Genomic DNA, 144,179 nt, shown 5'->3' with positions numbered 1-144,179 from the left:
GAGAAAAGGGAATATTAAGTTAGTGCTCTGTGCTTTACCCATTTTACCCCTTGAAATAGTTTGGTATCTAGCGCCTCCTTCTTGAATGCAACTGGAATTTGTTTACTTGACTTGAGTATTCAAGAGACCTTTTCTTCCATGTCCAAGTTTTCAGACTCTTTAGAGAATCCCCAGGACACTTTGGGACATAAGGATGGATTCCTTCTCTTCAACATATAAGCTAAGCCTCCCTTTAAATTTTCCAGTCCAAGAACAGCTGTTCTAATTACTTTAAAATCAAGAAAAGAAAAAAGAATGCAGAAGAAGTTTCGCTTAGTGAAAAAATAAATATTTTCTTTCCTAAGGGAAGACATTTTGTCCAGATACCTTTATTTCAGCCAAAGAGTGCTTTAGCGTGTCTATTCAATTTTTCTGGTGTGTTATCCTCTTATTTTTTTAAAAATATTTTTAGGCATAAGCAAAAAGAATAAATGTATCCTTTCCTTAAGTTAATGTAATCAAGTATTAGAATCTGTTATTTGGCACAAAACTGAAATGTGGGTGTAAAATTTGGTGTATTCTTAACAACTAGACCAGAGAGTAGTAACTTCTTATGTCAACAGACAGATAGTAAACTTTTAGGCTTTTCAGGGATATCATCTTGCAACTATTCAACCCTGATGTTATACCATGAAAAGAGCAATAGACCATGCTTACTAGCATTATGTCTGTGTTCTAATAAAACTTAATTTACAGCAATAGGTGGTAGCTGGATTTGGCCCACAGATCATAGTTTTCTGACCCCTAAACTTGACCAAAATATTTGAAAAAAATTAAATAATTTGATAAATTTATAATGATAAAAATGTTCATATTTTTGGGAAAAAGTAGTAATTGTTTATATTTATAATGTTTATTGGTGTATTTGATGTACTATATTTATTATTTCATTTTTATAACTTATAGATCTGAGAATTATTTAAACTTGTAATCAGTGAAATTATTTGCTTATTAGATCACCCCTTTTTTAGCCTGTTTAAAGAGTCAGATGGTTTTGTATTTTTACTGTGTTTTATCCTAATTTTTTTTATTGACTTCATTATAAGAAGTATTCTTGTGAGGAGTATGTCAGCAGTTATTGTGGCTTCCATTTGATCTCTATATCATGTTTTAATGACCCTGGTGTAATCTTAGAACAATAAAAAACTGTGCATAATGCCCACTTCAATCATCAACACTTCATCAGAAAGGAAATGTTTGTACATGTTCCAATGGCACACCCAGAACAAGCAGAGGACAGAAAACCACAAGGGTTTTCATTTCTTGTTTCTTCCCATTAAAATTCTCTGAGCTGATGATCAAAAACAAAAATTATGATGGCAATGTGGTTTAAGAAATTCACAGCCATCATGTGTTTTGAAATTTTGAGACATTGGCCCACCAAGACAGTGATAAATAATGGTTCTTTTACCAGGGGACCATATATACAATTTAATGATCTTTCTACACTTGCCCTAATTATGTCCTCACAAAATTTGAAAAATGAATTTTGGTTGAAAATATATTCTGTGGAATCAAGAAAAGACTAAGTCAGAAGAAATATAAATGGACTATTGGAAACTGAATCCAGTTTCACCCCAGACTTTTCTAATGATTTATTTACCCTTGTTCTCTTAAAGGATTTAGCTCAGCAATAGAATTTTTGACCTCATACCAAAGAACATGGCTTTAAAAAGTAAGACTATTAATCCTCCATCTGAACTTTAGGGGAAGATTTTTTCTTCAGGATATTTAATATTTCTTTGAAATAACGTAACCAAGAATGAGAGAAAGCATAATATTTTATAAGCTAAATGGACCTCTAAAATTGATGTAAAATGCCTAAGAAAATTTGAAATCTGCTGGAGATTCTTCATTTTTTTTCTCTTTAGCCTGACCTCTTGAAAAACTATTGTTAGTTTGGAAAAAAATATCATTTGATGTAGAATCTAACATTCTGCTTCATGTTGAGATTCTATAACATGAAAATTAGACCATATATGCATAAAAATGCAACATCTCAAAAGATACATCTTAGCAAACCCAAATTAAACGTGAATATTTTAAGTTGAGCTATAATTTTAGAAGTTATAATGTCTCAGTATATTCAACATTTGTAAAAATAAATCCTTCTGTACTCACTGTAAAGTAGCTGCAGTTTCCTCTGGCAAATCACACTTAAAGGGATTCCCTAATTGACTGATACCTAAGATTTTGTTTTAGACATCCTATCTTGGCCAATGTCTTCTTCAACTTGACCTGTCTGCAAAACTCTTGGAAACCCAAGCCAAAGTTTTATAGCCAGAACAAAATACTGCTCTCATGAGCACCAGGAATTACCAGCAGTGTTGTTGCAGTTTAATAAATTTTGAGAAAGTCAGCCTAGATTTAAGTTTGGCTTATTTTTCCCCTAAGCTATAGTTTTCTATCTCTTGTTTTTTCTCTTTTCTAAAGAAATCATGTATAGAAAAAGAAATGTTATTAAAATGTTATCGTTCATTTATTTAACAAACATTTTCTGAGCACTACTTTGTGTCAGACATTGTTCTAAGTTCAGAGAAACCAGATACAAAGGAGCACAAAAAGTTATTACTTTCATGGAGCAATTTTTGATTCTGGAATCTTCACCAATGTCCATTTTGGTTTTGATTTGTTTTTAAGAAAACACATAACATTTGTTTAAGCCAGAAGCTATTATAAGTGCTTCATTTAGAGTAAATCATTTAACCTTCAGAATACCCTTGTAATATTGAATAGATACATAGATGGATAGATCCCCGTTTTTTCAGAGAATTAGAAAACAAAGCGATCAAGTCAATTTTTCTAAGATCACATAGCCAGAAAATGGCGCCGACAAGACTGAGACCAGGAAGACTGACTCCAGAGACTTTGTACCTAATGATCATGTTCTATGTCTGCTTCATGATTATCAGCAGAGACAGATACTTCTCAATATATTTTGTCAATTGTTTTTACACATCCTCTCATCTTTATTCAGATGTTGATATTGTCCTTATAAATGTCTAATGAAAATTAATATAATATTTAAAGGAATTTGTTAACAGTATTAACTTCGGAATCATACAGACCTGAGTTTGAGTTCAGCCACTGCACATTAAACCTTTGTCATCGTGGGCAAAATAGTCTCTCTAACACTCCCTTTCCCCATCTACAGGAATAATGCTAGGTCTGCTTGAAGGGTTGTGGTTAGGGTCAAGTGGGATAAGAGATGTGAGCTTCTAGCTCAGTGTCTAGCACCTAGGGAGTGTTCACTATGTTTGGTTTCTTACTATAAATATTAAATGACCTCAAATATTTGATAGAGTAAAAAATTTACTATAGAAGGCATGAGGCATTGGAAATCTTTGGCATAACACAGATATTGGGGTGTCAGAGAGTGTGGGACTTTAGCCAGTCAGAGCCTAGCATGGAGATTCAGACCCATCAATGGCAAGCTTTGTAAATTTCAAAACTGTGCATTGATGGAGGGAACCCTTATATCACTAAAATCTAGGACAGGCTTTCTGGGCCATTGCTGTCTAGCTTCTGGCTCCTGATTGGACCACAGCTGTGATAGACAAGTCATGAACTGATAACCTTGGTGTATGTGTTTCAAGGTGTGCTGACTACTCTTCCTTTAACAAGGAGCTCTGTCCATCTACATGTGTGTTTATAAAGCACTTGCACTGCTTTGTTGAATGCTATGACGGTATTTAGAGTGATACTATTTGCGGTACACCTATACAGTATTAATGCATATGCATCTCTAAGTGATTATGACATAGCAATTTATGATAACTTGAATTTAGGTATTTGATGAAGAGGGAAAAGTATGCTGACAATTCCTTTGGGGCTCAACAGCGTTTCAGTTATCTCAGTGGTCATTTAAAGATCATTGCTTGAAAAATTAGTTTCCAGGTCTTAAGAGTTTCCTCAAGTACAAGCCCCAGATATTCTTCTCCAGAGTCCTTCTTTATGCAGACAGTAATCTGGATGAAGCTTTTTGGATCCCCTCCACATGGGTAGACTGCCTATCTCTTCTGGCACATTTAGAGAAATGAGTGGATTTAAACTTCTCAATCTTATTCCCACTCCCATTTTTTCCCCCATCCACAAAAATGTGTGATTAAAAGAAATGATTGGGGTATGACAAACTCATTTTCAATTCACACAGAATTGTGGGTGCATTAAATTCAGTAAAACAGGAAAGAAAGTTTGGAAGAGAGATTGGTCCTGTTTCATGGTCTTCGAATGAGCCTGGCCCCCATCATCATTTTCGTGTACTTGGTAGGAAAATGTACAGTTTATGATCTCCTGACTGTAAAAGCTCTAAGGCCAACCTCCTCTACTTTTACCTCCCATACAGTAGATACTCACATTGAATGAAGTGAAGAGAGTGTCTACATCTGAGTTTTACAGAAACTACATTAATTTGGCTCACGGATGGAAGAGAGTGAGAGAGGGGCTGATACATGTACGTAGTAACATGACACAGCTCTCCATTATTTGGGGGAGTTTCATAGCAGGCTACTTTCACTTGAGACTTCGGAGCTATAGAGCATGAATAAAATGGATGCCTACATTTTAAATCACCCCCTCCTTATTAACCTTTAATGCCTTGCAAAACTTTAGTTTTCAAGATAACTAAGCTGGTTAAGTGTTAGCGGCCGTATGAAATTATTTGCGCCTTTATTCCTATTTTAATATGAAAAAATTTTGTCACATAAGGAAGACAAATCACTTTCCCAAGCACACAGAATCAATCAATGGCTAGTGTTGGTCCCACAAATCTTGATCTTTTCCATCTGCTGCTTCTTTCAAGTTGCCTGTCCCATTTCCCCCCTTCTCTCTTTGAAATTAAAATTAAGAATGCTCTTTACACAGACCTGTGCTGATGCTCAGCAATTAACAGCAATGATAAGACTTCTCAAATCCTTTTTTTGAAGTGGAAATGATACCAATAACATCTAAATGAATAAACATCATTTCAAATGCATGGGTGTTTTAAGAATGTTCTGACACGAATGCAAAGACCTAGGGAGCTATAATTGAGCTGAGAGAATGACTAGGTTTGCAGCTGTCTTTAAAACCGTTCAACAGAGAATCTCAGGAATTAAAGGAACTGTGCTGCTGGAACAGAAGCTAAAATGGATTCTAAAAGTCCTCAAAAAGCTAAAGGTAAGTGTGGAGACACAAAGGAGATAATGATACTTGGAGGCTCCGTATATTGGGAATGTCCTCATCTGTCTCTGATGTACTGAAAAAAACTGGTGGTTTTTAGGTTAGCATCTTCAGTTCCTAACTATATAGATGAGCTTATAGGAGAAGGTGGGGATATACAGGATAGGGGGACAGGGAAGAAAGGAGAATAGACTCATTTCCGGGGGATGGAAGGAGAGGGTAGATGGCGAAATGTGTTTCATTCACTCTCCTTTCATTATGGACCTAAACTGTAAATCTTGGAATGTCGTTGCATAGAGATCCTTTCAAATTACTTCATGCATTTTTTACATTATTATCTCCTTTTATCAGCCAGTCTAAAAAATGGGTATGTGTGTGTATACACGCATGTACATGTAGGTATGCATATATATGTATACATGCATATAGATGCCTACTACTTATTGGTGCTTACCTATAGGTGTCTCTACACACAGATCTATACACATATTTGTAAATATAGCTGTCTTGAGTACCGCTCTGATTCAACCATGTGTGACATCAGAAAACAGCAAAGACACAATCCCTGCCTTCATGAAGCTTATAGTCTGATGAAAGACAGGCAATAAAGAAATACTAAAATTTTATTAATGTGTCAACAAGAAAAAATACAGACAGTTCAATTCTTCTTAATATCTAGTTAATCTACCACATAAATATGATAAATATGCATAAATCTATTGAGCCTTTGCTAATAATTTTTAAGCTATTGAACTGTTATAAAAGTAATTCAGATTCTTCATGGCACTCAGTAATAAGTGAAATATTAATTTAACTATCAAAAACAAAGTCATATATAAGCTAAAAGAAACATGGACATTGATAAAGTGTGGATGGCAGAGTCTGCAATCTTATAAAGCATTTAAGATATCAGAAAGAGAAATATCAATATATGTGCTTACCTGAATTTTGTGGGTTTTTTTAAAATTAATTTTTAATGTATCAGTTATACATATACATATATCCTTTCTTTTTTGGATTTCCTTCTCATTTACGTTACCACGGTGTATTAAGTAGAGTTTCCTGTGCTATACAGTAGGTTCTCATTAGTTATCTATTTTATACATAGTATCAATAGTGTATATAGTCAATCCCAATCTCCCAAATCCTCCCACCTCCCCTTTCCCCCTTGGTATCCATACATTTGTTCTCTATGTCTGTGTCTCTATTTCTGCTTTGCAAATAAGATCATCTATACCATTTTTCTACATTCCACATATATGCATTAATATACGATATTTGTTTTTTCTCTTTCTGACTTACTTCACTCTGTATGACAGACTCTAGGTCCATCCACATCTCTACAAATGATCCAATTTAATTCCTTTTTATGATTGAGTAATATTCCATTGTGTATATGTACCACATCTTCTTTATCCATTCATCTGTTGATGGACATTTAGGTTGCTTCCACATCCTGGCTATTGTAAATAGTGATGCAATGAACATTGGGGTGCATGTGTCCTTTTGAATTATGGTTTTCTCTGAGTATATGCCCAGGAGTGGGATTGCTGGGTCATATATGAATGTGAAATGTTTATTAATTAAAAAAGGAAAGTAAAAAATTGTTTAAGTCTTTATAAGCATATAATAGACCAAATGCTCATGTTTTTAATAGATTTAGAGCTCAGGCAAATAAATAAGAAGCCCCCAGTATTTGAAATGTTTAACTGATATAGAAATGAAAAGGCAAATTTTTTCTAAAAAGTAAAAAACAATGAATACTTATAAAAGATATTCAAACTCACTAAAACTCAAGAATGTGCATTTTTAAATGTAATAAGTATATTTTACATAATAATTATCTATAATTTAACAAATATAAATAATAATATTTGATAATATTATGAGAAAACCCAAACCTTAAAAAGAGTGTAAACTGCTACAACTTGTTTGGGAAAAAAATGGCACTTGTATCCAGAATCTTGAAACATTTTTACCTTGCCACTACTTGGTAATCTTTTGCAAGAAATAATCTATAGCATAATATAAGAAATATTATATATATATAAGAAAATAAATAAATATAAAGATTTTTGATGCAACACAATGTGGAGCATAAAAAAGTAAGAAAACAATCTACTCATTTCTATTTTTATATAATGTTTATCAGCTTCAGGTAGTCAGACAAATTTGAACTAGAATCTTGACCTACTGCAAATTACATAAACTTCCAGAACTGACATCGTCCTTAAAATGGAAATAAAAATAGTATCTAACTCATGGAACTGGTTGTAAACATTGAATGAAACAATGAAAGTTAAGTTATTAGCACAGTGCATGGCAAGAGATCAATTACAAAAAATATATTTTTCTTTAAAATTCACAAACACAAGCGTAATTAAACAAGTATGGCACATAGATAAGAGCAGTATGCAATCTTTACAACTATGATTTTAAAGAAAATTGAAATAGGATTATAGTACCCATAGTATTTCATAATTTAATAAATGCTATACATAGACTGAAACTTTTTATCAAAATGTGAAACTTTGCTGCAATAAATTGGTATAATAATAAGATTTGTTTCTCTTTCCAAACTTTCTTTAAGCTTTCTAGATTTTCTATTATGATTTGATTATTTTACAGTGGAAGAAAACAAACTTTATTAATACACTCACAAAAGCAAATCTAATTAGAGTTGTTTAGGTGTCCTCATGGACTAAACTAATGTAATTTGTTCTCATTTGAGATCAACAACAATTTAATTGCATCTTACTATATAGGCCATGTTAAAATTTATGTTCAATGAAAATGACATTCTGCCCTTAGCACTGATCCAAGAGCTTTCATTAATTATATGTCTTTAAAAAGGCAAATGGAGTCATCTCTCAGCCACAAGAAAATAAACTTAAATATGGTAGCAGCAGTATTTTTTTTTCACTTTTTTATGATGGGAAGAATTAAATGATAAATTGTAGCTTCACCTTTTACTAGATCTGTAAGTTATCAAACTAAGGAATAAAAATTACATTTATTATTATATCTTTTTTATCAGAACATTTTTTCCCTTTTCACATTAATCATAATATAATAGATGGAAGGGCAAGATGGCGGAAGAGTAAGACGCGGAGATCACCTTCCTTCCCACAGATACAGTAGAAATACATCTACACGTGGAACTGCTCCTACAGAACACCCACTGAACGCTGGCAGAAGACGTCAGACCTCCCAAAAGGCAAGAAAATCCCCACGCACTTGGGTAGGGCAGAAGAAAAAAGAAATAACAGAGACGAAAGAATAGGGACGGGACCTGCACCAGTGGGAGGGAGCCGTGAAGGAGGAAAGGTTTCCACGCACTAGGAACCCCTTCGTGGGCTGAGACTGCAGGTGGCGGAGGGGGAAGCTTCAGAGCCACGGAGGAGAGCGCAGCCACAGGGGTGCGGAGGGCAAAGCGGAGAGATTCCCGCACAGAGGCTCGGCGCCGAGCAGCACTCACCAGCCGGAGAGGCTTCTCTGCTCACCCGCCGGGGCGGGCGGGGCTGGGAGCTGAGGCTCGGGCTTCGGTCGGATCGCAGGGAGAGGGCTGGGGTTGGCGGCGTGAACACAGCCTGAAGGGGTTAGCGCGCCACAGCTGGCCAGGAGGGAGTCTGGGAAAAAATCTGCAGCTGCCGAAGAGGCAAGAGACTTTTTCTTACCTCTTTGTTTCCTGGTGTGCGAGGAGAGGGGATTCAGAGCGCCGCCTAAATGAACTCCAGAGACTGGCGTGAGCCGCGGCTATCAGCGCGGAGCCCAGAGGCGGGCGCGAGCCGTGGCTATCAGCGCGGACTCCAGAGACGGGCAGGAGACTCTAGGGCTGCTGCTGCCGCCACCAAGAGGCCTGTGTGAGAGCACAGGTCGCTCTCCACACCGCCCCTCCCGGGAGCCTGTGCAGCCCGCCACTGCCAGGGTCCCGTGATCTGGGGACAACGTCCCCGGGAGAACGCACAGCGCGCCTCGGGCTGGTGCAACGTCACGCCGGCCTCTGCCGCCGCAGGCTCGCCCCGCCTCCTCCGTACCCCTCCCTCCCTCCCGCCAGCCTGAGTGAGCCAGAGCCCCCGAAGCAGCTGCTCCTTTAACCCCGTCCTGTGTGAGCGAAGAACAGACGCCCTCAGGCGACCTACACACAGAGGCGGGTCCAAATCCAAAGCTGAACCCTGGGAGCTGTGCAACAAAGAAGAGAAAGGGAAATTTCTCCCAGCAGCCTCAGAAGCAGCGGATTAAAACTCCACAAACAACTTGATGTACCCTGCATCTGTGGAATACTTGAAGAGACAACGAATCATCCCAAATTCAGGAGGTGGACTTTGGGAGCAACAATATATATATTTCTTTCCCTTTTCCTCCTTCTGTGAGTGTGTATGTGTATGCTTCTGTGTGTGATTTTGTCTGTATAGCTTTGCTTTAACCACTTGTGCCAGGGTTCTGTCCGTCCGTTTTTTTTTTTCTTAATAATACTTTTTTATTTTTTATTTTATTTAATTTTATTTTAATTATTTTATTTTATTTTATTTTATTTTATTTTATCTTCTTTCTTTCTTTCTTTCTTCTTTTTCTCCCTTTTATTCTGAGCCGTGTGGATGACAGGCTCTTGGTGCTCCAGCCAGGCGTCAGGGCTGTGCCTCTGAGGTGGGAGAGCCAAGTTCAGGACACTGGTCCACAAGAGACCTCCCAGGCTCCCGTGGTCGGGGGACAACTTCCACGGGAGAATGCACGGCGTGCCTCAGGCTGCTGCAACGTCACGCCGGCCTCTGCCGCCGCAGGCTCGCCCCGCCTCCATGCCCCTCCCTCCCCCCCGTCCTGAGTGAGCCAGAGCCCCCGAAGCAGCTGCTCCTTTAACCCCGTCCTGTCTGGGCAGGGAACAGACGCCCTCAGGCTACCTACATGCAGAGGCGGGTCCAAATCCAAAGCTGAACCCTGGGAACTGTACGAACAGAGAAGAGAAAGGGATATCTCTCCCAGCAGCCTCAGAAGCAGCGGATTAAAGCTCCACAAACAACTTGATGTGCCTGCATCTGTTGAATACCGGAATAGACAACGAGTCATCCCAAATTCAGGAGGTGGATGATATAACAATTGTAAATATTTATGCACCCAACATAGGAGCACCTCAATACATAAGGCAAATACTAACAGCCATAAAAGGGGAAATCAACAGTAACACAATCATAGTAGGGGACTTTAACACCCCACTTTCACCAATGGACAGATCATCCAAAATGAACATAAATAAGGAAACACAAGCTTTAAATGATACATTTAACAAGATGGACTTATTGATATTTATAGGACATTCCACCCAAAAACAACAGAATACACATGTCTCTCAAGTGCTCATGGAACATTCTCCAGGATAGATCATATCTTGGGTCACAAATCAAGCCTTGGTAAATTTAAGAAAATTGAAATCATATCAAGTATCTTTTCTGACCACAATGCTATGAGACTAGATATCAATTACAGGAAAAGATCTGTAAAAAATACAAACACATGGAGGCTACACAATACACTACTTAATAACGAAGTGATCACTGAAGAAATCAAAGGGGAAATCAAAAAATACCTAGAAACAAATGACAATGGAGACACGACGACCCAAAACCTATGGGATGCAGCAAAAGCAGTTCTAAGAGGGAAGTTTATAGCAATACAAGCCTACATCAAGAAACAGGAAACAACTCGAATAAACAACCTAACCTTGCACCTAAAGCAATTAGAGAAAGAAGAGCAAAAAAACCCCAAAGCTAGCAGAAGGAAAGAAATCATAAAGATCAGATCAGAAATAAATGAAAAAGAAATGAAGGAAACAATAGCAAAAATCAATGAAACTAAAAGCTGGTTCTTCGAGAAGATAAACAAAATTGATAAACCATTAGCCAGACTCATCAAGAGAAAAAGGGAGAAGACTCAAATCAATAGAATTAGAAATGAAAAAGGAGAAGTAACCACTGACACTGCAGAAATACAAAGGATCATGAGAGAATACTACAAGCAACTCTATGCCAATAAAATGGACAACCTGGAAGAAATGGACAGATTCTTAGAAATGCACAAACTGCCGAGACTGAACCAGGAAGAAATAGAAAATATGAACAGACCAATCACAAGCACTGAAATTGAAACTGTGATTAAAAATCTTCCAACAAACAAAAGCCCAGGACCAGATGGCTTCACAGGCGAATTCTATCAAACATTTAGAGAAGAGCTAACACCTATCCTTCTCAAACTCTTCCAAAATATTGCAGAGGGAGGAACACTCCCAAACTCATTCTACGAGGCCACCATCACCCTGACACCAAAACCAGACAAAGATGTCACAAAGAAAGAAAACTACAGGCCAATATCACTGATGAACATAGATGCAAAAATCCTCAACAAAATACTAGCAAACAGAATCCAACAGCACATTAAAAGGATTATACACCATGATCAAGTGGGGTTTATTCCAGGGATGCAAGGATTCTTCAGTATACGCAAATCAATCAACGTGATATATCATATTATCAAATTGAAGGAGAAAAACCATATGATCATCTCAAAAGATGCAGAGAAAGCTTTCGACAAAATCCAACACCCATTTATGATAAAAGCCCTGCAGAAAGTAGGCATAGAGGGAACTTTCCTCAACATAATAACAAACCCACAGCCAACATTGTCCTCAAACCCAAAGCCAACATTGTCCTCAATGGTGAAAAACTGAAACCATTTCCACTAAGATCAGGAACAAAACAAGGTTGCCCACTCTCACCACTATTATTCAACATAGTTTTGGAAGTTTTAGCCACAGCAATCAGAGAAGAAAAAGAAGTAAAAGGAATCCAAATAGGCAAAGAAGAAGTAAAGCTGTCACTGTTTGCAGATGACATGATACTATGCATAGAGAATCCTAAAGAGGCTACCAGAAAACTACTAAAGCTAATCAATGAATTTGGTAAAGTAGCAGGATACAAAATTAATGCACAGAAATCTCTTGCATTCCTATACACTAATGATGAAAAATCTGAAAGAAAAATTAAGGAAACACTCCCATTTACCATTGCAACAAAAAGAATAAAATACCTAAGAATAAACCTATCTAAGGAGACAAAAGTCTTGTATGCAGAAAACTATAAGACACTGATGAAAGAAATTAAAGATGATACAAACAGATGGAGAGATATACCATGTTCTTGGATTGGAAGAATCAACTTTGTGAAAATGACTCTACTACCCAAAGCAATCTACAGATTCAATGCAATCCCTATCAAACTACCAATGGCATTTTCCACAGAACTAGAATAAAAAAATTCACAACTTGTATGGAGACACAAAAGACCTCGAATAGCCAAAGCAATGTTGAGAAAAAAAACGGACCTGGAGGAATTACGCTCCTGGATTTCAGAACATACTACAAAGCTACAGTAATCAAGACAGTTTGGTACTGGCACAAAAACAGAAATATAGGTCAAAGGAACAGGATAGAAAGCCCAGATGTAAACTCATGCACATATGGTCACCTTATTTCTGATGAAGGAGACAAGATTATATAATGGAGAAAAGACAGCCTCTTCAATAAGTGGTGCTGGGAAACCTGGACAGCTCCATGTAAACGAATGAAATTAGAACACTCCGCAACACCATACACAAAAATAAACATAAAATGGATTAAAGACCTAAATGTAAGGGCAGCACTATAAAACTCTTAGTGGAAAACATAGGCAGAACACTCTATGAAATAAATCACAGCAAGATCCTTTTTGACTCACCTCCTAGAGAAATGGAAATAAAAAACAAAAATAAAAAAATGGGACCTAATAAAACTTGAAGGCTTTTACACAGCAAAGGAAACCATAAACAAGATGAAAAGACAACCCTCAGAATGGGAGAAAATATTTGCAAATGAAGAAACTGACAAAGGATTAATCTCCAAAATTTACAAGCAGCTCATGCTCGTATCAAAAAAACAAACAACCCAATCCAAAAATGGGCAGAAGACCTAAATAGACATTTCTCCAAAGAAGATATACAGTTTGCCAAAAAACACATGAAAAGATGCTCAACATCACTAATCATTAGAGAAATGCAAATCAAAACTGCGATGAGGTATCACCTCACACCAGTCAGAATGGCCATCATCAAAAATTCTAGAAACAATAAATGCTGGAGAAGTTGTGGAGAAAACGGAACCCTCTTGCACTGTTGGTGGGAATGTAAATTGATACAGCCACTATAGATAACAGTATGGAGGTTCCTTAAAAAAAAAAACTAAAAATAGAACTACAATACGACCAAGCAATCCCACTACTGGGCATATACCCTGAGAAAACCACAATTCAAAAAGAGTCATGTACCACAATGTTTATTGCAGCTCTATTTACAATAGCCAGGACATGGAAGCAACCTAAGTGTCCATCGACAGATGAATCAATAAAGAAGATGTGGCACATATATACAATGGAATATTAGCCATAAAAAGAAATGAAAATGAGTTATATGTAGTGAGGTGGATGGAGTTAGAGTCTGTCATACAGAGTGAAGTAAGTCAGAAAAACAAATACCGTATGCTAACACATATATATGGAATCTAAAAAAAAAAAAAAAGTTCTGAAGAACCTAAGGGCAGGACAGGGATAAAGATGCAGATGTAGAGAATGGACTTGTGGACATGGGGAGGGGGAAGAATAAGCTGGGATGTAGTGAGAGAGTGGCATGGCCATATATACACTACCAGATGTAAAATACATAGCTAGTGGGAAGAAGCCACAGAGCACAGGGAGATCAGCTCGGTGCTTTGTGACCACCTAGAGGGGTGGGCTAGGGAGGGTGGGAGGGAGACGCAAGAGGGAAGAGATATGGGGATATACGTATATGTATAACCGATTCACTTTGTTATAAAGCAGAAACTAACACACCATTGTAAAGCAATTATACTCCAATTAAGACATTAACAGTAAATAAATAAATAAAAATAAAGATGAGTTTCAAAAAAAACCCATGAAACTGTAATATTTGTCTTATTCTGTCTTCTATAGTGCCTAACGCATGGTGACCTCAGATGAGAAAGGCAAATGTTTATTCCAACTCTTTGGAGACTTTTGCCTCGTAAATATATATATTTGCGTATCAAAGAAAAGTTGAACAACATATATCATTTAGATTTAATGTATGAAAGAATTTTAATTTTCTTTTCTTTTCTAATCAGTATCTTCTTTTGCTAACCATCCCACTTCGGGGAACTTGGGGATTGTATTGCAATTTGACTTTAACATATTATGATTTTATTTTGTACAATAGTGGGATAAACTTGCCTTTAATATGTTTCAAAAATTAATGTGCCATATGTAATCTTAAGTCTGGGAAAAGCCTTTCCAAACTTGAAAGGAAAATCCTTAGAGAGCATGATTGACTGGGCTACATTTTGACCAGAAATTTGTAAAAGTAGAATTTAAAAATTACCCTGGAAGAGTTATCTGCATATGTATGATAAACAAAAGTTAATCTAAATTTAAAAAATCTTTTTTTAAGTAAATAAGGAAAAGACCAATATACCACAAGAAAAATGACAATGATCAAAACAATCAAACGATGATTAACTAAATAAAATTCAACCTCACTGTCAAAGATGGGAACAATTCAACATGGAGTAAAATATTTGTTTTCATCTATCAGTCAAATATTAAAAAATGAATCATTAGCATTCCCAAGGACAGAGATATTGACACATTATAAACACATGCAGGCACACTTAATAATACTGTAATGATTTCAAGAAAAAACATTCAGAAATGTACACTTTAAACTCATTACTGTGTTTGCCTTTAAGAGATGAGGCAGAGACAGAAGTAAGATTTCATCAAAGCAGACTTTACACTTGTATGTGATGTGTTAATTTTGTTCTTGCTTTTTGCTCTGTTCAATTTTGAGAAGATATTCTTTTCCAGTACTCAGGTGATTAAAATTGACATGATAAAAGCCATGCAAAAATTTTCATTCTTTATGATGGCATTTGTAACTCAGAACTTAGTAATAAAATGTACCTGCCAGTCACAGCATCCTAAAACAGAGAGAGACACATGCACCAGTAGTAAAAGTTGACAAACCTTTGGGAGCCAGCCAGGTACCTGGACAGTGTCCAGGGATGCCCCAGCTTCAGCTTCATTTTGGATTTACTCAACTGTAGGTTGAGATTGCATTCGTTCAGATGAAAAGCACAATGGTGGGCGTCCAGGTGTCAATCAAAACTTAAGAGTCAACCAGGAAGACTGCCATCTCTGCACAGCCATTGCAAAGACCCAAGTCAGGGGAGGAAGAGGAGCCACCTTGATGCAGAGTAGCAAAGATCCTGAGAATAATGGCAGGATAATTCTATATGAGGTTTGGGCTAGTAGGCAAAACTAGAGAAGGAGGCTGAAGACCAGTCCTGTGGTCTAGGACACAGGCATTCAGAGAAATGAAAAGTTGAGACCCACAGACAACTCAGGCAGCTTGGAATTGTCCCTGGGTTACTTGAGTACCGGTGTCATTAGAGCAAGATGATCTGGGGAGCAAATTCAGGGGGATGGCTTTAGTACTGGGCCAGTCCATCACAGGTCTAAGTGGGTCATTTATTCTTTCCTCCATTAGACAGTAAGACACTTGAGTGTGACAGATGGAGAACCTCATGGACAAATCCAAGAGGGACCAGAGAAGTAAGCAGAGACCGGAGAAATATGTAATATCTGGTTATGTCTGGGTTCTTTTTATTTATGAAAACAATATGTGTGCACCACTTCAGAAAAGAACAAATAAAAAGCGAATTTTCATCCTCCTCCTTCCCTGTCCCACGTCTGATGGGTAGTAAACCCTTTCATTTACTTTCTGATTTAAATCTTGTTATGGTTACTATGCCTAATTCCAGATCTTTCAATTTTGTCTTGATTTGTTGATTTCTAAATCCTGGGACACATAAGTGTCTTTTTGCTAAGAAAAATGAGGAATGTAGCTTATGATAGCCCTACACAACTTCCTGCATGATTTCTGTTATGTTATTTTTTAATTCTTCTACTGGCTAATTTTTATAAATGTATTTAATAATCTTGAATTGCTACTCCTTTTTTTTAATCAATTTTGAGCTTAGGGAGTGAGTCTCTATAATTTAACATGTGTTAAACAGTCTTAGTAACTACATAACAAACAAACCCACCCACAATCCAAAAGGCTTAAGATAAAACGTTTAACTTCTCACCCACATCACAGTTTCTCACACATTTTCTCACCCCAAGTTCCAGACTGATGGAACACCAGCATTTTGAAATTTGCTAGTTGACCTGACAGAGGAAAGGGAGCTTTGCAGAGCTTCCAACTGGTAATTAAATGCTCTGGCCCAGAGGTAATGTTTGTCACTGTGTTCAGAACTCACAGGCCCAAATTGCTAAAACTTAGAATTCATATTTTTACAGTCTTCTTAGATCTCACAAATACACACAGGAATCTTCAGTTGACTTTTACAGCAACAACAAAATGAGATGAAACTACACATTATAGGAACTATGTTTTGTTCTGTTTTTATTGGAGTATGATTGCTTTACAATGTTGTGTTAGTTTCTGCTGTGCAATGAAGTAAATCAGCTATATGTATACATATATACCCATATCCCCTCCCTCTTGGACCTCCTTCCTCCCCACCAATCCCACCCATCTAGGTCATCACAGAGCACCGAGCTGAGTTCCCTGTGTTATACAGCAGGTTCCTACTAGCTATCCATTTTACACATGGGAGTGTATTTATGTCAAACCTAATCTCCCAATTCATCCCATCCTCCCCTTCCCCCCCTCCCATGTCCACACATCCATTCTCTATGTCTGCATCTCTATTCCTGCCCTGCAAATATTTCATCTGTACCATTTTTCTAGATTCCATATATATGCGTTAATATACAATATTTGTTTTTCTCTTTCTGACTTACTTCACTCTGTATGACAATCTCTAGGTGCATCCACGTCTCTACAAATGACACAATTTCATTCCTTTTTATGGCTGAGTAATATTCCATTGTATATATGTACCACATCTTCTTTATCCATTCATCTGTTGATGGACATTTAGGTTGTTTCCGTGTCTTGGCTATTGTAAATAGTGCTGCAATGAACATTGGGGTACATGTGACTTTTTGAATTATGGTTTTCTCTGGGTATATGCCCAGTAGTGGGATTGCTGGGTCATACGGTACCCAGCATTTTTATTTTTTTAAGGAACCGCCATACTGTTCTCCATAGTGGCTGTATCAGTTTACATTCCCACCAACAGTGCAAGAGAGTTCCCTTTTCTCTACACCCTCTCCAGCATTTACTGTTTGTAGATTTTGTAATGCTGGCTATTCTGAAGGTGTGAGGTGGTACCTCATTGTAGTTCTGATTTTCATTTCTCTAATAATTAGTGATGTTGAGCATCTTTTCATGTGCCTCTTGACCATCTGTATGTCTTCTTTGCAGAAATGTCTATTTAGGTATTCTGCCCATTTTTTGATTAGGTTATTTGTTTTTATGATATTGAGCTGCATGAGCTATTTGTATATTTTGGAGATTAATCCTTTGGCCGTTGTTTTGTTTGCAAATATTTTCTCCCTTCCTGAGGGTTGTCTTTTCATCTTGTTTATGGTTTTCTTTGCTGTGCAAGGAACTATGTTTTTAAACTATATAACTCTCTAGGTAAAAATATATAGATGTAACTCACTTTTTAAAAAAATGTTATTGGAGTATAGTTGATTTACAACGTTGTGTTAGTTTAGGTGTAACTCACTTTTTAAAACCAAATAATATTCTATAGCTTTGCTATCCAAAATAATACTAGCCACAGGTAGCTATTTAAATTTAGATTTTAATAAATTAAAATGAAATAAACTTTAAAATATAGTTCCTTAGTCATACTAGAAACATTTCAATTGATCAAGAGCCCACTATGTCTAGTGTATATCATACTGATGGTGCAGTTATAGAACATTTCCATCATTGCAGAAAGTTTTATTGGTCAATTTTAATCTATTGTGTGAACACACAATAATCCATTCAACCATCTCCCTCTTAATTAATTAGTAGATTGTATCCCGTACCATGCCACTATGAAAAATGCCGAATATACCTACTTGCTCATAATAGCACATATGTTATTTGATTTCTATTTGATAGAATCCCAAAACAAGACTACTGGACAAAAAAAAAGTAGGTACATTTTAAATGTTAATAGATACTGTGGATTTTTTGTTCTAAAAATATCATTGCAATTTATCTTTCTGCCAGCAGTATATCAGAGGACTACTTTATCGATGCTTTTTAAGCTCTAAGCAATATAATTCTCTTCATTTTTTTTTTTCAGGCTGGTGGACAAAATATAGGCTTTTCATTGATATTTTAATTTGCATTTCCCTTATCTCTAGTGAGGATGAGAATCTTTTCATATGTGTAATGGTAATTTGCATTTTCTCTACCAAGGAGTTTTCTATTCATAGCCTTTGTCTACTTTGCTATTGATTTATTAGTCTAGTTTCTTATCAACTGGCTGAACTGGTTTTTTAAAAAAATATATTAACTCATTTTTGCCATATGTGCTTACTTTTTCACTTTGTTTACTGTTCTTCTGTAAACTTTTTGAGTGTTTATGAAGTTAAATTGTCTTTTCATCAATGGCATTTGTATCTTTTTATCTAGCTTTTAACACCTCCACCTGCTGGAATTTGGCAACACTGTCCCCCACTTCACAAACTTTTCCTGAAATGTCACCATTGTCTACTTGACAAAGACAGTAAACATAACTCAGTCTTTATGTGACTGACTTTCTTTGCTGCACTGACCACTCCCTTCCTTTTTATACTTCTTCCTCTTTTCTTTTTTCCTAAACCAGTCTTTCTTCATTTTCCTTCTATGTCCTGGCCACCCCACTTCTCAGTCCCATTTCCAAACATTCTCATTCCATGTGTTTCCTTCTTGGTAGCATTCCTTAGATAATCTTTGTCAGTCTTATTGCTTGATAACCTTCTACATATTATTGATTTCTAAGGTGATAACTGTATCTAACTTTTCTCCTGGAATTCTTAACCACCTATTGCCTGATTTGCCTGAACCTGGAAACTAATGTTTCAAAAACAGAACTGCTCATTTTATACCTTTACCTCTAATCTATTCCCTGTCTTAATAATCCAGTCATCTATGGCAGAAACTTGCAAGTCTTTTTTCCATTTCTATTACTTTTTATTCAAACATGTCTATATTGCATGTCTTACCAATTATACATAGTTATTCAGATATCTCCCCTTTGCTATTACCCATTGCTTCTGCCTTTGTTCAGGCCCTGATAATTTTTCTTCTGATTACACCAATATCTTTCAATAGTCTTCCTATCTTCAATTTTGTTTCTTTCCAGTTTTCTTTCTACACCACCTGTAGAATGATGGAAAGTAATTTGCCCATGAAAAAATACCTAATATTATTAAACCAATAGGAAATTGCAAACTTAAACTAAAATTGGTACCACTACATGTCTATTAGAACAGCCAAAATTAAAAAGACTGATGATATCAAATGTCAGTGAGAATGTGGAGGAACAAAGAACCTCATAGAGCAAGAATGTCAAATGGTATAACCTCTTTGGAAAACAGGCTGTTTCTTTTCATATGTTTAATATTTTTATTGAGATAATATACACATACCATAAATTCATCCGTTTCAAATACACTGCTGAATGGTTTTAATACATTCAGAGTAGTGCAATTATCACCATGATCTAATTTAAAACACTTTCATTTCCCCAAACAGAAACCCCATACACATTTGCATTCCTTCCCCATTACCTCCCCTTCCTCCTCAGCCCATGTCTCAGGTTCAAGTCTTTAATCCATTTTGAGTTGATTTTTGTCAGTGGTGTAAGATAGAGGTCTAGTTTCATTCTTTTCCATGTAAATATACAGATTTCCCAGCACCATTTATTGAAGAGACTATCCTTTCCCAAACTTGGCTCCTTTATTATAAATTAATTGACCATATATGCATGGGATTATTCTGGGGTCTCTATTCTGTCCTATTGACTTGTGTGTCTGCTTTTATGTTGATATCATATTGTTTTGATTACTATAGCTTTGTAATATAGTTTGAAATCATGAAGTTGTGATGTTTCTAGCTTTGTTCTCCTTTCTCAAGAGCACTTTTGAGAGTTCTTTTGTGGTTCTCTACAAATTTTACGATAGTTTTTTTCTATTCTGGGAAAAATCCCATTGGAATTTTGATAGGGATTGCACTGAATCTGTAGATTGCTTTGCACAGTATAGACATTTTAACAACATTAATTATTCCAATCCATGAACACAGAATACCTTTCCTTTATTTGTGTCTTCTTCAATTTCTTTCATTAATGTGTTATAATTTTCAGTGTACGGGTCTTTCACCTCCTTGGTTAAATTTATTACTAAGTATTTTATTCTTTTTGCTACAATTATAAATGGAATTGTTTTCTTAATTTCTCTTTCTGATAGTTTGTTGTTAGTGTACAGAAACACAATTGATTTTTGTTTTAGATTGATTTTGTATCCTGCAACTTTACTGACCTTGTTTGTTAGTTCTAGGTTTTCTGGTAGTGTCTTTGGGGGTTTCTATATATAATATTATGTCACCTGCAAAAAAAGGCAATTTTATTTTTTCCTTTCTGATTTTGATGACTTTTATTTCTTTTTCTTGTCTAATTTCTCTGGCTAGGACTTCCACTACTATGGTTTATAAAAGTGCTAAGAGTAGGCATCCTTGTCTTATTCCTGATCTTAGAGGAAAAGCTTTCAGCTTTTCACCATTAAGTATGATGTTATCTGTAGGCTTGTCATATATGGTCTTTATTATGTTGTGTTATGTTCCCTTTAAACTCACTTTGTTGAGAGTTTTTATCATGAAAAGATGTTAAATTTTGTCAAGGGCTTTTTCAGCATTATTGAGATGATCATATGATTTTTATCCTTTATTTTGTTTAGGTAGTGTATCATATTAATTGATTGGTGGATGTTGAACTATTCTTGCATCCCTGGAATAAATCCTACTTGATCAAGGTGTATAATCCTTTTAATGTGCTGCTCAGTTCACTTTGCTTATATTTAATTTAAAAATTTTGCATCTATGTTCGTCAGGTATATGGGCCTGTAGTTCTCTTTTCTTGCAGTTTCCTCTTCTAAATTTGTATCTGGGTAATGCTGGTCATGTAAAATGAGTTTTTGTTTCCTCCTCTTCTACATTTTGGAAGAGTTTGAGAAGGATTGGCATTAGTTCTTCTTTAGATGTTTGGTAAAATTCACCCATGAAGCCATCTGGTCCTGGACTTTATTGGGAGACTTTTGATTACTGATTCAATCTCCTTATCGTTATTTGTATCTTCAGGTTTTCCATTGTTCCATTATTTTGTCTTGTTAAATTGTATGCTCCTAGGAATTTATCCATTTCTTCTAGGATGTCCTATTTCTTGGAATATATTGGGTGGGCCAAAAGGTTCGTTCAGTTTTTTCCATAAGATGGCTCCAGTAGCACTTAGTTGTCTTTAACTTCATTCAAAACAATTTTGTTAGATTGTCTGTTACAGCTGTCATATCAGCATGCATTTAAAAAAAGACTTATCAAAATTGACGAATTTTTGTGTAGCCATTTTAATATTGAAGATGGAAGAAAAAAAGCAACATTTTTGGTATATTATGCTTTATTATTTCAAGAAAGGTAAAAACGCAACTGAAACGCAAAAAATATTTGTGCAGTATATGGAGAAGGTGCTGTGACTGATCGAATGTGTCAAAAGTGGTTTGTGAAGTTTAGTGCTGGAGATTTCTCGCTGGACGATGCTCCACGGTCGAATAGACCAGTTGAAGTTGATGGCGATCAAATAAGAATAATAATTGAGAACAGTCAACATTATACCACATGGGAGATAGCTGACATACTCAAAATATCCAAATCAAGCATTGAAAATCTCTTGCACCAGCTTGGTTATGTGAATCACTTTGATGTTTGGGTTCCACATAATTTAAACGAAAAAACCCTTCTTGACCATATTTCTGCATGCGATTCTCTACTGAAACGTAATGAAAATGTGCCGTTTTTAAAACGAATTGTGATGGGTGATGAAAAGTGGATGCTGTACAATAATGTGGAATGGAAGAGATCATGGGGCAAGCAAAATGAACCACCACCAACCACACCAAAGGTCGGTCTTCATCCAAGGAAGGTGATGTTGTGTATATGGTGGGATTGGAAGGGAGTCCTCTATTATGAGCTCCTTCCAAAAAACTGAACGATTAATTCCAACAAGTACTGCTCCCAGTTAGACCAACTGAAAGTGGCACTTGACGAAAAGCATCCAGAATTAGGCAACAGAAAACGCATAATCTTCCATCAGGATAAAATACTGCATGTTTCTTTGATGACCAGGCAAAAACTGTTACATCTTGGCTGGGAAGTTCTGATTCATCCGCCTTATTCACCAGATATTGCACCTTTGGATTTCCATTTATTTTGGTCTTTACAAAATTCTCTTAATAGAAAAAATTTCAATTCCCTGGAAGACTGTAAAAGGCACCTGGAACAGTTTTTTGCTCAAAAAGATAAAAAGTTTGGGAAGATGGAATTATGAAGTTGACTGAAAAATGGCAGAAGGTAGTGGAACAAAAGGATGAATACGTTGTTTAATAAAGTTTTTGGTGAAAATGAAAAGTATGTCTTTTATTTTTACTTAAAAAACTGAAGGCACTTTTTGGCCCACCCAATAATTGTTCATAGTAGTCTCATGATCCTTTGTGTTGTATCAGTTGTAATTTCTCTTTCATTTCCAATTTTTTTTTTCCCTCGGTTAGTCTAGACATCAATTCAGTGTGTCCACTGGAGGGCATGAGTTCAGGAGTTTCTCATGTCACCATTTTGGACCTTAGCATATTAAGCATAGTTATCTTAAATTCCAGCTCTGCTTGTTCCAAAATTTCTGCCATTTCTGAACCTGGTTCTGATGCTTACTTTGTATTTCTATATTGTGTTTTTAGGTTTTTCTCCTTTTGCATGCCTAATTTTTTTTTGTTGAAAGCTAGACTTGATGTAATGGGTAAGTGGAACTGAAGTACAAAGACCTTAAGTGTGCGATTTTATGTTTATCTAGTTAGTAATTAGGCTGTGCTCATTGTTTGCTGTAGGTCTGTACCAGAGTCTATTTCCTGTAATGTCCTTGTGTCTGTCTCCCTTGTTGTTTTTGTGTTTCCCTAGAGAGAGTCTTAAATAAAGTCCAAGGTGTGCAGGGGATTTTTTCAGCTGTAGTATCCTGTTATTATACTTGAGGCTTATAGATGTGGTAAGGTATGGGGGAAAGGTAAGCATTCTCTAGTTCTATGAATAGTTCTCAGTCTTTTGGTGAGCCTGTGACCCTGGACAGTGTCACTCACAAGCAAGTCTCAGTTTCACTCCCCTTAGGTGAGACTAGAATGCTAGGGGACACTGGAGTTGGGTATGTCCCTTCCCCTCAGATTGTTAGGCTCTCATAAAACCAAGTTTGTTAAGTTCTAGTAAAATAGCCTTTGTTGAGGAAAAACTTATGTTGAGGACAGACTAGTCTGGTGGCATCTCAAAATCATTATTTTTTTCTTCTTTCTGTCGGAAGCACATGGGGATTTTTCTTCAGTCTTTACCCTGACAACCTGTTGGAACACCTGAAGATAAAACTCACCAAAGCCTGGGCCCCCAGAAGGTTTTATATCTCAAGCTAGTCCATATTCATTCTCCAGCAATAGGTCAATTACCTTTTTTCAAACTGAAATATAGTTGATTTACAATATTGTGTTAGTTTTAGATGTACATCAAAGTGAGTCAGTTATACATACATACACATATATATGTATATATCTATATTCTTTTTTCTATTCTTTTCCATTATAGGTTATTACAAGATATTGAATATAGTTAGTTCCCTGTGCTATACAGTAAATCCTTATTATTTATCTATTTTATATATGGTAGTATGTATCTGTTAATCTCATACTCTTAATTTATCCCTCTCCCCTTCCTCTTTGGTAACTATAAGTTTTTTTTTCTCTGTCTGTGAGTTTGTTTCTGTTTTGTAAATAAGTTCATTTGTACTATTTTTTTAGATTCCATATATAAGTCATATCTTGTAATATTTGTCTTTCTCTGTTTGACTTACTTCACTTAGTATGATAAGCTCTAGGTCCATCCATGTTGCTGCAAATGACATTATTTCATTCTTTTCTTATGGCTGAGTAATATTCCATTGTATATGTGTACCACATCTTCTTTATCCTTTCATCTCTTGGTTGACACTTAAGTTGCTTCCATGTCTTGGCTATTGTAAAATACTCAAAAATGCTTTAATTGTTCCTTCTAGTTGCTGGCTCCAGTAATGGTTTCTGCTCCTGGTAAGCTGTAAATTTCTGTTTTTGCCTGCCTCTCCAGTTTTTTGGGTAGCACTTCATGTTTAGCTGTGGTCTCAATTCTCTGAGAGATGTAAGAGAAGAGTTATTGATTTTCATTTGTTCAGCTTTTTTCTTTTTTCTTTTTGCAGGAATGGGATGAATGACTTCCAAGCTCTTTACATGTGACACCAGAAACCAGAAGCCTGTCACTTTTCTTTATTTCTGTTTTTTGAAAAACAAAATTGTAAAACAATTACCCTAATGCTTATTTTTAACAAATGCTGAGTGTCTCCATTATGTTAGACACTGAGCTAAGAACTGGCGACTCAAATCTGAGTCCCTGTCCTCCAAAAACCTATGACTTAATGGTCAACCATGTCCAATGTTACCAAGGGGTCAAGTGAGGTAAGGACAGGGACAATATCCATTGGTTTTGGCAATGGAGACCAGTTTCAGTCAAGAATGGATGGCAGCCAGGCACAGTCTAGAGGCTCATAACTAAGTGGAAGGAGAAAGGTAGGAAGTAGATGAATGAGACTATTGAGTTGAAAGCAAGATGTTTTTAAGATCATGAAGATTAAGGAACTTTTAAATACTGATGGCATAAAATGAGTTATGATGGAAATATTGAAAATTAAGGGAAATGAGAGGATAATTGGAGCACTAAGACACTCAAAGATAGAAGAGAATGGGACTCAAAACACAGGTGGTAAAACTGGTTTCTGGCAGGAAAGAACAGAAGATCAATTGAGACACAAGCAGTTGTGTATTTTGGTTCAGAAACCAGTAGAGTTTCTTTCCAATAAATCTAATTTCTTTTCCTCATGAGAGACAGAATCTCTGTTAAAAAGGGAGTCTCTTCTACTAGAAAAGCAAGTATTTGCCAGAAAAGAGAGAGATGAAGAGAAAATGGTGGGTCAAATCTTTGAAAGTACAGACCTTTGAAATAGTTTTTATTACTGATGAGATTTGACTAAAAAACAGCAACAGAATATAGTGATATTGTCAAGTAGCAATAAGGCTCCCTTGGGTTAGCTACTATAATTGTATAAAAAGGCCAAGATATCTAGTTGTGGAGTTTTCTTCAAGCAAGAATGAAGCAGTTACCAGGATTCTTCCATGCATGCGCAAAAAAAATGTCATTGAGCAAATGAGTTTAGAATCTGAACAGGACAATAGTCAGAGATAGCCCAATCTCAGTAAGGAGGAAATGAAGTAGACAGAAGTAAGATGAACAGAAGTTCCAAAGTAGGGAAAGAACATGTACTTGGGTTGTAACTGAGTCTACAACTCAGCTGGACTCAGAAGGATCCCTGAGTTGTAATTTCAAAGATAAGACCAAGGATGCAGCTATGTGAACGCTGACCAAAAAAAAGAGGAGAGGGTTGTTGGAGATATGGACATAAATGTGCTCAGAAAATTGGAATAGTCAATCTTGTGGATGTTGGTTTTGCTTGGGACAATATTAACACTTGGAGTGTTATGAGGTTAAGAACAGGTGAAAAAGACTTCAAAAATTAGGAGAATAACCAGGAAGTGAATAGAAGTTAGTAAACAAGATGAATAGATAATTATAGTCTAATGCACTAGCCTCAGAACAGCTGGAATATTTCATGAGGGTGGAGTGAAATGTTCTGAAAAAAAGAACCATAAAAACAATGAGAAAGAGAGAGGTGAAGTAAATGCATAGGACATGGACCCCAGAACTGCTGAGTACAGTACTGTCTAAATAATGGATTTATTATTTGACATTTTATATACCTTGAAGATAGAGACGTAACTTTATCATTTTATGTAACATAGAAGATGTTTCCTAAATACTTTGTATTTATATGAAAACAAATATTGACCTAGGAAAATAGAAAACTAATTTCCCAAAGATCTATTCTTGCTGACCTCAACATTTCCTGCCACATTTGCAGGCCTTTCAATTATGTGAATCTTATTTGGGAAAAGCAAGGCACAGGTTTTCTCTACTCTGAGATTCTAAACTGAAATATGCAATTACATTGTCTTTCTTCACCTTCAAGATGCAGCCCAAAGAGCAGGGCAAAACAATTCACCTACTTTTTCTAATAACTTTCAACCAGACTATATTTTCTCTTACAACTTCTTTTTAGCCTTTGTCCTGAATCAGTGTTTTAGACGAGATCAGGCGCGTTCAGGGTGGTATGGCCGTAGACTGAATCAGTGTTTTAGGAAACCATTAATTCAATGTTTTTGTCCTTCAGCTTCAACCTGAAAATTCACTCTTAGAGGAAAGAAAAAAAAAGTGGTCTTGTGTCACATGACCCAAATGATCTGATCAAGGGGATGGGTGAAGTATGGCTGTTGGTAAAGAGTACCTTGGTTGTTTTAACTAACAAATTATAAGAGGATAAAGAGAGAAAGCTATAAAATGAGAGTCGGCAGACTTGACGTCAAGGTGTTTCCTGTGTCTTCCATGATGTAGCTAATTAGAAAGTCATTTAACTTCTTTGTGCTGCATTTCCTACAATTATCTGATCACAAAGGTCCCTTTATAAGTCTATCATAAAATATTTTGTTACGCTTTCTAGACCCTAAATAAACTCATGGCCTCTGTCTAATACAAGTGATGGCACCGCGTTCCCTACTTCAGCTTTGCAATACATTCTCTCATTTGCTTTATCACAGGACATCTTGGGTGTCCCAAATTCTGGCCCAAAGCACTCTACTTGGCAAAATTTAGGATAAGGGGGTTATAAGATTGCACCCAAACTAGATGAGTTAAATTTTGATCATTGCAAGCTAAAGGACTCTAAACTAAACAACTACCTCCTTTGACTAGAAAACGAGATACCCTCTCACTTCATCCCAGCTTAGTAGCATTGACATATATACACTACCAAATGTAAAATAGATAGCTAGTGGGAAGCAGCCGCATAGCACAGGGAGATCAGCTCTGTGCTTTATGACCACCTAGAGGGGTGGGATAGGGAGGATGGGAGGGAGACGCAAGAGGGAGGGGATATGGGGATATATGTATACATATAACTGATTCACTTTGTTATACAGCAGAACCTAACACACCATTGTAAAGCAATTATACTCCAATAGAGATGTTAAAAAAAAAAAGAAAGAAAGAAAATGAGATACCTTCTTGGGTTGTGAAATTGCCTTGATACAGTACTTGACACATGGTAAGTACTAGTTAAATATTAGTTTCCTTATTTCTGGGCCATATGTGCTTTGGCTAGAGCCTAATTATATGCCTGCTTTTAGCCAGGGTGAAACCCAGAGTTTCAAACTGAAATTGACTTAAGCTCAAGGCAAGACCAGAGAGGTTACCTGGCCCTGATCCTGTTCCTATAACTCTCTTTTTCACTAAGAGGTGGAGCTTGGTTTGAGATGAATGTGGGAGTGCCTTTCCCTCCTCTAGTAACAGTTCCCTAAAGTACAAATAGGAAAATTTAAACTGCTCCTTTTAAGCCTCAGCCTCAGCTCAATTTCATACCCAGTCTTCTTGTTTCCATCACGGAGGCTTAATTAGGCTGCTACTGACAACAGTACAGTTGTTGTATTAAAGAAAAAAGTATATATCATTTTGAGCCAAGTACAAATGACCAATGCACAGATATATACATTTCACACACACACACACACACACACACACACACACACACACACACACCCCTTCAGTGTCCTTGACAGCTCTGCCTGCCCCTCCTCTCCCAATTTGTCTTCTCTAATCAAACAGAAAAACAACACTATAAGAAAAGAAAAACACCCTAAGTTACCTTTTAAAGTCTCTAGAAGGGATTACCAAAAAAAAAAAAAAAAAAAATTAACCAGGTGCCAAAAAGGAAAATGAAGGCAACTAAAAGCTGATCAGGGGTCAAAGCAATTCAGTCTGCTGTAGGTCACTGACATAGAACAAAACCACATGCAACATGAAATGGTCTGTATATGTCCACACGGTAAAGCAAGGGCACCACAGTGTCCTAAGTACCGTGTTAATGCTTAAGAGCTTAACAGAGTTATTCCGCATAAAATAGGATTATCTTGTATCCATAAAAATTGTCATAATAAGTATGGAAATAGTACTTAGCTCTATAATTACTAAAGCACTAGAATGTAATAGAGATTTTCAATATATAGATTTTCCCACAATAATTTTATTTACATGAAGAAATATAATATAGACTCTTAGAAGGAGAAAAAAATGTGACAAAAATATAGAGAGTGAGCTCTGTGTGTGTACGTGTGTATATCATTATTTTACATTTCCATGCAATGAAATAAGTGAAGGTTAAAATAAGTTTTACTTTTGGGATGTATTGGAAGATACATTAGGAGAAAGGTAAGGGGACAGAGAAATAATTCCTGAATGACAGTCTTAAAAACATCACATTAGCCAGAATAAAAGACACATTTTCCTGAAAATTTTGTCTCAGAGTTACCCTGCATCAACTGCCCCGTTGTTATGGATGTACACTACCACAAAAAAAAAAACAACAAACAGTGTACTGATTTAACTTCAAAGAGAAGTTCACATCCTCTTACCGTATCTTCTTCCCGATATGTAGAATATACAAGAGTAATATTTTATTACTCATTTAACTATTGAGCTAACGCCTTAAATATATGGTTAGGTTACCTTTTTCTTGTCCTATAAATTTCTTTTTTATAGTTGGTAAAATAATAGTGAATATCCTAATAAATATTCATACTCAATTCTCCTATATAGTGTACTGTATTTACACAAACACATAAAATTATTTTCTCCCCAAAACTACTTTAAAATCCCTTTACATAAATATGAAAGTATTTAAATTCCTTTTTTTTAAGATTTGCATTTTTTAATTAGAATTTTTTTATATCTCTGTCCCATATAGGAAAATATGGGAAATTTCTGAAGACTCAATCCCATCATTAACACAGTTCTGGAATGCTAGAGGCTCTCTATAAATATAGGTAAACATAAATATAGATAAATACTAGTCTCATTCACAAGCAACACTACTCAAATTGTGAAAGTAAACATGGTCCTTTGGGCATTTCCTGTTTGATACAAACTAAAAATGAGATAAAATGTCACACTGTCAAAACCGACCATGGGTCTATATAAAATGTGATGCTTCCTTCTATTGGATCCAATGGAATACATTAAGGGAACCGAGTCGAATTATTTTCCATTTGAAAGTGTTAAGTGCATGAAAAATTCACCCAATAAAAGGAGGTGTTAGACACAGGGTACCAATAACTCTAGGTCTAATGGCTAGAAATTTTACTTAATGCCTACCAAAAATGAAATAAATGTTGCCTCTGACAAAGGTCTCATTCTCCATATATTAGCAGCTCTCTTACAGAACAAACAGGATGGAACTGGCCTGGGCCCAGCCTGGCTGAGCCCCATAGATGCCCATCTCATAAGAAAGGTAACATTCCAGTGGCACCACTGAGTTTGTGGATAGAGTCTGATCTCTGCAGTTTCTTCTCCTTGTACTTTATTCTGTTCTCTGGAATTCTTTTTGGATGAACGATACTTGTTCCTATTTTGAAATACTGTAGCTCTTAGATGTTTTTTCTCCAAACATCATCTAGGTTGGTTGCTATCTCTGTGACATAGCAAATCTCTCAGAATAACCCTTATGTGCACGGACCATGACTTTATGTAGAGACAGTACTCACTGGTGCTTAAAAGACATGCTCTAGAATCTGGCTGCAGGTTCAAATCCTGCCTTTTATCACTTACTGGCTGGGTCATCGTAAACAAGTTAATTAATTCGTCTGTGTCTAGGTATCCTTTTTTGTGAAATAAGAATAAGAGTACATTAGCTCAAAAATTTGTGACAAATAACATTTATAAAGTGTTTGAAGACTGCCTGGCACATAGTAGGCACTTAATACATATTAGCTGTTATTAATTTGCAGGTGTGATGTTGCGGCAGAAAGGGAGGGAGGGAGGAATTAATGTTCCCTCTTTGGCTTCTGCTATGTTTTCTGATTATCCTCTCCTCCCTGTGTACAGCCAATGCCTTCAGAAAACAGTCTAGTACAGAGGGCTTATAGATTCTTAGATTATTATGTGCTGGATAACTCAGATCTATATACAGTGATTTATTCCCAAATTCTCTGTCTTACAAATGCTTCACAGCACTTCAGAGACCCAGGCATTATGCGCTTACTTACACAGAAGCGATGCATGTCTTTTCAAACATGAGATCTTTGTTATCACTGGTAAGATACAAAGGGCTTAATAATTTCTTTCCATAGGGGATATTACATCATGCAGTTTGCCATTAAGAAAAGTTACATTTTACCTCTACATTTTTATTATCACTAAGATTTCCCCAGTCATCACTAAAGATTTCCCCCCGTTCCTTATACATCATTTTAAATAACATTTGGCAATAAAACTTTGGCAAAGGAACTTGTTCAATTCTTTTTTTCTCTTTTCCGAAACTGAAACAACATCCAGTTATTTTTCCATATGCTCACATGCTCAATTATTTCTGAATTTTTTTACTATAGAGAAACAGACCAAAAGTGTTAAGATTAAAGTGAATGAAACCACAAATGTAATGAAAAAGATAAACTTAGATTTCTTGATTAAATCCCAGGAGACACTAACAGATTTGTGGCATTTCTCTTGAATTTTATAGAATGAATTTTTTAAACTTAAAAAAATATTCAGCAACTCTATGTCAATAAAAATTTTTTTTAATTTAAAAAAATTTTAAAAATCCTTTCACAGAAAAAAATGGAAACAAAAAAACAACAACAAAAAAATGGAGAGCCTCGATAATTACATCTCCTCACAACATGATGTCATTGTTAAATGTGCATATATACATATATTTCCTTTGAATATTATAGCCAGAACAAGTTGATATTTTCTACTTTTAGATATAGTACCAGTTGACTCCCCTCCCCACATCTCTTGGGCATAAACCTACAGGTCCTTTGGCTTACAAACTCTCTAGCTGCAAAAAAAAAATTTTTTAATTAAAAAATAAAGTATTCTACTTTAATCAATAGGCAATAAATGAAAGAAATTGTCCACTTCAAAGAAACAGAGCAGGATAATACTAAATAAGCATATAAATCAAATAGTTCCCAGGAAGATCCCATTCTGAGATACTGGAGAAAACTAGAATTAGCTGATATTTATCTTTAATGATAAGCTTTTGACATTTCAGATAAGATGATGTGAGCTTTCATAATTTTCCTGGGAGTCATCAGGCTCAGACCTATTAAACACAGTAGGGAAATTTCATTTTCAGCCAACCCTTTCTCAGTACTTTTGAAGAATTCCACATTTTTCTTCTGGAGTTTTTATTCAATGGTTATTGCCAAAGCCCTTTGGTTGTTTAGCATCTGGCAGGAGAATCTTGAGAATCTGGTTATTTTAGTTATGTGGGTACTAGGGAAGGGAGGTAATTCTAGATATGCAAATCACATGATCTTGGACTTACAGATCACATCTAAACCTTTGCATATTTGAGTTTATTTGCCTTTGGCAAAACAAGTCCTCCTGTTGTTAAAAGGGAAAAGTACTGAAACATACCTTATGGGAAGGCAGCTAAAGTTGGTTGTATATCAAAACACTCATAAAACTAAAATTTGGTGGTATAAATGTAAATGAATTAAAAGCACATGCATGAAAATGCCCTTAAAATACACAAAGTTATACGAAATATGTATTGGTTTTTTCTTAGCCTGGCATGGTAGAAAATTAATTTAGGATCATTGGAACATTAAAAATGTGGCCAGGTTCACTGACTCTTCAGACATATGCTGAAAGAATGGCATGTTATTTCAAGAGCAGAATTCTTGTGACCTGAGAGTGTATCCATCCATTTCTTTTTATGGGTCCTCCAATTGTAAACAGCCTCTGGGAGACTTCAAAAATTATGCAAGAAGAATCAGGATCTAAGGCATTCTTGTTACAACTGAGACAGATAAAAAAAGAAAAATCTACCTCTCGATGATCCATGCCAAACCATATGTAGGTCTCTACTTATGATCCATTAAATTCATAAAAATGCTGCCACGGTTGGTAGATCATCAGCTTACAGCATGCACATTTTATTTGGAGTTTCTCTTGTTTCCACAAAACTCTGATATTTTTGTGCCATGCAAGTAGGTTATTGTTGATGAAAAGATTGCTAGAGTCACTCAAAGCTATATATTTTATATCGATCTTAATCTTTACTTCCCTTTTCCTAGCTAAGAGCCGTAGTCACATAGATGGTGTTGCCAATGGATGCAACTTTATAGAAAACCACAGACTAATTTCAAGATTCGCGTTTTCTATATGTGCATACATACAATCCCCCTGACTTCTGTGAGACACGCAGCTCTGCAAGAAAGATGTGCTAGGGGTACAGATGGCCAAAAGGCACATGCAAAGATGCTCATCACCACTAACTATTAGAGAAATTCAAATCAAAACTACAATGAGGGGGCTTCCCTGGTGGCGCGGTGGTTGAGAATCTGCCTGCCAATGCAGGGGACACGGGTTCGAGCCCTGGTCTGGGAAGATCCCACATGCCGCGGAGCAGCTGGGCCCGTGAGTCACAACTACTGAGCCTGCGCGTCTGGAGCCTGTGCTCCGCAACAAAGAGAGGCCACGATGGTGAGAGGCCCGCGCACCGCGATGAGGAGTGGCCCCGGCTCGCCGCAACTAGAGAAAGCCATCGCACAGAAACGAAGACCCAACACAGCCAAAAAATAAACAAATAAATGTAGTCATTAAAAAAAAAAAAAAAAAAAAAACTACAATGAGGTATCACTCCACACCATTTAATGGCCATCATTAAAAAGTCTACAAATAATAAATGCTGGAGAGGGTGTGGAGAAAAGGGAACCCTCCTACACTGTTGGTGGGAATGTAAATTGGTGCAGCCACTAAAGAGAACAGTATGGAGGTTCCTTAACAAACTAAAAATAGAGTTACCATATGATCCAGCAATCCTACTCCTGGGCATATATGCAGAGAAAAACATAATTTGAAAAGATACATGCACCCCAATGTTCATTGCAGCACTATTTACAATAGCCAAAACATGGAAGTAATCTAAATGTCCATCGACAGATGAATGGATAAAGAAGATATGGTATGTGTATATATATATATATATATATATATATATATATATATATATATATATATATATATATGAATATTACTTAGCAACAAAAAAGAATCAAATAATGCCATTTTCTGCAACATGGAAGGACCTAGAGATTATCATACTAAGTGAAGTAAGCCAGACAGAGAAACAAAAATGTCATATGATATCACTGGAATCTAAAAAAAGGATACAAATGAACCTATTTATAAAATGGATATAGACTCACAGACATAGAAAACAAACTTATGGCTACCAAAGGGGATGCAGGGAGAGGGATAAATTAGGAGTTTTGGATTAGAATATACATACCACTATATATAAAACGCATAACCTACAAGGACTTAATTTTAGCATAGGGAACTCTACTGAATATCTTGTAATAACCTATAATGGAAGAGAATTTTAAAAAGAATATATACATTTATATATATGTAAAAAAATAAAAATAAAGTAAAAATTATTCCAAAACAAAAAAAGATGTGCTATGGGTGACCTAGGTTTGCTAAGCACTCTCCCCTGTAGATTCGTCCACACCTCATTCCCTGAACTCTGTCCTCTCTCTGTCACCCGCCTCACAGCTTGCTCTTCCTGCCTGGTTCTTCCAGTATCTTTCCACCCTTCCACTCTCTAAAGCCCGTTTATCCTCCATGACTGCTTCAAAGCCTTCTGTTTCCATGAAGACATTCTAAGGATGGCAGCCTACACTGATTACTCCCTTGCCAAACTTGCATTATCTTATATTTTATTATTTTATATTTCTCCTCTCCACCCGTTTGTTTGATCTATGTGGACAAAGCCATCTCAACAACCCACTCATAAACGGGTAGAGGACAAGACGATGCTGGCCCTTGCCTTTCTCTCTTTTTCAGAGCACAGAATGGGGAGATGTACGGTGTTTCCGTAATTAAAAACTGCCTTACCTGCTGTTGGATCTTTGACATCAATTTTTGGTTTTTGGAAGCTGGACCCTCCTCTTCCACAGGTAGGTGAAAAAGTCCTGTAATAATAAAGTACACACTGAAGTATGCATTTCTGGGTATGAAAAGGAAGGTAAGGAGGTCCTTGATGATGCAAGACTGTCTCTGTCTAGATTCTTTGCTCCTGAGGAAAGAACGGCCGCTAGTGCAGTGGGGCTATTGTTTGAGGAAGTCAGGCCCGGCTCTCCTTGGACATCTTGACAGCGTTTGTGGTTGGACCGTTGCTTACAGTCTCTCCCTTCTCCTCATCTCCCTTCTCTCCCTCACTTAACCATTTACTATTAATGGTTTAAATATAGTATCTAGTTCATTAATTTGCATTTTCTAAGATGGTATAATGAAAAATAAATCAGTTACTTCCCAATCCAAAGCACTTCTCTGGTTACATTGTGAGTATTTACATAGGATTAGAGAACTTGACTCACTGCTTCATCTGATATATTTGCTCTTACAACTCTTTCATCTTATGTTACTCTTTCTGTTCTACGTGCTTTTGTATTTCCTTTTAATCTGGCTTTTTCTATTTGGATTATAATAATTTTGCTTTTATTTTCTATAGAGTTTTGGAAGATATATGTGCCCATTTCTAATTCAACCACACTTTAGATTCAAAACCTAACAACCAGTTAAGTTTTAAAGATAATAACGATTTTAAGATCATATCAGAGGCATGATCTGATATTTTCATCTATTTAAGATGAAAATTTAATCCACCTTTCCTCCCCACAATTTTCCCCACCTATTGACTAATCCCCTTCTTGGTCTTTTTTAATATATATAGAGTGTGATTCAATTTTAGATTGCTGAATTCTTGGTTTGACATAATATGCCATTGTCATTTTTGACATTTGTATGCACTGTTGTAAGTGATCGGGGTCAGTGATCAAAACTAGGTAAAGGTTACATTTCATCTTTTTGAGGTTTTTTAAATTTTATTTTAACCACTCAACCCACTTGTGCAGTAGAATGGATATGTTACAGAGAAGTAATTAACCTGTATCTAACAGATATCAAGTGGAATATGTCCAGCCATAGATTATCTAAAGCTAAGAGTCCCAGCTCTTGACACTCTGAGATCTTTAGTTTTTTAAAGTGTCAGATTTCTGATTTCTCCAATCAGAAATACCACCATCAGGATCTGTTTCTTCATTATAATCATCACAGATGTGCTTAATGATTAGATATGGGTTGCTAACTCCCACAGGCTCCCGTAACTTTTGGGCTTCCTCATCAAATGCCTATTTGTACAGCCCTAGAACTAGTCGTTTACATTTGGGAGATCTCAAGACTTCAATTTTCTTTTACTTTTTCAGTAATAAGAGTTTTCATTCAAATAAATTTTTATTTTTAAGACAATGAAAGGTGTGCTGTATTTCATAAGAAATCTTACAATATTTCATAGGAATATTTCATAAGGATATATTTCATAAGAAATTTTAAAATATTTCATAAGAAAAACTTCTTATGAAATATTTAACTTTATATATGTGCTGTACATAAATGACATTTTAAAAACATTTTCAACCTTTTTTATTGAGATAACATTTACATAAAATAATAGCACTCATCTTAAGCAGATGAGTTCTGACAAAGGTCAAAACATTCCCACCATCACAATCAGGATAGTACTCCAAAAGGTCTGCAGTCTATCCCACCTTCCTTTGAAGTCAGTCAACTACTGCTCTGCTTTCTGTCACTATAGATTAGTTTTGTCAGTTCTGGAATTTCATAAAAATAGAATAACATAGTAGTATGCACTCTTTTATGCCTGGCTTCTTGTATTCAATATGTTTTTGAGATCCATCTGGAATTTGTTTCCATTTTTTGCTGAGCAACATTCTGTTATATGGACATACAACAATTTGTGTAACAATTCACCTGTTGATAAGCACTGGGCTGTTTCCATTTGGGGTGATAATAAATAAAGCCACTAAACATTTATATGCAAGACTTTGTATCAACATACATTTCATTACATTAAAGTGAATTACTGGGTTCTCTGGTAACTCAGTGCTTAACTTTAAAAGAAACTTGCTAAATGTTCTCCGAAAGGGTCATACCATCGTACTTTCCTGCCAGCAATACGTGCAAGTTCTAATTGTTCCACTTGCTCAACAAGTTTTGTTTTTATTTAGTGGTGTTTTTATATTTCAGCCATGCTGGTGGGTATGTAATGGTATCTCATTATGACTTGATTTGCATTTTCTGTTGATTAATTATGTTGGGGAACTTTTCATATGTATTTTGGCCATTCGCATATCTTCTTTTGTGAAGCATATACTCAAATCATTTGCCCATTTTTATTGGGCTGCTTGAGTCCTTATTATTTTAAGGGTTCTTTATATAGTCTAGGTATAAATTCTTTGTCAAATATATGGATTGTACACATTTTCACCCAGTCTTCAGTTTGCTTTTTTACTTTTTTTTAATGGAGTCTTTTAAAGAGCATTAATTTTTAGTTTTCATGAAATCCAAGTTATTAAATTTTTCTCTAGAGCTAGTGCTTTTATCATGAAACATTGTCTACTCCAAGGGTGAGAAGTTTTCTTCTACATTTTTTATTACTTTTTTATTTATTTATTTATTTATTTTTGGCTGTGTTGGGTCTTCGTTTCTGTGCGACGGCTTTCTCTAGTTGCAGCAAGCGGGGGCCACTCTTCATCGCGGTGCGCAGGCCTCTCACTGTCGCGGCCTCTCTTGTTGAGGAGCACAGGCTCCAGACGCGCAGGCTCAGTAGTTGTGGCTCACGGGCCTAGTTGCTCCGCGGCATGTGGGATCCTCCCAGACCAGGGCTTGAACCTGTGTCCCCTGTATTGGCAGGTGGACTCTCAACCACTGCGCCACCAGGGAAGCTCTACATTTTTTATTACTTTTATCTTCACATAAAATATTTAATTTTCTGCCAGTGTTCCTTTTATTGTATTTTTAGATTTTTTGCAATTCTTTCCAATTGTTAAAGCTAGTATTCATCAAATACTTGTAATGTAGAGGGATTTAAAAATAAATGATCTTACATAAATTTCAAAACAATCCAAGTTAATTAAATATTATTTTTATTCTCACTTTAGAGAAGAGGAATGTGAAACACATTTAATAGGCCACAAACAGGCTGTTTTGTTTAGCCTAAAGTTCAAATTCAATCATGTATAAGCCAGAATGACTTCCCCATACCTCAATATATGAAAATTTCTTCCATTATTTTCCCTTTTAAATTGCAAATCTTTCTATAGAAATAATTGACAATCAATATATTTTTTCAACGTTGCCACAGTGTCTCAGTTGCCTGCTCTGGGTCCATTCATGTCCCTCAGTGCCAGGCTTACTTTTTGTTTATATATCGGCCTAGTTGTTCACATTGGGGGGAAACTAATCAGACATAACAAGTACACAGGTATGCTGACAGGGAAACAGTTTACAGACTATACACTTTATCAATCATACCCAATTGTCAAACAAACATTGTACATGTTCTTCAAGCAGTAGACTTAAAGCCAGCAGTGATACACATCATAAGTAGTTATACTCTGTGACAACTTCACTAGACAATTTATAACTAGAACTATAACTGACAATATAATACCAGAACATATTCAAATTTTAGAAACTTCATATAACTTTTAGAACACTTATATTAATGATATTTACCCATATAGTATAACCTAAGAATGTTTATCTTTATTATTTGACGTTTTCCGTGTAATTTAACATACCAAATAATCCTAATTTGTTTAGAAAAACTTTGTTCTCTTAACAGAGAGAAAACCAAACTCAGCCTTGCATCAGTTTACTATTAGTAGCAAAACTTATTCACCTAATTAAATTCGATCTAATCTTAATCAGTCTTAACAATGTACAAAATTCTTTTTTCAAAGTTCCTTTTCTTACAAACTTTTTATCACTTTCTTTTATCACTTACCTTTTATCACTTTCATTTCATCTGTATTAATTTGTCCCTTATTTTTTTCCCATCCAGAAACAACCAGGTTTAGGAATAAATTAATTCTTCTTTTATCCCTCAACAAAAATATTTTCATTTTTTATACCTTCTCTGGCCAACAACATATATCCTACTTGTTGTACACACTGAAATGGTTCCCTTATCATTCTTACGTATTACAGTTTTTAATCTTTAAAAGACCTTAACAAAACCAAGAAACAAGTAATTGAACTATTTGTTATGTCAGCATTTTCTGATTGGCAAACTTAAAAACATATTCCATAACCTCTAAAAGCATATATTTTTTTCCATAGCACAATTTCTCTTTAATGTGGTACAAGATGCATGCTGAATGAACCCAAACATCTTCTGAAGTTCTAGTAATTAACCCAAGGCAGAAGTCTCAGGCAAAGTGGGTTGTGTTTGTATTTCAAAGACATAATAAAAGTTAACTTCAAGTTTTCTCCTAGGCATATTTTTGTTCTCTCAGGGTCAGAATTCTGAAAACATTATTTTATCAAGCTAGACTTCTCTAACTGCATATGCAAAAAGAACCAATTTTGGAGTTTCAAAAGTGTTTCATCTTAACCAGTTTTCTCTGGAGTCTGAAGAATAGTGTTGCCATACATTATTTTTTAAAAATCATCTTTCTTTTTTTTAGTCATAGGTTCATAGCTAAAATTTTGTTAATGAATTGAACCTGAATTTCCCATTTTACAAAAAAACAAAGATACCAGTCACACAAATGGAATGTACATTCACACACCAGAAGACAAAACTGTCACAAACCCTCCAAGAGGATGATCGATATGGAGGCCCAAACAAACACTTCCCCAAAACAAACGGTCCTTGACATCAGACACACTCCAGAATCAATTGGCAGAATACCCAAATAGCACTTCATGCTCAAAAGAGAAGTTTGCCTGGGTGCACAACAGTGGACTTACTCAGTCTTGGATGCTTTTCAACTCTCCAGATGCATGTCTCCATTCCACCAAGGAAAAGTGTAAATTGGCAACCAGTGCTAAGCAGAGGAGAAACAGGGAGCATTCCCAAAACAAATGGTTTCAGCAGCTGTTAGGAAGTTCCCCCCAAAATCCCCCTCCTGGGGCCATCTAGCCACGAGCAGCAGGTGTCTCACAGCTATCCTGGTGCACTGTTATGGTGGCGGCCCCAGGGAGCCAGATATTGTGAGAATGCAGCAGCCCCGCTTTTGGGTGCCAGAAAACTGTTACTGAAAGTAGGGTCTGGCTGCCCACCTCTTAAAGGCCAATAAAGAGGCAAGGTTGGTATAAAAGAAAGTTTGCTTTATTTTGGAGGCTGGAAACAGGGGGAGGGGGTGACTCATTTCCCCCCACTGACAGTTAGTGGGCAAAAGCTTTTATAGATGGAGGGAGGGGGCTACGTGCAGAAACAGCACAGTCAGCTCTGACAGCCGTCTTGAAATCGGTCATGCAGTGGTCTAAGCAGTATCATCTTGATTGTTTTCAGTACAGTTAGTCTTTTGTTCCAGGGTTGGTTTGTTCTCATTTCTTTGAGGCCAGTTCTCAGAATTGTGGCAGCTTATGTCATGGCTATAGTCCAGTCATCATGTAGTTAACTTCTTCCACCTGGTAGGGGTTTCAGTATCTACAAGATAGCTCAAAGGTTATGGCTCAGAATATTATCTATAGCCCTTGACGAGGAAATAAAGGTCCTTGACTTTGCTTGATGACTAAACTATTATTATTTGGTCTCATTTGACTGTTTTCCTTTGCTTCTGCGTTTTCTCACTTCCCTGATTAAAGTTATTCTTTGACTAAAGTTTTTCTATAGACAAAAGGCAGGTGGAGGACATGGGGGATAGGACCATAGGGTTTGGCTCTGTTTCACCACTAAATATGAGGTCTCATGTAGTTATGTTTTTCTTGTTCAAATACAATAAAATCACACTCTTTTATTATATTCAGACTTAAGTTATCAATATAAAGTGTGTTCTTCCCTTGTGAGATTTTCACATACCTCATAAGTGTGTAAATACAGGTTTTCATCTACCTCGATAGTTGAGAGGCAAATGGAGGTCCATGGCTCCTAGTCAAATTTCCATTTTCCTTGTAGTTCTACCTTTCTGAGATAACATCATTTCTTGACCCAATTGCCTGATTACTGGTATTCTAAATCAGTTCAGTCTGTGAAGGCTAAAATTTTCATTAAATATTTCTTCAGAAATTTCCCTACATTATAAGCCCCAGCAATATTTTTTACTTGCTGAGTTGAAACATACAAATTTGCAGTCCGCTCCCTCACAGATGGACTGCTTAGTGCCCAGTTGTTTTCTGGAAATTACTATCTGTGAAGGGTTATATGAGGAAGATGAGGTAATGTGAGGAAGCAAGTTCTAGTTGTCTTGAAACACGAAAAGATCAGGGTAGAAGGACAGCTGCTCACACCTTAAGTATCTGAGTTTAAACAATGTCCAGTGTTTCCCAGGCATCTTCTGTTGCATGAAGCAAAGCTCTAGTAAAATTTTCTCAATCCAGCTCTAACTATGTAAGTATCTATGTAGGAGGATCAACAATGCAGGCTCCGGAAATAAGTTGTTAACTATTGCTGTTTGGTGGTAATGGAATATCTGTTTTGTGCAGTTTTGATTCTTTGTAAGTATTTTAGTGAGAGTTTAAAAGAACCACCACTGGGGTTACTCATCACACACCATTTTAAAGCAGAATTTCCTTAAGCTATTTCTTCTCATTCTTAAAACTCTTTTACTTTATTTTGTATTTTTATATTTATCTCACATTTCTCAATTCTTTCAGTTTGAAACACATATCTAGCTAGTTTTCAGCTGATTCTAAATTTCACATTTTATTTAGACAATTTTTATTTTAATTTTATCATAATCTCATTTTTGGATTCTACTTCTAGCTTAGCATAATTCTTTTTCTTTTATCTACAATTAAATATCACTTTTCATTTTTGAAGGCCACTATAATTTCTAGTTTTAATTTTTTTCAATGAAAATGGAATCCATATTTTCTTTATTCCTTATTTTTTTTCTTTAATAAATGAGAGAAGCATCTGGAAATACCACTAAAAAGTGTATGACATTTTCCAAATAATTTATGTAGATACTTCACATAAAGAGTCTAGCTTTGTTCCCCACATCTTCTTAAGTCACTAGGGGCCACACATAGTGACTTCCTTCCAAACAATATAGTATGATTTAGGGGAAAATAATAATTTTAAAGTAGAGAAATTTGACAAACACTACCTCAGCCAGGTGATCAAGGTTAATATCAACAGTGATAACACATGGTGATGGTATGCACCCTTGCTATATGATGGAAATAGCACTTTATTTCTTCCTCCCAGTATTCCATATCCCCAGTCTTATCATGGGAAAAACATCAGACAAATTCCATTAGAAGGATATTGCACAAAATATGTAACCAGTACTCCTCAAAATTGTCAGTATCATGAAACAAGTTAACTGTGTGAAACTGTCACAGACAAGAGGCACTTAAGGAGACATGATACTAAATGTAATGTGGTCTCCTGGATGGGATCATGGAACAGAAAGAAAAACATTAGGTAAAACCAAGGAAATCTGAATAAACCATGAGTTTTAGTTAATAATAATATATTGATATTGGTTCATTAACTATGACAAATGTACTAATGTTAATAATAGAAGAAACTGGATGTGGAGTATATGTGAACTCTTATGTTTGCATTTTTTCTGTAAATCTAAAACTGTGTAAAATAAAAAGGTTTTAAATAAAAGTATATGACATCAATTACATAAATAGATAGGAGTCTTATGGTATCAAAAATATATCTGGACACAAAGTAGGCTCCAAATAAATGATTGTCAATTGATTTCAATTCAATGAAACAAATACTTAACCTGTGCTTCAAAAGACCTGTCTGATAGGATACATCCCACACAGAACTCTGCTGTCTATGGGGGTGACATGACTTATAGTTAAACTATAGGCTAGTTCTATAGGCATTCTAAATTCCAACAGAGAATTTGATTATATTTACACTGATGTTGCAGGCACATTACTAAATCTTTATTGGCCACAGAAGTTTCCAGAGACAAATGGAGAAAATTAAACCAAAAATCTTTCTGATTTATGGTTTCAAATATTTATCATATATCACAGCTGATGGCAGAATTAAGGTTATCTACCCAGTTACCACTCTCATTAACACTGTAGAGTTTGATCCCTAGTCACCGTTACCTTCTCCTGACCTATGACCTATGACAGTTATGCTACAAGGTTTCATACAGCACTATTCATGATGATTGCTATAATCTAGTTCTCTCAATTCTTTGTTTATATTAATCTCTATGTATATTTATAGGTATTAATCTCTGTTTATATTAAATTTTTATAACAAATGATAGAAGTTTTTCTTTAGGACATTGTAAAAAGTGGCATAAAGTTTTATAAATTAAATTTTCCCCATTCTTTTCTCTCTGCTTATGACAATTACATTTTACAATTTCAGCTTTGACCATTTTCCCTTGACAATTACATTCAGTGATGGCGGTTAATGGTTGCCCAAGTTAGAAACAAGAAAGTTGACTCCCAAAAAGTTAAAGTGAAATGGATTTTGTGGTTTAATGTTTATTATATTTGTATTTAATATTCAATTGATGTTTAATATATTAATATTAAATTAATGCATTCAATAATTTCATATTAAATTAACACATAAAACTAGGAACCATTCTCTTAACAAATAACATTTTTTCTATTTTTCTTGTGGCCCTACATTTATTGCTAAAATAAATCTAGTTTATTGAACCTTAATTTAGAATGAAACACAATGTATATTTAACACTTTTACATAGTCCATATAATTCATGATCCTTTTGGAACACTTAAAAAGTAGTAGCTGCAGAAACTCAGCCTGGAGGAGAAATATTAGTTGGCAAACAGCTGTTAGAAAAGTTTATGATAAAACAAGAAAATACTTTGATTTCCAACATAGATGGGTATGTTTATATAAAAATATTTTTTTCAAAGGACTGGTTATGCACATAAGAATTAACATAAGCACATATTAATAAAAATGGGCAGCACATATGCTGCTAAGTCTAAAGTTTCTATGACACCAGTTTAACAAAACAAGAGTTGTTATACCTTGTTTTCCTAGTGAAAGCTGGACCCCCTGACTATCAACAAGGTGCAGTTAACATCAGGATTCTAGCTACTGCGGTCACGGCTTTTACAAGGCAGAAATAAGAAACATTTATTATCTGAAACAGTCTCTGGTGCTGAGTTCCTTCCGTTGTAAACCTCATAGGCAGCTGACTCTACAGGATGAACTAGAGATGCCTTAATGATGACCGTCCAAGGTCATTGAAGGAGCCTAGGTAAAGACTAAAAAATGTGGCTCCGGGTAAGACAGGAACCCTACTTCTTTTGCAGACGTTCACAAACACACGCATATTGCGATTTATGTAACACTTTATCTTTTTTATTTAATTGAGTAAAGAAATGTTGCATTAAAATTGGGAAAACTGACCCATTCCCCTCTCCTAATCAGGCACAGATCTTGGTATTGTTAAGGATACAGTTCTTGGAGATTACAGTAGGAAGTACAGTCGTCCCACGGTGTCCACAGGGCATTGGTTTTAGGACACCTGCGGATACCAAAATCCACGGATGCACAAGTCCCTTATATAAAACGGTGTAGGACAGTGGCCCTCCATACCCACAGGTTCTGCATCTTCTGACTGGTTGAATCCGCCAATGTCCAACCCACGGAGGACCAACCATATCTATGCTTTTAAGCCACAAACATTTTTTCACTTAATTATTTTCAGTCTTATTCCCCGTATGCATTGATTCTTGTTTTCTTCTTATTGAAAGACATTACTCAAAAGCATTTTCCAGGAGGTCTTTGTGTGTTAAACTTCTGACCCTTTGTATGATTCCAAAATACACTTGTCACACTCATGTTTAAGTGTTGCAGTTTTATTTTACTGTGGAGAAATCTGATGTGCATTCAATTCTTGTTCTTCTGCGAGTCATCTGTTCTTTCTTTTAAGAAGATTTTAGACTTTTTTCTTTGTCTTCATTGTTATTGAACCTCAAGATGTGTTTATTCCTCTTATCTAACTTAATTAGTGTGAAAGATTTTTCATAAAGATAACCTCAGTAAGTTATCCTTCCATGTTTGCTGCTTTGCAATGTGTTTTTAATGCTCCTCCTTTCAAGAGGAAGAGTTTATTTCTCCATCCCTAAATCTAGGCTTAGCCATGTGATTTATTTTGTTAATAGAAAATTAGCAGATGTGATGCAAGTTAAGCCTTGACCAGCACGTGCTCATTCTGCCCTGTTTTGCAGCTTTCAGAATCCCCAGATTGTGTGAAGGTGTGAATGAGGCTGAGATAGCCCACTGTAGAGACCACATGGAAGACAACCCAGGGGTCTTGGTTTACAACCTGACACCTGCCAAAAATGTGAGGGAGGGCTTCCTAGGCTGAGTCCCCGCCAAGCTGACAGCCAAATGCAGGTCCACGAGGGAGCCCCGGAGAGGCCAGCAGTAAAACCACCCCAGGTAAACTTCTTTGAGGGTATTAGCTATTTCTTGCAACCGTCATCCAAGTCCTATAGGACACTTTCAGCTTTTCAAGAAATTCCCATTATACTTGTATTAATATGCATATCCCTATGTGATCTAGTTCTTTGTAAATTTATCACTATCTATAATTATATCTTTAACATATTTTCCTTTATTTTTATTGTTGGATTTGTCTCTAGAATATAAAGTCAATTTTTCTTGCTAATGGCTACATCCTCTGAGCCAAAACAGTCTCTGCTAGAGTAGGTTCTCAACAACTATGTTGAATTAATATTAAATTTCAATAAATATAGGAAGTAAATTAGATACATCTGTATCTGGAGTCTTTATTACTACATGAGTCTGATTTTTTTTATGAGTCGTTTTTTAAAAACAAGTTCCCAAATTTAAAAAAAATTGTTTTTTTAAATTTCCATTACCAATCTCTGAGATAAATATTATTTTCTCCTTTTGTAGATGAGGAAAATACAGCTCATAGTTTTAGAACCATGCCTAATGTCACACAATTAAAAACTCATGGAGCATTTTGATATGAGATCTGTCTGACTCCAAAGCTTTCTCTCAATAGATCATTTTGCTTTTATGAAAGCTTGAATTTACTGTGTGACTACAAACTTCACTGTTTTGTCTCTCAATTTCTCTCTGTTTCCAGACATTGGAAAAAGTTTTAGGAGAGTACCGATTGTAAAAATAGTGAAATAAGTCAGAAAGAGAAAGACAAATACTGTATGACATCACTTACATGTGGAATCTAAAAAAATACAACAAACTAGTGAATATAACAAAAAAGAAGCAGACTCACAAGCATAGAACAAACTAGTGATTACTAGTGGGGAGAGGGAAGGGGGAGGGGCAATATAGGGGTAGGGGAGTAAGAGGTACAAACCATTGGGTGTAAGATAGGCTACAAGGATATATTGTAAGACATGGGGAATATAGCCAATATTTTGTGATAGCTGTAAATGAAAAGTTACCTTTAAAAATTGTATAAAAATGTTCTTAAACAATGGCATTGTGGGAAATTCTCTGGCGGTCCAGTGGTTAGGACTCCACACTTTCACTGCTGAGGGCCCAGGTTTGATGCCTGGTCGGGGAACTAAGATCACACAACCTGTGCAGTGTGGCCAAAAAAAAGAAGAAAAAGGCATTGTGGAGCAAAGAAAAAAATACAGAAATATTTTCTGCCATATGATTCAAGAAATTAAGATAACATTTATTCAATGTACTTAATTATTTGCTGCTAATTTTATGTGAAGTATTTCATTTCTATGCTTTCTATAAATATGCATAGAATAAAGGAGCTTTTTTTCCCGGAATGAAATAGAGTGTAGTATCCAGGCACTTAATAAGGGTAGCACAATGATGAGAGTTGAATTCTATTACTATGGTCAGTATTCACCAAATAAAGATTATTAGGGCAAAACTGAAAAAAAAATAGTGTTCAACTAAACTTATGCTAATTCTTGATGCCTTTTATCACATAAAATTCCGACATCTTATTTCTTTCTTTTTCTCTCTAGATCCAAGATAGTCATTTACCCTTCTCACTCATTCAATTCCATTTAAGGAAAAATATAAACACTGACACTATGAAAAAAAAAATAGAGTATCCCTCTTTTTATTAGTGTGCTGTGATGTGGATTTGCTCCTTATAAATTTTCCCCAAACTTTTTCCTTAGTGATGAAATATTGTAATTCAAATAAAAAATGTATAATTTTCATTATTATCACAATGCTTTGGGCTTTGCCAATGGAGAACTAAACAGGTTTCTTCTGCATGTTTTCTAAATGTCTCCAGCTGTGTTTCTCAGAATCAGACCAGACAATGGCTAGACAGACAGTCACATCAAAGTGGCATCTTATACACAAAGAAGACTCCCTCCTCCAGCAGCCCCTAACAGAGGGTCTGTGAGAATGAGATCATGCCAGCGAATTCTGTTTGCCTTGCTTTTTTCTTTATTTTCTTAACCGGGAAAGTGTTTGTCCATGAAATGGTTTGGCAGGGTCTGTTATTCCAAAGGCTTTCTTAAACTAATAGTCCTGATTTCAAGCCTCAGAAGAAAAGCAATTATATTTGAATATAGAGTATTCTCTACTGTGAATTGGCAAATTACTTTTTCTTTTTAAGAAAAAGTAAATTCTAAATTCTAAATTCTAGATTCTAAATTCATTTCCCTATTCCCATTTAGGTCCAAGTATGATACAATCAGTGAAAATCCTATCAAATTGGTTATTTTTTATCAGAAGTATAATATTATTTGGGGTTGAATGGGTGCCTCAGTTCTCTGAAAAGCTCTCATACAGCCCAGTTTCATTAGGGAACACCCTGGAAAGGAGAATCAATAGCGGATTTGTTTTCCTAAGCTCACTACCTGTTAGGATCTGTCAAACACACTTGTTCTCCATACAAGCCATTTGGAATGTTCACTTCCAAAATAACTGGACTGAAATTAGGAAAAAAATGTTCCCATCCCATTTCGTCCTTTTTTCCCCATCCAACTCTCCCTGCAAAGTGGCTAGGATCTATGGCTAAGAAAATAGTAACACACTCACAAGCTGTGAAGGGTAAAGAAAATTACTACTCAAAATGTAATTCACTTGCCAACCACAATTCACTACTTGAACAACCAGCTATTGATTCATCTAATCATATTCTCACATTCCTAGGAACATTTTTCAAAAGCCTGAAGGCTCTTGAGCAGATTCTTCTTAAACTAGTACTTGCCATTGGCAGATGAACCACAATTTTTAGCCTACACGGCTTTGTACGTGCTGCCCTTTTTTTCAGGAATACCCACTTTTATTCACCTGGTGAATTTCTATTGAACCTCATCTCAGGTGCATCATTCCCAGAAAACTTTCCTGCTAACTCTTCACTCTAGTCATTCCTGGTAGATGACACCTAGTTGTTCTCAGGTGGTTGTTACACTGATATCTATTATACTTGCATTTTACTTGTTAATTCATCAGTCTCCCATTGTGAGCTCCTTGAGGATAAGTGCTGGGTTTTGCCCATATAATCAACCCCTAATACAGTGTCTAACACATTTTATGGTCAATAAACTTTTGCCACATAAATAAATTAACAAAAGAATTATTAATACATGAGCCAATTAATGCAAAAATTATTTATTCCAGATGACATATTCATTTTTGGTGGACCTTCCAACGTTCATTGTCTACCATCTACCTGACAGCAATTTTCCTCGTACTGGCAGAGAATTAATCCCTCCTACATTTTCAGCCATGTGGATTTGTGGGAATTGGTCCATGAGGACAAATTTAAGCCAAGGAAAGGCTTAAAACGATTTGGATTCTACTGAGAGCCAAAGGAACTGCTTCAGGGACGTGTGTGTGACCTACTCAGAGCTAGTGAGGGTTTGCAATAGTTTGAGGGAAGGTGAGATTCTGTTCTTTTGCAGAACCTGTTGAAAGAGATTATTTTTGTTCTGATGCACATCATCAAGGAAAAATGAATGCAATCTCAAGAGCTACTGGTGACAATTGTGTGATGAAAACAGGAAAACATGCCGAGAATGGAATGTAGAAGGAGAAAGCAGAGTCAGGAAATGGCAAGACAAGCCAGATCCTGCTCACGTTATATAAGCCCGGGGGAAAGATATCCTCAAATTTAGATGTCCCTGGGTTATTCAGTTAGGAGGGTCGATATTATTTTTTTAATTGTTTGAATAGTTTTCTGTTCCTGCAACTTAAATAGTGCTTTTTACTTAAGGAGCTCAATTTTTTCCATCCAAAACTTACTTTAGCTCAATCTCTCATTTGGAAGAATATCTCATCACCTGCTTTAATTCTCCCCTAGGGGTGCAATAGTAGCAGAGTGGAAACGACATGGGTTTTGAATTCAGATAAACAGACATTTTGTTTAAGTCCACCTTTTATTATCTGTGGACACTAGGCAAGTCGTTTTACCATTCTGGGGCTCCTTTTCCTCAACTGTACCTATCTTAGAAGTTGCTGGAGGATTGAACCAGATAAACATATTGAACATTTCTAACTTCATGCCTATGATTTCAAAGGTCATAAAATAATCTAAATCTTTTGTTTTTTCCCTTGTTAGTAAGATATCCTCACTAACTTGAATGGCTTCATGGGAATTCTGACATCTCATTGTGACATCTCAAACTTCTCAAGCATCAGCACCATCTTCATTCGACACTTACCGGTTACCATATTACACCCTGAACTCATCACTATTCAGAGCAGTCCATCCTATTATGTCTTCTATTCTCTTATTCCAGCGTCTTTGCCTGTCCTACCACTCACATCTTCACATCACAGTTTTGCCTTTATTGTAAATGCCAGCTCATCAACTTTCCCAAGTCCACATCCACACTCCGCATTCATTGTTCTTGACCACATGTCTTTGTTTAGTTCCACTTGCACTTATTGAGCACCTACTATATGCCAACTTTAGACAGACAGAGCTGAGTAAGACATGGGTTCCTTACCATCTAGAACAGATTCTAAATTAGGTAAATTTAATAAACAGTCAAAAATGATGAGAGAGAGATGTGTGCATGGGATGATACAGGTGCACCCTGAAAAAGAAACTAGTATGGAAGCAGACAATCAAAATAGGAGGCAATTGTAATCATCCTGGGAAGAGGTGACAGTGCTTGACTCAAGGTGGTGCAAATGGAGGAGGTGAGACATTGACAGAATTAATAATCTCTTCTTCATGCCCTATTGGAAATTCTGCCGCTTTTTTTTTTTTTTTTTTTTTTGGCTTAAAACAACAGAAATTTATTCTCGCACAGTTCTGGAGGCTGAAATTCTGAAATCAAGGTGTTGGCAGGGCCTTGCTCCCTCTGAAGGCTCTAAGGAAGAATCTTTCTTTGTCTCTTCATTCTTTATTCTTATGGATCTCCTGTCCCTCATTACCTGGTAGAAGAATGTACCTCCAGGTGCTTTATTCCCAAAATAAAACAAGTAGTCAGACTATGCTATCATTTTCTTTAACCCAATGGACTATTCTCTTGAAATACTTCTTTATTTTGACCAAATAATGTTTACCTTTGTAATTTTCCTGAAAGCGTAAGGCTGATTTATAAAGAAAAAGGTCAGAAAGATCAAAGTTATAGGTATGTACACAATGGTAATATTTGAATTGTCAATTTATTTGTAATCACTCTGCTAAAAATTGCTACAGCAGTTTTCCTTTCAACCTGTTTTTATCAAACATTGTCACTCACAATGAAAATACTTAATGAACAGATCTATCATGAAAGCGTGCAAAATATGCTTTTACTTAAAAACCAAAATTGTTGATTGGTATCATATTTAACAAAACATCCTGGAGGTTATCTATGTTCCCAAGTGGCAGACATATTTTTTATCCTATATACTATGAAACAGCATGCAGAAACCACTTATATTATATTTGAAGAACATGTAGTTTAGCAATTACATTTTGGAGTACATGTTCTCCTAGAACATAAACTCAAATATTATTAGGTGATGGCCTGCTTAGTTTGATGCTTCTACTTTACCGAAATTATTAACTTTACTCAGATTCCACTACGCATCAGGCAAGGCATGTAGCGTTAAAATGATAGAGCCCTTCTTGCATATTGCTTCAGAATAAAACCTAAAATATATTCTGAATTCTATTAATTACGTAGAATCCAATGCTTTATAGTAGCTGATAAATGGAAAACAAAATTTGCTTGGTTTTTATGACTTCCTAACTCCCACACTGAGTTAACAATTGAGCACCTTATTTTTCCATTTGAATTTCTCAAGTCATGGCACTTCTGATAGGAACAAAAAAGTATGGGGTGGTGAACAAGGGCAGAACAATAAATCAGTGTTATTGATTCCTTGCATTTCTGCAAGGTTTTAAGTGCTTGATGAGTCATCAATTATCCAAAGCTTTATGACTGCCCATTGCAAGAAAACTTGACTTTACAAACTCCATCTATTAAGACGTAACTTATAAAATGTAAGATGTATCTTATAAAAATCAACATCATCATCCATTCATTCATTTGTTAAATAGAACTTTACTGAAAAAGTAATTCTTAAAGGAAGTGAGATAGTAAGCCCCCTTGGGGGAGATGGTTCCAAGCAGAGAAAACAACTAAGGCAAAACAGTGCGGCTGGAGTTTGCCTGGAGTGTTTGGAGAGTCTAAGGAAAGTAGTGTGGGTTACAGCAGAGCCAGCAGTAGGGAAATTCGTGAATGACAGAGCAGAGATGCACTGAGACAGGGGCCTTTTGGGCCATGAGGAAAGACTGCGTTTACTTGGAGTGAATTAGGGAAATACGAGAGAGTTTTGCACAGGGGTATTACGTGATTTGACCCATGTTTTAAACTTTTTTATTTTTATTTTTTTATTTTTTATTTATTTATTTATTTTTTTAAACTCTTAAAGGATCGTTCTGGTTGATGTGTTGAGAAGTGACTGAAGGGAACAATACTGAAAGCCAGTGAGGAGACCACTGCCATGATCCACAGGGAAATGGTGGCAGCAGTAGACGGAGTGAGAGTGGTCATTTTCTCAATACATTTGGAATACATTCAGACAGGATTTGCTGATGGATGGATATAGGGATTAAAAGTAAACTAGAAGAAAGGAATAATTTCAAGATTTACACCAGCAGCTCCCCAGTTCTTAAGCCTTCACCCTTGGACTGGGAGTTTACCATCAGCTGCCATGGTTCTCAGGTCTTTGGACTCAAACTGAATTATACCACAGGCCTTCCTGGCTTTCCACCTTATAGGCAGCAGATTATGGGACTTCTTGGCCTCCATAATTGCATGAGCCAATTCCTTTAACCATATATATATAGAGAGAGAGAGACAGAGACAGAGACAGAGAGACACAGAGAGAGAGAGAGACAGAGACAGAGAGATGGAGAAAGAGAGAGACGTTCTGTTTCTCAAGAGAACCCTGGCCAACACAGTACTGAAAGCCATGGGATTAAATGAGTTCACAAGAGAAGGGAGTACAGGTGAAGAAGGTGATCTCTGGGGAGCGACAGTGTTAAGAGGTCAGGCTGATTAGGTATTATCCAAAGGAACTGAAAAAAAGTGACCAGGGGGATGGGTGGGAAACCAGGAAAATATGATGTCATTATCATTACCATCTCCATCAACATCATTATCATCAATATTAATCAAGCGTATATTTGTTATTCATGAATTAAATCAACTAACTACCTTATGAGAGAGGTACTATTATATCTACCTATCAATTAAATAATTTTTCCAAGGTCAACACTTTATTGAAATATACAGTTTTTTTAAAATATAATAAGGAAAGCATTAGTGAAAACATTTATTTGACTTTATAATCTTCTCAGAGCATCAAATATTTTAACTTTATTATAGCAATCAGTGAACGTTTATTCCATCACCATCTCCTTATCGTTAAAACTTCTGGAATTGAATAAGGAACTCATATCTTGGATTTAAAAACCAACAGGATGTTTTCCCACTGTTTAATAATATTTAGTGAGATTGCTTTTTTGTATCTAATTATGTTTGTGAAAACTTAACATATACAATTTAAAGAATGTCAGCTCTGTGCAAAACATTGTCCTAGACTTATCCGCTTATTCATTTCATTATTATCAAGCCATATGTTTAAGTGCAGCCTATTAAAAACAGATCTTCCCTTGCCATGGATAATACGAACCTTTGTAATTTAATCCAGAAATAAAATTATACAGACAAACTTCCCAGTTTCTGTAATTGTTCTGGGGGTCTCTAAGGATTTATTCATAGCTGCAACCCAAACATTTTTTATTAACTTCATACTGTTAAATGAATTATTTAATTTATCTAAAATTAACAATCCTTCACAAAATAAAAAATCATGCTGTAGGCAAATCCCGCCTCTCAAATAACAATTAAACAATATTCAAGGAGATAAGCTAGAATGATCCCAGGTCTGCAGGCTTATCCCAGGGCCAGTTCAGAAAAGTTCATCCTCAGTGAATTTTTTCTTTCAGGTTGGAGTCACCCTTTCCTGTGTTTGAATGACTAGCATTCTCTTCCACTCAAAACTCCCTTTTTCTGCAAACATCTGAATAAAGTTTTCTGAACATTTGTTTGAAAATCCATTATTCTATCTTAGAGTCTCTAAAGGCGTCATTTATGGCACTGTCCCATAACTTCATCATATTTGAATAAGTGACACATGTGCTCCACAGAAGCTTGTGGCAAGCTCTAACTGGGAGGGAACGCAAGGAGGTGGGTGCAGGTAAGGGGCATTAAGGCTGGCAGCCCAACCAGGAGCCTTGTCAGCATGTCTGCTGGAGTCAACAGAGAATGTGGCTGATAACACACTTCATGTGTACATATAGGAACTGACTAGAATTCAAGGACACACATTAAGAAATGGCGGCTTAGAGGTGATAGGGAAAATGCTTGTAGTCAAGAATCAGACTTGTATCACTTAGGATCATAAGATATGTATCTTATTCAAACAACCCATTATTATCTATATTATTGACGGGTGAGGGCTAAGACTAAAATGATGCTCCAGAATATCATAAAACCTCTTTCCAGCTTCAACTTTCTTCCTCCATTTTTATTAATTTAGTTTACAGGTAACAAAATGGAATCATTTTCTGCCTTCCTTGCACCTAAGAGAAATACTAAGAAGTAGTGAAATTTCAGAAGCACGTAACATAAGAGGCAAGGAAGAAAAATCATTACCACCTGAAATACTTAGTAAATGTTTAAAATAAGTCATCAAAGATAGTGAACATTCAAAAAGTGAAGAAATGCCAAAAAGCATGATGTACAAAAGAAAAAAGTTAGACTTCATTACATTTAAAAACTTCTTCTCTGCAAAAGACTGTTAAGAGAATGAAAAGGCAAGCCACAGACTGAGAGAATGTCTTTGCAAAAGATACCTAATAAAGAACTGGTGTGCAAAATATACAAAGAACACTTAAAATTCAACAATAAGAAAGCAAACAACCAATTAAAGGTGGATAAAAGAGCTGAACCGGCAACTCACCAAAGAAAGTTTACAGAAATCAAACAAGCATATGAAAGGACGTTCAACATCATATATCATTGGGGAACACAAATTAAAACAATGTGATACCACTACATACCTGTTATAAAGCCTAAAATCCAAACAGTGACAACACTAAATGCTGGCGAGGGTGTGGAGCAATAAGAATTCTCATCATTGCTGGTGGGAATGCAAATGACACAGCCACGTTGGAAGATAGTTTGGCCATTCCTCACAGAACTAACCATAGTATTACCATACGATCTGTCAGTTGTGTCCCTTGATATTTATCCAAAGGAGCTGAAAACTTCCACAAAAAAAATCTGTACGTGAATTTTTACAGCACCTTTATTCATAGCTGCCAACATTTGGAAGGAACCAACATGCCCTTTAATAAGTGAATGACTAAACAAACTGTGGTATGCCCAGACAATTGAATATTATTCAATTAAAAAGAGAAATGAGCTATCAAACCATGAAAAGATATGGAGGAACATTAAGTGCATATCGGTAAGTGAAAAAAGCCAATCTGGAAAGGCAACATGCTGTATGATTCCAACTATATGACATTCTGGAAAAGGCAAAACTATGGAGATAGAAAAAAAAGATTCGTGTTACAGGCAGAGATAGAGAGAGAAGGGATGAATAGGTGGAGCACAGGAAATACTTTAGGGCAGTGAAATTATTCTGTATGATACTGTAATGGTGAATACTTGCCATTACACATCTGTCAAAACCCATAGACTATGCAACACAAAGAATGAATCTTAATATAAACTATGCAACTTAGTTAATAGTAATGCATCAGTACTGGCTCATCAATTGTACCAAATATTGCAAGATGTTAATAATAGAGAAATTGGAGGATGGGGGGGATATGTGGGAACTCTCTGTGCTTTAGCTCAATTATCCTATAAACCTAAAACTGATCAATTATTTTTAAAGAGATGAAATGATGCTGGATGCTATAAGCATTCATGAGGACAAATAAACCCAGACTAACAACATTTGTGTTGCTGTTTTGTTTTGTTCTGACTCATTTTAGTGCTTGCTTAGAGTACTTATGCTAGCAAGATATACATAAAAAAGCAAAATAAACAGGTTCAAGATGGCAGAGTAGAAGGAGGTGCACTCACTCCCTCTCGTGAGAGCACCGGAATCACAACTAACTGCTGAACAATCATCGACAGGAAGACACTGGAACTCACCAAAAAAGATACCCCACATCCAAAGACAAAGGAGAAGCTGCAGTGAGATGGTAGGAGGGGCACAATCACAAAAAAAATCAACTCCCATAACTGCTGGGTGGGTGACTCACAAACTGGAGAACAATTATACCACAGAAGTCCACCCACTGGAGTGAAGGTTCTGAGCCCCAGGTCAGGCTTCCCAACCTGGGGGTATGGCAACGGGAGGAGGAATTCCCAGAAAATCAGATACTGAAGGCTAGTGGGAATTGATTGCAGGACTTCTACAGGACTGGGGGAAACAGAGACTCCACTCTTGGAGGACACACACAAAGTAGTGTGATATTGGGGCGCAGGGGAAGGAGCAGTGACCACATAAGAGACTGAACCAGACATACCTGCTAGTGTTGGAGGGTCTCCTGCAGAAACGGCAGGTGGCTGTGGCTATTGTGGGGACAAGGACAATGGCAGCAGAAGTTCTGGGAAGTACTCCTGGGTGTGAGTCCTCCCAGAGACAGCAATTAGCCCCACCAAAGAGCCTGTAGGCTCCAGTGCTGGGTCACCTCAGGCCAAACAATCAACAGGGAAGAAACTCAGCCCCACCCATCAGCAGACAAGCAGATTAAAGTTTTACTGAGCTCTGCCCACCAGAGCAACACCCAGCTGTACCCACCACCTGTCCCTCCCAAGAGTAAGCTTGCACAAGCCATTTAGATAGCCTCATCCACCAGAGGGCAGACAGCAGAAGCAAGAAGAACTACAGTCCTGCAGCCTGTGGAACGAAAACCACATTCACAGAAAGATAGACAAGATGAAAAGGCAGAGGGCTATGTACCAGATGAAGGAAAAAGATAAAACCCCAGAAAAACAACTAAATAAAGTGGAGATAGGCAACCTTCCAGAAAAAGAATTCAGAATAATGATAGTGAAGATGATCCAGGACCTCAGGAAAAGAATGGAGGCAAAGATCGAGAAGATGGAAGAAATGTTTAACAAAGACCTAGAAGAATTAAAGAACAAAGAAACAGATGAATAATACAATAACCGAAATGAAAAATACACTGAAAGGAATCAATAGCAGAATAACTGAGGAAGAAAAAAGGATAAATGACCTGGAAGACAGAATGGTGGAATTCATTGCCGCAGACGAGAATAAAGAAAAGAAATGAAGACAGCCTAAGAGACTTCTGGGACAACATTAAATGCACCAACATTTGCATTGTAGGAGTGCTAGGAGGAGAAGAGAGAGAGAAAGGAACCGAGAACATATTTGAAGTGATTATAGTTGAAAACTTGCCTAACATGGGAAAGGAAATAGCCACCCAAGTCCAGGAAGTGCAAAGAGTACCAGGCAGGATAAACCCAAGGAGGAACATGCCAAGACACATAGTAATCGAATTGACAAAAATTAAAGAAAAAGAAAAATTATTAAAAGCAACAAGGGAAAAATGACAAATAACATACAAGGGAACTCCCATAAGGTTAACAGCTGATTTCACAGCAGAAACTCTACAAGCCAGAAAGGAGTGGCAAGATATATGTAAAGTGATGAAAAGGAAGAAACTACGACCAAGATTACTCTACCCAGCAAGGATCTTATTCAGATTCCAAAGAGAAATCAACAGCTTTACAGACAAGCAGATGCTAAGAGAATTCACGTCACCAAACCAGGTCTACAACAATTGCTAAAGGAACTTCTCTAAGTGGGAAACACAAAAGAAGAAAAGGACCTACAAAAACAAACCCAAAACAATTAAGAAAATGGTATTAGGAACATATGTATCAATAATTACCTTAAATGTGAATGGATTAAATGCTCCAGCCAAAGGATATAGGCTCTCTGAATGGATAAAAAACAAGACCCATATATATGCTGTCTGTAAGAGACCCACTTCAGACCTAGGGACACATACAGACTGAGGGTGAGGGGATGGAAAAAGATATTCCATGCAAATGGAAATCAAAAGAAAGCTGGAGTAGCAATACTCATATCAGACAAAATAGACTTTAAAATAAAGAATGTTACAAGAGACAAGGAAGGACACTACATAATGATCAAGGGATCAATCCAAGAAGAAGATATAACAATTATAAATATATATGCACCCAACATAGGAGCACCTCAATACATAAGGCAAATGCTAACAGCTATAAAACAGGAAATCGACAGTAACACAAAAATAGTGGGAGACGTTAACACCTCACTTACACAAATGGACAGATCATCCAGACAGAAAATTGATAAGGAAACACAAGCTTTAAATGATACAAGAGACCCTGTATATTTAATTGATAAAAGACATTCCATCCAAAAAGAGCAGATTACACTTTCTTCTCAAGTGCACCTGGAACATTCTCCAGGATAGATCACATCTTGGGTCACAAATCAAGCCTCGGTAAGTTTAAGAAAATTGAAATCATATCAATCATCTTTTCCAACCACAGTGCTCTGAGATTAGAAATCAATTACAGGGGGAAAAAATGTAAGAAACACAAACACATGAGGCTAAACAATACATTACTAAATAACTGAGAGATCACTGAAGAAATAAAAGAGGAAATCAAAAAATACCTAGAGACAAATGACAATGAAAACACGATGATAAAAAACCTATGGGATGCAACAAAAACAGTTCTAAGGGGGAAGTTTATAGCAACACAATCCTACCTCAAGAAAGAAGAAAAATCTCAAATAAACAATCTAACCTTACACCTAAAGGAACTAAAGAAAGAAGAGCAAACAAAACCCAAAGTTAGTAGAAGGAAAGAAATCATAAAGATCAGAGCAGAAATACATGAAATAGAAACCAAGAAAACAATAGCAAAGATTAATAAAACTAAAAGCTAGTTCTTTGAGAAGGTAAACAAAATTGATAAAACTTTAGCCAGACTCATCAAGAAAAAGAGGGAGAGGTCTCAAATCAATAAAATTAGAAATGAAAAATGAGAAGCAACAACAGACACCACAGAAATACAAGCATCATAAGAGACTACTACAAGCAACTCTATGCCAATAAAATGGACAACCTGGAAGAAACGGACAAACTCTTAGAAAGGTATAACCTTCAAAACTGAACCCAGAAGAAGTAGAAAATAGGAACAGACCAATCACAGGTAATGAAGTTGAAACTGTGAATAAAAATCTTCCAACAAACCAAAGTCCAGGACCAAATGGCTTCACAGGTGAATTCTATCAAACATTTAGAGCAGAACTAACACCCATCCTTCTCAAACTCTTCCAAGAAATTACAGAGGAAAGAACACTCCCAAACTCATTCTACAAGGCCACCATCACCCTGATACCAAAACCCGACAAAGATACTACAAAAAAAAAAAGAAAATTACAGACCAATAACACTGATGAATATAGATGCAAAAATCCTCAACAAAATACTAGCAAATGGAATCCAACAACACATTAAAAGGATGATACACCATGATCAAATGGGGTTTATCCCAAGGATGCAAAAATGCTTCAGTATAAGCAAATCAATCAGTGTAATACACCATATTAACAAACTGAAGAATAAAAACCATATGATCATCTCAATAGATGCAGAAAAAGCTTTTGACAAAATTCAACAACGATTTATGATAAAAAAAACTCTCCAGAAAGTGGGCATAGAGGCAACCTGCCTCAACATAATAAAAGCCATATATGACAAACCCACAGCAAACCTGATTCTCAATGGTGAAAAACTGAAAGCATTTCCTCTAAGATCAGGAACAAGACAAGGATGTCCACTCTCGCCACTATTATTCAACATAGCTTTGGAAGTTCTAGCCACTGCAATCAGAGAAGAAAAGAAATAAAACGAGTACAAATTGGAAAAGAAGAAATAAAACTGTTACTGATGGCAGATGACATGATACTATACATAGAAAATCCTAAATATGCTACCAGAAAACTACTAAAGTTAACCAATGAATTTGGTAAAGTTGCAGGATACAAAATGAATGCACAGAAATCTCTTGCATTCCTATACACTAACAGTGAAAGGTCAGAAAGAGAAATTAAGGAAACAATACCATTCACCATTACAACAAAAAGAATAAAATACCTAGGAATAAACTTACCTAAGGAGGTAAAAGACCTGTACTCAGAAAACTATAAGACACTGATGAAAGAAATCAAAGATAACACAAACAGATGGAGACATATACCATGTTCTTGGATGGGAAGAATCAATATTGTGAAAAAGACTACACTATCCAAAGTGATCTACAGATTCAATGCAATCCCTATCAAATTAACAATGGCATTTTTTACAGAGCTAGAAAGGAAAATCTTAACATTTGTATGGAGACACAGAAGACCCCAAATATCCAAAGCAATCTTCAGGGGAATAAAACAGAGCTGGAGGAATCAGACTCCCTGACTTCAGACTATACTACAAAGCTACAGTCATCAAGACAATATGGTACTGGCACAAAAACAGAAATATAGATCAATGGAACAGGATAGAAAGCCCAGAAATAAACTCATGCACCATTAGTCAACTAATCTATGACAAAGGAGGCAAGGATACACAATGGAGAAAAGACAGTCTGTTCAATAAATGGTTCTGGGAAAACTGGACAGCTATGTGTAAAAGAATGAAACTAGAGCACTCCTTAACAACATACAAAAAATAAACTCAAAATGGATTAAAGACCTAAATGTAAGACCGGATACCAGAAAACTCTTAAAGGAAAACATGGGAAGAACACTCTTTGACATAAATCACAGCAAGATGTTTTCTGATCCACCTCCCAGAGTAATGGAAATAAAAACAAAAATAAACAAATGGGACCTAATGAAACTTCAAAGCTTTTGCACAGCAAAGGAAACCATAAACAAGACGAAAAGACAAACCTCAGAATGGGAGAAAATATTTGCAAATGAATCAATGGACAAAGGATTAATTGCCAAAATATATAAACAGCCCATGCAGCTCAATATTAAAAAAACAAACAACCCAATCAAAAAATGGGAAGAAGACCTAAATAGACATTTCTCCAAAGAAGACATACAGATGGCCAAGAGGCACATGAAAAGCTGCTCAACATCACTAATTATTAGAGAGATGCAAATCAAAGCTACAATGTGGTATCTCCTCACACCGGTTAGAATGGGCATCATCGGAAAATCTACAAACCACAAATACTGGAGAGGATGTGGAGAAAAGGGAACCCTCTTGTACTGTCGGTGGGAATGTAAATTGATACAGCCACTATGGAGAACAGTATGGAGGTTCCTTAAAAAACTAAAAATAGAATTACCAAATGACTCAGCAATCCCACTACTGGGCATATACCGAAAGAAAACCATAATTCAAAAAAAAACATGCACCCCAATGTTCATTGCAGCACTATTTACAATAGCCAGGTCATGTATGCAACCTAAATGTCCATCGACAGACAAATGGATAAAGATGTGGTACATATATACAGTGGAATATTAGTCAGCCATAAAAAGGAACGAAATGGGGTCATTTGTAGAGACGTGGATGGATCTAGAGACTGTCATACAGAGTGAAGTAAGTCAGAAAAAGAAAAACAAATATCGTACCTTAATGCATATATGTGGAATCTAGAAAAATGGTAGAGATGAACCGGTTTGCAAGGCAGAAATAGAGATAGATGTAGAGAACAAACGTATAACACCAAGGGGGGTAGGCGGGGGTGGTGGTGGTGGTGTGATGAGTTGGGAGATTGGGATTGACATATATACACTAATATGTATAAAATAGATAAGTAATAAGAATGTGCTGTATGGAAAAAGTAAATAAAATAAAATTCAAGTCAAAGAAAAAGGATTAAAAACAACTTATTACATTTTGAGAGTTAAAAATCAAATGGGGTATCTCTGTCTAAAATTAGCTTGATGTACATTATTTTCAAGTAAAATCCATAAAGATATACTTTCTATTTTTAATGTTATTATGGCTTTACTTAACATTTTTATCACATTACATAGCTAGAAGTTACTTATGTAAAGAAGAAAGAGCATATTAATATATCAGAAGTATATAACTAAAATACTGTTGATTTTTCTGTTAAATTTTCTGAATTGTGTTTCAAATATAAGGCAAATAGTTTGGTATTTTAAAAGCAGATTTTAATAATAGATTTCATCTTTAAACATACTGCTCTTAAGTTATACTAGAACCAAACTTAACATAGCTTTATCTTAGATTTTCTCCTAATTAGATAGTTGTATGTTAAAAATGACAGTGAGCAGTTAATTTTAAAATATCTGCAGCAATTTTTCCTAATCACTCACTTTTCAGGAAAGTTTGTCATCAAGTTCTGTTTCATTTGCATTTACATTATCAATCAAAATTTTCTAGTTTCTCTTTAAATTTTCCCACTGTTATTGACATTAGCCCTATTGTCTCAGTATAAAATTATAAGCTGAAATGATATCATTTGGGATATATTCCAGAAAATTAACACTGTTGTTTGCCATTGATAGGTTTCTGGGGAGTCCCAATATATAGCATTTCCATTTTCTCTGCTCAAGTTCTAAACCAACTGGGAAATAAGAAAATCGAGTAAAGCACCTGGGGCCAGAGTATCGCCAATCATTAAGGTGATATTGGAGAATGAGACTTATTTCCAAGGACAAACGGATTTCCTAATCCCAAGCACCAGAATTAATCCAACTTACTCTCAACCATGGCAGTGTTGGCAGAATTATAGTAATAATAGTACAGAGAAGGCTGCCCCTGGAGACGATGTCCAGGTTCCAGAATAAAGGGAAAGGAAAGGGCTGAGCTATACATGCCCAGTGAATATTCCCAAACTCAGCAACCAGTTTGTCCTTCCACCCCATCTTTTTGCCCTCAACTCCCTGTCCCAGGGAAAGGGGGCCTGAAGATGGAGGGAAGCCAGGATTGTTTTGCTAATAGCTCTCCCTTCAGTGAGAGGAAACATCAGAAGAAGAGAAATCACTGCTTCAGCTTTGCGCAATATATTTTAAAATTTGAAATTCTAAATTATGAGCAGTTAAAAAAGTAAACAAACCAATAACCTATATCTGGTAAGCCACAGGAAACATGAGGAACTACTTGGAAAAGTGAAAGATGACAAGGAATTTCAAAGTTAATAATTGTGGTGTAACAGTAAATAGAAGTATAAGCTAAGAAAAGTTAAATTTTTTCTTTTTTTATAATGGCTGTACATACAAACACAGGGGCAAGGCTGGTATATTTGACAGATAAAACACCTCATTTTTAAAGAGCTCCATCTTCTATACAACAAAATTATTTTCAGTAACAAATCCTAATATGAAATCAATAATAACAATGGGAAGAAAATAAATGCAGAATTTAAAATTTTATTTTTACTTAACTTCGTATATCTATATTTATCTATCTGTATCACGTATATGCATGCATCTTCTATATAAACATAATATCATTCCAGTAAAAAAAGTAAAACCAAATATTATAGTAAAAAAGGATTAGATGAATACTTTTTAAATAGATTAATGTATTTTTGACAAAGTAGGAAAAAAATCTTATACCTACATACTGAGCTGTCACAGTAATAAATAATAACAATATTGTGATTATCAATGACTTCATGAATATGGATTTTGTTTACATATTCATGTTCAAAAGGCAATATAGCCAGATTTTTGTCAATCTATCTTCACTCATAGCTGACTGAAAAAACTTTTTTATTAATGTTTATTTAATTAATTTATGAAGCACCAAATATGCAAATAGGTTAGAAAGGTGTTTAAAAATAAGTTGGGTAGAAGTTAATGAAAACCTCATTTTACACTGAATTTCAGAATTTGCAATATTATTGAAGGCCTTATTTCATCAGGATTGATTGTAGCAGCTTTCAAATGCCTTCGCACTTGAAAAAATTTCACTAAAATGTCTTCACCAGAAAAATTCATCATAAATCTTGATTACATTCTGTAAAAACCTTCCAAATTTTTTCTTCCTGAAAAAATCAGAGGAAAAGATTAAATGAGGACAAACACTGACATTATTTGGTCCACCTTTTTAGAAAAAAACATTCAATTTTTGGTAAAAACAATGACTACATTCAACTTAGTCATCTTCATTTCTTCTGGCAATGTAAGAGCATCTTTTATCATTTCTAATGATTTTCTTTAACATTTGTGTCCTTTTTCTCTGTAAATACCAAATTCCTTATATTTTATTCTTGCATGGCTAATATTCTTCAGAGATTTTGTCCATCACTAATCATTGGGGAATAATAATTTTAGATTTTGTATTTCACTCTTCAAGGCTAATTGTTTGCAAATATTTTTGTGGTTACAGAAAATGTCAAAATTTAAATTAACTGTAGTTCTGTTTCTTAGTATTTACAATTAGTGTGCTATTATTGTTTATTTCAAATGTTTAAACATAAGCATATGTAGTACCACAGAATTGGAGGTACTGACAGGACGCAAAAGTAGTTCAAATGGTTCCGAACCATTATAAACTTACTCTGGAACCTAATGCAAGCTTGGGTGTTAGGGGCCTTCTTTATAATTTCTTCCCAAAGGAACAATGCTATTAAAATATAAATAATTAAAATGTGCTAATTTCAATCTTATAGATCTGAAGTTGTTTATTTATTTATTTATTTTTTAAACATCTTTATTGGAGTATAATTGCTTTACAATGGTGCGTTAGTTTCTGCTTTATAACAAAGTGAATCAGTTATACATATACATATGTTCCCATATCTCTCCCCTCTTGGGTCTCCCTCCCTCCTACCCTCCCTATCCCACCTCTCTAGGTGGTCACAAAGCACCGAGCTGATCTCCCTGTGAAGTTTTTATATATTACATATATAAAAATAAGACATTAACCACAGCAATTGTTTAAAATAAGGATTAACAAACTGTTTCTTTAAAGAGCCAGATAGCAAAAATTTTAGGCTTTTTGCAGGTCAAAAGCAAAACTGAAAGTAATTTGTAGGTAGTTGTATAACAAGAGAAAATTTTTTTCACAATTTTTTGTCAACCACTTAAAAATGTATTTATATTATGTTATATTCTGGATGTGGCCCATAGACCATAGTTTGCCAACCCCTCCCTGTTTAGAGCTTAGGCAAACAAAAAATTGAGAGTGATGAATATTTTAAGCATTGACATTGTTTAGAATGTCAGGGCAATGTAATTTTTTAAAATATAGAGTCAGTTTTATTTTTGTTAATTATTGACAGAAAATGCAATCCCTGTTATTGTTTGCAATTAAACAACTTCTATTGGGCTAACATTGGATATCCGTAAGAGGGCAATGGAAACTGGCTTTTTAAAAATATTTAGCCCATAGAACACGATCTCTCTCTCTCTCTCTCTCTCGCTCTCTCGCTCTCTCGCTCTCCCTCTGGCTCTTACTTTCTGTCTCTTGGTGGGTCATTGTTTTGTTTTGTTTTCATTATCAGAGTACATAGTAAACTACTAATAAAAGATGCAAAGCACATTGAAAAGGTCAGAAAAAACCACAGCTTAATAAATGATGGCTTTATTTATTTATTTTTTTTGCCTCTTAGTTAACATTCTCTGAGTTTAGTAGAAAAATCCTTATGCTGTACTTGAATTCAATAAACTCAGAATGTGGGTTCATCTCACTCTGAATAATCCATATCACTACACAAAAAGAAAGGAGGCAGAATATTCAGTTGTTATAGATAGCCTACTTTTAGTAAATAATCTCTTTAAATTGTTTTAATATAGGATTTAATATGTGCTAAATCTGTTAGCCAAATGATAGTTTTTTGCCTATTATTTGCTGGCAATAATATGAGTGCAAAATGCCCATGAGTCTCCAATAGAAAAAAAGTGTTTAAAACTGTGGATAATATTCACAACCTGCTGTTGAATGAAGAGAGAAAATAGATGTCTTTTAAGTATTTTTACCTCTGAGCTTCTATGACATTGTTATATAATGTCATCAACTGGCAAATTAAAAAACAAATTATCAGTATAGTATTAGATTATGAACCATTTATAATTGTAACAGAGAAACAAACGAGAGGAAATTAAAAGTACAATAAATACTAAAGTCTGACAAACTAAATCAAGGAAGCTCATTGGTCTACTTCCCTTTTTGAATATCTAAATAAACAAAGATGGCAAATATGCACTTTTAGGGCAAAGTAAATGAATTGGTTTATTTTGTATAATAACGTCCTAACACTGTAAGGGCTAGGAGTAGAGGTTGAATGGCCTAGGCAATCACTTTTGGCAAGTTTCTCCTCTGAGCCTATAAAAATCGCTAATTATCCATTGTTAACAAATTTTCCTCATTGCAATTCAGGAATAATTCAAACACTGTGTGAATATGTTCAGTGGAGACTTTAAGAAACAGCTTCCTATATGAAACTCAAGTTTGATGTAGTAACAAAGGGAAAACGTGAAGGTGTTTAGATGCCTCATGGGAGAGTATTCTCAGGACATAGATATATTAATAAATCAACTGTTTGTCAAATTACGTGTATATTAATCAAAACCAGAGTTGAGTCTTAAGACACCTGAAAAGCATTTCACGATTAAACTTTTTTTTAAATTAACCTGTTTCATGTTTTAAATAGATGATTCAAGTCATAAAAAAAATAATTCTAAGAGTTTAGGATTTTTTTGAAAATATAACAAAGATTAAGAACCTAAGGGAATTGATCTCTGGTCTTTTGCCTCAGCTGGAAATAATGCTAAACCAGGGGTGAAAAGCAAGCCACATTCACTCACCACTTGGTTTTGGAAATAAAAATTGGGGAAACTCAAGCATACCCATTCATTTACACATTGTCTCTGGCTGCTTTTAAGCTACCACAGCAAAGATGAGCTTTTGTAACACAGGTTGTATGGCCAAAAAATCTAAAATATTTACTACCTGGCCCTTTACGGGAAAAGTTTGCTAACCACTGGCCTATACTAACAAATTCAATTTTTGAAAAAAGAAATAAATGCTACACGGACATCAAAAGTGAAGTGGGTTAAGTTACTTTACAAATTGTCATCTTTGTACTATAAGCATACGACATTCCTGACACACGTATTAACTACCAACATGATATTTGTGTCCTAATGGGGAAAAGAAACTGGAGTCTCTGAATCCATATGCAGGTTGGGGTCCCCCTTTTAGATCCCAACTATTCTGTTCTCTTCTAAGAATCAACTTTTCCGATCAAAAAATAATCAGTACCTTAAATCCAACTCTCCATTCTACATAGCTCCTTCCCAGTAAAAGCAGAGATGGTTACACCACTGTTTTAAGGTTTTCCAGTTTATAAGATGTTGGAAATTTCCTAAATCTGAAGCTCCCTCTCTGTGGTGAATCATAATAATAATATGCTCTGAATAATGTGTTTGCTGTAGTATAGCAATGTGGTAGCCTGGATCTAAACTGTTCCAAAGAGTTGAGAAAATATAACCTAAGTCTGAGAGTACCCAGAGGAACAGATACGTTAGCTGCAGCTGTCTTGAAAGCAACTGAGAGATATAATTTTGGTTTTTATAAGGTAAGTAAATATGACTAATAAACTTGAGGCTCTTGCATAAGATTCTACTTTACAGTCACAAGCACCCTGGTGAGGTACTAAGAGGTGAAATCCTGCCAAACTCGTTGGATATTAACAAACGTTACTCATAACACAATTTTGCTATTTAGATCTCTTCTGGATCACACTAAAAAGACATTTCCCCCTGGATGAGAATTCAGATGAGATTTGTTTTCATCCATGTGTGGGACTGGATTCAGCTCAGGAAATAAAGTGACGAGGTTAAGATGCAGATTGCTTGGCTGGCTTTGGATTTCATGGCTAGAAAAAGATAGCAAATAACTGGAAAGCAAGGAGCGACTAAAGTAATGCCTTAGGTGGTGCCAAAGTTTACTGGGTCTAATAAATCAGAAACAATAACAAGGTGACACCAAGGGAGAATATCACCTACTTTATTGGGTGTGGGTGGAAGTCATATTAATTTTTAGCTGGCACTGGAAAATAACATAAATTAATATTATCTTTAAAGGTATAACAGAAGAATTGTGAATGGGTAAACTGAATTTTCTTTATTTACGTATGTTACCAATTGCCTATCAATTTAAGGCAGTGAATAAAAAGGTACTGGGCTTCAATAATCACCTGCTCCTCTAAGCTCAATTTGGACTGTGTTCTCTTCTATCTCAACTTCTTTTTCCTTCCTCTGTTATTTAGTTTTAAGAGAAGATTCATGAAAGATGAGCTGTGAAGGTTGACAGAGCTATTATCATATAATGCATGTTCATATTGTAATTATTAATGAAATAAATTTTGCTGTTTATATTTTATCTCTCATGAATTTACACTGACATTATAATGCAGCCATCCCTCAGTGGGGGTTGGTTCCAGAATCCACCACGATACCAAAAGCCATGGATGCTCAAGTCCCATTATCTGAATCTGAAGATTCTGCATTCACAGATTCAACCAAACATAGTACATGGTCTGAGGTTTGTTGAATCTGCAGTTGCAGAACCCATATATGAGATGGATCTGGAAGATGAGTAGGACTTTGCAGGTGAAGATACCACTTTATTACAATCATATTGTATTAAAATAGCACAAATAAGTCACCAACTTTTTTTTAATTGAAGTATAGTTGACTTACAATGTTGTGTTAGTTTCAGGTGTACAGCACAGTGATTCAGTTATACATATCAAAATCTATAAATTCTTTTTCAGATTATTTTCCATTATAGGTTATTACAAAATATTGAGTATAGTTCTCTATAGAGTAGGTCCTTGTTGGTGTCATCAACTTGTCTTTTGGCCTAAAGATGTAAGATCTATATTCACCCATGGCAACACCAAGGGTAGACAAAAAGTTAAAGTAGCCACCATCTGTTTGACTGGCATGAAAGGGTAGGGTGACAGAGAATGAGCCAACACAAAGGCTTTTACCTCGTTGCCTCTGTCTCTCTCTTCCATCTCATTTTTTCTGATTCACTTTTCTTACAGGAATACAGGCTTCTCAACCTCCCAGCACTTCTAGATGTTTACTGTGGCCTGGACCAGCAATAGTAACCTATCCTTCCACCAGCCCATGGTGTTTCAATCCCAACTGGCTTTGAACAGGAATGAAGAAACCTAACTCATTTTCTTGGCCCTGTAAGCAATTAAACTTTGTTTCTTCTTCTTAAATAAAGGATGGGGGAAGGGGCTTATTAACTGCCCTCTCAGTTTCCTTCCAGTTCTAACTTGCTGTGATTGTCTGTTTCAGAAAAGGGATGGGGAAAAGATTAAAAAACACATTTTGTTATCATTCTGTAAATTATCTGTATTTACTCTCACCATCGTATGATAGTTTCTAATAAAAATGGAAATTATTAAGACTCTACCATGACATTTAAGAAAAGCTACATAAAGTTGAAGCACAGATTTCCACCAGTATCAAAGCACAGGTAAATAATGAGGTGAATTAAAATCATACAGCCTCTATTTCTAAAAATAATTTACTTTTATTTTCCTAGTCACTGCATATTATTTTTTCCAATTTCAAAAAAAAGTATAGGCAACATATTAGTTCTGCAAAATATACCTTCTGAATAATATGCGGATTCCCAGAGTGAAGTCTAGCAATAACTGAAAGCTTAATGAGCTCTCTATTAAGGCATATAATTTAGTTGATGAAAATAATAATTAAAAATTATAAAACTATCTGAAGAGTTGCTGTTATAACAACATAGTTTTTACCTGCCACCATACAGTCTATAAAGTGCCTCTCGATTTTATTTCCTTACATTAAAATACAAAAGTTACTAACTCAATATTTCATTTTTTTTTCAATATTTCATTTTTATATACAAATATAAGAAAAGTTTTTTCTAGCAGTATGCTTGAAATTATCTTTACTGATTTGCAAGCTGTTATTCACATTTTAATGCCATGAATTTTAACCCAAAGACAGATTTTTCCTTATTCCTCATTAACTACAACTGCTTTCTTTAACGTAGTCAACACAGGAGTGATGTCATCCCAGTGCTAGCCCCCCCTCGTTGAAGATGAACTAGCTACTATCCATAGACAAGACACCAGTGTGAAAAACCCATAACTTGAAGGTAATGCTAAAGCACCCTCCTGGACATCAGAGACCAAGAAGGACCCCATAGGAAGGGTAAGAGGAGTGGCTACACTTTGACCGTGTCACCCCTCCTCCAGGCTGACACAGCTGCTGCACCAAAAGGTCTCCCTAGGCCTACAGTTTCTCCAGGATAAAAACAAACACACAAACAAAAAACCAAGGTGGACATCCAGCTTCCTCAGCATAGTGAGATGCTTTGTAGGAGTCCTACTCTGGGTCTCATATCAGAGGGTCACTAGGAGAACCTTCAGAATTAGCTTATGGGGGTCAGATACAGAGAAGGGAGTTGGGGTGCAGATGGACGCCCAATTTGACTAGAAAAAGAACAAATAGGTCAAAGTTAGCAGAACAAAGGAAATAAAGATACGAGCAGAAATAAATAAAACAGAGAATAGAAAAATAATGGAAGATATTAACAAAACTAAGAGTTGGTTCTTTGAAAAAATTTAAAAAATTGACAAACTTTTACCTAGACTAACCAAGAAAAAAAAAGACTCAAGATTGTAAATGAAAGACTAGAAATTACAAACAATACCACATAAACACAAAAAATCATGAGAATACTATGAACATTTATACACCAACAAATTGGACAATCTAGAAGAAATGAATAAATTCCTAGAAACACACATCCTACCAAGACTAAATCATGAAAGGTAGAAGAGGTGTGAACCCGAGACAGTTTTTTCATAATCATGTTACAAAGCCGTATAATGGAAAGAGCATTAAATTTAGAGACAGGTTTTGTTTTGTTTTGTTTTGTTTTTGGTGGGGGAGGTCTATTTTAGTTTAATATTACATCCAAGAACTGGAAATATCTATTACATTATTTGAAATTTAGTTTTACTTATAAAAAATGGAGATAATATCTATTTTACAGGCTTGCTGTGAAGAGTAAATGAAATGATATTAAAGCAACTTGAAAATAAATATGATAAAAATGACATAATTTAGGTCTTATATTCCATTAATTTCTCAAAAGTAGTTACTCATTTCCAAGAATACAAGATAAAAAGGCAGTTCATCTAAATAAAGAAAATAATAATAAACAGGCTAGCCCAGATTTCTTCATAGCAACATACAATGCCAAAAGACAAGTAGGAATGCCTATGAGTGAAAAAAATTATGACTCAAGATATTACAAGTAACCACTATGACCATTAGTCATAAAAGCAATGAATAGATACAGGCATACATTGCAGATATTGTGGGTTTGGTCCCAGGCCACTAAAAATGGTGCATACTGCAATAAAGTGAGTCTCACAAATTTTCTGGTTTCCCAATGCATATAAAAATTATGTTTACACTGTAATGTAGTCTATATGTGTGTAATAGGATTATGTCAGAAAAATATACATACCTTAATTTAAAAATACTTTATTGATGTAAAATGCTAACCATCATCTGAGCCTTTAGCAAGTGATAGTCTTTTTGCTGGTGGAGGGTCTTGTCTCAATACCAATTCCTGCTGACTGATCAGGGTGGTGTTTGCTGAAGTTGGGGGTGACTGTGACAAATTCTTAAAGTAAAAGAGCAATATTCTTAAATGCTAAGTAACTTGGAAAATTCAATATCTAAGAATGTGTCCTTTTTAAAAGTGCCATCCAATCAATTATCAAGGTAATTAAGAGTCAAAGGTAAAAAAAAAAAGAGTCAAAGGTAAATAATTGTGAGGGAAATGTCATTATACAATGACGGGATAAATCATTGAACAGTTTGAACATGCAAGTGTGGGAATTACAATTATAAAAAGAATGTAAATGTTTAATATCTTAACAATGCAACACTGTCAATATAAATTTAAAAATCAAGTTATGAGGGATATAACTTTGTGGTCGTTTTATTTTATATCAGTTCAGTAAAAAATTCAAATATGGTGTTTAAAAAACATAATGATTTAAACTTGTTAATAGTTTTCATTGACTTTTTCTAACCCTACAAGTATGTTTTTAAAAATAGTAAGTATTTTAGTGAGAAAATATTTATAAGAAGATCAATATTTCCTTGAATTTTACTCTGGGTTTTTCCTTCTGTAAAACTAAACTTAACATATTTTCTTTTAAAATATCAAGATTAAATATGATTTCATTTTTATGCATTTTTTATAAAAAAACATATTTCTACCTTAGCATATTTTCTTATAAAGTCTGCAAACTAATTCCTCACTTTTTCAGCTCCATTTCCACTTAGGAATGGAACTGTAACATATTTTGGTCCATGAGCCACAAGTAGAAACCTGCCGGAGGTGAGATTTGCCTGGATGAATACTTGCTTTTATGATAATAAACGAGAAGCACATCTCTGGCCAGCACTCCCATTTGTTCATGCCTTGAATAAAGGCCTGGATGTAAAGTAGCCATTTTACCACCATGAGGCAAAAAAGGACATACTAATAATAACACAGAGAAAAGATATAGTTTTTTATTTCATCACTGAATCTCTATACCATCTCTAACTTCTTGTCATGCGGGGCTTATTTACCTAAACCATTATTGATTTAGTTTTCAGTGATTTGCAGTTGAAAGCAATATTAGTTGAATCATTTTCCATCCATATAAAAAAATATGTGTGCACACATAGAGAGAAATGTAGTATGATGTACTATTAATTATACATTGTATCGAGCTAATGAAATTCTGACTGTATTTTTCCCTTATTGTACTTTGATGAATTGTTTGTTTGTTTTCAAAATGAGAATATATCAATTTTTTAAAACATATTTGTTGGAGTGTAACTGCTTTACAAAGTTGTGTTAGTTTCTGCTGTATAACAAAGTGAATCAGTTATATGTATACATATATCCCCATATCCCCCCATCTTGTGCCTCCCTCCCACCCTCCCTATCCACCTCTCTAGGTGGTCACAAAGCAACGAACTGATCTCCCTGCGCTATGCGGCTGCTTCCCACTAGCTATTTTACAGTTGGTAGTGTGCATATGTCAATGCTACCCTTTCACTTCGTCTCAGGTTACACTTACCCTTCCCCGTGTCCTCAAGTCCATTCTCTACCTCTGCATCTTTATGCCTGTCCTGCCCCTAGGTTGATCAGAACCATTATTCTGTTTTTAGATTCCATATATATGTGTTAGCACACGGCATTTGTTTTTCTCTTTCTGACTTACTTCACTCTGTGCCAGACTCTAGGTCCATCCACCTCACTACAAATAACTCAATTTCATTTCTTTTTATGGCCAAGTAATATTCCATTGTATATATGTGCCACATCTTCTTTATCCCTTCATCTGTCAATGGACACTTAGGATGCTTCCATTTCCTGGCTACTGTAATTAGTGCTACAATGAACATTGTGGTACATGTCTCTTTTTGAATTATGGTTTTCTCAGGGTATCTGCCCAGTAGTGGGATTGCTGGATCATATGGTAATTCTATTTTCAGTTTTTTAAGAACCTCTATACTGTTCTCCATAGTGGGTTTATCAATTTACATTCCCACCAACAGCGCAAGAGCGTTCCCTTTTCTCCACACCCTCTCCAGCATTTCTGGTTTGTAGATTTTCTGATAATACCCATTCTAACTGGTGTGAAGTGATACCTCACTGTGGTTTTGATTTGCATTTCTCTAATGATTAGTGATGTTGAGCATACTTTCATGTGTTTGTTGGCAATCTGTATATCTTCTTTGGAGAAATGTCTGTTTAGGTCTTCCACCTATTCTTGGATTGGGTTGTTTGTTTATTTGATATTGAGCTGCATGAGCTGCTTGTATATTTTGGAGATTAATCCTTTGTCAGTTGCTTCATTTGCAAATATTTTCTCCCATTCTGAGGGTTGTATTTTCGTCTTGTTTATGGTTTCCTTTGCTGTGCAAAATCTTTTAAGTTCATTAGGTCCGATTTGATTTTTGTTTTTATTTCCATTTCTCTAGGAGTTGGGTCAAAAAGGATCTTGCTGTGATTTACGTCATAGAGTGTTCTGCCTAAGTTTTCCTCTAAGAGTTTTATAGTGTCTGGCCTTACATTTAGGTGTTTAATCCATTTTGAGTTTATTTTTGTGTGTGGTATTAGGAAGTGTTCTAATTTCATTCTTTTACACGTAGCTGTCCAGTTTTCCCAGCACCACTTATTGAAGAGGCTGTCTTTTCTCCATTGTATATTCTTGCCTCCTTTGTCAAGATAAGGTGAGCATATGTGCATGGGTTTATCTCTGGGCTTTCTATGCTGTTCCATTGATCTCTGCTTCTGTTTTTGTGCCAGTACCATACTCTCTTGATTACTGTAGCTTTGTAGTATAGCCTGTAGTCAGGGAACCTGATTCCTCCAGCTCCATTTTTCTTTCACAAGATTGCTTTGGCTATTTGGGGTCTTTTGTGTTTCCATACAAATTGTAAAATTTTTTGTTCTAGTTTTGTGAAAAATGCCTTTGGTAGCTTGATAGGGATTGCACTGAATCTGTAGATTGCTTTGGGTACTATAGCCATTTTCACAATGTTGGTTCTTCCAATCCAAGAACATGGTATATATCACCATCTGTTTGTATTGTCTTTAACTTCTATCATCAGTGTCTTATAGTTTTCTGCATACAGGATTTTGTCTTCTTAGGAAGGTTTATCCCAAGGTATTTTATTCTTTTTGTTGATGGTAAATGGGATTGTTTCCTTAATTTCTCTTTCAGATTTTTCGTTGTTAGTGTGTAGGAATACCAGAGATTTCTGTGCATTACTTTTGTATCCTGCTACTTTACCAAATTCATTGATTAGCTCTAGTAGTTTTCTGTTGACACCTTTAGGACTATCTATGTATAGTATCATGTCATCTGCAAATAGTCAGAGTTTTACTTCTTCTCTCCCATTTTGGATTCCTTTATTTCTTTTTCTTCTCTGTTGTGGCTAAAACTTTCAAAACTATGTTGAATAATAGCAGTGAGAGTGGGCAGCTTTATCTTGTTCCTGATCTTAGTGGAGACGGTTTCAGTTTTTCATCATTGAGAACGATGTGGGCTGTGGGTTTGTCATATATGGCCTTTATTATGTTGAGGTAGGTTCCTTCTATGCCTACTTTCTGGAGAGTTTTTATCATAATTGGTTGTTGAATTTTGTCAAAGGGTTTTTCTGCATCTACTGAGATGATCACATGGTTTTAAATCTTCAGTTTGTTAATATGGTGTATCACATTGATTGATTGTGTATATTGAAGACTCCTTGCACTCCTGGGATAAACCCCACTTGATCATGGTGTATGATCCTTTTAATGTGTTGTTGGATTCTGTTTGCTAGTATTTTGTTGAAGATTTTTGCATCTATTTTCGTCAGTGATATTGGCCTGTAGTTTTCTTTTTGGGCGACATCTTTGTCTGGTTTTGGTATCAGGATGATGGTGGCTTGTAGAATGGGTTTGGGAGTGTTCCTCCCTCTGCTATATTTTGGAAGAGTTTGAGAAGGATAGGTGTTAGCTCTTCTCCAAATGTTTGATAGAATTCACCTGTGAAGACATCTGGTCCTGGGCTTTTGTTTGTTGGAAGATTTTTAATCACAGTTTCAATTTCAGTTCTTGCGATTGGTCTGTTCATATTTTCTATTTCTTGCTGGTTCAGTCTTAGAAGGTTGTACTTTTCTAAGAATTTGTACACTTCTTCCAGGTTGTCCATTTGATTGGCATAGAGTTGCTTGTAGTAGTCTCTCATGATCCTTTGTATTTCTGCAGTGTCAGTTGTTACTTCTCCTTTTTCATTTCTAATTCTGTTGATATGAGCCTTCTCCATTTTTTTCTTGAGTCTGGCTAATGGTTTATCAATTTTGTTTATCTTCTCAAAGAACCAGCTTTTAGTTTCATTGAACTTTGTTATTGTTTTCTTCATTTCTTGTTCTTTTATTTCTGATCTGATCTTTATGATTTCTTCCCTTCTACTAACTTTGGGTTTCTTTTGTTCTTCTTTCTCTAATTGCTTTAGGTGTTAGGTTAGGTTGTTTATTTGAGATTTTTCCTGTTTCTTGAGGTAGGCTTTTACTATAAACTTCTGTCTTAGAACTGCTTTTGCTGCGTCCCATAGGTTTTGGGTCATCGTGTTTTCATTGTCACTTGTTTCTAGGTATTTTTTGATTTCCTCTTTGATTTCTTCAGCGATCTCTTGGTTATTTAGTAGCATATTGTTTAGCGTTCATGTGTTTGTATTTTTTACAGTTTTTTTCCTGTAATTGATATCTAGTCTCATAGCATTGTTGTTGGGAAAGATACTTGATATGGTTTCAATTTTCTTAAATTTACCAAAGCTTGATTTGTGACACAAGATGTGATCTATCCTGGAGAATGTTCCATGTGCACTTGAGAAGAAAGTGTAATCTGCTGTTTTCAGATGGAATGTCCTAAAAATATCAATTAAATGTATCTGGTCTATTGTGTCATTTAAAGCATGTGTTTCTTTGTTAATTTTCTGTTGGGGTGATCTGTCCATTGGTGTAAGTGAGGTGTTTAAAGTCCCCCACTATTATTGTGTCACTGTCGATTTCCTCTTTTAGAGCTGTTAGCATTTGCCTTAGGTATTGGGTGTTCCTATGTTGGGTGCATAAATATTTACAATTGATATATCTTCTTGGATTGATCCCTTGATTATTATGTAGTGTCCTTCCTTGTCTCTTGTAACATTCTTTATTTTAAAGTCTATTTTATCTGATATGAGTATTGCTACTCCAGCTTTCTTTTGATTTCCATTTGCATGGAATATCTTTTTCCATCCCCTCACTTTCAGTCTGTATGTGTCCCTAGGTCTGAAGTGGGTCTCCTGTAGACAGCATATGGGTCTTGTTTCTGTATCCATTCAGCAAACCTGTGTCTTTTCATTGGAGCATTTAATCTATTTACATTTAAGGTAATTATTGATATGTATGTTCCTATTACCATTTTCTTAATTGTTTTGAGTTTGTTTTTGGAGGTCTTTTCCATCTCTTGTGTTTCCTGCCTAGAGAAATTCCTTTAGCATTTGTTGTAAAGCTGGTTTGGTGGTGCTGAATTCTCTTAACTTTTGGTTATCTCTAAGGTTTTAATTTCTCTGTCAAATCTGAATGAGATCCTTGCTGTGTAGAATAATCTTGGTCGTAGGTTTTTCTCTTTCATCCCTTTAAATATGTCCTGCCATTCCCTTCTGGCTTGCAGAGTTTCTGCTGAAAGATCAGCTGTTAACCTTACAGGGAGTCCCTGTATGTTATTTCTTGCTTTTCCCTTGCTGCTTTTAATATTTTCTCTTTGTATTTAATTTTTGCTAGTTTGATTAATATGTGTCTTGGCGTGTTTCTCCTTGGATTTATCCTGTATGGGACTCTCCTTGCTTCCTGGAGTTGATTCCCATGTTACGGAAGTTTTCAACATAATCTCTTCAAATATTTTCTCAGACACTTTCTTTTTCTCTACTTCTTCTGGGACCCCTATAATACGAATGTTGGTGCATTTAATGTTGTCTCAGAGGTCTCTGAGACTGTCCTCAATCTTTTCATTCTTTTTTCTTTATTCTGCTCTGTGGCAGTTATTTCCACTATTTTATCTTCCAGGTCACTTCTCCGTTGCTCTGCCTCAGTTATTCTGCTATTGATTCCTTCTAGAGAATTTTAAATTTCATTTATTTGGTTGATCATCATTGATTGTTTGCTCTATCGTTCTTCTAGGTCTTTGTTAAACATTTCTTGTATTTTCATCATTCTATTTCCGAGATTTATGATCATCTTTACTATCATTACTCTGAATTCTTTTTCAGATAGACTGCCTATTTCCTCTTCATTTGTTTGGTCTGGTGGGTTTTTACCTTGCTCCTTCATCTGCTGCATATTTCTCTGTTTTCCCATTTTGTTTAACTCACTGTGTTTGAGGTCTCTTTTCACAGACTGCAGGTTCATAGTTCCTGTTATTTTGGCTGTCTGCCCTCAGTGGTGAGGTTGTTTCTGTGACTTGTGTAGGTTTCCTGGTGGAGGGGCCTGGTGCCTGTGTCCTGTTGGGTGGGTCTGTATCCTGTCCTTCTGGTGGGCAGGGTCACCTCCGGTTGTGTTTTGGGGTGTCTGTAAACTTAGTATGACTTTAGGCAGCCTCTTTGCTAATGGGTTGGGTTGTGTTCCTGTCTTGCTAGTTGTTTGGCATGGGGCATCCAGCACTGGAGCTTGCTCCCCGTTGGATGGAGCTGGGTCTTAGTCTTGAGATGAAGATCTCTGTGAGAGCTCTCACTGACTGATATTACATGGGGCTGGGAGGTTTCTGGTGGTCCAATGTCCTGGACTCAGTCCTCCCACCTCGGGGGCTCAGGCCCGACACCCGGGCGGAGCACCAAGACCCTGCCAGCTACACGGCTCAGCAGAAAAGGAGGAGACAAAAACAAAAACAATAGCAAAACAAAAAATTGAACAGACAGAACCCTAGGACAAATGGTAAAAGCAAACCTGTACAGACAAAATCACACAAAGAAGCATACACATACACACTCACAAAAAGAGGAAAAAGAAAATATATATATGTATAAAAATATAAGGAAGTGAGCAACCAAACCAATAAACAAATCCACCAATGATAATAAGCACTGAATACTAAACTAAGATAAACATAAAACCAGAAACAAGCTAGATGCAGAAAGCAAACCCCAAATCTACAGTTGCTCCCAAAGCCCACTGCCTTAATTTTGGGAACATTCATTCTCTATTCAGGTATTCTTCAGATGCAGGGTTTATCAAGTTGATTGTGGGGATTTAATCTGCTGCTTCTGAGGCTACACAGAGAAATTTCCTTTTCTTTTTTGTTCGCACAGCTCCTGGGGTTCAGCTTTGGTTTTGGCTCCGCCTCTGCATGTAGGCCGCCCTCAGTGGTCTGTTACGTGCCCAGACAGTAGGGGCTTAAAGCAGCAGCTGATTAGGGCTCTCTTGCTCACTCAGGCCAGGGGGAGGAAGGGGTACAGTCATCATAAATGGAATGTGGGGCAAGCCTGGTGCAGCAGAGGCCGGCTTGATGTTGCAACAGCCTGAGGCATGCTCTGTGTTCTCCCAGGGAAGTTGTCTCTGGATCTCGGGACCCTGGCAGTGGCGGGCTGCACAGGCTCCTGGGGGGTTGTGGGTAGTGACCTGTGCTTGCACACAGGAGTCTTGGTGGCAGTGGCAGCAGCGTTAGCAGTTCATGCCCATCTCTGGGGTCTGAGCTGATAGCCGTGGCTTGCACCCGTTTCTGGAGCTCGCTTAGGTGGTGCTCTGCCTTCTGTGGGCACACTGGGAAGGAATCCACTCTCCTCGCTCACCCCGAAACAAAGGTCTCTTTCCTCTCTGGCAGGTCCAGACTTTCTCCCGGACTCCTTCCCAACTAGCTGTGGTGCACTAGCTCCTCTCATGCTGTGTTCACGCTGCCAACCCCAGTCCTCTCCCTGGGATGTGACCTCTGAAGGCTGAGCCTCAGCTCCCAGCCCCCACCTGCCCCGATGGGTGAGCAGACAAGCCTCTAAGGCTGGTGAGTGCTGGTTGGCACCGATCCTCTGTGTGGGAATCTCTCTGCTTTGCCCTCTGCACCCCTGTTGCTGTGCTCTCCTCCGTGGCTCTGAAGCTTCTCCCCGCCCACCCCCTGTCTCTACCAGTGAAGGGGCTTCCTAGTGTGTGGAAACTTTTCCTCCTTCACAGCTCCCTCCCAGAAGTGTGTGTCCCATCCCTATTCTTTTGTCTCTGTTTTTTCTTTTTTCTTTTGCCCTACCCAGGTATGTGGGGATTTCCTTGCCTTTTGGGAAGTCTGAGGTCTTCTGCCAGCATTCAGTAGGTGTTCTGTAGGAGTTGTTCCACATGTAAATGTATTTTTGATGTATTTATGGGGTGGAAGGTGATCATGTCTTACTCCCCTGCCATCTTGAAGGTCTCCCTATATGAATTTTTTTTAAATAATTATTCTTCTGAAGTGTTTGAATGCTTTTGAGGCTTGACAAAATTTTTAACACAGAACACATATGATATTTCTTAATATTTGATGGAAAATTATTTAGGAGACAATATTTTAAAACAGCTATTTTGTAGTGGAGAAAGCTCCTGGATAGGTTCAGATTGACAAAAAATATTGCTCATGATGAATCTAATTGAGTGAGCACAAAATTGTGTTAGTTTTAAAATCGATATGCATGATGCTAATTTGCTTTTATATAACCATTTTTGATGAGTAGTATTGATCATTTTCAGCAATAACCTTAATCTTTGGTAGCATAAAGTTGCGCTTCATTGGCTTTTATATCTTTTACAATTAAAAAAATTTATTAGTATAGTTGAATTAAAATATTATGTTAGTTTCAGATATAAAACGTACTGACTCAAAATGTTTATGGATTACACTCGATTTATAGTTATTATAAAATATTAACAATATTCCCTGTGCTGTACAATGTATCTTTGTAGCTTATTTATTTTATACATAGTAGTTTGTACCCCTAAATCCCTTATCCTTATCTTCCCCTACCCCATGCTCTCTGACCACTGGTAACCACTAGTTTGTTCTCTATATCTGTGAGTCTGTTACATTTTTGTGATACTCACTAGTTTGATTTTTTAGATCCCACATATAACTGATAACATACACCATTTGTCTTTCTCTGACTTATGTCACTAAACGTAATACCCTCCAGGTCCATCTATGTTGTTGCAAATGGCAAAATTTCCATTCTTTTTTATGAATGAGTAGTATTCCATTGTGTGTGTGTGTGTGTCACATCTTTATCCATTCATCTATTGATGGACACTTAAGTTGCTTCCATATATTGTCTATTATAAATAACTTTGCTATGAACATTGGGGTACATGTATCTTTTTGAATTAGTGTTTTACTTTTCTTCCCATATATGCCCAGGGGTGGAATTGCTGGTTCATATGGTTGTTCTATTTTTAGTTTTTTGAGAAACCTCTATACTGTTTTCCACAGTGGCTATACCAATTTGCATTCCCACCACCAGTGTACAAGGGTTCCCTTTTCTCCACATTATCGCCAACATTTCTTACTTATGGTCATTTTGATGATAGCTGTTCCAAAAGGTGTGAGATTATATCTCATTGTTGTTTTGATTTGCGTTTCTCTAATAATTAGCAATATTGAGCATCTTTTCAGGTGTGTGTCAGCTATCTTCTCTGCAAAAATATCTATTCAGGTCTTCTGTCCATTTTTTAATTGGACTGGGGTTTTTTTTTATATTGAGTTGTATGAGTATATTTTGAAAACGCCTTATCCATCATATGATTTGCAGATATTTTTTCCCCATTCAGTTTGGGAACATCTGCTGGCGCCAGATGCAGAGGAAGGAGCTGCAACCAGCCTCCGAGAGATCGCAGAGCCAGCAATGACCAGTGACTGAGCCAGCTGAGCCACTAGGGGCGGGGGGTGGGGGTGGTGGAACACTTTTAACTTCTCACTCTGTTTATCCTTTCTTCTTTTCATTTTGTTGATGGTTTCCTTGGCTGTGCAAAAGCTTTTAAATTGAATTAGGTCATAAATATACGATTATTATTATTTTAAGTTGCTGATCTCTTAATTTCAAACACATTTTAACAACTCTGCATTTTTATTCTCCTCTCCTCACGATTACTATTTTGACATCATGATTTACATCTATTTTTTTGTGTGTATCCCTTAACTGCTTACTGTGGATATAGATGATTTTACCACTTTTGTCTTTTAAACTTGCTACTAGCTTTGTACATAGTTGATTCCCTACCTTTACTGTATGTTTGCCTTTACCAATGAACTTTTTCCTTTCATAATTTTCTTGTTTCTAATTGTAGCCTTTTCTTTTTCACTTAGAGAAGTCCCTTTAACATTTCTTGTAAAGCTGTTTTGGTGGTGCCTAACTCTTTTAGCTTTTGCTTGTCTGCAAAATGTTTGACCTCCCCATCAAATCCTAATGAGAGCTTTGCCGAGTAGAATATTTGTGGTTTTAGGTTTTTTCCTTTCATCAGTTTAAATATATCATTCCTTTTTGGCCTGCAGAGTTTTTGCTGAAAAGTCAGTTGATAGCCTTATGGGAGTTCCATTGTATTATGTAACTTGTTGCTCTTCTGTTGCTGCCTTTATTATTCGCTCTTAATCTTTGATTTTTGACATTTTAATTACAATGTGTCTTGGTGCAGTCCTCTTTGGGTTGATCCTGTTAGAGACTCTGTGCTTCCTGTACTTGGATGTCTGTTTCCTTTCCCAGGTTAGGAAAGTTTTCAGCTATTATGTCTTCAAATATGTTCTTTGCCTCTTGTTCTCTCTTCTCCTTCTGGGACCCCTATAATGCAAATATTAATATGCTTGATGTTGTCTCAGAGGTCTCTCAAACTGTCATTTCTTTTCATTCTTTTTTCTGTTCAGTTTCAGTGATTTCCACTGTCTTCCAGCTTGCTGATCTGTTCCTCTGTGTCAATGAATCTACTGTTGATTCTGTCTAGTGTATTTTTCACTTCAGTTACTGCATTCTTCATCTCTGCTTGGTTGTTCTTAATGTTTTAATGTTTTCTTACTCTTTGTTAAAAACTTTTAACTTCTAGGATGGGCTGGAGATGCTGGCGCCAGATGCAGAGGAAGGAGCTGCAACCAGCCTCCGAGAGATCGCAGAGCCAGCAATGACCAGTGACTGAGCCAGCTGAGCCGCCAGGGGCAGGGGTGGGGGGGGGGGGTGGAACACTTTTAACTTCTCACTCTGTTTATCCTTTCTTCCTCTGAGTTCTTTGATCATCTTTATCATCATTACCTTGAACTCTTTCTCAGGTAGATTGCCTATCTCTACTTCACTTAGTTCTTCTGGGGTTTTATCTTGTTCCTTCATTTTGAACATGTTCCTCTGTCACCATTTTTTTTCTAACTTGCTGCTTTTATTTCTGTGTATCTAGTGAGTTGCTTTTGTTTCCTGACCTTGGAGAGGTGGCCTTTTATAGGACTCATCCTATGCATCACAGCAGCACACTCCCCTCTGGTCACCAGAGCTATGTGCTCTTGGGGTGTCCCCTCTGTGGGCTGCAAAGGTCTTTCTACTGTGGCAGGCTGAATATTGTGGGCAGCATGGTAGGCATGGCAGGCTCTTGATCTGTTTGGTTGCCAGGCCTGGCCTTGTACAGAGACTGCCAGCTACTGATTGGTGGGGCCGTGTCACAAGGTGACTGGCTTCAGGGCTCCAAGGAGCCCCAGGGCTTGTGCTGTGTCACTGGTGGGTGGAGTAAGGGTCCAGGAGATCCCAGGGCTGGTGCCTGCCCACTAATGGATGAAGCCAAGTCCTGGGGTTAGTGCTGGCCCACTGGCAGCAAAGCCATGTCCTAGAGTCTGGCTTCAGGGCCCAGGGTATCCCAAAGCTTGTGTTGGCCAGCTGGCCGATGGGGTGGGAGCCTAGCCAGTCCCAGGGCTGGTTCTTGCCTGCTGGCCAGTGGGCTGGGTCCTGCCATAGCAGGCTGTGGGGCTGCAGTTTTCCTGTGGCTGGTGCCTGCCCACTGGCTGATAGATCTGGGTCCCAGGGTCTCTGGCTGCAAGCCTCTGGGGGTCCCAGGTCTAGTGCCTGCACACTGGCATGTGGTGTCAGTTCCTGGGCCCTCTGGTTGGTATGGCCATGTCCAGGGGCAACTGTGGGCTCAAGGGTTTTAATGCAGCCTGTTTCCTTGTGGGTGGGACTATGTGCCCACCCAGTTATTTGCTTGGCCTGTGGTGTTCCAGTACTGGTTCTGGCAGGCTGGTGGGTGGGGGCAGGGTTGCGTCCCAAGGTTAACAAGCTAGAGGGAGGACTCCAAAGAAGAACTTGCTAACTCCAGTGTCCACATGGTAGATCAAGCTCCCAAAAGTGGCTTCCAGCAGTATCTATGTCCCCAGGGTGAGCTCCAGTTGTCTCCTGCCTCTCCGGGAGATCTCCAAGATCAGGAGGTATGTCTGACCCAGGATCCTTTCAAATTATTGCTTCTGCCCTGGGTCTGGGATCTTGTAGGATTTTGTGTGAGCTCTTTAAGAGTGGAGTCTCCATTTCCCACAGGCCCCTGGCTCCCACAAAAGCAAACCCTGCTGGCCTTCAAAGCCACATGTTCTGGGGGCTCGTCTTCTAGGTGCAGGACTCCCAGGCTGGGGAGCCCAATGTGAGCTCAGAACCCTTGCTCCTTGGGGAGAAACTCTGCCTTTATAATTATTCTCCTGTTTGTGGGTCCTACCCAGGGGTATGGGTCTTGACTATACTGCGACTCTCCCCATCCTGCCTGTCTCATTTTGTTTCCTTCTTTATATCTTTAGCTGTAGAAGACCTTTTACAGTAGGTTTTGGTCTTTTTCATCAATAGTTGTTCTATAAATAGTTGTAATTTTGGTGTGCCATGAGAGGAGGTGAACTCAGGGTCTTCTGCTCTTGATCTTGGGAACTTCTCCAACTTTTATATCCTAAGTTAGGCTTTATGATCTCACAGATACGAACACTTTTGCACTATTTACATGAATAGTTACGTTAAAACAAATTAGTAATGGTATAAGACACTCTAAAGACTCTGTTTAACCTTTTTAAAAGAATATCTGGCACTCAGGGATATTAGAAATGTCCATTTATTTAATAACAATTGATTATAAATTCTCAGTGTTTATGATGGAAATGTATCTTTTAATCAATTATATGTTTTTAATGTAGCTCATGTTAATATAAATGTAACATGTTTTTCTTTTTTCTATAGTTCAATAAGGTTATTTCTCTACATTAGGCTAAATTTTAAAATTTAGTTTTACAGTAGGTGGCACATGATATTAAGCTCTGAACATTTTTAGGATCATATAATTCAATCAACCACAGACACTTGAATATTTAATGCTGATTTTTGGTTTGGTTATTGTTTTTGCCTCATCATTTAATTCATGATATTCTACTTCATGTTAAAAAATAATTTAGTTTTATTATAGATAAAGCATATTAGTGAAGTAGAAATAGCTCAGAAAGGAAGTCAGAATACTTAACCTCACCTGCTTTGAGTGAATTTATATTCTGTAAGCATCAGTTAACACGTATGTAAATTAGACCAATAATTTCCTCTCTCTTGCAAGGATCAAATGAAGTAGAGCAGACTGGTTTTATTAGTACTATTGCCCAATTGTAGCAAAGATTCCAAACTAAAATCAAGATACTTTAGACTACTCAAAATATGGGGGATTTTATTTTTATTTTTTCTTTGAAATGCTGTTTCATGAGATTCTTGATCTGTTTTTGTTGTTTTTCCCACTGTTTCAAAGTTGCTTCATGGAATTCCTTCCAGAATATGATAAGGAACAGATACAAGAGTTTGCCAATAGGATTATAGAACAGAATAAAACTTCTGATGCATAGCACACATCTGGTTTAACAGTGACATCAAAGAAGGGAGAGTCTGAAGTCCACACGTTATTTTTAATTTGTTATATTCTTTGGTAATCTTTTCTTCTTTTGGGGTTTGGAAAGAACAAATATACAGAAACCTAATCAGTTAATGGGAAATTTTGAGGCAGAACAACTATTATGTGCATATGAAAAGAAAAAGTGGCAGCATTTTTTTCCCCCAGAAAAATAAAAAAGATGAATCAGGCATTTTTCTCTCATTATTCCTGCTCATGGATAAAGCAATGAAATGATGTTTTTTTTCTATACGTCATCAGAAGGTCAGAATCAGGTATGTTTATAAATAAACTATATATATATGGCTAGATTGTTCACTGAAGTTCTGTGAAGAAAAGCAAAAAGTATTTTAGAGCAAATGTATGATTGCATGATATCTTTGGCTGAACTGAGCAAAGCACAAAAGAAACCAATTATACCCCATGTTGTTAAATTACTTTAAATTTCTACTTTTAATCCTTGTTGGTTAAACTCTTGATTAACTGTTCAAAATGTGTTATTACAAGTCTGCCAGAGCTCCTGGGGTCATTGAATCTCTGTATAATACCTTACTAGCTAAAGTGCTCTGCCTTTCTCTTCTAATGGGTGATGTGTGTACTGGAGGGCGAGGGGTATTGGAGGAAAATGAGGAGAAATCACCCGCATCACAGACATTATACTGGCATATTTGCCTCCATATATACCCCTTCCACCCTTCCATTATAACATTTTCTTAAATAAGTGTTGATGAATGAGTTACTAAATGAAGTTGGCTGAGCCTCTTTAATATTCAGAAACTCATCGAAGGGGGACAGGTAAAAGGCAAACTCCACCAGATATCTGGGAAGCTCTGAGAATAAAAGACCCAGTGAGGCCTTGAACTTCATCTGGGAACTGTGCCCTGGGAGCTATCCAAGGTACTAACCAGCTATAACTTAAACTTTGTTCCAATTCTGATTAGTTTGTCCTTGGAAAGCAGTGGGGGCAAAGGGGGTAGAGAGAAGGGAGAGATGTTCTTCTCCCAACTATAAATTTAAGGCCTGCCTTTGTTCCAAGTCATGTACACCTGGGGAAATTATTTAATCTTTTTAAGTCTGAATATCTTCACCTGGAAATGAACATAATAACTACCTATCTCATAGGATCATAAAATATTGTGAGTATCAAATTGGTTAACACATGTAAAACATTTAACACAGTGTCTAGCACAGAATAGGTACTTTATAAATGTTAAGTCATTATTATGCATTCAAAAATATAACAAGCACCCGTGTACCTACCCCCAGAACTACTAAATGTTACACTTGTTACACAATCCCCAGATTTAATGCCTATCTCTCTTACTAGAATTTTATACTTCATAGGAACAGAAAGCATATCTGCTTTTATCCATTGCTTGCCCAGTACCTGGTCCAAAATAATACAGTAGCCACGAAGGAAAGAGAGCGGGCTGCATCATTAAAGCCATTTGAAAGAGGCGGAAATGTACACAGTATGCAAGCTTAGGAAAAAAATGGAGACAGGGACTTTACCCAAAATATGGTCCTGCATTTTTTCTACTTATTAGAAGCCTTTTTTAGTCATTCTTGAAGTATAAAGTAATATTATAAATACCTGGGCCAATTTTCACAATAAAATGCTTTGGGAATTAAGGTAATTTTTCAGCTTTGTCTTAAGGCTGTCTGACCCTACAAGTTCCTCTAAGTTTATAAACTCACCCCAGCACCACACAGGCAGCATAGCATAAAAACAAGCCACTTACACCCTCTTAATGTTTATAGTCTTCATTCTAGCCTCTAATTGTAAACTATTTTGAATTTGGAATCCAAATCTCTTCCTGGGTTCTCCTGTATTCAGACCGCAAATATCGTCTTCCAGCAGACTGTGCTTCCTCACACTCTGTGCCTGACATCCATCATGCTTCTCCAGCTCTAATATCTATTTTCTTTTAAGACTACAATTTTCTTTTCTCCTGTTATTCCCTATTGATTCAATCTGGATAAACATGCCATATAGCCAGTCTTCCCTGGAAAACACCTCAACTCTGGAACCAGAGACAAGTTAACTCTCCAACTCTCATTCAATATGAAATCAATAGAACTCTGGAAAATGAGTGCCTGAGAGAAGTTCAGTGTACAGATAATTTGACTTATAATCATTCCAACCTCACCAAATACCAAAAAACAAAGAAAGTTTGATATGAATGGAATTCTTAAAACCTATTTTTCTGTATTTCCTAAAATCTACCTGGATTTTGTGCAGTTATATCAATCTCTTTGTATTCAACATACCGTATTTTAAGCACAGTAAAGTTCACACCGAAAACTAAGTCTACTTTTTCCTAATTAAAAAGTTTTTTATACTATGGAATGAGCCCCTAAAGGAAACAATAGAAGGATAATTACTGCAAAATCAAGCACACTGAATAAAGAATAATCCAATATATTTGGAATGATGGACAGAATGATCTGCTAGATTTGTCTCCTTACAGTTTTTATGATTATGTGAGATGTAGGGACTGCATAAATGTCTACTTATTTCTCCTTAATTATTATTTATTCTTTTCTTCTTTTAGGATGTCAGCCAAAAGGGACATTAGGTCTTTTATGATAATCAAAGATGAACACTCTGCCTACAAATAAATGTGTACATAGTCATGATTGCAGGCTGTTGAATCTGAAGTCCTTTGGAGACCATATACTTTCTTACTAATGACTGTAACAACTACACAGAACTAGTACTGAGAGACTAAAGAATTATCTTCATACATGAAATAATTGCATAGCTATGTTGATTTTCATTTTAGTGGAAGGGAAATTTCCTCTTCTTGAGAAAGAATTTAAGCTTTTAACTTAAGTTTTTAAAAGTTTATCGGACTGGTTGTAGGGGTTAGTGGGAAGGGAAATGTGGGTGCTATAAGTTGCCATCAAAGCCATTAAGGATAATTTCCAAAGTCTTCATTCGAATAAAGAATGTTATATTATAAAGAGCAATGTTATCAAAGAGCACATTCATGTTCTGTGAATTGCCTCTACTTTTTAATGTCCATTTAAAAGAAAATATAAAATAATATTTTATAGATTTATTTGAAAAACTCTGTCCTACGTATTGGCTTCATAAGATTTTTAGGAAAAGCACCTTCTTAAATCCCATTTAATTACAAATATACCACCCTTCCCAATAAAGATTTAATTGGCTCCCAGAGTATTGGGAATTTGAATAATTGAATCAATTGTATGAACTAGGAGATGAGATATATTCAAAATCATCTTAAAGAGATAGAATGGCTTTCAGGTGTAAAGAAAGATCTTAGGCTAATATGACTAATGGCATTGGGATATTTTTAAGAATGTATGTATACCTCAAAATTGGAGGATCAGCATAGAACAGAAAAAATATCTTCAGTGAACCAAAATTTATAGTGATTCCCTAGCACTATGTAGAGAAGAAGTAGCCAGTTAATTAAATTCAATGTTTTGTACTGTAAGATATTCATGCCTCTTATGGGAATGGATAGGTTATCACAGCTTAATTTTATTAGCCATTTAAATCAATCAAACAACTCTTGTTCCAATTTCATGGTGTCTGAAAAATATGACTTCCTGAATAGAGATTTCTGAACAGAGAAGATAGGCAGAACAGCCAACATGAGTCTCTAAGTTCATACTGTGTTGTAAATCATTATGAGTTAATAAGTAGGCAACCTATTTAATATATCAGTCTCTTATGATGTTTATTATGAAGAAGTCCTTAAAGACAGATTCACTTTCATGGCACTGAATGAATCAAGTTTGGGGTTCCACAAGCCACTGATAGTTGACACAAAAGCAAGGCACAGCTTTTGAGTTACCCTTACCATGGCATAAGACAACTAAGCATTTCTTAGATGCTATCTAACCTCATAATTGCCACCTAAACTCTGAAATAAGAAGTGACATATAAGAGGTTTTTGAAGCAAATCATGGCAAATCATGGCCATTCTCCGAGATGTGACCTTAAGGAATAGAGATATGACCCTTGTTACATATTCTACTGCTCTTAAATAAACTACCCTCATAGCATAGAACAAAAAACATATCATGCTCAAGGATTCTGTAGGTCAGGAATTGACAGAGTACAGTAGGGATATCTTATTTCTTTTCCTGGAGCCTCAGTTAGGAAGACCCAAATGGCCAGGAGTAACTTGCATACCTGAGCACTAAAGTTATATGGAGGCATTTTCATTGACATCTTGGGCATTTGGGCTGAAATGGTTCAAAGGACTTAGGCAACTGGGACTGTTAATCAGAGCACCTACATTTGACTTCTTCTTGTGACTTGGGATCTCCAGAGCAGGGTTTCCCAGAGGAAACATCCTATGAGAAAGCAACCAGGGAGTGGCCATTCCAAGAGAATCAAAGAAAGCAGTATGGTCTTTTACGACCTAGCTTCAGAAATCACATAGTTTCACTTCTGCTAAATTCTATTATTAGACTTATTTATAGCAAATCTCTAAAGTTAATCCAGCATTCTATCTTTATTTTCTGCATAACACATAATTATGTTTGTTATTTATATGTTGACTTTATTATCTCTCCCTGGCACTAAAATAAGCTTAATGAGGAGAGAAATTTTGTTATTGACATACTTATTCACTGACTTCTTTGCAACACTTAGCACTATCCTAGCACATAAAAGGTGCTAAAATCTTATTGAATGAATTAATGAACAAATAAATGTTCCTCCATTCCTTGATAGATTAAAATAAGTAGGACTCTTTATAAAACATAGACACACTGAATTTTCAAAGCTAGATGCTATAATACTGTGCTTGAGATCTGTGATTATCATAAAATATTTCATGGAACACTAAGTCTATGGTATGTTGCATAAAATGGGTTTCACGGTCAAGTGTGTTTGGGAAACACTTAACACTAGTTAATTCCTGAAAAATCACTCTGCTCTTTAGCACATTAAAGTCTCTGAGAAATCTTAGCATTTAAAAAATACGTTTAATTTTGTTCTACTCACTTTACTCAACTTATTACAAAACACCTTAGAATAGTTACTTAGCTCCCATGGCGCTAGCTTTCCACTGAACACATTTTAGTCCAACCTCATCCTAATTTAGTTAGTGTTGATTCCTGGATATCTAGGTGCCAGAAGGATCTAAAGGTGAGGACCCCCTCTCTGGAGATGTCACCACATGGTGATAGAATTCAAGCTACTTGTTTAAGATCACAAGAAGAGTTACTGGAAAGCTGAGAACCGAAGCCTATGTCCCCTTCCTATTAGTGAAATGTTTCTTTCACAACACAGCAGCCTTTTCAGATTCATAGACACAACTCTACCTTGTGCTCATCATGGACAGATGATTATCCTCTTTTGAAAACCCTTTGAGAGATATCGCTTGTAATCTCCCTCAGTAGCCTGCCCCATTATTTATCAGGTCAGACGCAGATTGCAGTAGGGTGGGATTCCATTCCAGAGGGAAAGCATTTTCTTTGTCTGATTTTAAATGTTCCATTAAAAAGTAACTTATGATAAATTCACAAGCACAGTTTGCACTTGTGCCTTGGCCAATAGGGTGGTGGAACTTGGAGCAGGGTCTCCGGCATGCACTCAGTCCTTGGCACCAGGCCCCCGTTTAATGACAGTCTGAGTCCTCACACTTACAGGCCCCGCCCAGTGAGGTTGCCAAGCATTTGTCATAGTCATGCACATCAGTCAGTCACGGGAACGGAATGTGAAATGGTCCAGAGTGCAGCAGACACTGAGGCAGAGGGTTTTCCAGCGCTAAAATGCTGAACATTTAAAATACAGCCTCTACAGAGTCTACTGAACTAATAAAATATGTATTTAAATATTCAGATTCTCTCTTTAGTTCCTCAAAGATTTTAATCCCTCCACTGATTTAGAGACATAACTTCATTTATAAAAAACTTTCCTCTAGGCAGATATTTATCCATTTGTCCCATTATGATATGTAATAAGCAGAATCTTAGGAAGCTGTTGATAAAATATTACGCAAGAAAGAGCATTGACTTTGCATTGCCACAGGGGCAGTTTAGTATTAATATTAGCTTCATCAGTTGCTATGGAACCCTCAGCAGTTTGCTCAACAAAGCCGAGGTTCCCAAATCTGAAAAATAGGGACAGTAAGTACAGCTCCACTCTACTTTTGTAAGAACTAAATAAGAAAACATATTTGAAAATAGCTGACAAAATGCCTGGCACATGGTAGGCTTTCAATAAATATTCTTTCCTGTCTCATACAAAATCAGAGTTATATTTTCAGTCTACTGGGAAACTTAATAATTAAAAGAATCTTGGGACAGTGGAATTGGGAAGTTGTTGTTCAATGGGTATACAGTTTCAGTTTTGCAAGATCAAGAAGTTCCAGACATCTGTTACACAACAATGTGAATACAGTTAATTACTGAACTGTATGCTCAAAAATGGTTAAAATGGGAGAGGGCATCAGCAAGATGGTGAAATATGAGGTCCCCTGCTCATATTCCCCCTCAGCAACAATAATTCAACAGCCATCCATGGACAACATTGCCTTTGGGGGAGTTTTGGGATTCAGGTAGAAGATTCTGAAACAATGATGGAACCCAAGACAAAGAAGGGCCATTTGAAGAGGTAGGTCTGTGCCCAGGTAGCAGATTTGTTGACTCTAATCTCAGCTACAGTCCTATAAACAACCCTGTCCCTGTGTGGACTTGACTACAGCCTCATTTGGCCATGGTCCTGTCACCAGCACCATCTGCCAAGAAATTTAGAAGTCATGCCTGCCCATGGCCTGGGTAACAGGCCCATTGACCTTGGTTCTGGCTGTGGACCCTGAAGGGTCTTGTAAACCTGCTCCAAGTCCTCTTAGCCACCATTCCTGCCCATCCATGTCCCAAAGCAGGCCCTCCAACCTCAGTCCTGTAGACCCTGAAATGTCCCTGTAACTCAGTTTCAGCCTCTCTCAGCCATGGGCCAGAAACACTCCTTCCCTCCCAGGAACTCACCAAGGCTCATCTGTGTCCCCTGATGTAGGCCCATTGACCATGGTCCAACTGTGGATCTTGAAGCAGCCCTGTAACTGAGCTCCAACCCCTCACAGCTAAGACTGGGAGCCCTCCTGACCACACAGGGACCTACTGGGAGTCATACCTGACTATGCCCTCCAGAAGGCAGGGCTGCCAACATCAACCCAACTGCAGATTCTGAAGCAGCACTGTAACCTGGTCCCAGTCTCACTTGGCCATATTCCTGGGGAAGTCATGCCCAACCAAAAACCTAGTAGGAGGCATACCCCCAGAGGCATACTGCAGACCTTGGCGCAAGCCATGGACCATGAAGCAGCCCTGTGACTTCATTCTAGCCCCTCTCAACTGTAGTCAGAGCTCAATCTTGCCTACCCTAAGACCTGTCAGTGATCTGTCAGGAGCCGTTCTAGAGACCCAAAGAGAGCCACACTCATCTGCACACCTGATAACAGACCTACCAACTGTGAAACTCACTTTGGGCCCAGCAGCAGCCATGTGACCCAGCTCCAACCACACTCAATTGCGATCCTGGAGACAATACCATCATCCCAGAGACCCAACAGAAGATATGTATCTGATGAAAGCAATCTGTAAAAACTAGAAGAGATGTTTACTTCTTCAAATGCACAGACACCAAAACAGGGCTACATGGATCACAAAGAATCAGGTAAACATGGCACCACCAAAAGAACCTAACAAATCTCCAGTAACCAACCCCAAAGAAACGGAGACTGATGTATTGCCTGACAAAGAATCCAAAATGATCATCATATAGAAGCTCAATGAGATGAAAGAGAGCACAGATAGACAGCTAAATGACATCAGGAAAACAATGCATGGACAAAACAAGACATTTAATAAAGGAATAAAAACCATAAAAAAGAGCCAAACACAAATCCTGGAGATGAAGAATACAATAACAGCATTGAAACATTCAATAGAGAGCTCAACAGCAGCCTCGATCATGCAGAAGAAATAATCAGCTAATTCAAAAATAAGTCATTTGAAATTAGCCAGTTAGAAGAACAAAAAGAAAAAAGAATAAAAAAAGAGTGAAGAAAACACATGGGACTTATGAGATGCCATCAAGCATTATGGGAGTCCAAGAAGAGATAGAGAAAGGGGTAGAAAGCAATTTTAAAAATCATGGCTGAACACTTCCCAAATCATGGGAGGGATATGGGCATCAAGATACATGAATCTCAAAGGACCCAAAACAAGATCAACCCAAAGATTACCCCTAGAAACATTACAAATTAATTCTCCAGAGACAAAGAGAATTTTGAAAGTAGCAAGAGAATAGACTCATCACATACAAGGTTATCAGCATACTTCTCATGAGAAATTTTGCAACCCAGGAGGGAGTGGGATGATATACTAAAAGTGCTCAAAGGAAAAAAAAATAATAATATCATACCCAGCAGAGCTGTACTCCAGAAGTGAAGAAGAGGTAAAGAAGTCCCATTCAAACAAAAGCTGAGGGTGTTCATCACCACTAGACATGCTTTATAAAAATGCTAAAGAGAGTTCTTCAAGGTGAAATGGAAGGACACTAAGTAACAACATAAAAACATATGAAAGTATAAAACTCACCAGTAAAGGTAAATATATAGTCAAACTCAGAATACTCCAATACTGTAATTATGGTGCATAAATCACTTTTAACACTCGTATAAAAATTAAAAGACAAAAGCATTTAGAATTACTGTAGCTATAATAATCTGTTAATGGAGAAACAAAATAAAAAGACGTAACATAAAATGTGGAGAAGTGTAGAGTTTTTGTATTTAACTGAGGTTACGTTGCTATCAAGTTAACATAGACTTATGAGAAGTTTTATGTAAACCTTATGGCAACCACAAAGAGGAAACCTCTAGTAGATACAGAAAGACAAAGGGTAAGGAATCAAAACATACCACTACAAAAAAACCAACAAATCACAAAAGAAGAAAACCAAAAAGGAATGGAGAGACAAAAGAACTACAAAACAGACAGAAAACATTAGAAAAATGACAAAAGTAAGTGCTTCACTAAAATAATGTTTAAATATAAGTGGATTGAATTCTTCAATCAAAAGACATAGAGCAAATGAAGAGATTAAAAAAAAAAAAAAAAAAAAAAACAGAATCCAACTCTGTGCTGTCTACCAAAGACTCACTTTAGATTTAAGGACACACATGGGTTGAAAGTGAAGGGATAGAAAAAGATATACCGTGTAATTAGTAAACAAAATACAGCAGGGGTAGCTAAACTTATATCAGAAAAAAAATAGATTTTCTGTGAAAATCAGTCACAAGAGAATGTCACTATATAATGAAAAAAAAAATTAATTCATCAAGAGGATATAACCATTATAAATATATATGCACCCAATTTTGGAGCATCTAAATAGTTAAAGCCAATATTCACAGAACAGAAGGGAGAAATTGACAGCAATACAATAATGGTAGGGTACTTCAATACCTCATTTTCAACGATAGATAGATCATCCAGAGAGAAAATCAACAAACTTTAATAACACTATAGACTAAAAAAATCTAACAGACATATATAGAACATTCCAGCCAACAGCAGAAGAATGCACACTGTTCTTAGGCACACATGGAAAATTATACAGGATAGATTATATCTTAGGCCACAAAACAGGTCTTAACAAATTTAAGATTACAATCATATCAAATATTTTTCCTGACCACAATGGTATGAAACTAGAAATCAATAACAGAAGGAAAACTGGAAAATTCACAAATATTAGGATATTAAACAACACATTACTGAATAACCAATGCATCAAAGAAGAAATCAAAATAGAAATCAAAAAATATCTTGCAACAAACAAAAATGAAAAACAACATACCAAAACTTATGAGATGTAGAAAGAGCAATTCTAAAAAGAAAGTCTGTAGTGATCACTGCTTACATTAAGAAAAAAGAAAGATCCCAAGTTAAGCTATCTAATTTTACACTTCATGGAACTAGAAAAAGAGGAACAAACTAAGCCCAAAGTAAGCAGAAGAAAATGATAAAGACTTGAGGAAAAATAAATATAATAGAGACTAGAGAGAAAACAGGAAAGGTAACAAAACTAAGAGTTGATTTTTTGAAAAGATAAACAAAATTGACAAAACTTTAGGTAGACCAACCAAGAAAAAAAAGAGAGGAGGCTAAAAAAAAAAATTGTGTAAATGAAAGAAGAGAAATACAACTGATACTACAGAAACACAAAGGCTCATAAGAGACTGCTATCAATTATATATTGACAAATTGAATAACATAGAATAAATGGGTAAGTTCCTAGAAACATTAAGCCTACCAATACTAAATCATGAAGAAAGAGAAAATCTGAACAGACATTAACAAGTAAGGAGATTGAAGCAGTACTAAAAAATAAAAAAACCCCAACAAAGAAAAACACAGAACCAGATGGCTTCATGTGTAAATCTGACCAAACATTTATAGAAGAATTAATGCCAACTCTTTTCAAACTCCTTCAAAAATTGAAGAGGAGGAAAGACTTCCAAACTCATTTAAGAGTTCAGCATTACCCTCATACCAAAGCCAAACAAGAGCACTACAAGAAAAGAAAACCACAAACCAAAATATTTGATGAACACACATGCAAAAATTCTCAAAATAAAATACTAGCAAACTGAATTCAACAGTATATTAAAATAAACACACATCATCAAGTTAGATTTATCCCTGGGATGCAAAGACGGTTCAAAATACACAAGTCATTGTGATATACCACATTTATAGAATGATGGATAAAAACCATGGGATTATCTCAATAGATTTAGAAAAGCACTTGACAAAATTGAATATCCTTTCATTAAAAAAAAAAAAAAAAACTCAACAAATTAGTATAGAAGGTTTAGAAGAAATGTACCTCGACATAATGAAGGCCATATATGACATGCCCACAACTAACATCATACTTAATGGTGAATAGATGAAAGATTTTCCCCCAAGATCAGAAACAAAACAAAGGTGCTCACTCTCACCACTCTTATTCAACATACTAATAGAAATTCTGGCTAAAAAAATCAGGGAAGAAAAAATAATAAAAGGCATCCAAGTAGGAAAGGAAGAAGTAAAATTGTCTCTGTGTTGCAGATGACAAAATTTTATTAATAGAAGACCAAAAAAACTCCATCAAAAAACTGTTAGAACTAATAACCAAATTCAGTAAAGTTGTAAGATACAAAATCAATATAAAAAAATCAGTTGCATTTCTTTATCAAACAACAAACTATCCAAAAAAGAAATTAGAAAAAAAATTCCATTTACAATACCATCAAAAAAGAATGAAATACTTAGGAATAAATTTAACTAAGGAAGTGAAAGAGCTGTATACTAAAAACTATAAAACGCTGATGAAAGAAATTGAAGAAGGCACAAATAAATGAAAATATATGCCATGTTCATGGACTGAAGAAAGAATTAATATTGTTAAATATTCATACTACCCAAAGTGATCAACAGATTTGATGCAATCTCTATGAGAATGAAAATGTCATTTTTCATAGAAATAGAAGAAAAACAATTATAAAATTCATGTGGATCCACAAAAGATCCTGAATAGCCAAAGCAATCTTGAGAAAGAAAAACAAACCTGGAGGTATCACATTTCCTGATTTCAAATTATATTACAAAGCTATAGTAATCAAAACAGTATTGCACTGGCATAAAAACAGACACATAGGCCAATGGAACAGAATAGAGAGCCCCAAAATAAACCCACACATGTATGCTTAACTAATCTTGACTAGAGTGCCAAGAATACACAATGTGGAAAGGATTGTCTCTTCAATAAACAGTCTTGGAAAAACACTATGCAAAAGAGTGAAATTGGACCCTTATCTTACACCACACAAAAACACTTACTCAAAATGGATTAAAGATTTAAATGTAAGATCAGAAACCATAAAACTTTGGTTTTGGTGGGACTACTCAAACTAAAAATCTTCTGTGCAACAGAGGAAATAATCAATGAAATTAAAAGGCAACTTATGGGGCTTCCCTGGTGGCGCAGTGGTTGAGAGTCCGCCTGCCAATGCAGGGGACACGGGTTCGAGCCCTGGTCCGGGAAGATCCCACATGCCGCGGAGCAACTGGGCCCGTGAGCCACGATTGCTGGGCCTGCGCGTCTGGAGCCTGTGCTCCGCGACAGTGAGAGGCCCGCGCACCACGATGAGGAGTGGCCCCCGCTTGCCGCAACTGGGGAAAGCCCAGAAACAAAGACCCAACACAGCCAAAAATAAATAAATAAATAAATAATTTTTTAAAAAAAAGGCAACTTATGAAATGGAGAAAATAGATACATCTGATAAGTGGTTAATATCCAAAAAACATAAGGTACTCATAAAATTCAATAGTCAACGGGAGGGGGGGAAGGGTAAGCTGGGACAAAGTGAGAGAGTGGCATGGACATATATACACTACCAAATGTAAAACAGATAGCTAGTGGGAAGCAGCCGCATAGCACAGGGAGATCAGCTCAGTGCTTTGTGACCACCTAGAGGGGTGGGATAGGGAGGGTGGGAGGGAGGGAGACGCAAGAGGGAAGAGATACGGGCGTATATGTATGTGTATAGCTGATTCACTTTGTTATAAAGCAGAAACTAACACACCATTGTAAAGCAATTATACTCCAATAAAGATGTTAAAAAAAAACAAAACAAAACCCAATAACCCAATTATAAAATGGGCAAAGGACCTTAACAGAAATTTTTTCCAAAGAAGACATATAGACGGCCAACAGGTATATGAAAAGATGCTCAGTATCACTAATGATCAGAGAAAGGCAAATCAAAACCACAATGAGATGGTTAGTAACAAAAAGATAAGAGCTCACAAATTTTGGCAAAGGTGTGGAGGAAAGAGAACACTTGCACTGTTGGTGGGAATGTAAATTGGGCAGCCACTATGGAAAACCATGAGAAAATTCCTGAAAAAAAAAACAAAAAAAAACAGAACTACCATATGATCCAGCAAACCAACTTTTGGTTATATATCCAAAGGAAATGAAATCACTATCTTGAAGAGATATCTGCACTCATATGTTCATTGCAGCATTATTCATAATAGCCTATATATATACACATATGTATACATATATGTGTGTGTCTGTAGAAAATTGGAATATTATCCAGCCATAAAAAGAAGGAAAGCTTGCCATCTGTCACAACATAGATGAATCTGGAGGACATTATGCTAAGCCAGGCATAGAAAGACAAATACTATATGATCGCACTTATACATGGAATCTAAAGAAGTTAAACTCATAGAACCAGAGTGCAGAGCAGTGGTTGCCAGGCATCAGGAGATGGAAGAAATAGGAATGTTGGTCAAGGACTATAGACTTTCAGTTATAAGATGAATAACTTCTGAGGATCTAATTACAGCATAATAATTATAGTTTATAATACAGTGTTGTACACTTAAATGTTCTCACCAAAAAAAAAGATTCGTAACTATGTGACATGATGGATGTGTTCAAATTGGGAAAAAAAGGTTAACATAGTTTTTTGTTATATGTTTTTTACCACAATTAATTTTTTTAACTAAAAAAAGAGGAAAACATCAGAAAAATTCCAATTGAGGTACATTCTACAAAATACCTGACCATTAACTCCTCAAAACTCTCAAGGTCATGAAACACAAGGAAAATCTTAAAAACTGTCACATCCAAGAGGAGCCTAAGGGACATGATAACTAAATGGAATGTAGTATCCTGGATGGAATGGGGCAGGGGGACAGGGAGAGGTGGGGCCTTACTTAAAATCTATGGGAATCTGGATAAACTATAGACTTTAGTTAATAATGATGTTTCAGTATCAGTTCATTAATTGTGACAAGTGTACCATAATTGTAAGATATTAATAATAGGAGAAACTCTGTGGAGGATATATGAGAACTCTCTGTACTATCCTGTCAATTTTTCTGTAAATCTAAAACTGTCCTAAAAATAAAGTTTGTTTTAGGATAAAGTTTTGAGATTGGAGTTGATCCTTCTGTAAAGCAAGGTAATGTTTTAATATGAATAAATACCTATGTATTTACTTGTTCTGAAATGTCAGATTTTAGCACAGGCAACTTTTAAAAAGGAGAACAACTTATATTATGTGCATATTTCTTCTGTATCACTTGTGGATAAAATCTAAAAACTAAATATACTTATTTATAATTTTTTAAACTACAAAAGGACTGCTTATTCTTTATCTCTTCATAAAATTACAGTACTTATACTTCAGAGTGAATATTTGGGAAATTGTAAATGTATAACAGAGGAAAGAAACACATAATTAAGCCTCCATCTATTAAAACTTTGGCCAAAAGTAGGCCAATAGAATAGTAGGCCAGGTAAAGCAAGGAAAGGACAGATCTGTGATATGCTTATGGTGACAGAAAAATCTTTGGGATTGGCTAATTAATAAAATTACAAACTTTAGAAAACATTAAGTTCCACTGATACATGACGCACCAATTCCACTCTATAATATCCACGGAAATGTGTACATATGTTTACCAAAAGACATTACTAGAATATTCATAGCAACACTATACATAACACCACTATACATAACAGCACCAACAGAAGACGCTACCTAAATGTTCACCAATAGAAGCACTAAAAGGAATTAAGATATGTTTATACAATGGAATACAGCATTAGCCAAGATAATTAATGATCTATGACTAACAGCAACATTGAGGAATCTCACAAGCATAATACTGAGGCAAACAAACCAGACATGAAAGAATACATATTCTATGATTCATTTCACATAAAGTACAGAAACATACAGAACTTATCTATTACCAAGAGAGCTGTCATTCTTTGGGAGTTAGTAAGTAGAAGGAACTAAAGAGGCTTCTGGGGTGCCGGTAATAGTCTCTTCCTTGATCTGGGCATGTCCAGTTTGTCAGCATTGATGAGTTGCACACTGATAATGTGCAACCTTTCCTGGTGGTACTTTATACTTTAATTAAAAATTCCAAAACTTTTACTTGAAATTAGTTTGGCCATGACCCCAATATTTAAAAATTTGCATAATATCAAACAGACTCTACTGTATAGCTCTAAGTACATCAGATGAAAAATGGTTCAGAATTCAGCTTGTAAGGGCTCAAGGTCACACAGAAGAAGAAAATACTATGTATTTAGATTACGTCCATATAATCCTAAAGTATAAGATTAATTGAGCCAATTAATCAGACCAATGAAAAGGAAAACTGTAAAACCAGTGCATTGACTGAGGGAAAAATATTTGTTCTAGATTCCTCATGTGATTCTATTTCTGCTTATTCACCACTAGTCACTGAGGATCCTCAACCATAGGTTCCAGCCTCCCTGGTCCTTAAGCCAATGACACTGAGAGACCATCTCGCAAGTAATCAGTGGGGCCTAGAGTTAGTTGGGATCCCCATAACTGAATCACTAAAACACAGCCTTTGTTTGTGTCTCCTCCATCTGTGCAAATTCTGTATATTTGGGTTTTGCCACTCTTCCTACTTTGTGTTCCAAATATCTCTGGGACCACAATCCTAAAATCTAGCCAGTTTGGCCAAGATCCTGCAAGCCTGCCTGGCTCTAGCCAGCTCCCTCTCCTTTGGGAGTTAGGTCCTGTCCCAGTCCTATTGGATACTGGCTGAGTTTTATTTAAAACTGTTTGAGTTCCCCTTGGACTCAAGAGAGTACCACCAGCCTAATTATAAGGGTATCATTTGCTGCTAGGCACCCAACCACCAGGCAGGGCCTTTTAATTATGAACACTGTGTTCTCAAATACTTTAACTTTGCTTGCTGACCTCCCTTCTGAGCATGAGCCCTAAGCCAGGCCATTTTTTAGAATGGTTTATTCCCCTTTTCCTGATATGCCACCATTGTATTCCAAGATCCATAGGCAAAGCCCATGAAAAATATGATATGGTGAAAAAAGCTCCTAGTCACTGCCTTCTTGGCTACAGAGTCAACCAAATAAAAATGTACCCGTTTACATTATTTTGATGCTTAGTAACCTAAAGGCATGGAAAATTCTCTAAATAAAAAGGCATTTAGGCCTGGCAAAGCCTGGAAATGCAGACAATGATTGCAGTTCTACATTTCAACTCATTTTCCATAAACATGTATAATCATTACAAGGTTAAAATTGAAGTTCACTTGTGCCTCAAACTATAGAAATCACTTTATGTCAAATGTCAAACAAATCTGCAAGCTATTTTCATGTAAGGAAGAAAAACATACTTTGATATTTCACACCAAAAATATGCTTTCTGGGCACGTTCAAATCAAAATAAAATTATTCACCTTAACAATTCAATCTAAAAGTAAATTAAGATAGATAGTTACATAACCTAATTTGAAAAGACTATAAAATTTTAAAGCAAAAATTACAAATGGCTGTATTCTGAAAGTATATATCAAAGGGAGTACCTGGAACCACAATTACATTTCAAATGATTCTGTTACAGTAAAGTCAAGCTTAACAGTTCAACTAGACTATTTCCCTGAAATAATCATTTTTTACTGTTTTGTGGTTGCCCAATTATTCAGGTGCCCTTATACTGTGTGTTCATTGGCTCCTGTTGGCCTGAAGTTTCCACTGCATCATGGTCTACCTGGCCTGACCACCACAAAATGAAAGGTGAGCAAATCCACTTATTGTAAGGTGATAAAAGGCACTGTTCACAGGCTAGGCAAGATCATTGCCCATAAAGCGGTTGATGCAGGAATAGATAAAGATATACCAGTTGGGAAAAACTTTGGATAATGTCAAAATGAATACATGACCGAAGATCAAGAGAACCAAGCTACTTCAAGGCTACTTCCAGGTGTAAGTAGTTGTAGGATTGAATAAATGGATGCATTTCTAAAACTTAGTAACTGAGCATAGATTTTGGTACAATGAGGTGCTGTCAGCAAGTTCTATAATTATAGAATAATTTCGATAATTTGTTGTCCTAGTCAGTTCAGGGTGCTATGACAGGATACCAAAGATAGGGTGGCTTAAACAACAAATATTTAAATTTTGTTGTTGTTGAAGTATAGTTAATTTACAATGTTATGTTAGTTTCAGGTATACAGTAAAGTGATTGTTATATTTTTCTGATTCTTTTCCCATATAGGTTATTACAAAATATTGAGTATAGTTCCCTGTGTTATACAGCAGGTCCTTGTTGTTTATCTATTTTATATACAGTAGTGTGTATGTATTACTCCCAAATTCTAATTTATCCCTTCCCCTTCCCCCCTCCTTTCCCCTTTGATAACCATAAGTTTGTTTTCTGTGTCTGTGAGTCTTAAAACAACAAACATTTATTTCTCAAAGTTCTGGAGACTGGAAAGTCCAAGATCAAGGTGCTCAATCCAGCATCATGTAAGAGTACTCTTCCTGGTTTGCAAATGACTGGCTTCTCATTGTGTCCTCACATGCCAGAGAGAGACAGAGAGACAGAGGAGAAAGCTCTCTCCTGTCTCTTCTTATAAGAGCACTAATTCCCTTCATGAGGGCTCCACCCTCATGACCTAATTACCTCCCAAAGGCCCCACCTCCCAACATCATCATATTGGGCATTAAAATTTTTCAAAATATGAATTTTGAAGAGACACAAACATTCCAACCATAACAGTTGTCATTCCTAGAGCATGAAACTGGAAAAAAGAAAATTTCCCAGTGCAGTGAAAATGGTTTCTCTGACAGGAATTTAGAAAAAGCTACATGACTTTGTTAAAATTGTAAATATTTGCTGTGGGCACACTGGACCATGATGTTTCTGGTTCACTCTGCTTAACAGAAAAACTTAACAATAAGAGGTGTCTGCTCTAAACTCTCTCTTTTCAAAATTCATTACTAACCAAACTTAATGGTGGTCTGGATTAATTTTAAAAGATAGGACATAAATTTTCTTGATGTATTTTTATGAATCACTTTATATACTGCACAATGCATAATGAATTCAAGGTTTCAATGATTTAAAACTAGTTAAGCTGTAATTTAATATACTGTCTCAGTATTTTTATCTTAATCCCAGCTATAATGTTTATTTCCTAGCTTTCCATTTACTCATTTAGATATCTTAGGTAATTTATTTACTTTTTTGTTATTTTTATTTTCATATGTGTGCAGGCAGGAGGAAACATTTCTTACCTACTTCACAAGACTATTAGATCAGCTGAATTACTCTTTATCTCCAAAGAAGGAATAAATGACATTAGCATAGGTTACAATTTTTCCAAATAGACAATGACTATTGTTATATTTAGTTATATTCTCTATACTCATAGCCATATATGTTCCAATATTCTGTAAAGAGTATATATGCATGAAAAATGCTTATAATTAATTTTAAAATTTTATTCAAAACCTCAGGTAGGTAACAGAGCAGATGAGGTAATGTATTAAAAAAACAATCCCAAGGAGACAGTGAGTGAGAAGAGTTTCTAGATCGAGACTATTCTTTCCTTTGACCTTATTTTCTTTAAGAATAAGGAATCCAAGAACTGATCATAGCCAACAGATCCACTTGGATCAGGAAATCAAAAGTGATGCAGAAAGGCAAAAATAATCGTTTAGGTATTTCTCAAGAAGTGTGATATATAAAAAGACCCTTAGACTAGATTCTTTGATTTTTTATTTCTCTCTGTGAATATAGACTTTAAGTACAGTAGTGGATAAGTTAAGGCTTGATCATAACTCCTTATACCCTATTGTTCAATGAAGGGCTGAGCTTTAACTATAAACATAGAAACATAATATGTCTTATCCCCTTATTTTACAGATGACGATTTCTAGTTCACTGGGATAAATTTACTTGTCCTAGAATAAAATAAATTCAGGTCAGACCTAGAACTGGAATGCAGAGTTCTCATTCTTTGTTTGAGATCCTTTCCATTAACCCAAATTCTCCCTAAATTATTCTTCGTTGGACCTGATAGTTATTGAGATGATTAAATTCGTACTTAATTTGTACATTTAAATGTTATATATTTATATACTATGTCACTTTCTAGCAAGGGGTTATTCCTAAATTATGGATAGTTTTAAGGAATTAAGTCTTATCTGAGTTTAGAGCAGTTCTTCTACTCCCACATTAATGAACAGTCACCATCAAAGCTGAATCTTCTTTCGCTCTAAGTAAAATAGACTCTTTTTTTTTTTTTTTTTTTTTTTTGACAGGAAAGTAGGATTTATTGGTGGGCATGAGTAAGGAGGGGACAGCGCCAAGGCTCTCACGAGCGCAGGGCCCGCCATGTGTCCAGAGGGCCACGATTTGGGGTGTATTCGACCCCACAGCCATCAGGGATGAGCCGCTTTTCTGCCACCATGTTTTCAAATTCGTCTGCATTAAACTTAGTAAATCCCCACTTCTTGGAGATGTGGATCTTCTGGCGGCCAGGGAACTTGAACTTGGCCCTGCGGAGGGTCTCAATCACATGCTCCGTGTTCTGCAGCTTGATGCGGATGGACATCATGACTTGGCCAATGTGGACCCCGGCCACTGTGCCCTGGGCTTTCCAAAGGCACCGCGCATACCTGTCTGAAGCCTAGACTGGGGACAGCATGCCGGTCATTAATGTCCACTGGAAAGAGCTGTCTCCAAGGTCCCTTAGGGCAACCCATACAGGCAACAGGCTGGTACACTACCAAGGAGGCCGCTGTTTGCAGCCATTGCGCACTTTTCCCATGGGGAAAAGAACACAGTCGGCTTAATTGGCTGCTAAACTCTTTTTTTAATCATCAGTACTTATATTTAAAAATTATCCAGATTCAAGATTTCCTAGCAGGCTAAATTGATCCTAAAACATCACAATCAGAATTAATTGAAATAAGACATTATTCACATAATAGATTTGTGTAAGTCTACGTTGCACTGGTTCCATTAGAAATAATTTTCTACTTGCTTAAAAAAAAATGAAAAAAACTCCCCATTCAAGATTTCTGTTCTAAATAAAAGCAATTATGTGCTACCTCCTCTGATTTCTGCTCCATTTGGAGTTTGTTTTAGATATTTCACTTTGGTGTTCTTTAAGAAATACTAATGCAATAAAAATGAGCCTTGTCTAGTTTTCCTACTAATAATTTATGTATGTATACATAATTTCCAGAAAAATATTCAAATATATTTCAAATCTCTCTTACTATTAATACAGGTTCTGTTAAGCTTTCCAAGAAATGTGAGATTGTATTAAAATTTTAATTGGGGGTTTTTCAATGTTTGGAGTTGAGAAAAAGTTATCTTGATTTAGGCAGTGTAATTCAACTCCTGCAACTACTAAAATAAACTCAAATAAAACTTATGAATATGGTTATCAGACAGCCAACAAAAGCAAAGTTTTCCCTCTGTCAGGACAGTTTCTGGTTGGAGAGAGAGCATGCATAAGATAAAATGTGTTCCATAATCAAATGGATAAGGCTATTTATTGAGAAGAAAATAAATGAACCATAATGTTATAGACGTATAGACTTTGACATCCCATAAATTGAGTCTGAGTCAAAAACTAGTCACCAAAATAAATGACCTAGAGACTAAAAGTAGTTCAATGGTCTGCCTGTTTCCTGCCTGCTCCCTTAACTCTTACCCAAGTCTAATCATCCTTCATCTCCAGACTCCGTCCTGTGCCAGACTTGGCACGCATTCGGCCTCAAATACTGGAGCTATAAGCTGGCCTATGGCAGGAAAGTGGCAGCTAAGAATCTGTTCTGACCTTGGGATTATATTACTTACTCCATTCATTCACGTATTTAAGAAATATTTATTGAGTGCCTACTATGCACCAGGCATGATACCAGTCCTAGGAAGACAGGAATGAGTAAAAGTTATATCACAAGTTGCACTTCACCTTCTGTAGTAGAGAGATTGAGGTAGATATTGATAAAATATTATTTCAGAAGTATAAGATTAATACTTCATCAATTCATTCATGTTTTAAAAAACATTGTAAGTGTCTTTTATGATCCAGGGTTTATCCTGGATTCTGGGAATAAGAGGATGAAAAGGGCAGGCAAGGTATTTGCCTCCCAGGTGTATTGTATTCTGTAGAGGAAAGGGGAAGTGGAGAAGGCAGAGCTGGGCAGATATAAACACATAAAAGCAGTTTTAAAAATTCAAAGAAAGATATTGTGGTTTGTGGTAAATGTGAAGGAGAAAGGCTAAGTGGTGAGACAGAAAATAAGGGGGGGGGGGTGAGGCTACTTTAGGCAGGGTAAGATGAGAACTCTTTGAGGAAGGTGATTTGAAATCTGAAAATACTTTTCTTCAGATTCAAACAGGAAAGAGTCAAGCTTATGAAAAGTCAGAGTATGTTCTACATAGAGGAAAGTAAGTGTAAAGTCCTAGAAACAGGAAAGGTTTGTGATTATTCAAGGAAAAGGAATAAGTCCTCCATAGCTGGAGCATAGTAAGTGAGACAGCAATTAGTAAGAGAAATGATTTGGGGAGATAGAGAATTATGTAAGCCATAGTAAGGAATTTGAATTTTCTTCCAAATGAAATTGGAAGCTATTAAAGGGTCTTAAGTGTTAAAGTGAAATAATCTGATTTATGTTTAAAGAGATCAGTCTGGCTGCTTTGTAGCAAATGGAATACAGAAGGGCAAGAATGGAAATAGTGAGCAAGACAAATCAGACAGCCCTTATGATGTTCTAGGCAAGAGGTGATGTGATGGTGACGGTAAAAATTAAGACAAGTAACCAGTTTGCGATACTTTAGGGTAGAAGAAACAAAGATTATTGATGGATAAAATAACGTGGAGTTTTGAGTTTCTTGTTTGAGCAATTGGCTAGATGGCATTAACATTTATTGAAATGAGGAAACCTGGGAGAGGAACAAGTTTGTTTTTTGATGGTTTGCTTATTATTGTTGTTGTTTTTCTCTGTGGATGGAAGGAGAGCAGTAATGAAGAAGTCCATTTCATTTTCTTGCAAAACACTCACTATCAATAAAACCTAGCTCTCCAGTAAGGAATTGGATATATGATTCTGGATCTCAGGTGAAAGGTTAAAGCAACAGATAAATATTTGGAAGTAATCAGCATAGAGATATCACTGAAAACTGAGGTTGCCCAAATTATATTACTTATTGGGAAAATAGAGCAAAAGCTAATCATCTGTAGAAAAAAGTAGAAGCCAACCAATGAGACTGAGAGACAGTAGCCAGTCAGATCAAGGAAAAGTGGTGTTAAAGGATACTTTTTTTGGAAGTAAAAACCATAACTCTCATATAGACATGAAATACATATGTGTCAAAACTTTATCTCAGTAATTAAGGGAACCAGACAGATGTCACAACAAATTCAAAGGAGAAGTCAAAGAATCACAAGCTTATATGGATTAAAGAAATAATAAAATAAATTTATAAATGGACCCCCAAACTGGGTTTATTAGTAGGAAGGGGAGAGGGTAAGAATTATTTCCCCCACCAGATAAAATTTATTTTCATGTCTGTAGACAAGAATTATTTCCATTGCTTTCAGTTATCTATAATTCCCAGTTGTAAAACAGAGCAAAGGCAAGGCTCAGAATCCCCATACAATCAGACAATCCCTCTAGACTGCAGCATGGCATTAAAAAGATATCCGGTGATCTCTTTTCTTGTTCCAAAGTCAAATTATTCCTTATGTGGATAACCAAGAGAATATGGTGTTCTGGAATCCAAGAAAAAAAATTATTTCAATGTAAAGTGAGTGGTGATCTGTGTTGAATACTAAGAAACACAGGGAAATGAGGACAGAGAAGTATCCTTTGATTTGATAACATGGAAGTCATGAAGCAACAATTTTAGAGGGGAATGGAGATGAAAACCAGACCACTGGAAAGTGAATGAAGAATCGAGAAGTCAAGACTGGAAATTTAAGCGAAGTCTTGAGAGGTTGGGTTTTTTGTTATTGTTGTTTGTTTGTTGAGCCTACTAAGGAAAACATTAAAATGTGATGGAATCTGGAAGCAGACTCCTGATGAAAGAAATTTTTTGCTTTTTTGATTATACAGAAAGATCTTGGATTATGTTTGAATTTCTGAATGCTTTAAGAACATGCAAGAAAGAGGGCGAAACTGCTAAAGTGGGAGAGAGAGGAAAATAAATATATATACAAAGTGCCTATGAAAGCAAAATTTTTGAGAGCCTGTGTGTAAGTAGAAGGGTATATGCCACAGGAAGAAAGACAAGGGTAATACAAAATGGATAGTATCTGGAACTCCGCTCCCCACCCCCCAGCTACGTAATCTGAGTTCTGAGATTCTTTTTCAACATTCTACCCAATTACCAAGTCTCCTTAGAGCCAGTTCTTCCATTAGCTGGGCATTCCATTCCTACAACCCTCTCTCCGTGTCTGAGGCCCTGCATTTTATCTGCCTTTCCATTTCTAGCTGTCAAGATTGCAATCAAATTCTCGGTCTAGAGCCATCTACAAATTGCCAGCCCTGTGCCGGCTTAAATCAAATCTCCTAGATTCACTTGAAACTTATGACTCATGGTGACCACTTCCTGTTTGTTCTTGACCTCTTGAAGGATATCCCAACGTTCGAATTTTTCTTGGCCCCAAAGTCTTCAGGACTCCATGCCTTGAATCACTGGCCTCTGATGTTGCTCCTCTGTTGATGTCTTTGTTGGGTGAGTATCCTTCTTCCTAAGGGTCACAACTGATTCTCTCCTGGAATTTCTTTACCAAATCATAATGACAAGCAGCTGAAATACAAAGACTTGAGAAGACTTTATACTCTAACTAAATTATAGAGATTTAGGAACAGTATAATCAAGTTACAGAATACAATCAAAAGGTATCTTTCTTATTTAGAAAATTTGCACAGAAAAAAAAAGCCTGATGCTCTGTGATATCCCGCTAACATGGTCTTCGAGAGATTACGCATTTCTGATGTAATCAGGTTAGACAGGGTATATGAGAGAGAACCTTGCTAGGCATTTCTAGATATTTTCAAATTTTGAAATAATTTGTAGCAATTTGTTTCCTCCTGTCTCTGAAGACGGTGGTCCTAATATTTTTGAGAAGCAGTCAGTATAAATGATATAGTAAAGTTTCTTGTCGAGTCATCAAAAGTAGCCAATTTTTGATAAACTTTTCCACCCAAAAGAAATATATATCTCCTATGATTACCATGGACGTAAAAGTATCCAGCTTCTTAAAATTCTTAATAAAATTGTGAATGTCTATGCATAAGTTTTAAAAATCACAATTCTAGTTGTTGGGCTTGAACGAGATAATATAAACAACTGGGGATATATTTTATGTATTTCTAAACCCTCACTTATACAAGTCACTGTATTCTGTACAGAAGAAAAGAGATCATTGGTTAATCTGGCGACTTAGCTCTGTGAAGTTCTTTAAAAGAGCTTCTGATGTATTTTATCCTTCCAAAGGTTATTTACCTTGCCCCATGGCACCAATAAGCCAGTGTTAGTATAAAGTTTGTATTAAGGCTATATTATAAGATTAATATTATTAATTAATACCAGGACTGGTATTATTAATTAATACCAGGACTGGTTTAAATAAAAAGAACATTTGAAGTCAGATCTTAAGTCATGTAGAGCTAGGTTTGAACACCACCACTTTGGTGAAGATCTCAGGCCATAGAGTATCTCTGACCTTCATCGTTATGTTTGAAATAAAGATAAGAAGCCCTTCCCCATAGGATGAGGGGATTAAATATTTATAAACAGCCCAGTGACTGGCATACACTAGATGGTGGATAAGTGTGGGTTCCTTCCCTCCCATTCAAATTGAGAAAACAGATGCAAAGGAGATGCAATAAAGTACTCAGCGTCTCACAAACAATTAACTAAATAAAAAGCATCTAGATCAATATCCTTTGTTTTCACTTACAATATCTACCGATTAATCACTGGAACATGAAAAGTCCAGTCAACCAGTGTGTTACTGTTTCTAAGTATTAGCACAGTTAGTTACACACAACAATAACAGATCCTTGCTAAGAACCTCAGCCCACCCTTAACCTCAGTTAGCTCTCCAAAAATAGAAACTATCTGGTGACCAGACATAGATTGATGTTTGTCCACAACCAGTGGTGAAAACTGAACAGTCTCTGTGATGGTGGGTCAGTAGCGCCATCTATGTTTGAGAAGAATAACACATGTTTCTTGGTGCTCCTTTTCAATATAATGACTGGTTGTTTGGTAATAGAGAAAGGAAACAGAGCTCCAGTCTACTGCTCAGGTTCTGAGCCATCCAGCTTCTGCAGAGGCCCTGACTGACTTTTTAATTTCAATTTTCTAAGTGAGTGGTTTAGGTTAGAGCTATGAACAGTTAGACTAGGCAGGTAGATCAAGTTGCTGAAAAGACTTACAGCATGCTGAATTAACTTTTTATGAATAAAGAATAGAAATCTTTGGACATTGATTGGTATAGACAGATATTCATGCTCTGCCTAAAATACTAATAAATCATGCTTACATAAAAACTAAGTATTTCTAAATGTTTTCATCTTATATTAGTATAGAAAAGAGCTTTAATGTCCACTATCTTTTGAGCCTCACAATAAAAAGGAGTAAGGAAAAACACCCATTGATGTACTTCCTACTTTGTGCAGAGACAAAACTACTTATAATTATACTTATTTGAAGTTAAAATAGAGCAAAAATACTAAGATGCCTCTCCAGTTATGGGAGTAATTAATTCATATTGTTTGTTATTTTAAATTACATTATATTTATCATTTTCTTCCAGGAAAAGAAGTAATTTTTAGGCTTCTCTGAAAATCATGTCAATTTGCCCTCCATAACTAAACTCAGTTTTTCTTCAAAAAGGCTTATTTTTCAGAACATATATAAAATCCCTGAAATTTCAAATAAGATAAAGTTATCTCATTTGATCATTTTCAAGCATTAATTTTTAGTAAGAACACAATAATAAATAGTGTTCACATTAAATATAATTATATCCTAGTTTTTAATACACTGACATCTCAGAGAGTAACACTTACTCCACTAAATTTAAGACTGAAATAATGTCTGAGAATCCATCATTAGCCAATTGGGGAGGAGAGAGGAAAGAAATCACCTCCAGGAGGTGGGGTTTTACATCCAATCTCCCTGCTTTATAACTTCCTGTCATTAGCACAAATCATAGGTCATTTGACATTTCCTTGGACATCTGGTAAAATCTGAAGTCTTCCCAATTTATTTCAGTAGAACGGCAATATATTTAATTTGCTGAAATTTAAAGGAAGGAATAAAACTATGATCATTTAAAAAATTCTAGCAAAGATTTTTGTGTTCCTTTAAACAACACATGGATCGTCCATGACGAAATCTTTTTTAGGTTTCAAGTGGAATAATAGCTTTGTGGTTTGGTTTTTTTTTTTCCACTAGTACATTTACATAGAAAAGGTGGGAGGCTGAAGAACGGTGGGGTGAAGAGACTAGCGATTATTAAGCTTCTACTATTTTTCCAGGTACTTTACACATAGTATCTCATTTAATCCTCCCAGCAGTCTTTTAAGAAAGTATTACCACTTCCATTTTAGAGGTGAAGAAACAGGGTCCAGAAGGGTTAAGTACCTTACTGAAGGCTAATACAGTTAGTAAATGGCAGACTCAAGATCCGCCTTCCAGTTTCCCCAATTTAAATATGTTCATTCCATGACCCTACACAGCATACCTATAAAAGCAAAAATTAATATTAAAACATCTACACTAATTTTAAAAGCCAGGCACAAAAATTTTCGTTATGTATCATTCTTTCAATAAAGGTTTCAAATAATAGTAAAAACTAATCTGTGGTGTTAGAAGTTAAAACAGTGATTTTCCTTGGGGAGTAGAGACTAGAAGGGGGTACAATGGGATCTTCTGAGGTGTAGATAATATTTTGTTTTGTATTCTGTGTGCTAATTATGCATAAGTGTTTGTTTGGTGATAATTCACCAAGTTGTACACTCATGCTTTCTGTGCTTTCTCTTTGTATATATATAGTACTTCAAAAAAAATTTTAAATACTCATTTTTCAGTTGGATGAGATATCTATTCCATGATATGTAGGCTTGAATTGATTCCAACACAATGCCTCTCTTTAGTTTATACAAAGTCCAAACATCTTGGATTTGAAGAGCTAGGCAGAATATCTTTCCAAAATGATTTTCATGTGAGGCATCTGTATTTCTGTTTCTGATCCCATCAAATCCTTGGAGGTCAGAGGTAAATACTTAAAAATAAAAATATGAACACTTTATACGCCACCAGCCACTTCAAAGGTGACTCAGATCAAGAACTGGCTCCTGCCTTGAAGATGATGTATTTTTTTCTTGTGCTATGTCAGGCTGCTTGGCCCAACCATACATAGAAAATACACTGCAGTACTGACTTTTATTTTTATATTTAATACAAACGCTATAACAAAAGAAAGCATTTGAAATAAATTTAACTCAAGAAATCTCCCTATTCATTACTTACTTCTGGATTGATTGGTTCTATAGCCTAAAGTCTGTGCGTGGGTAGCAGTTTTCTTAAAAGAGACTATTTATAACCTCAGCATTGAAAGGAAATTGGAAGGAGGGAAGGAAAGAAGGAAGGAAGGAAGGAAGCGGGGGAGGGAGGGAAGAAGGGAGGGAGGATGGATAAGGGAGGGAAGAAGTTAGAAGTGAGTTCTGGTTTTAGAGATGAATTCTGAAATTTCCTGATATGTTATGGAATTTTTTTCTTTTGCCCATATTTTAGAGATAATACCTATAAAAATTACAAATTTACAAGTCAGAAAACACTGTGAAGTGTCCTACAAATATTTCAATAAGACAGTTTAAGAATGATTTTACACTTGATCTTACCCAAAAGGACAAGAAGAGATGAGAATGATTTTTTAAAAGTAGGTAACATTACCAAATCTCACCAAAAATATTTCACTTGAATACTAATCAAGCCTTTACACTTTATTCTGGGCTACATGAAAGAGACAGGACAGAGAGGAACAAACTAAATGACACTCCTCACTCTGAACAATCAGAGCAAATCTGAAATGTAGGATATTTCACAAGACAACTGATTCACTCCATGCAACATTTCAGCATCATAAGTAAAGATATCACTGGAGAGTCAAATAGATTTAAGGGATATATCAACCAATGTGATGTGTGGCACTGGGTAGGATCCTGATTTGCACAGACCACCTGTGAAAAACATTTGGGGGACCAACCAGGGAAATTTGAATATGGACTGGGTATTAGTTGGAACTGTCACTAATTTTGTGAACTGTGATATTATTTTATCATCTAAAAATATGGCCTTAATTTTATAAGAGGCACAATGACGTATTTAGAGGTGAAATGTCATGATAACTACAATTTACTTTAAAATATATTACATTACAAAATAAAAAGCTGTGAAACTATTTTTCATATTTATAAGAGAGCTCATAGAGCCCAACTTACACTTACTTCAATGATACCAGATATTTTTTCAAAAAAATTATAGAAGTCATATTCTTTTAATAAAATTATGAAATCCATTCACATTATTTACAGAATTAGCTCAAAACGTGGTTGGTTCCCAAATTGGCCCCTGTATACAGAGGGCAAGGAGAGCCTGAAGAAAGAGGCAGACTTCCAGATGGGTAGGTGGCAGGTTTAATAAGCAAGAAAACTTACTTATGATCCTTGTTTTTGCAGCCATAAAATGAGTAGATCTCGCCGAACCCCGCAGACAGAATCTCAATGTTTATATAGAGGCTTTAACTGGGTTCAGTCACGTATACTGTCCAGATGGTCTCAACAACACAGGGCTCTCTCAAGGCTGTGCCCTTGAAGAAGGCTCTCACTGTGGAAACTGTGGGAGGAATGTACATTGCAAGGACAAAGGAGGGGTGCGGAGCCTCCCATCAGCCGGGTCCAACTTGAGGATCAACCTGCAGTCACGTCCTCTCCATCACCTCCTCCAACATACGCTAACACAAAAATGAGCTTCTACTTTACAATTATAATTTTTAGTTTCAGAAAGAAGATAACCTCAGGTATCACCTACCTTAATTGCCCTCTTATTTACCAGATATTTCTTAGAAGTACCTCTGACGTTTGAAAAGCCAATATCTCTGTCAAAGGATAAAAGCACTACACCTAGGATTCAAAATGAGTTTCAAGAGAGTAGTTCAAAGTTTCTGGGTAGCAGGCATAATCATTTCATTTATGGAGTGCCTATTACACGGCAGTCGCTATGTTTTGCATTTCACATCATTTTGTAGCACTCTTAACAATACTAAAAGGCAGTAACTGCCATCATAATCTTACCTTTGGAGGGAACTCAGGAACAGGAAACTGAAGCTTGTAAGCGGTTGAAAACTAAAACATGAAATTCCATTTGTTCAACTCCAAAGTTGATCCTTTCATTCTGTCGTGTTGCCTACAGAATATAAACATATTTAGAATAGGCATACAAGCTTTAGAAGATTGGAAGTGAAAAACTAGTTATTTAAATATACAAAACCCAAGATTTTCCTTTAAAAATTTACATTTAACTTACCACATTTTTAAGTGCTTATAGTTAAGTATTACCATAAAGTCTGAATCGTTGTCTAGACCAAGTTGAAATGATACATAAAAAATAAATCAAATACATTTACTATATCATATTTTTACTTTAAACTACTTGTTTTCTTTGCTTTTTATTTGGCCTGGTTTTACCTGCAAATTTATTTACAATCTCAGATCATTGTTTGTGAGAAAGGGTTAATTACAGTAATCACCACCACAATATTGAAACTAAGGCTTCTCAAGGTCTTCAACAGGGGTGGTCTAGTGAACTCTATCCACAGCCATCCTTTGACTCAATTATTCTATTTGATATTATTCTAAGAGCCAAGGGAAACACTTGTTTTGCAGGGGTTTTTTGTTTTGTTTTCAGTTTCCAATGTTTATGCTATACCTATAAATTGAGTCAAATTTGCATGTATTATCCTATAAGATAACCATTTTATTTTGTTAATTGAGTAAGTCAATTATAGAATAATATGTATGCCATCACCACTTCTGTTTTAAGGAGAAAAACACTGTTTAAAATGCTTTTGACTTGTTTGTATAAACACAGAGAAATTGTGGAAAATACACTTAAATCCTTGCTACTCAAATGTGGTCCTCAGATCAGCAGCATCTTGGGATTATTTTAGAAAGGAAAGATCTCTACACTGGATCTGTTCAATATGAATCTTCATTTTAACAAAGTTCCCAGAGTGATTTATACGCCCATTAATGTTAGCAAGGACTGTTCTGAACAATTAATATTTGTTATAACCAAAAGATGGAATTAAAATAGGAAGGAGAAATTATTGAATTTTTCTGTATACCTTTCTGTATTCTTCAATAGTTTATGACAGATAAATATTACTCTTACAATTAAAAAATAAAATAGAAAAATTTTGGAATATATGCATACATCAGACTACACAGGCTGCCATAACAAAATACCATAGATTGGGTGGTTAAAACAACAAAAATTTATTTCTGACAGTTCTGGAGTCTAGGATGACCAAGATTAAGGTCCTGGCAAGGTAGCTTTCATTCTGAAGCCTCTTCTCTTGAACTGTAGGCAGCAGCCATTTCACCACATGCTCACATGACCTCTTTTTTGTGAGCTCCTAGAAACTGAATGAGTTCTCTGGTGTCTCTCCTTAAAAGGGCACTAATGCCATCAGATCGGGACCCCACCCTCATGGCATCATCTAACTGTAATTACCCTCCAAAGACCTATCTCCAAATACCATCACATTGGTGGTTAGGACTTTAACATACAAATTTGAGGGGAACAGAAAAAAGCATTCAGTCTTTAACAATGCATACATACATACTATCCCAAATTATCATCTAAGAATAATTATGAAGCAATCCTTCTGAATATCTGTTTTGGGGAAGTGGAATTTTATTCATTTAAAACTGAGCAAGGAGGCTAGAAATTTATCTGCTCTGTTTCATAGAAAAGTGTCCCCTAATTTGTTTTTTTCACCTTTTAACTTCATTAGACTTAATGTTGCATTAATTTAGTACTGCTCCCCTAGGAAGAGTATGAAAGTCCTTTTTGTCTGCTCAGATGTTCAGAATCACCCATGAAGTAGGAGCTTCTCTATAAACTATGCTGTATGTAAATGAAATGGCCCTTCAGGCATTGCCTGCTGTTATCATGGAACATAGATCCAAAACTGTTTGCCACATGCTGGCATAGAAGGTGTTTAAGGTAGGCAGTCTTACAAATGTCTGAAAGACTAACCAGAGAAATCTCAGAGCTATTCTACCAGAGCTCATAATAAAGACAGTGATGTACACAGGAGATTAAATTAAATGATCCAACCACTCTGCAAAATATATATTCTTGTTCACATATCATTTTCATAAACTGTTTCTGAAAACCTGTCAGTTTTGATTCTTTAAAAAAAATTGCAAAAAACTCTAAATACATACAGGAACGTCATTAACCCTTTAAAGAGTATATATGTAAAACCTAAACTAAAATCATACTGATGAGAGATTGAACACTTTTTCCCTAAGACTGAGAAGAAGGCAAGGATGTCCTCTTTCACCACATCTATTCAGCATCATACTGGAAGTTCTTGCTAGTGCAATTAGATAAGAAAAAGAAATTAAGTATGCAAACTGGAAAGGAAGAAAAGACAGAGTTTTGATTAAGGGTGGACTCTGCTCAGAAGCTTTGAAATACCTAGTGACTTCAGCAACATTAAGTTTTACCACTTACAAGATAATCTATAGGCTAATCAATGGGAACTTCATTTGCAAAACTCATTCACTGCCTTTCTCTAGACTTGCTTTCATAGCACTGTGGACACAGGAAGATTTCTTTTCAGAACAATAACAGAAGACTTACTCCATCTCAGGGTTTGACTGTAATGTGTGATTTTGCTATTCAACATAAAAATGGGAAGATGTAAAGTATGGCAAATAAGAAATAGACTTTGGTGTCAGGCTCTCCTGGGTTTGATAACCAGGTCCACCTCTCACCAGCTAAGTGACCTTGGGCAAATGGCTTGACTTCTCTAAACCTCAGTTTTCTCACATGTAAAGTGTGTGTTGGGAGGAATATATCAAAAATGTATATGAAGTTAGCATATAACAAATACTCTATACACAAAGTAGTTATTATAATTACCATTATTTCTATCATCCTACTTCCTTAACTCTCATATTTTTTCTCATTTCAACATTTCTCTAATCTGGATGTATCTATCAAGTGAGATAAAAAGAAACTTGTCAATGGGATTAAAGGGGAGATGCAACATATAAATAATTGATATTCTCTACACTTGTATGATTTTTTTTAAAGCCATATGTTAAAAGTCATCTGTTCACTCAATTTAAACCACGTTTGAGTTATTTGCATTAGCAGTGCCTCACACAGTTGAATTTTACTTTAAATTCAGATCCCTAATAACAGATCTTCAAAAATTACATGATTCATCCTTGAACTAAAACATGAAGCCTGCAACTTACTAGCCAGTGCAATGAAAGGCAATAGAAATCACCATATTTTTATCAGTAGTCTTAAGCTTTCCTGTATATTAGAATCCCTTGGACTTTTTTTTCTTAAGTACCAAGGCTGCAGATTCTGCCTCAGACCAACTAAATCAGACTTGTGGAGGGGTGTGGAGAAGACTAAACATTTGAAGGTTTTTTAAAGTACCCCTAGGTGATTCTAATATGCAGCCAAGTTTGGAAACTACTAATTGGCAGAGGACTTTTCAAAGTTAGAAGAGGTTGGTAAGACTTCTGGCTGAATTTCAAGATAAACTGCTTAACTTCCAGCAATAGGCATTCAATGTAAGTGTAATATTTCACTTATGATGATTGAAAATCAGCAAAACCCAGGGGTATAAAGATGGAGGTTTGCTGTTTTTCTTTTAAAATTCTCTGTATCTGAAATTTACTCTCAAGACCCCATTTTTGTCAGCAGCAAAAAATGTTAAATTAACTAATTAATAACACCTAGATACTTTCAGGTAAATTCAGTTCCATCCAATGGTTTGAAAAGCCAGCTCAGTGTTATTTTCTCAACCATCTTGCTGATCACAGGCACCACATAAACTTTCTCTCCTTCCTCCAGTCCTGGCCCTACTGGTTGTTTTCAAACAGAGGGAAGGAGGGGGAAGAGCCCCTTAAAAAACTGAGCATGCGTCCATTGTGAGGAGATCATAGGTGATTGTGGTGTCCTTTCCCAAGTCTACTGCAGGTCCAGCTCCTGGAACTTTTGTAGTCTATTTTCTCAGTGAGGGTGATATTTAATGCTGGTCCTACCAGGTGGCACATTGGGTACTGCGTGGGTGTCCATCTTCCCTCTGTACTGCTTCTTGGTATGAGTAATTTCCAGAAGCCCAGTTGCACTCTGCATCAGGTAGACCCTAGCTGGGGGTCCATACCTCAAGCATCTCAAAGAGTTAATTTTCCCTTCACTGAGTCATTGAATTTGCTCCCTGGGATGATTAATTTCATGTGTCAATTGGTTAAGCTATGGTACCTAGTTGCTAAGTCAAACCCCGGTCTAGATGTTGCTGTGAAAGTATTTCTAAGATGTGATTATCACTTAAATCAGACTTTGAGCAAAGCAGATGACCCTAAATAACGTGTCAACCTCATCCATTCAGTTGAAGACTTGAGGTTTCCTGGAGAAGAAACATTTTTGTCTCAAGATTGCAGCATATATATATATACCACATCTTCTTTACCAATTCCTCCATCAGTGGACACTAAGGTTGCTTCCATGTCCTGGCTATTGTAAATTGTGCTGCAATGAACATTGATGGTACATAAATACAATGGAATATTACTCAGCCATAAAAAAGAACTAAATAATGCCATTTGCAACAACATGGATGGACCTAGAGATTGTCATACTGAGTGAAGTAAGAGAGAAATACAAATATCATATGATATCGCTTATATGTGGACTCTAAAAAAACGGTATAAGCAAACCTACTTACAGAACAGAAATAGAGTCACAGATTCAGAAAACAAACATGCTTATCATGGGGAAAAATGAGGGAGGGATAAATTGGGAGATTGGGATTGACATATACACACTACTGTACATAAAACAGATAACTAATAAGAACCTACTGTATAGCACAGGGAACTCTACTCAGTACTCTGTAATGACCTATTTGGGAACATAATCTAAAAAAGAGTGGATATATGCATATGTATAACTGGTACACTTTGCTGTACAGTAGAAACTAACACAACATTGTAAATCAACTGTACTCCAATAAAAATTAATTTTAAAAAAAAAGACTGCAACGTAGATCCCCCACCTGAGTTTCCAGCCTGCAGATTTTGAACTCAAGACTGCAACATCAACTCTGACCTGAACTTCCAGCCTGCTGGCTTGCAGCACAGATTTTAGACTTATCAGCCCCCATAATCGCATGAGCCAATTTCTTAAAATAAATCTGTGTGTGTGTGTGTGCGTGTGTGTGTGTGTGTGTGTGTGTGTGTGTGTGTGTGTCTGTGATCTTCTATTGGTTCTGTCTCTCTGGAGAACCCTGACCAATATTTTAATCAACCCACTCATATATTTTGTGTTCTACCACTTATACCTGTAGGAATGAAACATTTTAACATTTCTGATCTCTATGCCAGCAGGGTGCTTGCTTGCTTTCTCTTCCACTGACCGCCCTGTCATTAGGCCATCCTGTTACTTCTCTTGCTTTCTTCAAGCCCTCGTAGGGTGGAACTCAACTTTCTTCAAGCCCTCGTAGGGTGGAACTCAGGCTTTCATATATTGGAACTCAAGGCAAAATAGGGTGTGGTACACAACCACACTCTGAATTCCACCAAAAAATAATTTATGGGAAAAATCTAATTGTTCTTCTCTGCCCCAGTTGTTCTTCTCTACTTCTTCTGTTACTTTGGGTAACAGAAACCCTCATTCTCTTCACTTCAGTTTGTTTACCATTCCCTGACCCCTCAGCCTCCTCCAAAAGGCAAAAAGCTGCATGGGTATAGGTAGGATGACCAACTGTCCCAGTTTGCCCAGGACTTTCCCAATATTAGTACTGAAATCCCAATCCTAGGCCAACTGGCATGGTTGACCACATTCCAGGGCAGAAGGCAGAGGGGCTCAGACCAACCTATCAGATTTTCTCACTTTAAAATTACTTTGAAGTCTTCTCCATCCGTCATACAGTAGGCTTTTAATCTCAGGAATCAAGAATCTTTCAGGTTTGAATTCTTGAAGAATCTCCCACCAAATGGAAACTTCATTTCTCCAATCTGAATGGTGGGAGGGGTTGCTGCAGAAGAGCTTACATACTACATGATATCTCAAAGTAGTAGTCCGTCACAAATCAATTCTTCATATATTAAGCTAAGAGTATACTTTGATAACCTTCCAAATAACTTATTAATCCTCCAAAATAATGAATCTGGCATAGATTGTGAAAGAAGACATAGGCTATGGCACTAGCAAAGTGGCTTTTTGAAAATGAATAAATGTATATTAGTGCCGGTTCATAATAAAGTTGTGCCTATATTTAACATAAATATTCTACATTGAAGATATATCTTAAAATCAATAATGTCTTAAAAGCAAAGAAATTCATTATTATTGTTAATGATTTAGTAAAAGCAATGTGGAAATGGCACCATCAGTCCACAGAGTTCCTCAGTCACATCCAGGACACGAACAAACAGACCAAACAAGAACAGAAGAATGAGAATCCGGATAAACATGAATGACTTTCCAGCTGTCACTGAGTACATAAGGTCGCAAACTCAGAGAAATTAACTAGAAAGGCAGTAGCAGATCCTGTAGATGTAGGAAGGCAACTCAGAATCAGGTGGTATGAGAAGCATTGGTTTCAGAAATATTGTGTATATTATGAAACCAGTTGCAATTCTAAAGGTAAAGTCTGCCCTTAATTTATGCAGAGGCAGGAAGGCTAAAACACAGGAATAGAAGTGAAAGGGCATATGGGCTGACACCTTGCTAATATACCCCTGCTCTGAATAGATTTTTCAAGGTTCAAATGAGAGCAAACTAGTGCAATGGAAATGTGCCACATAGCCAATATCAGTCTAAAGATCTATCATTATAATTGTATTATATGTACTCATTCAAGCGTTTATTACACTTTCAGTAAATTAAATAAACACTATTCTGATTTATACACAGTTTATGTTCTATGCAATATCTGAGAATTGTTAGAAAAACAAATTCTTATCTTTTTTATTGCAATGTACTTTTCAAAAACTTCACAACTGTTTGTGCTACTTTGGCTAAGGTTTTATTATGAAATAGATTGGTCAGGGGTAAGTACTTCAGAATAAATATCAAGATGTAATATAAGAAATATATATATATAAGAAATGCTTTATTTGCTAATAATTAATGTTTACCATTTTAGACAAAGCAAATAGTAATATATATGAGCCAAAAGATATAAACAGAGTCCACAGAAGAAATGACAGGGAAATACAACATGTAACTTGGATTTAGTTCAGATGGCATTTTCATCTTACTGATTCACAGAATTAAAGAAAACTGAACTTCCTTGTCGGTGATTTTTTTTTTTCTTTGTTGGGAAAACTTCTATCATAAAAAGACATTGCTTTATTTTATTTACTCTTCTTAATAATTTTTCAAGGGTTCAATACAGGTTGAAAAATCCCATTCACCTCCATCCACAGTTGAAATCTTTATAATAGCATGTGGGTTAAAATGCTCTTGGTGAGGGAAAAAAATCTTAATTATTGAGAAATTATTGAGACAATGATATGATACTAGTACCTTGGAAGCTCTCAAGAGAGAAAATTTCATCTTAATTCCTTCTCCAACAGCACTGAGTTCACATGGAAGTTGCCCAATAAAATATTTGCTTATTTGATTTGTTTGTTTGTTTATCCTACCTGGGGGAAGCATTGCACCATAATAATACTAAACCATGCACCTTATTACACCTCTGATAAAATGTGAATGCTTATGCTTCAAATTATACTTATACCCTTTAAATTATATAGGATCAGAATGGACTAAAATCCCATAATTTTCATCCTAATAAAGGTTTTTCTTTTCTCTGTTGTCATCCAAATTAGATCCTCAATCCACATGATACAAAACTTGCAGTTACTATGTTAGGACTTCTCTCCTGTGTCACTTAGCCTCACAAAATTTCTCAAGTAAATTATTATGAACAGTTAAAGCCATGTTTTAAAATTACAGCTTAAACTAATTTGAAAAGTGACACCAAATGTCAGCATACAATAGGGCTGAACATATAAAGACTGAGGAAATAGGATACTTCACAAAAAGGCAATAAAAATTCCTTAAAATATTAGGAGATTTGTGTACAATTAGATCCATAATCTCGGAAAGAATTTTGTCCTCATCCCCATATAGTATGTGTTGAGAGACATTTACTTCTCTGAAAAAAATAAGAATATATTCTCCCATTTTCTCAAAAGACAAATTGGAGAAAACCTAAAGTCTGTCCACATCAATTGCTTTCTCAAATTTATTATCAAATCTTTATTGGGTTGAACACTAAACTTGTGACCTTAAAGTCCTTAAACTAACTATATATCCAAGGTGGAATTATGGAGTCAACAAGGCTGCCCTGGATATCATTTTGGGAAACTTAAGTACTTACCACTTAAAATGATAGCTCTTCTTGTGCTCCAGTATAACAGATCAGAATACCAGCAAGTCAAGTTGCTGACTACTCGCAATAACTTTTGTAACTATAACATTCTCCTGAATTTTACCTTATTGCATGTAGTAAAGTCCTGAGAAAAAAGGTATTCACATTTTCAAAATTGTTTCTCTCGTTTAAACAACACCCACATGGTAGCAACGAGTTGCTAAATCTTTCACAGAATGCTACCTGATGTTCTTTAAAATACCTAGCAGCATTGGACATTCATTTTGGTTAACCATTATAGTCATTTTTTACATTTTTGTATCCTTTTCCAAAGGGGGAGAAATATGGCCCTATATAAACCTAATGCCAAAAAAAATGTAAGCTAGTGCTCATTAAAATACCTAGTCTTTGCCAAAGCTAAATTCTGCCTCAGAATTGGGAGGGCAACACCCATTCACAATGCCTTTGATGCCACAGCAAATTGTTTCAACCATCTTCATGCTATTTAAAGTATGAAAAAAATACAGACAATCATCTGGAATGCATTACCTTAAAAGTGCTTGACATCCTGGCCATGCCAAAATGAATATGATTGCAGCTCTTGTGGTACAAAACACTTTTACCTCTATAGTCTCCAGACAACTTCTGTTATAATCCCATTTTCACTTACTATTGCTCTCAAAATACTCCATTGAGAAACTTTCATACTACAAACACAGACTTAAATTTATCTTTTATATTTTTTAAACATGGGGAAAAAACTCCCCCCCCCACCAAAAAAAGTCCTTAAGAATGTCAGAGATTAGATATAAGATCTGAAGATTCCAGACTACCACAGTCATTTCAATGATCAGAATCACACCTATAGAGCACAAGGAGAAGCGAAAATAAAATAAATTCTGAGTTAATCAGTGTTAATGTTTAATTACCATCTGATCTGTTAGAATGAAATTTGAGATTAAGGTGTGAAAGAAAGGTATTTTAATTATACACAAATGATCTATGCGCTCCTTCTACCATATTACTTGCCACAAATAATGAAGTTGATTTTCTTGCCAGAGTAAATGCTATTTATTAGTAAAGAACAATATGCTTAGAGAACATTCACAATTTAGAGAATTTAAAATGTATACATTATAAAAATGTAGGAATATAATATTTAAACTAATGGTATTCAAAACTGATTGAGCTATGACTCAATAATAAGTTTAAAAGATTTCCTATTAATAGAAAAATGTACTACTTTTCCCCCACTCCACAATTATGCTGTCTTCTTCTTCCAGGTAACGAATCTCCCTATATCCTACCAGATGATCCAAACTCCTCATTGTGACCTGCAGTGTCTGACCCTGCCCTGGTTTTTGCATGTCTGCTCTCACCACCCTGCTGTCCTTTCTATGCCTTCACTCATGCTGTGCATCTGCCCAAATTACCCTTCCTCTGCTCTACACCTCCTCCAACTGCCTGTGAACACAAACTCATCTTACAGACTTAACTAGAGCATTACCATCCCCTTTCAAGTCCTTTCTGGTGCTTCATACACTTTGAGGAGGATTGACCACTCTTTCATCTGGGCCATTTAGCATTACACCTATAACACTTTCCTGCACATGTCAGTTTACAAATTCTATCTATCAGCAAGCCCCAGCAGCTCTACTTCTGACACCTGTCTTAAATTACCCACTTCTTTTCATCTCCTTTACCACCACTCAGCTCAACCCATGGCATCATTTCTGGTCTTGTTGATCACAATATTCTCCTAACTCGCCTCTTACTTTCCACCCTGCACCTTCCACTCTTTTCCAACCCATACTCCATGCAGCCTCTAGAGTGATCTTTTTAAAATATCTTCGGATCAGCAACCTGCTTTAAGTCCTTGAATATGTTCCTGTTGCTGTAAGAAGCAAACCTAAAGTCCCCATGGCCTGCAAGGACCTGTTTCCTTGCAGCCAAGGATCTGGCTCCTCCTGTCTCTCCAGCCTCAGCTCAGATCGCGCCTGACCTCAAAGCCTCATCATTCTCCAGCAACACTGGAATCCTTATGCTCTTCAAAGACTCTGAAGTCCCCCGAGTTCCTCTCTCACTTCTCCTGGCTCACACAGTGCATTCCCACTGTCATTCCTCAGGTCTCTGCTTGATATCACCCGTAGAAGAGTCCCTCATCACTCTGTGTAAAGTGGTCCCTCCCTCAATTACCCTAGATCGCATTACCCCATGTTTCCGTACATACTGAAGGCTCTGTGTTGATTTGTTTACTTGCTCACTCTCTGCCTTCATTCCTAGAACATATAGGTTTCGTGAGGGCAAAACTTTTGTCTGATTGGATATACCGTGGCCTCTGTCTCAGCTCCCTGTCTCACCCATGGCAGATGCTCATTAAATATGTTTAATTAATTAATTAATTAATGACTTAGGTTTTTCTCCCTGTTACACTATAAACTCTTTGAAAGCAAGCATCATGCCTTATTTGTCTTTGTGATCCAGAATCTAGAAAAGTGCTTGGCATAAGATAAATTGTCCATAAATGATTGTGGAATAAATAAATGAAAGAATGTATTTTACAACTTGGTTAGCGTCTTTAGAGACACAAAATGTATAAATTGAACCCTCGAACAGCATCTGGACCTTTGAAGGTATTCAATAAATGTTTGTTAAGTGAAAGAATGAACAGAATATGCACATAGATAACTTACTCCTCTTGCTGCTCTGGTACCTGAAAACATCCACGATAAACCAGGATATTAAAATTCCTTATCTAAGGAACAAATCAAAACGTGTCAGGACTTAAAGTTTTAGTTTTGTGCTGATAGTGAGAATCTCTCATTCAAGGCCAATGTCTTTCAGGTGTTCCCATTTTCTCTTCCCAATTAGAGCAAAATCTGAAAACATCTGGAACTTTATACAACTATGCTCTGTGATTTCAGAGAATGTTAGTCAAAAAGTCTGGCCTTGAAAGCACTTTTAAAGTAAAACAGACCAATTTGGTAAGCACTGTTGCTGAAGAGTGCATGTTCTTTAATAATAAAAACCTCTAAATTGTTTCAGTTGTCATTCAGAAAATGAAAAGAATCTCTTTGAACCAAGCTATTGATAACAAGTTCATAGTCTGAAAGTGAAGTTTGAGGCTTGGAGGGGTGTGAAAGCAGGAAAAAGCATTCTTTATAAATAGTTTTTTTTTTTGAAGTAAAACATGTGTTTGGATTAAAAGCAATCATCCTTTCGTGCTTATATTTTGGCAAAGAACCTTATGTAGCAATCACAAGATTAAGACCATAAGTGATAGACTTAATAAAAGATCAGTCCATAAAAAAAAAAAAATCTGCAATTAAAATCCAATATTTTCCTATTAACCTTGACCCTACCTGGAAAACACACTTTTTGTGTGCTCATTTCACAGGAAAAATAGCCATTCATTTTCTTTTCTTTAGATTCTGCTTTCAAATGACTGCATATACCTTAACTATGCGGTTAAGGGAACTATGTATCATAACAAATAATAGTCTACACAAGATACATTTGAACAAAATAATGTTTTAAAAATATAAAACTTCTATGTGGTACATATATACAATGGAATATTACTCAGCCATAAGAAAGAATGAAATAATGCCATTTGCGGCAACATGGTTAGACCTAGAGATTTTCATACTAAGTGAAGCAAGTCAGACAGAGAAAGACAAATATCATATGTTATCACTTATATGTGGAATCTAAAAAATGTTTTAAATGATACAAATGAACTTATTTACAAAACAAAAACTGACTCACAGACTTCAAAAAAAACTTATGGTTACCAAAGGGGAAACGTCATGGAGAGAGATAAATTAGGAGCTTGGGATTAACATATACACACTACTATATATAAAATAGATAATCCACAAGGACCTACACAGGGAACTCTACTCAATATTCTGTCATAACCTATAAGGGAAAGGAATCTGGAAAAGAATGGATATATGTATATGTGTAACTGCATCACTTTGCTGTACACCTGAAACTAACACAACATTGTAAATCAACTATAGTCCAATATAAAATAAAATTTAAAAAAAAACCAAAAAAAATATAAAACTCCTAAGAAGTCAGAGAAGACTACCAAGATGTTGTTTTATGAAACTTCAGAAATTCCAGAAGTGATTAAAATTTCAGTATTGCATATTTTGGGTCTTTTCATTTGCATCCTGTAACTGTATTGCTCTTTCCACTACAGCTGCCATATTTTGAATTGCTAATACGAACCAGGCACTTGACATCTGTTATCACTAATCTTTATTCCAGACAGTCAAGTTAGACATTGTTTCCCTTTTGTTGATGAGAGAAGTGAGGCATGGAGAAATCTGACCACTTGCCAGGCAGGATTTAGTACCTTCAGAATCTCCACAGAAGTCTCCAAGCCCCCGACAGAGACAGGCTCTCTCTGTGAGTGGTTCTCAGACCAGCAAGAGAATTCTTACTGAAGACCTTGTTAGAAATGCAAATTCTCAGCCCTCCCAGTGGAACCTTCTGAATTAGGAATGCTGGGGTTGGAAGGTGGAAGTCAGTCATCTATGTTTTCAGAAGCCTTTCAAGTGATTTTGCTGCAAGCTCAAGGTTGAAATGACTGCTCTAGTTGAAATCATTTGCTTTGAAACGTAACTTCAAGGCAAGCTCCTGGCTCCTTTTCAGGTGAGGACTGCTTCTCCTAAGCCCTATGTGTAGCAGAGCCCTAGCACCTCCACTCTCTGGTCTGTTGCTCTCAATGCCTGTCCTTTCCTCCACACTCCCTGCCTCTTGATCTGTTCTACATCTCTTCCCCTTATTCTTTGCCTGAATCTCTTTTTCCTTGTGATTTTCTCCTCTGAGATCAACTTTGCAACTTCTGAATCTGCCGTTGTGACATCCCAGTCCTGAGATCACTCAACTACTCCCCTTGGTCTTTTTCTTACAGAAGTCTTCCCACTCTGGGAAGTGACCATTAGAAGGCTACAGAGGGCTTACAAAGTTCATCAGAGAACAACAAAACAACCCTTTCCATCAAAGGCTGCTCTGCCATGGCAGACCCAGCCTGGCTATATATGCAGCTTGTTGACTTCCACTGTTATCTTCCTGGGGCCTCAATAGCTGGCTTTGGCCAGAAATGGTTAAACTCAACGTCAGGTTGGGCCCGGGGTTCAAAAATACAACACAAATATCATGGCTTATCCAGATATTTTAATCTGGCATTTAACATCTCATGTAAAGTTAACATCAGCTATGTAAATATGTGTACTCTTTAGACAGAGTTACAAAAATCATGAATAATCTCAAGATTACATCAGCTTTGTAACCAGAAACAGAGGACGTTTCAAGATAAATATCAATGGAGGAAAATGCAAAGTTTTAGATTGTAATCCAACACCAAAATGGCCAAAGGCCAAAGGAGTAGGATTATCCATCAAATCACATACTTAGGCACTCAACAGAAAAAAAAAACACTAAGTTGATAGACGATTGATCAGTTGGATATTTCTCCAATTAGTTATATTACTTTCTGAAAGCCATAATAATTGCTGGAATACTATGCAAAATAGGCTGATTATCAGAAAAAAAAATTTATGTAATAGTTCCCTAATTTATAAAAAAAAAAAAAATTTAAGCAAGAAAAATAACTAATCATAGAAATCTGAAAAAAACAAATCCTTATTGATCTTTCTAGTTTCACAGAATTCGTGTGCTCAAATATTCGATGGAAGGCTATGACAAAGTAAGGCTGTTCATATATTCCAATTGTATGATCCAAGTTAAAAATACAGAATGTGACTAAACCTGATTGACCTCCCATGACTGCCATGGGAAGAAAAATTATTAATGACAAAAATCCTAAGTCAAGGAATCTTTATTGATTACATCACAATTTCGTAGGAATGGGGAAAAGATGAATGGATGTTCACCACCCCTCATAACTGTATTAGAAAAGAAAGCAAAGGCATAATCCGCCATGTACCCCACATTACTTTTTTCTTGCAAAAACTACATTAAAACTCTTGGACCGACCATCAACAGATGAATGGATAAAGAAGATGTGATATATATACACATACACACACACAATGGAATACTACTCAGCCATAAAAAACAATGAAATTTTTCCATTTGCAGCAACATGGATGGACCTACAGGTTATTATGTTAAGTGAAATAAGCCAGACAAAGACAAATATTGTATGTTACCACTTATATGTGGAATCTAAAAAATAAGACAAATGAATATAACAAAACAGAAACAGATTCACAGATATAGAGAACAAACTCTTGATTACCAGAGAGAAGAAGGAAGGAGGGAGGGGCAACATGAGGTTAAGGTGTTAAAAGGTACAAGCTACTAAGTATAAAATAAACAAGCTACAAGTATATATTGTACAGCACAATGTATGTAGCCAATATTTTAAAATAACTTTAAAAGAATATAATCTTTAAAAATATTGAATCACAATGTTGCACACCTGAAACTAATATAATCTTGTAAATCAGCTATATTTCAATTAAAAAAAAAAAAAACAATGGGACCCAAATTTTAAGATATACTCTTGTAAATGTACTAAGTCCGCTTCATCTCTAATTCACTTCAGAGTAAGAACAATGGTACCTTGCCACGGCATAGTTTTGCCATACTTTTTGTCAGCATATGATGAAATCTTTTTGAGGCAGAAACAACAGTCCAGGAAATTTCCAAATATTTCTGCAATATTTCATGAAGTATCAATACTAGATCCTGGATGTCGAGGCTAACTCTGGGTCATCAATTCATAAACAAATACCCAACCCGCCAATTAATTTTTCAGGCAATTAGTACCAAGAATAATACTGATGCCTAGTCTTTATATAATCCCTAGAGAAAACAGTGATGGAATTCATAAAAATGGTTCATTGTCAAGTACTGACAGAGTAAAAGAGCATTTAAAAAGAAGCCATCAAATTTTATTTTCAATATGAACCACAGAGATTGTTAAGGAAATTTCAAATTCCAAAAAATTTTTTAAAGGAAGTTGCTCTGCTTTTTACTTCCAAATATGTACAGCTGCTTAGCTCTTGGCAAAATATTGATAAATGAAAATGTGTGTCAGAATTTTAGGAGAAAAAAAAATCTATCCATAACATTTAGTGAAATGAATTATCAGTATTCTATTGTTGAAAAAATCATTTTAATAAAGTATTTTTAAAAACTGTTGTGCAACCAAGATGCTATTGATCTCTATTTATATGACATAATTATAACTAATCAAATGAAATCGGCATAACATGAAAGGTGTTTAATAGTTTGATGCTATCCAAAGGATTGGCAAATTGAACACTGTGTTTAAATTATTTATCTAGATAAGAGAGAACTACTACCAGATTAATAACTTCACAAAAAATAAGTTTCTTGTTACTTATATGATTATTTGCTTCTTTGCTTCTGTTTTATTGTATGTTGTGTTGTTAGGGAAATATTTGTAGCTCTATCCTCCAATTTTCCAAATGTAATCTTCTTATGACACTGAGACACACTAAAATTAACCCAAAAGAGAACACCACTGTCATTTTTATTATTTAATACAACCCATTTACAGGCTATTTGAGAACATGCGTGACTTTAGCAAGTTATCAAGATGTTTGGAGAAAGAGCATGTCGTATTTTTTTGGAAGTAATAAAGTGGAGAATAATTATGAGTTACACTTTAGCTATCAATTTTTCTTCTGAAAAAAAAATTATTTCAAATCTGTTAAATAACTCATGTTCCTTAGCAGCTAATAAAACAAATAGAATGTAAGCTCCATGAGCACAGAGATCATTGTCTGTTTTTTCACTGATACATTCCAAACACTGAGAAAAGTGCTTGTTACATAATAGGTACTCAATAAATATTTGTTAAACAAATAAGTAAATCATGCCCAAGTATCTAAATGTATTTCTCTAACAAATTCTGACCCTATTGATTCCAGGCAACAATAGCTTTGACTTAAGATTTTCAACAATTTGTCACATTATTTTGTTACCTTAATAAACATAATGTAGAATATCACCATGCTCACTTATAGAGGTTATGTTTTCAAAGTAAATACTATCATATCTCAAAACATTCTCCCTTTCAATATTTACAAAGTTCTATGAAGAAGCAAGGTCTTCAATTGTAAGAAAAATCATTTTTGTTCCCAGCCTATACTCATCTATGTCAGACATACTTGAACTAAGAGACTTTTAAGCCTCAAACCCTGAGGAGAGGGGTCCTTAGTCACAAGAGGGGAATCTGCCTAAAATAAGAGCAAACATTTCAAGTCAGCCTTTCAGGTTATTAGGATTGAGAACAGGAACCTCTGTTCCAGGTGGGACAGGCCAATACTGGGAATGTTAAATTTCAAATTTGAGAGTAAATACAGATCTTGGAGATCATCTACCTCAAAGTTTCATTGTACAGATAGGAAAAATTAAAGTCCAAGAAGATAAATTAATTGCCTAATATCATACATTTAACAGTGAAACTAAATTTGAACTCCATTTTTACTTCATCCATACAAAAAAACATGGAAACGGAAAAATGTATTTTTTATAATCTCCATCTTGGAAAAAATTATTGAAGCCTGAGAGAATCAACTATTGCAACAACACCAGATTTTGAACCGACACTACACTCCACAAACAGAAATGATGATAACTGCCCATACTTACCCAATAGCGGCCCAGATACACTTGACAGTATCAGCTCTGTATTATTTTCCATATCTCATCATCTATAAATGCCTCCATGTACCCCTCACCTCTTCCATCCCCACCTTACTTCTTTTCTTCTCTTATACTATTTCACATGTTGTGGGAAGCTTATGTTTGCTATAACAACAGAAACCCAGCTCAGTGCAAGCATAGCAGCCCATATTTCTGCTATAGACCTGGAATCTGCCAACTGGCTGGCTTCACAAGCGGCCGGAGAAGGGAGATTGAAGCCATGTGTCAAGTCATCTCCGCCAGAAACAGCTCAAATATAAGCCCTGCTATTAACAGGAAGACTGGCTCAGAAACAAAGAATCGGCAGTATCACGTGCAACCATAAAACAAGGCAATGGTAAAGGGTGAGTTTAAGAGTAATGTACTTGGGCAAACAGTTGTTTAAAATGAGTAATCGGTCCTCCCTAGAAGACTTCAAGGGGATGATATCACACTGATACCCACTAAAATTAACAAAATAAGTCCAAGTAATTCTGTTTGTGTCATCCCTCGAAGATTTCATTGCCTGGAGAACACTGACACAAGTGAGATCTGAGTGCATTATCTGCTCCCCTTCCAGATCTTTTCAGTGATTTGTCATTACTGCAGAAACGCAGACCACACACAATGTTAGTTCTTCCTACACCACCCCAGAAATGCCCGAAGGAAGAACGAGCATTGTCCTTAAGATTCGGACTCAAAATACTTCACCCAAAATAGATGCCTATTCCTACTTGTAGAATGCTTTTTGGGTGGTTGAAAGGTTGTGGTTCCCCATAAACTCAAGAAACTTTCTATTTTAAGAGTCATTATAGTTTGGTTTAAGAGCATTTTCATTTGATTTGAGACTGAAGAGATTCATGGGGAACTACTTGGTCTATGGCAATCATGTAAAAGGGTTGAATTTTGCTTTTAGATACTTTGCATTAAGTTACAAGTTAGAGTGACTTTCATTGTAGGTTACTTTCACTTTTTAAAGCTATTTTTTCAAAAGGCCTGAATAGAACCTAAAAGCTATTTTGCAAAGCATTTTTGCTTCTAAGTTCCAAATCTATATTTCTAGTTCCTTTATACACAGGACATCAAGTGTTATTTAAAGAGCAATTTTTATGTCCAAAGAATTTTTTCCAGCATTTTAGAGACCTTTTAAAATATAGCTTTAAAAACTAGAGGTCACTTTTTTTACAAGATTAGATGAACCCAAACTTAGATCAACCCTACAAATGCAAAAATTTTACTAGTCTCCTAGACTTGAAGAACGAAGTTCTTTACTGCTAATACACTTTCCGTTTTTTAAAACAATAAACAAATGGTTTTAATAGGATTTCCCCTCCACCACCAAAGTTGAAATTTAAAGGCATGCAATACTAATCCATAATTTTATTTAGTTGTTTATTAAATTGCGTATTTTTTAAATTTCAAAGGCAGTACATGATATTTGTAGTAAATTGGAAAATAAAAATACGTGGAAGAAAATAAAAACCACTTATCTTGCCACACAGATAATCACTATTAACACTTTGTTTCATATTCTTCCGATTTTTCTATGAATATTTATGTATTTTTTAAAATTTAACTTTCACATTTTAACAAATATTTTTCAAGATCTTAAATTCTGGAGTTTTCCCCATTATAAAGCAACAGTGTATTAGAGAGACTTAAATACCACTTGGTTCTTCGGTTTTACAAACACTCTATCATTTCCCTTATCTTGTTTATTATTCAATCAAGTTTATATCTCTACTACTCTATTTAAAATCTCCTTTCCCTAGACACTGTTAATTATTTTACCTATTTCTCTTCTTACTTGATCTTTTTTGAAATGTGTCATAATCCTTTTCCTACTCTTTCTGAAATTGTGCAGACTTTTTGCCACCATCCTCTTCGTAAAACACCTTCTTTAATTTAGTGCCTTTTGCCATTTTTCATTGACCTGTTCTGACCACATTTTCTCACTTTTCACCAATTTCTCTCCCAATGCGGCCTTTCGATCTCAGTAGTCTTGGGGAAGTACCCTGGCCCCTCTTTTCAATATTTTCCTTCCTTTAATGATCTCTTCCACTCCCATGCCTTGGAAAATATGCTGATATTATTTTTAGGAAAATTGCAAAAATACTGTGGGCTTATTATTTTATAACTTTTAAAAATTTAATATTGTGATACTTTTGCTAAGTCATTTACTATTTAATATGTAAAGTCCAGATAAAATTCTATTATATGGAAATATATAATTATTATTTAACTAATCTATTATTAATGGACAGTAAGGAGGTTTTTTTGTTGTTTTTCTTTGTGTGTGTGTGTGGGATCTTCCCAGACCAGGGATCAAACCCATGTCCCCTGTATTGGCAAGCGGATTCTTAACCACTCCACCACCAGGGAAGTCCTTTCTTTTTTAGAAGTAATTTAAAATAAGGCTTTTGTAACATGTTACCGCTGATACTTCTGCATTCGTTTTTTTTTTGTTAATATTTATTCGAAACAATGCTGCTATGAACATCTTTATATAAACATCTTTGTATATGTTCTGATTATGTTCTTAATTTAATTTTTAAATGGGTATTTCTAGGTTATGGGCATATTTTTAATATGCTTAATTAATTTTGCTAAAATGCCCTCCAAAAAGGTTATATAAATAAATGAATTATTCCCTTTCCCTACTCTTTAGCTATGTTAAGCATCAATATTTTATTTAATCATCAGGTTTTGATGGGGGGGCTGGTGAGGAGTAGATAGTTATATGTAACATTATTCTTTCCATGTGTCATGACAGTTGCCCTTCTGGTTACATAAATCTACTGAGTAAATCTCTGAGTCCAGTCACACAGGCCAGCTGGAACCTAATCTCATAAAACCTCCTTTTTTATCTTAATAGTGGGTGCATTCTTCATTGAGCTCTGAGGAGTGTTTTTAATGATTTTTGAAATAAAAATCCTGGTTGTCACAATTCAGATACTTTCTAGAAACATTCTTATTTAAAACCCCTGTTTATTTCAGTTGATGTAGAAAAAGGATAAGGGCTGGTCAGGAGTGGGGGATAAGCAGGAAGAATACATCAAACCAACTCTTGTGGTCCGTGTTCTTCCAAGTGTTAAAAAGTTTTAAAAAGGATTCTTTTCTGAAACAGTTCCAATCAAATCCTCAATAATCTGTTATAAGGCAAAACCTTGGGAGTGGGACCTGTGTTGAACAAGTTACCTGATAATCAATCGTCTTCAACTCGATGTCATGCTGGTTTTTTGTTTTTTTTTTGGTTTGTTTTTTAACATCTTTATTGGAGTATGATTGCTTTACAATGGTGTGTTAGTTTCTGCTTTATAACAAAGTAAATCAGTTATACATATACATATGTCCCCACATCTCTTCCCTCTTGTATCTCCCTCCCTCCCACCCTCCCTATCCCACCCCTCTAGGTGGTCACAAAGCACAGAGCTGATCATGCTGGTTTTAAAATGGCCCTGCCTCCTGATTCTCCTGTCACACTCAATGGCATAATCATTGTCCTACATGCCTCGAGTGAAAATCTTGAGTCATCCTTGAATCTTTACTCTCTCAATTCTATATCCAAAATACTTCTTACCTGTTTCTTCTTTCCCATTCCTCTTATAACCACTCTAGGTCAGGATCTCATTGCCTTTTACATTGACCAGGGGCTTTCTTACTGTTATTGAGAATGCATAAGGGACAAGGGAGAATTGGAAGTGGACCAGAGAGGGACATGTTAACCAAGACTCTGAGACCCATCTCTGCTTCAACTTGATGCAACTGGCAGGGTTGTGGGTAGGGTTGTCAGATTGAGCTAATAAAAATAGAGTATACCCAGTTAAACTTAAATTTCACAAAACTAATGAATAATATTTTAGTATAAGTATGTGTCAACTATTGCATCGAGAAACTTCTGTTAAAAAATTATTTGTTGTTTATATGAAATTCAACTTGAACTGGGCATCTTGTATTTTATCTGGCAGCCCTAGTTGTGAGTGGCAGGAAAGGGGGAGGAAGTGGTACCTGAATCAAGGACCAAAGTGCCTCACCTGTGTCTTATCACGTCTAACATATGTCCACATGTCTTGGAACCTAAAAGCCCAGGCAGTCGAACTCCATGAGATAGAGATAAATGTTTGAAATCAGGCTCGAAGGCCTGTAGAGAATTTAGATCACTTTATCTGCTTAATATGGAATAGCAGGAATTAGACTTTATTTTTAAAACCAGGGTAGTCTCAAGCCAAAAAAAAAAAAGAGTTTTGAAATATAGATTTTAAAATATTTTACAATGTGAAGTTCACTGAAAGAGTAGGATACAAAACTGTGTATGTGTATATAAGATGTATCAAATATACAGAAAGAGATAGAATAGATATATTGATATATATTGTCATCATTACATATTTTATACAAGCACACAAGTATACATACATAGAAATAGTAAAAGACTAGAAGAAAAGACACAGGTATATTAACTAGTTATTTCTGGGTGGTGGGATTATGACGGAATAATTTACATATTTTGGCATTTTCCAAATTTTCTCTACAACCTTCAAAGAACAGTTGTCTAATATTGCTCTGTCTCGATGTGGAATTTTCTTCAAATATACAGCATGACTTTTAAAAAATCCTATTTCCCCCAAATACTCTTAAAAACCCAACATACCTCCCAAAGTCTTTCTTTTTTCCCCCCCCCCGGCATTCCAAAGTCTCCTCAAATCTGCTGTATTAGTCAAAACATGTTCTATTCCAAGTCTTAGATAACCAACTCAGAGTAACTTACACTTTAACTGAAAAGTCCAAGGATGGTTTTGACTTTAAGCATAGCTATATTGTCAAGCTGAGTTTTTTGGATGTCCTAGAGGGTGGATTTTTGAGCCAAAACAATTATTCACTGGGAACCTTGGTATATTATTATTCCCCTTTTTAAAGTTACCAATTCAAAACACTTCTTCCTTACTCTTTCTGTTCAATTCATAAATCTTATTATTCTATGTATTAATTGAGCCTATTTTAATAATCATTGGCAATAGAGATTTTACAATGTAATTATGTATATTTCCCTTCAATATTTTAAAACTGTAATTACAAATGTAATAAATTTAATTTCCTTTTGAAGGACACCCAGATGATTAGAGAAGCCTTCCTATGCACCTCAGTAATTCTCATAAAGACATGCTTATAAATACAAGCTTTGAGATGTTTTATGTGGTCAAATCTTATTTTATAATATTATAAGACTTCAACTAACAATCAGAAGTTTAAGCATTCGTTACTCAGTTACTCATTTGTTACTCTACCAGGATAATATCTCCATAAGTTTTTTTAAAAGCTTAAACTGCTGAAATCTGCACAAATAATATTTCACCACCAAAAACTGCAGTCCCGTAGGTTTGGTTGCTTCATCCCTCTATGCTTAATTCTCAGAGCTAGAGTTTCAGTTCTCCTTGGAGTTAAAGACATTTATCCCCTAGGAGGCAAGCACCTTCTCAGTTGGTGAGGTTAAGGTGGCTTGAAAACCCGAGGTTTAAAAAAAAAAAAAAAAGAAAGCCCGAGGTTTTGTCTCAGGTGTGACATCTGGAATTGTAATTATCCAGGGTCATTTTTGTCAGGACTCTAAAAACTAAGCTAAACTTATTTTTATGACTAATGTGTCATGGGATCTGCTTAGAAGTCCACAGAGTTCATGTCTTTGGGTTAAATCTTACCATTTCCTAACTCTTCCACCTTATCCCAGAAAACTAAAGCCTTTCAGATAAACTACTACTTCTCAGAGTGAACAGTGGATATCTATATATACATGATACACAACAACATAGTGTATATGTATGTGTGTGTGTGCATATACTGGACATATATGTAGATGTATGCATGTGTATACACACACACACACAAAATTAACTTCCTTAAATGATCTGATGGTCTTGTGTTTTTCAGCTCTCTAGAAGTATTTATGTGTCTCTCTTGCAGCTCTAATACTGCATGACACATAGCACATGCACAACCCCAGGAGGCACCAGAGACCATAATGTGAACCAGACATTCTGAAACTGTGCATCTCTACAAAGATATTAAAGCCATGGCATGGGATTTCGACACTCTTTTAATTGGAAGAAATCCTGCATTACTTTATGTTATTCTCATCAGCTAGCTTTACCACCCTTAAAAATATTAAAATCTTCTGATTAAATTCTCTCATGTGTCTTAACCTTCAGTGACAGCTTCTAAGATCATTCTAAGGACAACCACGGAGAAAATAAAAAATCCAGGAGACATCAGTCTTCAGATGCAACTTGACCTGGTACAATCAGGGCTGTCTCTTCCCATCTCTCAGTTCTCAATTCTGGTTTCTCTCTTTGTCTGTCTCTCTCTGTTTCTCTCTCTCTCTCTCCTACTCTCTCTTTACCTTCTAGTGAATATATTGTCCTTTGTTCTACTAGTATCTTTCTTCCCCTTACCAAAGAAATCCCCAATCCACTTTGATTTCTTTATTTTTTTTTTTTTACTCCATTATTCTAGCTTACATAACAGCCTCACTGAAGCTTCTTAGGCAACCCAGAACTTGCCAATTTTTATATTTAGAAAATATCAATGCTATAATTTTTGAGGAACACAAATACCTTTCTTAGAAAATATCTTTAAATTCTGTCTATAAGAAGAAATTGGATCAAACACCAACGAAAGAAAGTAATAGCTCTCTCAGAACAAGACGGCAGAGGAGTAACATGGAGATCACCTTCCTCCCCACAAATACATCAGAAATACATCTACATGTGGAACAACTCCTACAGGACACCTACTGAACGCTGGCACGAGACCTCAGACCTCCCAAAAGGCAAGAAACTCCCCACGTACCTGGGTAGGGCAAAAGAAAAAAGTAAAAACAGAGACAAAAGAATAGGGATGGTACCTGCACCTCCGGGAGGGAGCTGTGAAGGAGGAAAGGTTTCCACACATTAGAAGCCCCTTCACTGGCAGAGATGGGGGTGGGAGGCAGGGAAGCCACGGAGGAGAGCGCAGCCACAGGGGTACGGAGGGCAAAGCGGAGAGATTCCCGCACAGAGGAGCGGCGCCGAGCAGCACTCACCAGCCCGAGAGGCTTGTCTGCTCCCCCGCCGGGGCGGGCGGGGACTGGAAGCTGAGGCTCGGGCTTCGGTCGGATCGCAGGGAGAGGACTGGGGTTGGCTGCGTGAACACAGCCTGAAGGGGGCTAGTGCGCCACAGGTAGCCAGGAGGGAGTCCAAGAAAAAGTCTGGAACTGCCTAAGTGGCAAGAGACAATTGTTTCAGGGTGCATGAGGGGAGGGGATTCAGAGCACCACATAAAAGAGCTCCAGAGATGGGCACGAGCCGCAGCTATCAGCGCGGACACCAAAGATGGCATGAAAAGCTAAGGCTGCTGCTGCCGCCACCAAGAAGCCTGTGTGCAAGCACAGGTCACTCTCCACACCGCCCCTCCCGGGAGCCGGTGCAGCCCGCCACTGCCAGGCTCCCGAGATCCAGGGACAACTTCCCCGGGAGAACGCACGGCACGCCTCGGGCTGCTGCAACGTCATGACGCCTCTGCCGCCGCAGGCTCGCCCCGCATCCGTACCCCTCCGTCCCCGCGGCCTGAGTGAGCCAGAGCCCCCGAAGCAGCTGTTCCTTTAACCCCGTCCTGTCTGAGCGAAGAACAGACCCCCTCAGGCGACCTACACGCAGAGGCGGGTCCACATCCAAGGCTGAACCCCGGGAGCTGTGTGAACAAAGAAGAGAAAGGGAAATTTCTCCCAGCAGCCTCCGGAGCAGTGGATTAAATCTCTACAATCAACTTGATGTACCCTGCATCTGTGGAATACCTGAATAGACAACGAATTATCCCAAAATTTAGGCAGTGGACTTTGGGAGTAACTGTAGACGTGGGGTTTGCTTTCTGCATCGAATTTGTTTCTGGTTTTATGTTTATCTTAGTCTAGTATTTAGAGTTTATTATCATCGGTAAACTTGTTTATTGATTTGGTTGCTCTCTTCCTCCTTCTTTTTTTTATAGATATATAGATATATTTTTCTTTTTCCTTTTTCTCTCTTTGTGAGTGTGTATCTGAATGCTTCTTTGTGTGATTTTGTCTGCATAGTTTTGCTTTTACCATTTGTCCTAGGGTTCTGCCTGTCCGTTTTTTATGTTTGTTTGTTTTTGTTTGTTTTAGTATAGTTTTTAGCACTTGTTATCATTGGTGGATTTGTTTTTGGGTTTGGTTGCTCTCTTCTTTCTTTTTTTTTTCCTTTTCTTTATTACTTTTTAATTTTTTTAATTTTAATAATTATTTTTTATTTTAATAACTCTATTTTATTTCATTTTTTTCTTTCTTTCTTTCTTTTTTTCTCACTTCTCTTCTGAGTTGTGTGGCTGACAGGGTCTTGGTGCTCCAGCCAGGTGTCAGGCCTGTGCCTCTGAGGTGGGAGAGCCGAGTTCAGGACATTGGAACAACAGAGTCCTCCTGGCTCCTCATGATATCAAACAGCAAAAGCTCTCCCAGAGATCTCCATATCAATGCTAAGACCCAGCTCTGCTCAATGACCAGCAAGGTACAGTACTGAACCCCTGTGCCAAACAACTAGCAAGAGAGGAACACAACCCCACCCATTAACAGAGAGGCCACCTAATATCATAATAAGGTCACAGACACCCCAAAACACACCACTAGACGTAATCCTGCCCCCCAGAGGGAGAAGATCCAGCCTCATCCACCAGAACACAGGAACCACTCCCCTCCACCAGGAAGCCTACACAACCCACTGTACCAACCTTAGCCATGGGGGCAGACACCAAAAACAACAGGAACAATGAACCTGCAGCCTGCAAAAAGGAGACCCCAAACACAGTAAGTTAAGCAAAATGAGAAGACAGAGAAACACACAGCAGATGAAGGAGCAAGGTAAAAAACCACCAGACCACATAAAGAGGAAGTAGGCAATCAACCTGAAAAAGAATTCAGAGTAATAATAGTAAAGATGATCCAAAATCTTGGAAATAGAATGGAGAAAATACAAGAAACGTTTAACAAGGACCTAGAAGAAGTAAAGAGCAAACAAACAATGATGAACTACACAATAAATGAAATTAAAAATTCTCTAGAAGGAATCAATAGCAGAATAACTGAGGCAGAAGAACGGATAAGTGACCTGGAAGATAAAATAGTGGAAATAACTACCGCAGAGCAGAATAAAGAAAAAAGAATGAAAAGAATTGAGGACAGTCTCAAAGACCTCTTGGACAACATTAAACACACCAACATTTGAATTACAGGGGTCCCAGAAGAAGAAAAAAAGAAACGGACTGAGAAAATATTTGAAGAGATTTTAGTTGAAAACTTCCCTAATATGGGAAAGGAAATAGTCAATAAAGTCCACGAAGCGCAGAGAGTCCCATACAGCATAAATCCAAGGAGAAACATGCCAAGACACATATTAATCAAACTAACAAAAACTAAATACAAAGGAAAAATATTAAAAGCAGCAAGGGAAAAGCAACAAATAGCATACCAGGGAATCCCCGTAAGGTTAAAGCTGATCTTTCAGTAGAAACTCTGCAAACCAGAAGGGTGTAGCAGTACATATTGAAAGTGATGCAAGGGAAAAACCTACAACCAAGATTACTCTACCAAGCAAAGATCGCATTCAGATTCGATGGAGAAATGAAAACCTTTACAGACAAGCAAAAGCTAAGAGGATTCAGCACCACCAAACCAGCTTTACAACAAATGCTAAAGCAACTTCTCTAGGCAGGAAACAAAACAGAAGGAGAAGACCTACAATAACAAACCCAAAACAATTAGGAAATTGGTAATACGGAAATACATACTGATAATCATCTTAAACGTAAATGGATTAAATGCTCCCACCAAAAGACACAGACAGGCTGAATGGCTACAAAAAGGAGACCCGTTTATATGTTGTCTACAAGAGATCCACTTCAGACCTAGGGACACGTACAGACTGAAAGTGAGGGGATGGAAAAAGATATTCCATGCAAATGGAAATCAAAAGAAAGCTGGAGTAGCAATCCTCATATCAGGCAAAATAGACTTTAAAATAAAGACTATTACAAGAGACAAAGAAGGACAGTACATAATGATCAAGGGATCAATCCAAGAAGAAGACATAGCAATTGTAAATATTTATGCACCCAGCATAGGAGCACCTCAATACATAAGGCAAATACTAACAGCCATAAAAGGGGAAATCGACAGCAACACAATCATAGTAGGGGACTTTAACACCCCACTTTCACCAATGGACAGATCATCCAAAATGAAAATAAATAAGGAAACACAAGCTTTAAATGATACATTAAACAAGATGGACTTAACTGATATTTATATGACATTCCATCCAAAAACAACAGAATACACGATCTTCTCAAGTGCTCATGGAACAGTCTCCAGGATAGATCATATCTTGGGTCACAAATCAAGCCTTGGCAAATTTAAGAAAATTGAAATCGTATCAAGTATCTTTACTGACCACAACGCTATGAGACTAGATATCAATTATAGGAAAAAATCTGTAAAAAATACAAACACATGGAGGCTACACAATACACTACTTAATAACCAAGAGATCACTGAAGAAATCAAACAGGAAATCCAAAAATACCTAGAAACAAATGACAATAAAAACAGGATGACCCAAAACCTATGGGACACAGCAAAAGCAGTTCTAAGTGGGAAGTTTATAGCAGTAAAATCCTACCTCAAGAAACAAGAAACATCTCAAATAAACAACCTAAACTTACACCTAAAGCAATTAGAGAAAGAAGAACAAAAAAACCCCAAAGTTAGCAGAAGGAAAGAAATCATAAAGATCAGATCAGAAATAAATGAAAAAGAAATGAAGGAAACGCTAGCAAAGATCAATAAAACTAAAAGCTGGTTCTTTGAGAAGATAAACAAAATTGATAAACCATTAGCCAAACTCATCAAGAAAAAAAGCGAGAAGACTCAAATCAATAGAATTAGAAATGAAAAAGGAGAAGTAACAACTGACACTGCAGAAATACAAAGGATCATGAGAGAATACTACAAGCAACTATATGCCAATAAAATGGACAACCTGGAAGAAATGGACAAATTCTTCGAAAAGCACAACTTCCGAGACTGAACCAGGAAGAAATAGAAGGTATAAACAGACCAATCACAAGCACTGAAATTGAGACTGTGATTAAAAATCTTCCAACAAACAAAAGCACAGGACCAGATGGCTTCACAGGCAAAGTCTATCAAACATTTAGAGAAGAGCTAACACCTATGCTTTTCAAACTCTTCCAAAATATAGCAGAGGGAGGAACACTCCCAAACTCATTCTATGAGGCCACCATCACCCTGATACCAAAACCAGACGAAGAAGTCACAAAGAAAGAAAACTACAGGCCAATATCACTGATGAACATAGATGCAAAAATCCTCAACAAAATACTGGCAAACAGAATCCAACAGCACATTAAAAAGATCATACACCATGATCAAGTGGGGTTTATCCCAGGAATGCAAGGAATCTTCATTATACGTAAATCAATCAATGTGATAAACCATATTAACAAATTGAAGGAGAAAAACCATATGATCATCTCAACAGATGCAGAAAAAGCTTTCAACAAAATTCAACAGCCATTTATGATAAAAACTCTCCAGAAAGTAGGCATAAAGGTAACTTACCTCAACATAATAAAGGTCATATATGACAAACCCCCAGCCACCATCATTCTCAATGGTGAAAAACTGCAACCATTTCCACTAAGATCAGGAACAAGACAATGTTACCCACTCTCACCACTATTATTCAACATAATTTTGGAAGTTTTAGCCACAGCAATCAGAGAAGAAAAAGAAATAAAGGGAATCCAAATTGGAAAAGAAAAAGTAAAGCTGTCACTGTTTGCAGATGACATGATACTATACATAGAGAATCCTAAAGATGCCACTAGAAAACTACTAGTGCTAATTAGTGAATTTGGTAAAGTAGCAGAATACAAAATTAATGCACAGCAATCTCTTGCATTCCTATACACTAATGACAGAAAATCTGAAACAGAAACTAAGGAAACACTCCCATTTACCATTGCAACAAAAAGAATAAAATGCCTAGGAATAAACCTACTTAAGGAGAGAAAAGACCTGTACGCAGAAAACTATAATACAATGATGGTAGAAATTAAAGATGATATCAACAGATGGAGAGATATACCATGTTCTTGGATTGGAAGAATCAACATTGTGAAAATGACTATACTACCCAAAGCAATCTAGAGATTCAATGCAATCCTTATCAATCTACCAATGGCATTTTTCACAGAACTAGAACAAAAACTTCCACAATTTGTATGGAAACACAAAAGACCCCGAATAGTCAAGGCTATCTTGAGAAAGAAAAATGGAGCTGGACAAATCAGGCTCCCTGACTTCAGACTGTACTACAAATCTACAGTAATCAAGAGAGTATGGTACTGGCACAAAAACAGATAAATAGATCAATGGAACAGGATAGAAAGCCCAGAGGTAAACCCACCCACATATGGTCACCTTATTTTTAATAAAGGAGGCAAGAATATACAATGGAGAATAAACAGCCTCTTCAATAAGTGGTGCTGGAAGACTGGAGAGCTACATGTAAAAGAATGAAATTACAACACTCCCTAACACCATACACAAAAATAAACTCAAAATGGATTGAAGAGCTATATGTAAGGTTAGACACTATTAAACTTTTAGAGGAAAACATAGGCAGAACACTGTATGAGATAAATCACAGCAAGAACCTTTTTGACCCACCTCCTAGAGAAATGGAAATAAAAATAAAAATTATCAAATGGGACCTAATGAAACTTAAAAGCTTTTGCACAGCAAAGGAAACTATGAACAAGACAAAAAGGCGACCCTCAGAATGGGAGAAAGTATTTGCAAATGAAGCAGCTGACAAAGGATTAACCTCCAAAATTTACAAGCAGATCATGTAGCTCAATATCAAGAAACCAAACAACCCAATCCAAAAATGGGCAGAAGACGTAAACAGACATTTCTCCAAAGAAGATATACAGATTGCCAACAAACACATGAAAGAATACTCAACATCACTAATCGTTAGAGAAATGCAAATCAAAACTACAATGAGGTATAAGCTCA

General features: G+C 36.3%; 1 long non-coding RNA gene and 1 other non-coding gene across 3 annotated transcripts; both read right to left on the bottom strand.

Moving 5' to 3' along the window:
• Positions 1 to 24,147: 24,147 nt before the first annotated feature.
• Positions 24,148 to 131,289, bottom strand: LOC137769466 (uncharacterized). Of its 2 annotated transcripts, XR_011074976.1 has the most exons (4): positions 131,006 to 131,289; positions 113,997 to 114,108; positions 34,624 to 34,700; positions 24,148 to 24,824 (listed from the first exon to the last, which is right to left on the bottom strand). It is a non-coding gene; the product is annotated as an uncharacterized lncRNA (long non-coding RNA). The 2 variants fall into 2 exon arrangements; XR_011074977.1 differs by lacking the exons at positions 24,148 to 24,824; positions 34,624 to 34,700 and adding an exon at positions 63,122 to 63,318.
• LOC137769766 (small nucleolar RNA SNORA70) lies at positions 104,341 to 104,472 on the bottom strand. The gene has a single exon (XR_011075078.1). It is a non-coding gene; the product is annotated as a small nucleolar RNA SNORA70 (small nucleolar RNA).
• Positions 131,290 to 144,179: the final 12,890 nt, after the last annotated feature.

Source organism: Eschrichtius robustus, chromosome 9 (genome assembly GCF_028021215.1).
Source record: "Eschrichtius robustus isolate mEscRob2 chromosome 9, mEscRob2.pri, whole genome shotgun sequence".
Lineage (NCBI taxonomy): Eukaryota > Metazoa > Chordata > Mammalia > Artiodactyla > Eschrichtiidae > Eschrichtius > Eschrichtius robustus.
This window is presented reverse-complemented; position numbering and strand designations above follow the sequence as displayed.